Below are 103,902 nucleotides of genomic sequence, written 5' to 3' on the forward strand. Positions count from 1 at the left end.
AAGGAAGGAAGGAAGGAAGGAAGGAAGGAAGGAAGGAAGGAAGGAAGGAAAAAGAGAAAGGAAAAAAAGAAATGAAAGAAAGAAGTTTGTGTCCGCTCTTTGGATAGATACTGTCTTGTCCCATCATATAATGATTTTTTTTTAAAGAAAACTCTATTTTTAAAAGAAATGAAATATCAACTAGAGCCTTTGCTCCAGGTGTTATATTACTAGCTATAACAAATTTTAATTGGTACAAAATAGTTTGAAGATGGTTTTTCAATTCTATTATTTGCCCATGCAAAATAAACACATTTTTATGAGCCACATTCTAGAACACAATCTTTATTGTCCACAAAGGCATGTAAAATGATATTTTTAATCAATAAGAGAAGTTATTTCTCTTATGGGTATCTTTAAGTAAGTTTATATACATGTGTATTTTAAACTGTGCATTAAGGAACAGTGCCATGTTACATGTCAGAACTAAATGCTACTTAATTTCTTTTTTGACAAATAGTTCTGTGAAAACCAAAATCCATATTGATGCCAGAGCTATTTCTCACTTTAAAAAGTGAACAAATTAATAAATTATGCAAAAAATGGAGTAGAAATATTGATACTGTGGTGACAAGCAAAAGGAAAATAGGTCTCCACAGTTTGTTTAAAATTAACTTGCCGTCTTCACTTCCTTCCTCCCTCCTCTTTTCTGTTTTAACACATTAAAGTGCATTTGTGGGAGAGTACACCCCATGTTTATAAAGATGATATATTATAGCTACTTTTTTTGTTGTTTTTATTTTAAACCCTTACCTTCCATCTTGGAATCAATACTTGGTATTGGTTCCAAGGCAGAAGAGTGGTAAGGGCTAGGTAATTAGGGTTAAGTGACCAGGGTCACACAGCTGGGAAGTGTCTGAGGTCACATTTGAACCTAGGACCTCCCATCTCTAGGCCTGACTCTCAATCCACTGAGCTACCCAGCTGCCCCCATAGCTACTGTTCTTAATAAGCTATCATAGCAAAAGCCTTTACTATGAGTTAATTGTTCAATTGGCTCATTATTAGTGGAAAACACACAGTTGAAGTCTTATTAACTATAATTTTAAGAGCAGTCATCCACAGATTACTCCTTGGAACTCAAGATCATAGCTGCCCTCTAAGCACCCAAACTGTGAATATAAATGAAAGTTGAGGGAATATTCTAGAAAAATATTATAAATTTATACATGAACGTTGTCTGCCTTGATAAAATGTGAACTCCCCAAGGGAGTTCTGTGAATAATTTATTCAACTAATATTTATTAATCACCTACTACGAGTGAAAGATTTTGTTAAGTCCTAGACAATATAGAAACAAAGAGATAATTCCTGCCTCCAGGGTCAATCCTAAGGGCTTCCACTGAATTAGAATGTATTTATAATGAGAGCACAGATAAATGTGGGATGAAACCCAATGAAGGGTTCATTCATTATGCTGCAGAATCTAGAAATTGTGTTGTTCCTTCAAGGAGAACTCAGACCAAGAGGATCAAAGTTAGAATACAGGGGAAGAAAATAAATCTGAAAAATGTGCAGTTCTTTTCCTCTTACAGAGTTCTTGGACTTTGATGAAAGAGAACACAGTGTGGTTGAAAATCATACTCAAGCCTTGCTGAGAAAAACCATCAAACAAAATCTTTCCAAACCTTCAGTCCCATTTGACATGGACAAAAGTGACATCTCTGGAGATTTGCAAAGGTATTCTCTTTCAAGTTTTGTATAGGTGAGGAGTAAACTTCTTTTTTGTTGTTATTTTTCATTTTATTGCATATTTTTAAAATGTAAACTTGACTGTCAAGGAAAAAAGAATATATATGAATCTGTGAATCACTATTATGTACTGCCTAGATTTTTAAAGTATATAATTAATTTAGCCTTGTAATTCAAATATTGCCATGCTTGTCCATGTCTCTGAACTTTGGTGTATTTAATAATTGTCTCATAAACTCTTTTTTTCCATATATTCTCATTTGTTTGGTATCACTGATAGTAACCTCATCTCCTCACACAAAGCACAAATAAACATTCTTCCTTGTACAATAAAGCAAAACTAATCCACAAGGGTCAGCTAGATAGCACAGTAGAGAGAGCATGAGGCCTGAAGATGAGAGATCCTGGGTTCAAATCTGAGCTCAGACACTTTCTAGTTGTGTGACCCTAGTCACTTAACTTCAATTGCCTACTGCTCTTCTGCCTTGGAAACCAATATTCAGTATTGATTCTAAAACAGAAGGTAAAGGATTGGTTGGTTTTTTTATCCATATATGGACCATTTAAAAAAGCTTTACAACTCATTTTCCCCTGCTGATCCCTCACCTTTTGATGAAGAGAAAGGAAATATGATTCATCACTGGTCTTCTAGAGTGTTGGTTATATATTGCTTATCAGAATTGCTAAGATTTTCACAGCTGATTTCTCTTTTACTGTGGTAGTCATTGTAGACATTGTTTTTCCAGTTATGATTACTTTAGACTGCAAGTATTCTCAGGTTTCTCTAAATCTATCCCTTTCATTTTTCTGACAGCATAATAACATTCATATTCAATAAACTTTATAATTTGCTCAGCCATTCCCAAACTAATGGAGTAATATTTACAATTCTTTGATATGACAAAAAAGGTCTGCTAAAAATATTTTTGCACATGTGAATTCCTTCCCTTTTTTTTTTTTTAAACCAATGAAGTATTCAGACCAGATTTGAATCTAGGGCCTCTGATCTCTATGGCTGGTTCTCTATCTGCCCCCTCTTTTCCCTCTTTTAAAAAAGCTCTTTGTGGTATAATCCTAATAGAGGAATCTACTGGATCAAAAAAGTATAAACAATTTAGTAACTTTTTGATATAGTTGAAATTGCTTTCTAGAATAGTTGAATTCAAACTAGGAATATATTAGTGTGACTGACTTCTCACAACCTTTCCACAAGTTATCACATTCCTTTTTGGGGTCATCTTTTCCAATCTGACCAGTATAACAATGTCTCAGAGTTGTTTTAATTTACATTTTCTTATTAGTGATTTGGGCATTTTTTTCATGTGGTTGGTGGCAGCTTGCTTTTTTCCCTTTTTTATTTTCATAATCTTTGACCATGTGGCCATTGAGGAATAACTTGTTCTATTTTTTAATCATATCCATATATAATTTGGATATCAGACCTTAATCAGAGAAATTTGCTGAAAATATTTTTCCCAGTTAACTTTTTCTTTATAATTTTAATAGCCTCAATTTCCTTTGTACAATTTTTCCATTTTAGGTAATCAAAAGTAAAATTGTGAATTGTATCTCCTGTGATTTTCTAAATATAATCTCCTGTCCTGTATGCCTCTAATTTATTTATGATATTGCCCTTTTACATCTAGGACCTATATCCATTTGGAATGTATTGTGGTATATAGTTTGAGATGTTCTAAAGCTAATTTTTACCGGATTCCTCTGCAATTTTTCCATTTATTTTTTTTGAATGATGGTAAATCCTTATCCAAATAGTTGAAGGCTTTGAGTTTATATTCTATGCTAACTAGCACATTTGCTTCTAGCTCTTCTATAACTAATCTTTTTTTTTCCTGATCAACATTTTTTTAAACCAGAATAAGATAGCTTTTGTGACTGTTGCTTTATAATATAGTATAAGATTTGATATTCCCACTTCTTTCCACTTTTATTCCCTTGAGATTATTGACCTTTCGCCACAAGACTAATTCATTATTTTTCTACTTCCACAAAATGTCACTTTGGCAGTTTGATTGTTGTAACACTGAGTAGGTAATTTAGTTTAGGTAGCATTATAATTTTGATTATATTAGCATAGCCAAATTGTGAGCAATTAATCTCTCTCCTATTTAATCTGTCTTTCAGTCAGGTCAAAAAGCATTTATTAAGCACCTACATTAATCATGTATCTAGCATGCTACTAAGTCCTGAGGATAAAAAAGGCAAAAACAATTCTTGCTCTCAAGGAGCACATAGTGTAATGGGGGAGACATGCTGAAAATAATCATGTATGAACAAGATATGTACTAGATAAATTGGAGATAATCTCAGAAGGAAAGCCCTAGTATTATGGGGGATAAAGAAAGGCTTTTGGCAGAAGATGGAATTTTAGCTAAGATCTGAAAGAAGCCATGGAAGCCAGGAGGAAACAATGAGGAAAGAGACAGTCCCAGGCAGTGAGAGAAAATGGCAGGAGTTGAGAGATGGAGGAAGAGTAAAGAAAAATATATCACTAGCTTATTGATTATATAGGGAGAAATAAAGTGTAAGAAAATTGGAAAAGGGAAAAGGGAAAAGGGACTCGGTTATGAAGGGTTTTAACAGACAGAGGATTTTATATTTGATTGTGGATATAATAGGGAGCCATTGGAGTTAGTTAAATGTGGGCCACATGATCAGACGGGCCAAATTTAGCAAGGTCAGTCTGAGAGCCAAGTGAGTGAAGGGAGACTTGAAGCAGGAACATCAACCAGCAATTATTGCAATAGCCCAAGGATGAGGTGATATGGGTCTTCACCAGGGAAGTGGCAGTGTCAAAGGATGTAAAGAAGAAATGATGAATATATGTTTATATAGAGAGTTTATGAGATTTGATAGGGATTGGGAGGAGGAGGAGAAAGAGTGAATCTGGATGACTAGGAGGAAACCTTTTATGGCTTGTTCAATTTCTTTTTCTGAGATTGGGATTTTTAATTCTTTATTTCTTATTCTAATATCCTATATTTGTATAAATATTCATCAATTTCATTTAGATTATCAACTTTGTTGGCATATAATTGGGCAAAAGAGTTTCTATTGCTTAACCTTATTTTCTCTTCATTTCTTGTGAATTCTCTTTTTTTGAGTTTTAAAAATGGCAAATGGACTCTTTACTTTAAAGATCGATTCACTGATGGTTTTATTGCTTTTTTAAAATAGTTCCTACTTTTATTTATCAACTTATTACAATTTTGTTTATAATTTTATTCATCTTTTATTTTTCAGAATTTCTATATTTGTTTCATTAGGGTTTTTTGACTGTTGGATAAATGAATGAATGAATGATTAATGTGTAACACTTGGCTTAAAGAGCTTAGGACTCTCTCCTAATTGGTTTAGCTCAAAGGGCCAACTGTATGAGACTCAAAATTCCAACCTTTCTTCAGGTCCATGAAGAAAGAAAGACTCTGAGAAGATATTAACATGTAAAACCCAAATTTCTTTTCCCACCCCTCTCACCAACTCTGTCTGACCCTAGGCAGATTGAATAATCAATCTCCTCTATAATAATAATTCCATACAATTGGCCCTTTATATCAAAGGTCACAAAAGCATTCATTAATACTTTCTGTGTACAAAGGACTATGCCACACTCTAAGGAAATTGTAAAGTAAGACAGTCCCTGCTCTCAATGAATTCATTGTTTCTCAAACTCTCTCTTTCTCTCTCTCTCTCTCTCTCTCTCTCTCTCTCTCTCTCTCTCTCTCTCTATCTATCTCTCTATCTCTATCTCTCTCTATCTCTCTCTCAATCTCCCTCCGGCTCTGGCTCTCTCTGTCTCACTCTGGCTCTCTCTCTCATTTTTTAGAGATATAAATTTTTACACTCAAAACTGTTTAGGCTACCCCACCAAGGCTATAGATGAGGGAAGTATTTAAGTCAAGATAAGACATGAAGACATTATAAGATTTAAAATAGATAACTTTGGATATGTTAAATTAAAAAGGGGTTGCACAGAAAAAACCAATGCATCCAAGATTAGAAAGGAAACAATAAACTGGGAGAGAAATTTTATAGAAAATGTCTCTGACAATGGCCTCATTTCTCAAATACATAGAGAACCAAGATAAATTTATAAGAACACAAGGCATTCCCCAATTGATAAATGGTCAAAGGATATGAGCAAGAAGTTCTCAGATGAAGAAATTAAAACTATCTTTAGACATATGAAAAAAATGCTCCAAATCACTATTAATTAGAAAAATGTAAATTAAAACAACTCTGAGGCACCACCTCACACTTGTCAGACTGGCTAATATGATCAAAAAGGAAAACGATAAATGTTGCAGGGGATGTGGAAAAAATTGAGATACTAATACATTGTTGGTGGAGCTGTGAACTGATACTACTCTAGAGAGCAATTTGGAACCATACCCACAGGGCCATAAAACTTTGCATACTCTTTTAGCAACTCTTTTCATGTTGGCAAAATAACTACCCCTATCATTTTTCCTGTGAAGTTGAGTATCATTATCATTCCTGATAATGTGAAAGGTGAAAAAAACTGAATTTCAGAGTTGTTCCAAACTTTATAGTGTCTTAGAAGTGATTCTTCTTATTGAAGTAAATATTCCTTTGTAAAAGTTAATCCAATTGTTAGTTAAATGGAACTAAGGTATAGTGTACCTATTCCTATACTTGAGAAAATACCATCTGTGGGGGCTAGATCCAATGGCAGAGAACCTAGACACCCCAAATTCCATTAAAGGTACTAGGCAATCCTAGAAAAGGAATACAATCTAGCATGCCTGGCCTTCAGGCAATGGAGGCAAAGGTAGAAAGCTTTACACAAATAAGACAACTCAGGTCCAGAAATGTATAGATTTATCCTGGGGTCAACAAAAACCTGCACAACACTGGCAGCCATGAACCCACAATGGTAGTCTCAGGTGAACATAGTTCTCAGGGTGCTCAAGGGCAGTTTTGCCACAATGGAACCAATCACAATATTGACAGCAATGGTGGCAGATATCTCATTCTAGGAGGGTTCTATATTTAGACTTTCCTGTCCAAACTCCCCAAATCTGCCACAAGGCTAACTCCAAACAGAAGAAGATCACTGCAATCCAATAGATTTTTTTAATTTCTCAAGCTACCAGGTAGACAAATTGAAGGAATAGTTGGTGGGGAGTAGGGACAGAGAGTCATTTCCCACTAGTAGCCAGAATAAGCTGTCATAATACAGAGAAAGAATACTCCTACCCTGAAAGTTCAACTCCATGGCAAGACTCCCCCCATTCTGTATATGAACGGGAATGCCATAAGCTGGATTCCCAGGTTAAAAATAATTGCCTTAAGACCTAGAGATCAAAGGGCTTCTCACAAAGTAAAGTAGAGGGGGTATGAGGTCAGCATTCAGAATCCACAAGAATTCCAGAGTAAGTCTTGGTCTAATGGGAGATTGCTCTGGATTGCATAATCCATTAGTAGTTCTAGAAATGCCACTACTTATCTCAGCTCAGACCTAAATCAGGTATATGTCTGTGCCTGTGTGTCTAGATCTGTGTTTGGGTCTGTGTGCAAAATGTCAAGCAAGTTGTCAAAGGATTTGAGTTCTTTCAGGGAAAACCCAAAAGACAAACAAAGCTCAGAGCCTTGATTTTTTGTTTTGTCTTGTTTTGTTTTTTAGCAAGATAATTCCCTTTATACTGGGCTCTGCAGAAACCCAGAGAACTAGGTGGGACTGTGGAGTGGAGGAGAGATTCCAAGCCCCAATAGTGGTCCCCTTGTGCTAAAACATCTTCGACCAGTAGGATAAAACTGATAGACTACCCATATACCATTGTTGTTCATCAGAAACCTGTACTGAAATACATACTGTTAAAAATACCCAATAATAAATAAACAGGAATTATTTCTGAAATGTTCCTAGGAATAGCCAGTTTCCTAAATAGGCAATGTTGTTTTTCAGGTCATGGGAAAAATAAGAACATGAGTATGATATATTTTTCCATGGCCCAAAGTGGCATCACTTGTCATCTCTGTTTAATTTTAGTTTTCTCTTTCCACTTGTTTTTAACTTGTATTTCAGGGTGAAAGAAGGAAAGGAAGGAGGAAGTAGTTGGGGAAAGAGACAAAGAGAACATGGCTTGTATTAATCAACTCCAATTCACGCGTCAGGGTCAGGAAGGTGACACATTCTGGTCTACAACATTTCTTAACATAAAAGCTATTTGCAAAAGCTTAGTTCACTGGTTGGAGAAGCCTGAAAAAATCAAATTATAAACGGGAATATGGAGTTTAGCAAAAGGTAATAAAGCACACTGATAAATGCTTAACATTTGGTTCTCTAGAAAAGTGTATATATAATATACCTTTAAATTTAATATTTATTATTAACATTTTCCGCACTAATTTCTTAAGTCTAAGCAATCAATAAACAATAAATCAATGCCTTATTTGTAGCTTTTGCTGATTTCTGAGGTATAAATGTTAATACTGAAATGTTAACAATCAGCTTTCATGAGTCAGTTAGAGCTGACTAATAGTAGTTAAGCCTTCTATAGATAGATACTTGGAGATGGTTCCCATCTTCTCTTTGCTAATATCTCTATTTTATTTTTTATAAACTCCTTTAAGGTATAACCCCTGATCGACATCCCATGGAAGAAGCTATAGCGTGCCCAGGAGACCTGAAGAAGATTTCAGGGCAATGAATAAAGGGTCCTCAGTCCTTCCCCAATTCCAAAGAAGTAAAAGAATGCTCTTCCAGTATTAGCAAATTCTCACCTGTGACTTCTTCAATAATCACAACTGTGGGAACCACAAGAGGGAGAACTAGGAAACCTAGGGCAGAAGGAAAGTACTGGGCAGTACGTAGATCCCTTCCACCTGCAATACATGAGAGTAATAGGAAGGAAACGCTTCCTAGCTTACCTAAGAGTTACAATTTTGCTGCTCAAATACTAGTTTCTGTGAAACCCTCTAGTCTTATTTTTTCTCTCTCTCTCTTTTTTCTTTGTTTTATTTTAGAAAGAGCTCTGTATAAACTTCCAGGTCCTTGCTTAATTCTTTTTTTTTTTTTTAAACCCTTAACTTCTGTGTATTGGCTTCTAGGTGGAAGAGTGGTAAGGATGAGAAATGGGGGTCAAGTGACTTGCCCAGGGCCACACAGCTGGGAAGTGTCTGAGGTCAGATTTGAACCTAGGACCTCCCATCTCTAGGCCTGGCTCTCAATCCACTGAGCTACCCAGCTGTCCCCCCTTGCTTATTTCCTGATCCTTAAAAGATTTCTACTCAACTCTTCTTTCAGAACAAAGGAAAAGTAGGCTATCTACTCTTGGGGTGCAGTCCCTTGGACCCCCTCATTCCTAGGGGTCAGGTAGGAAAGATACTCAATAGATACCCAATGACATTGATTGCAGTGACCTACTCCCTTAATCTCAACCTGGTTTCTCTCATCTCTATGCCTTATTCCATGAAACTGTCTATGCCTAGAATGGACTTCTCTGGACTTCTCTTCCCAGTAGCTCTCCACCGCCATCTTTGCCTGTTGAAGCCTCTTTCTTCCTTCAAGACCCTACTCTGGGTTCTATAAAATGTTTTTCCTGATCCTCCCAGACTAATATGAATATCCCCTCCTCAAATTCCTGATAGTATTTTGCCTAAATCTCTATTCCACCCTTCTAGCACAACAGCTAGCTGAGCATCCTTAGGCTGAGGATCTTTCTCAATTCCTGTCCTTGACCTCCCCTTGAAGTCTACCCTAGCTTCATTGCTCTGGAGCTGCCTGTCTTCTCAGTAGAGGAATTGGGTTCATTCCTCTCTGGCCTCAGATCCTGAGGAACAATTCTGTTTGGGGCTCTCCTGTAAGTGATCCTCCCCAGCAAGAGGAGGAAGTACAAAAGGTGCCCAGAATACAAAAGGACTTAGCAGCGGAACAGGAAGTTTATGCCTCCATGGGAAGGGAATTGCTAAAGCAATAACAAATCAGAGGATAATAATCACCATTTGAGAAATAAGCTTTCGGGGACCTTTGTAAGATGGTTGTGCTCTTGCTTTTTCATATTTCATCTCCCCTGAGTACAGCTTCATCATTGTCCAGTGGGCTTTTTTGATTTCTCTTTTTATGGATGACTTCCACTCTTGGCCAGTTTGCTACTGTTGTTGCTGCTGTGGCCACGACTGCTTTAGTACTCAAGTCAGCATCTTGCTGCTTCAATTCCAGAGAAAGGCTTAATTTGAAGAACTTGTGTTCACGAGTAAAGGAGGCAGAAAGGGAAGAAGGACCTTCTCCCCACTGGTCCTCAAGAGCTTGAAGAATTGGTCTTATACTTTGAGACCAACAGGAAGTAAAAGCCTGGGGAAAGGTGGGGATAGTCTCTTTAGTAGATTCATAGAATTCCAGCCCAATCACCAATTTAAAATGTCCTCATTGAGGGGCAGCTGGGTAGCTCAGTGGATTGAGAGCCAGGCCTAGAGAAGGGAGGTCCTGGGTTCAAATTTGAATTCAGACACTTCCCAGCTATGTGACCCTGGGCAAGTCACTTAACCCCCATTGCCTACCCTTACCACTCTTCTTAGAACCAATACACAGTATTGATTCTAAGGCAGAAGGTAAGTGTTTTTGTTTTGTTTTTTTAAATGTCCTCATTGCAGACAGAAAACAGTTAAGACGATATCTATACCTGTTCTTAAGTGGGGAAAAGACAGGATTTTTATTGGTTATTCCCAAAGGGATACTATATATGTATCACACTTTCCATCATAGTTATTTGGATGTATATCATTCTCCCTTTTTAGATTTAAGATCATTGAGAGCAGAGTCTGCATTATATCTATGTTTGTATTCCTAGTACCTAATATATGCTCAATAAATACTTTTTATCTTAGCAACAATTCGAAGACAGAAAGGCAAGGGCTAATAGGGTCAAGCGATTTGCCCAGGACCACCCAGCTAGAAAGTATCTGAAGTTAGATTTGAACCCAGGTCCTCCCAACTCCACCTAGAGCTCTGTCCACTGTGCCACCTAGCTGCTCCTAGAAATTATATTTATATGAAAGACAATTTATTGTAATATATTGGATATTAAATCAAAGGACAGGATTTCAGTTCTATTCAATAAACAGGTGCCCATTATTATCCTTCACAATTAGTCAGTAAAGTGATATCTGCTTGTTCCTCTTTTACCTTTATATCATATACTATAATAATATCTATCAAAACGCTTCTTTTTGTGTGAGGAAGTGATCATTTTCCTAAAATTGTTTCCTAAAACTTTGATCAAACCCCACCTCTGCTACTTATTAACCACGGGACCTTGGATGAGCCATTAGATTGCCATCCTTTAAATTTAACTTCTCTGGGTCTTAATTTCCTTATCTGTAAAATGTGGGACTTGCCCAAGATAATCTGGGAGGTTCCTTCCAGTTTTTACTTCTACCTCACAGGGTTGTTCTGAGGATCAAATGAAATCATAACTACAAAATGCCTTCCAAGCCTTAGGCACTATGAGTTCTAAGGGCCGGCTTGGTTTCCCAGATCCTTAATGAAATCATTTCTAGGTTGGTTTTTATAGCCTGATTTCCCATGAATCCTCAACATGCACTCTTCAGTCAGCAGGCTGGTCTGCCCACTGTCCCAAAGCCAAGTCAGGTTGGCCCTATCTCTGTGCCTTGAAATAATGTTCTTGGAAAAAAATCATAAATTTTAAAGTGATCCAAAAATAAAATGCTATTATTAACATTGATATGAATGTTCGACTTAAAATTCTGTTATTTTTAGTACCATAGCTGCATGATTTATTGGATAGAGCCACTGGACTTGGAGTAAGAGAGGCCTGAGTTGAAATCTTTCCTTAGAGATTTATTGTCTCTTTCATGAAGACTATAACAATACTTTTCTCACTTTTGCTTTGCAAAACCGTAACATAAAAGAATATGAATATTAACCTTTTTTCCTCCACACACATGATTTCATCAGTGTGGGAAAGTGTTCCTTGTGTAGAAATTTCCATGGTGTGGAATGTCTTAAAGTTGTCTAGAACCCTGAGGAATTAAATGACTTACCTACGGTCACACAGCTAGCTTGTGTCTAAGGTAGAAGTTGGTTACGGTGAAATAAAGAGACTGAAACACATAGGCAACGATTTATTTGGCAATGCGTGTGATTACCAAACAAATTGCGTCCAAGGCTCTTGGTGACTTTCATCTACCATTTTGGGAAGTTAAGTTTCAACTCTATGTACTCCATCTTATTTCACCTGATTTAGGAGTTTTCACAAGAGTACTCCCCCTTTCCCACTGTCACTTGGCTTAAAGAATGTCATGAGAACATTCCATCCCTTTACTTCAAAGATATAGCAAGAACAAACATAAAAACGTTTTCTGCCGACATCTCAGAGTCATACTCTGAACTATACTGTCTAGAAGGGGAGAGAGAGGGGAGCAAAAAGGCACATAGCTTAGCTCAGTTCCCACAGAGCACTGGTCTTAACAAGATCAAGTCTCAGTGCCTTAGCCAATGCCTGATGAACCTGCATCTTAGCTACCAACGAGGTCCTGAAGGTTATTCTCAATGTCATTCATTGTTCCTCAGGGCATTAATGTTAGGTTTGGAGCAAACTGAGTTTCTGGGGGGGACAGACTGTCGAGGAGTCCTCTGGACCTTTCAAAATTGTAAGATCATGGGTTCTATTCCTTTCACTAGTCACTAAGATCCCTTAAGAGTACTGAGGCAAAAAGAAAATGGTGGACCTGGCAGACCTTTTTGATTCTCTTCAACATGTGGTTAGCCAACCAGAACCAATTATGGAAGGTGTAGGTGTGCTCTACAGTCTGTCTCTCCAAGGGACTTCACTTGCACATGACTATGATTCTCCCAGAAGCAGCTCCCTAGTGTCCTCCATGTAAAAAGAAATAATCTTCTACATGGTGTTATCCATGTGGATACTCCATTCAAGGCATATCGAACACACACCAAGTCCCCATTAACTGAGTATTTGGTATGATGGCATCTATTAAAATTGTTGTTCTTAAGTTTTTAATGGAGCAATTTTAATGGACAGGTCAATCTGTGATGATGATTCAAACAGTATAATTCTCCAGGACTGGGAGGTCTCTATTTTAAAATGGGAATTTGCTTCTGGGAGCCCATGAAAGATAGCCGCCAGGTCATACGTACATAAATCTTTACAGCCTCTCCTGATGAATACCTAGTTCTTGTCGTTTTCATATATAATCTACATTGATCGCCAGGCTCCTATACAAAAACTTCTGTAATTTTTGATGGCAATAGCTTTCATTCAATTCAGTAAACATTTATTAAGCTCCTAGTCTGTGCTAAGCATGGAGGCTACAAAAAGTGACAAAAGACAATCTCTGCTTTGCCATCATGAACCCTTATTTACACAAACAAAGCAACACGATTCAGACTTTTTCTGACACTCCCATATCAGCATGTCAGTGGCTGAGTCCATCTAGATGTCAAACGTAGAAGGCCTTTTGAAGTGACAGCCATTTCAGTTATAGTCAATAAACAGGCGCCTATTATTAGATTTTACAATTAGTCAGTTAAGTGACATCTCCTGGTTCCTGCTTTACCTTTCTCTCATGTATGCTATCATGTCTATCAAAACTCTTCTTTTGGGGGAGGAATTGGTAACCTCCTCTTCTCTATATGATTTTGCTTGTTGATCCCATGGATTCAATTATCATCTCTGCAGAAGATAAATTCTCAGATCCCTTTTTCCAGGACTAACTTCTTTACTAACCTCTAGTTTCACATCTCTAACTGCCCATTGGACATCTCAAACTAGATGCCTCATAAACATATTAAACACAATATGTGCTAAACTGACACCATTCCCTTTCCCCCCAAACCACTGACACAGTGGGTAGAGCACCAGACCTGTTGTCATAAAAATCTGACTTTAAATCCAGTTTCAGATACTTACTAGCTGTGTGACCCTGAGCAAGACACTTAACTTGTTTGCCTCAGTTTCCTCATCTGAAAATAGGAATAATAATATCACCTACCTTGCAGGTTGTTGAAGGATTAAAAGATATAATAATCATCATCATAATAATAATAAGTGCTTACATTAATGTTAGTTATCATAATTATTATCATCCTGCCAGTAACCCAGATTTGCAACCTAGTTATCGCCCTCAGTTCTTCACTCTCTCTTGCCCTCTATATCCAATCATTTGCCATGTTCTGTCAATTCTCCTTTTGTAATACCTCTTGCATGCTTCTCTCATCTGACACTCCCAACACCTGGTGCAAGGACTCATTAAGTCAAGTCTGAACTCTACCTCAGTTCTCTCCCCACTACAGTTTGTCCTCCACTCAGCTATCAGATTGATCCTTCTAAAGCACAAATCTGAATATGCAGTCCTTCTATTCAATTAACTCCAGTAGCTCCCTATTACCTCCAGGATCAAATATAAAATCCTCTTTTTAACTGTTAAAACCCTTCATGATCTGGCCTCTTTCTACCTTTCCAGTCTTCTAGTGTCTTGCTCCCATCCACTCCCATCTTGCTCCCATACCCTGCAATTTAATAATATTTTCTTCCTTGCTATGTCTCACCCAAGACACTCTATGTCCCAACTCCTGCCATATTGACTGGCTACCTCCCATACTTGTAACTGTCTCCCTCCTCATCTTTGTCTCCTGGTTTCTCTAACTTCCAGTCTCAGTTAAAACGTCACCTTTTGTAAGATTTTCCCAGTTTTCCCTAACTTTAGTGATTTCCCTCTGATATAATTTCCAATTTATCTTAAATCTCTTTCTTTTTGGTACATAGCTGTTTGCATGTTTTCTCCCCATTAGATTATGAGTTCCTTGAAAGAAAGAATTGTCTTTTCTTTTTTGCTTTTCTATGCACTCCTAGCAATTTGCACAGTGCCTTGCACGTAGTAGGTGTTGATTAGAGGCCGACTGATGATTGTTAATTCTAGAGTGCTGGGCCTTGTGTTTCATTATTATTTCTATTATTTAGATAACCATCAAACAGTACATCTGTCCCTTGCATGACATATATATTTTTCTAGATTTAATAATAATGTTTTTATTATTAAATAGATTAGATAGCTATCGTCCAGGCATGATCCTGTCTCTGGGAAGACAGCGATTTCTATCTTTTTGTTGAATAAGAGTATTATGACTTTCACTGTCAATAGTCTTACAAAGGAGGGGAAAGGAAGGATCCAGGATATCCATGACTGGGTGTGACTATTCCTTCACTGCTCCCTCCAAGAAGGGTATTGGACTAAAAGTATGTCAATCGTCAGACGTCATTGTTTCTCCTTTGTTTTCCAAAAAGAGCCAATGATGTCATATATTGCTAGTCTTGGGAATTCAGTATGAAAATCACTTTCCCTGTTTGTTCTAAAGGGAAGGCTAATTGCTAATTCTCATCCAGCTTAACTCTCTCCCACAAAATACTGGTTATAAACAAAAGACACCCACAGGTAGCAAGCAATATCTTTATCAGAGCAAACAGTGAAGCAGAAATCAGGGAAGTTACAAAAGGTGAGATTTTAACTGAGACTGGAAGTTAGAGAAGCCAGGAGACAGAGATGAGGAGGGAGAGAGTTACAAGTATGGGAGTAGCCAGTCAATCTGGTAGCAGTTGGGACATAGAGTGTCTTGTGTGAGACACAGCAAGGAAGAAAATATTTGTGTGGATAGTAAAAGACATAATTAAAGGTCTCTTTCACTAAACAGATGGCTAAATCTTGGGCCCAACCAATGCAACAATGATTTTATCTGAGAAATCTGCTCTTAGTCTCGGGGATGCAGGTGTTGGGACTCAAAGGCTATAACAGGGGTCAGCTTTTCCTATATGTTTGTAATTCCGGGGGGTTCTATGCCCCATTCAAATATTTATACCTTCTCTCCAAATCTTTCTATCTTCTCTCTCCTCTACTTAGATGCCCTTCATGCGTGCCAGAACTACAGATTCAGAGATCTTTTAAACAGTCTACACCAGTGATGGGCAAACTTCGGTCTGCAGGCCACATGCAGCCCCCTGAAATGTTCTATCCCAGCGAGAGACATTATTCCTAATCTGACAAATACAATGAGTAAGATACAGTACAATGAAACTTTGAAAGTGTTGCCTTAGAAACAGACTGACACATGAGCATTTCCTTTCCTTTGGCCCCCTCTTTAAAAGTTTGCCCATCACTGGTTTAGAGTCATGTCTCCAATGAAGATTCACCAGGCTTCAGGGAACAACCCAACCCATCTGGGGCAGGAAGAGAGCTATATTCCTTCCCTGGAACAAAAGTTTTTACAGTTCCTTGGAAAAATCAGCTTGGGCAGGTAGACAACAGGAAAATAAACATAAGCATTTAAAAACCAACGTGTTTTTCCTGGCATCCCAGATAACTTATCTATTTTTACCATTGAAAACAAAAGAAAACAATTGTGTGTTAATAATGTATACAGTTGAATTGGCATTTGATAGTACTTCAGTGGCAACATGGCTAAATTACTTGCAAGATATAGTGACATTTATAGTTCAAAAGTACGTGTACATTCCTGACACTATAAATCACAATAGTGAAGCAATTCATGCCTAACAAGGCACAATTAGCTAGCCCTAACATAGCATTATCAATAGATTTTAAAATACTTGTGTAATTAGAATGTTGTACCCTAAAGACCTCACCTCCCAGAATCCTTTGTCTCATCCCCAAATTCCTTTTTCTTTCATCCCTCACGTTTTGTAAATAAGTTGTGTGTAACTCCACCCTCTTTGTCTCTTCTCCTGTGTTTTTGGCTGGGAAATCTGGCTTTATTCAGACTTTTACTTTTGTCTTTTTATTCCTTTTACTTCAAGTGATTGTTAATAAATCTTATAAAATATAATACTCGTGTTATTGTATATTAATTTTTAAGCTTACATACTTGGAGCCTGATAGAAAGCATTCATATACATGCAGATAAAGAATGAATAAACGACAGTTAGACATTGCTATAGCATGAACAAAACATAGAATATAATTAAAACACAACAGAAAAATAATAAACAAGCAAATCCAAACATGCCATAATTAACATGCATTAAAAAACATGATCACAAGAAAAGTATCGTTCATAGGAGCCGACTCTAGGGTTATCTGGATACACGTGTAACTATTTTTTCAGGTTCAACAGTAACACTTGAAGTTTCAAACAAACTAGACCAAAAGAAGCCAACCAAATGAAAGAGGGGTTATGGAGGAGAGGGTCGTACTAACAGAGTTGTTTGGCTCAAGATAAGGTAGCAAAGCTGAAGGAAGGGGCCAGCTAGGTGGCTCAGAAGATTGAGAACCAGATCTAGAGTTTCAAATCTGGCTTCAGACAGTTCCTAGCTGGGTGACCCTGGGCAAGTCGCTTAACCCCCATTGCCTACCCTTACTGCTCTTCTGCCTTGGAGCCAATACATAGTACTGGTTCTAAAACAGAAGGTGAGGGTTATTTTTTTTTAAGCTGAAGGAAGTTCTAGATCTAGATGGCAAACTTGAGCAAATATAAAAATCCCTTCATTGTCATATGGGCTGGAAAAGTGTGCCAGCTATTGATATAGTGAAGAGTACTGGGCTATCCAAAAAAGCACCAGCCCAAGGCTTTGAGTAACTTGGCTAAGAGGCTTGACAAGACCACCATCAAGCCTCTTCCAGTCAGACCTATGCTGGAAAGTCAGCTATTAGTCAGTTTGGAGATAAATTCTAAAGTTCTGGGCCAAAGTCCAGAGAAGCGCACCACCAGACTGGTTCATGTTTGCCCCCAAGTGGCTAAACATTTAATTTACTTTCCAAGAAGTTCAGCGTGAATGCTTAACAAGCTATGCCCACTGATTTACTCTGCTTCTTTATACGTATATATTTAGTCTGATTCTTGCCCACATGTCAGAAAAGCCATTGACTAATAAAATAAATATAGTCTAAGATTAGGGACTGAAAAGGACCTCAAGGGTTCTATTAATAGCTAATAATAGCTAACATTTATATATTATCCAATCTCTCCATTTTACAGATGAGGAAATTCAAACCCAAAGTGATCATGAACTTCAAGATTTAAAGCTGGAAGAGGCCATAGAGATCAGCTAGTTCAAAATTCCCTAATAGGTCACCCTCAAAGCAGGCTTCTGATCTTTCTTTGTCTCTGTCTCTGTCTCTGTCTCTGTCTCTCTCTGTCTCTCTCTCTCTCTCTCTTTCTCTCTCTCTGCCTCCCTTTCTGTCTCTCTCTCTCTCTAATACTTTCTTTCTCTAATACTAATACTAATAAAAATATATATATAAATCTGAAATAAGAGGAGTGGGGTATAGAAGTAGGATGGGGAGATGGGGAAGGAGGAAGGAATTCCCTGTCTCCTTTTTCCAAATTTCTTCTGATATATAGACTTGACTTTATTTCAGTTCCCTTTCCCCTCAGGGGAATAGCTTACCTTTCAAACCTAAACCACTAAAAACAGTGGCCTTCAGTCAAAAATTAAATGCAAATTCATTCATGCTTTATTTTCTTACTACTTGCTGCTGTAACTAGGTTGTCATTTATTTCTAGAAGTATTTGATTCACAAATTTACATGTCAGGTTTTGTACTGTTCCCCTTTTTCCTAATAGTCCAAGCCCCCCTAGATCATTTCTCCCTAAGCTAACCTTTCATCTCTCTAAAATTAGTCATGCTTTCTCCCCTCTTTTTTAAGCCTCAAATAAAATATATAGAGAAATTGGCATTTCTGATGAACAACATAAATCAGATCCAAATAAAAAGGAACAAATAAGGATAAAGGACAGATAAAGATGTCAGCCCAAACAATCAGAAGGAAAAGTGTCTTTGCTTATGTAATACACCACTCTAGATTCACCAATTCAACTCTTAGTGGTACTGGAAGATTGGGTCCACAGAATGGTAGTTGCTGTTACTTTCAAGGTTCTAGAGATAATCCTATATTTGGCTAACTTCTTAATGCTAGCTCATGAGCCCCCACCGGTATGCTTCCTCTTACCAATCTCCCAGTTGATTCAGTTCTTTAATAAAGGTATTTACTCAAATGGCATAGCAAGAAAAGTAGTGATAAAGCATTTTCCACAAAACCAATGGTACACGCTCCAACAAATATACATAAAGTTCACAGAGAGGAAAAATGAAAACAAACTTTACATACAGTAGCAGTAAGCCACGGACATAGAGAGCACCTATAGCCAAGGCAACTCACAACCCTGGAACTACAGAGCCTCTCTTCAGAAGGTCAAAATGAAGTTCTAATCCATCTCCCAAATTCCTTTGGAACTCTTTGGTAGATAAGTGACAGGATATCAAGATACATATGTGATCTGTGCTCTAGGGCAAAATTCATTGACCCTCTGGCTTCTACATATGCTTTAGAACTATTTAAGCCTGGAACCCTTTGGGAGATAGGAATGTTTATTTTGCCAATGAATATTTCCTTTCACCCTTCAATGTTTATGTTCCTTTGCCTCCAAAGACCTTCACCCTTTGTTGGAATCTGATTGGGGTACTTACATTCTCCCCTCAGTGAAAAATTTTAAGTCCCTGAAAATCACATGAGAAAAACCAGGGTTTCCCTAGTTCCCAGGGTGTATATTTCTGTGGTCACACAGTAAACAAAGGCTCACTTTATTTTTTTCTTTTTTAAACCCTTACCTTCTGTCTTGGAGTCAATACTGTATATTGGTAAGGGCTAGGCAACGGTGGTCAAGCAACTTGACCAGGGTCACACAGCTAGGAAGTGTCTGAGGCCAGATTTGAACCTAGGACCTCCTGTCTCTAGGCCTGGCTCTCAATCCACTGAGCTACCCAGCTACCCCCAAAGGCTGACTTTAAAGTGAGCATAGATATTCACAGGATGTCAGTGAAGGACACATCAGTCGTAAATGCCTAATATTCTCCACCAACACATATATGTCAAAACTTCAGGGGCTTACAAAATATATATTTACAAATCAATGAATTTCATTTGACTATATTATATTAAGTACCTATGTGCCTGACATTGTGTGTAATGCAAGGTGGCTAACAGAAACTTTTTGCTTCTGTAATTTCTAATGGTCACAAAAAGTCAGTTAAACATCTTAGAATCTTCAGAAAGTCAGTTAGAACTTAAAGCTATAAATAGAGGTGAAGTTCCAACTGATGGGGCTTTTGCCTTTCGGCTTTTGCTGTGGCTGGAGGCTTTTGCTTTGGCTTAACCTGTTGGCTTTGGCCTAATTGCTTCGGCCTTGGTCTGTGCTTATTTTGTCTTGGGGAAATTTGGACCTATCTCATTTCTCTGGACCTCTCCCTGATCTCCCATCTCCATCCCTCCCCTTCCCTGAATTTCCTTTGGGTCCTGGTGAAGGGAGGGCTTGGTGATTAAGCATAGTAGGTTTTAGTTTCTATAGGCTAGTAGATTATCCTCAAATAAGTTACCCCTAGTTTTAATGATTTGATAAAGACTTTAATTATAAGGCAGTCAAATCTTCCTGACTGGGAGAACTGGACTCTCTCTTTGTCTAAACCTCTCCGCGACCCATCCCCCACCATCACCCTCTCCCTAGCAACAGTTAGAAAATCCTGAACCCCTCTCCCCTTCTGACTGACCCTGATATTAGTAAATCTCCTTGTTTCCTATTCAAACCCTTTGGAAAATCATTGTGTCGGAAATTAAGACAAGGACTCAAGGGGAAGGAATCATTTTTCTTTTATTTCTTGAAAGAACTGGGGGCATCCATCTTGGCAGGAAGTACCTACCCAAGGACTTCCTCCAGCCCTCAGTTTGACTGGCAGGGAGGAGCCCTCTCGACTTCTCCCTCAAGAGACTTTGAAACTAACAAGAAAAACCCTCCAGTCAAACCTAAACATTTCTTACTGGCCCTAGTTTTCCTCCCTGTATCCTCTGTCTCAAGCCTCTGAGAATAAACCTGTTTGAGCTGCCCTCTCCTACATACCCCATTTCCTTTGTCTCCTATAAACCTTCCTTTCCCTTCATTCCTCCTCCAGTCACCTTATAATCCCCTATACCCCCATTATCCTTCCTCATACCCAAATTGTGTTCATTTGACCCATTCAGATTATAATTATTTACTTTTTTATAACATGCACTAAGTGCTGTTTTCTTATTTTCACCCATGCTTCATAAGTATTGTCAAACTGGAAAAGACACAGAATTATTAAATAGTCAGAAAACCCACATCTTTAATCAGGAGAAGAGTATGGTACAATTTCCCCAGGCCTCCACACAGAATTATGCTCTCAAAACCCACACAGAGACTCTGGCTCTTCTGGCTATGGAACCCTGGGAGTGCCAACTGCACTAGATTGACAGCTCGAGGAACCATGAAAATTGGGGAACTTATATACTTCTTGGGGAACTTGAGGATGGGAGAATATAGTTGATTGGCTTTACAATAGCTACAAAGAAAATGAGGAGTCATAGGTAGGATTATCGGGAGAGGCTGATGCTTTACAATGGACACAAAAGGGAAAGATCCAGCCAAGGAACTAGACTACCTTAGAAAGGACTTTGACACAAAAGGGAGAAACTACCAGGACAAAAATAAGGGTACTTCACACCTGATTAAGACTGCTAGCTCCACCTAAAGTACTTTAAGATCTATTGTTAGTCTGAAATTCATGGAGTTGTCATTTTCCTCTGAGAGAAATTCTCATGTGGCAAGGTCAAACTTGAGGTCTTCAACTTTCAAGCTAACTAAACTTAGGGGTTTTCAGATCCCATGTGGCTACAAGTTTGGGGGTTTCTATATTCCTAGTTGACAGTACTCCAGCTGAAGAGTACTAGTACTTAGGCTAAACCTCTGAGTGTTAACTATTATTCTCACACTGCTTTTAGATGTCTTTCTTTCATGCCTTCTTTCTCCAGGAAACTCATCATTGAGAAATCGCTATAATAAAGGCAAGATTTTATCTGCCTGGTAACCATATTTCATTGGTACCCTCTGCCCTTCTCTAGACCTTCTCATTGGAGGGTCAGGGCCATGGGATCCAGGGCTTCTATTTAAAGATGGGATTTAATGCAGTTCTCTCCCCATTTTCTACCAGCTACACTGCTTTTGAAGTTCTTTGGACAAATATGAGGCTTCCCCACCATAATTCTGCTTTTCAATTTCCTTCTATGTAGCATCTTCCCCCATTCTACTATAAGTTCCTTAAGGACAGAGACTATCTTTTTTTTAATTTGTATTTGTATCCCCAATACTTAACACAAGATCTGACTTATAGTAGGTATTTAATAAAAGTTTATTGGCTGACTCACTCTAGTGGTCCCACTTTGAGTTTATAGATGGTCAAGTAGGCTACCATGGCCTCCTTTAACTGAAGTATCATGTCAAATAAGGTTTTCCTCTGAGTCTGTTCCCCTTTATCACCTGAAGAGAGTTTCCCTGTGGCTGGGATATACTTGGTTTAAGTATTATTGGATCACTGTCTATAATCAGATCACTACCTCTCGCCACAACAGTTAGGATGTGGTATACGGAAACCAATTGTATCATTGTTGTTGTACCTCTCATAGCAAGGGCAGGCTGAGTCTGCTCCCCAAGACTGGTACATCTGCAGCAGTGGGGAAGCCCCAAGACTGAAGCTCCTTGTGGATTCTCTCTCCTCAACCCCTTCCTTCATCCTTTAGCATATTTACCAGTGAGTAACAAAATGGTGCCTAAATGATCCTTCTTTTGTAGTTTGTTTCCTTCTTGCACCATGACCAACTGTCTCCTATTATTACTCTTATGAGTCCCAAATATACATCAGAGATAGCTCTGGCCTCAAACTTCTGGGATATCACTGGTTTCTATACCTTTATAGGATACTTAGATGTTATACCTTTATTTGCTTTGGCTAATACCCACTGGGAGTCATCCCTGTCCTCTCTGCTCAGCAGAGCCTTGCTGCTCTGATTCCCCTTAGGTTTTTGACTAGAGGAAGACAACAAGAGCCTGAAGGATCATTTCCTGCATCCACCCCCTTATTAAGCCCTGGGAAAGGGCTCAGAGCCTGGAGACTCTGTTCCTGCCTTGGTCCTTCTACATATGGTCTGAGACCTTTAGGACTTTTCCTATCTCTAATATCATTCCTTTTTTTTTTTTTTTAAACCAAGGCAGAAGAGCCTTGGTTAAATCCAATTTATTTAGTTAGTTTTATAAAAACCCTTACCTTCCATCTTGGAATCAATACTTGGTATTGGTTCCAAGGCAGAAGAGCATTAAGGGCTAGGCAATGGGGGTTAAGTGACTTGCTAGGAAGTGTTTGAGGCCAGATTTGAACCTAGGATCTCCAGTCTCTAGGCCCAACTCTCAATTTACTGAGCCACCCAGCTGCCCCCAATGGTGAACCTTTTAGAGATTGGATGCCATGTCCCACTTCCCCAGAATGAGTGCTGTATGTGCCCCACCCCCCACCAGACAGGGGAAGGAAGAAGTGTTCCCATCAGGCTACTGGGTGGAGAACCAGGGAGGTGGGGTAGAGAGGGGGAAGGGGGCAGCTCTGCCCGAATCCCTCTGCCTTTCTATTAACGAACTCTGGTAGGCAACAGGGCTTGTGCCCAGAGAGAGGGCTTTGCATGCTCTCTTTGGCACATGTGCCATAAGTTTGCCATCACAGATCTTTGGCCTCTATTTCATCTCTAGCACTTCAACTACAATGGAAGAGCCATAATTGAGAAGCTTCTGGGGAAGAGATGCTGTTAGAGAAGGTACAAGCCCAAAATATTGGGGTTTTTAAGGAATTTTGTTTCATCTGTGTCTCTGATAAGAGGGTTAGCTTCAGCTCTCTTAGAGGAATACCAAGTCCACTCATTGTCTAGGACCCTTTGCCTGTACGGTGATCTACCAGAGGTTGATTCCATTCTCTGACTGAAGCTCCTGCTGCTGTCCATTATCAATATGCAATGTAAGCCAGTTTACCTCTTTGGACTGGTTCCAGACCCTTGGAACTTCTCCACTCAGAATCGTGTATAGTCCAAGCCTGGAGAGAGAAGCTTACTCTAATTTCCCTTTGGTTTTATTGATTTTTTTCTTCTAGTGTCCTTTTCAGTATTTGCTGAAGTGTTTGTTGGGGGAACTAGGCTAGCTATGATCTTCCATGTGGCCCTCAAGTGAAGCCCCTCATCCATGACTTTTTCCTCTCCCTCATCCCTTCCTCTCCCATAACAAATGAGTTGCCAAGTTTGATTTGGCCTCCACAATATATCTAAAATCCATACCTTTTTTTCCACTGGTCCCCACTTCTGACAGTCTGAGTTTCACAATGCTGACCCAGTAGACCTTAATTTCTGGAAAATTCATGGTGCAGCCTCTTCTTACGTGTCCATTTTGTCAATAGTTGTAGCAAAGCACAATTCTGCTTTTCTGTGTCCTGTTGCTATTCCTGATCTGGGCTATATTAGCCTCTAAAGTCAAACCTCCTTGTCCCATGGAAAATAATTGAGCAGTGGTTCAGGAAAGGGCAAGCTGGGTTCATGCTGCATGCATCTTGAAGTCAAATTGCACTTTGGCATCAATGGCCCACCTGCCTAAAGTTCTACATAAGGCCAGTTTTTGTTGTCTCAGAAACCTCTCGATTCATATACTCCTCTACTTCCTATATTAAATAAATCAGTTCTGAGGAGCTGGAGGTTTATTTCTTATCCAGGTACACCAAGATCATGATATCATATACTGCACCCTAGAGCACTCAATTAATTAATCAATCAATCAATCCACAAGCATTTATTAAGCTATTACTATGTGTCAGACACTGTGCTAAGTAACTAGGGATACAAAGAAAAAATAGAAAGTCTCTGCCTTCAAGGAGCTTACATTCTAATGGGAAACACAACACATATATAAGTAAGTACATACACGGTATCTACAGGATAGATAGAAGGTGATCTTAGGGGGGGAAGGCATTCCTTAAGGCATAAGTTAAAGTGAGCTGAATATGGTCCATGTGCTCCCACAAGCACTAAGCATTTGACCATGAATCTCTGTAGCAGCCGCTTCAACCTAAGCAAAAAGTCAGAAGCCTTTTGCTACTAACATTATCATATTGGCTGTCTAACATCCACAAACATCAAGTAGCTCAGAGCATTACATTTTCAATTCACATACAATATTGGGTGGATCACCAGAGGTTCTCTAATAATAACCTACATTTCTAGCAATCCCATTATATTTATAGAATTTCTAGACTATGTTCTAGGCAAGCATTAAAGTTTTCCTCTCCAAGTAATCAGAATGTTTTTTTCTTTATTAGATCCCATTTAGCTGAACTGTCTGAAAATCTGTCCTACTTTGTTGTGAGCTAATGTTCATTTTGAGAGTAAATCACTACCCAAAGGGAAGAGTGATGGCACTGGGTCACTGACAGTTGATGAGAGAGACCTCTCTCCCTCAGCAGGCTTCTACATTAGCCTTACTCCTGTCCCCATCATGAGAGCTTTAAGAAAGGTCATCAACATCTAGGCAGCAGTGGAGGGTTCATTAACCAATTTCCAAGTTTCCCCATGTCTACTGTCTCCTTGGAGATCTGAAAATGCACTACGGATCATCCAGGTCATTCACCAAGTACAGTGATTATGCTGTCTCCTTTCTTGGGTTTTGCCTAATACTTTCCCTCCTCCTTCCATAAGAGTTCACAACACATCACCAAAGTTTTTGGGTACCCCCCAAATCAACCCTCATGAATTAGGGTCTAGTCTCATCACTGAGCACAAGCTTCCCAGTGACTAGATAGTCACGGTGGCATTGTCACTTCAGTAGGGTAAGCAATAACAGTTTAACACCTCATGCAATATACTTGAACACAATTATACACTGGTTCCTTAAATCAAAATGCCTGGATTGCTGATAGACCTCAAACTATGACAAAAAAAAAAAAAAGCTGCCAAATTATAACCTAGATATTGAAAGAAAAAATAAATCCTTAATGCTATTAAACAACTTAAGCAATGTAATTTATTGTGAATGTCTACTAATGTACAAATGTACACATCAGTATAGCCTAGTTCCCCAAAAAATCATGGGGGAACAAAAAACTTCACTGGACCCGTGCAGTATCCTTAGTTTGATTTGATACAATCAATAAACCCATACCTTCAAAGATCTTGAGGAAAAAAACCCACAAATATATTTCTCTACCAACAGACCAGGCAGGAACATTAAACCAAATGGCAAAGCATTTAATTGAAAAAGAATAGCAAAGAAAAGAAGAGAAATAAAGAAGTAGAATCAGTCTCAGCCCCCCCTCCATACACACAAAGGTACACTATCTCCGACTTTCCTCTGATGGGGAAGGGAATACAAATGGAACTCCAAGATCAAGAAGGTTGCACTATAGCCAGAACACATCTCCTGGCTCGGTCTTCCAGCAAAGAGCTGTGCCTCTTTTTCTCAGGTCCATATCTCAAAGGCTTCTTCGTGTGCTCCCAGAGTCCTCCTTGCTGCTGCCGTGCCATTCTGTGGACAGCTGCTCCATCCCTTCTGCACAGCTGTCATCTGGAACAGGGCTTCCTTCTGTGCCAAGCTGCTGCTGCCACCTGTTGTCTGTTGGGGCTGTCATTTTCTGCTTCAGCTGCTTATTCTAGGGAGTGGAGGGAGGGAGAGAGATGGGAAATTGTGTTAGATGCCTGTAAGATGACCTGCGCCAACAGTACTCACGGACTCAGCAACACAGTTCAACATCTCTGTTAGCCAAGCCTTCACTCCTCACAGCTGGCTAATGCACAAAAAGGTCCCAGGTAGCTCTCGAGGCCTTCCTCTTTCTTCACTCATCCTCTTAGCCTTCACTTACCCTCCTTCCTAAAGGGGCAGGTAAGTATACTCTTTTCATCCTACCTGGCAGCTAACACCCAGGTGATGCAAACTGTACTGAAGTTTCCATAAGCCTCAACAAGGCACTTAGCCAAGTCATTTCCCCTGTGATCCTGCCACTTATTCAAAGTTCCCTATTATTCTGGCATGTGCTTTTCATCTACTTGTTTTTCCAGGATCAATATTTAGGCTATTTTTCAAATTATTATATATTTCACTAAGGATGCTTTGCCGTATTCTGGGTCTTCACACAATTTGGACAGTGTGACCTGAAAATGGAATGGGAATATTTGGAGAACCTTGCCATTAACAAAGAATGTATATTCTCTTTGTACTCTGAATTGGGCCCCTTATAACATCTGACAAACACTTGTGTAAGCATATTAAAATAATTTTTTTGTTCCAGTTCTGTGAATGGGTAGGAAATGCCTGGTGTGCAAACATCTTTTATGGATGTAGTTCAGTGAAATGCATACTCCTGTCATTTATAGGGTTAGAGAGCTGCTTGGAGCTAAGCAAGGGCCCCCACCCTCTCACACAGCTGGATAAGACTAGAACATCCTGATTCCAAGATTAGCCTTTTATTCAATATCATAGGGCAACACTGGTGAACCTTTTAAAGGTCACAAGCCCAAACTGCACCTTCAAGCTGCCCGTGAGCCCCGGCATTACCCCAGAGAGCGGAGGAAGTGTTCACATTAGTTGGCTGGACAGAGGGGTGGGGCATGCAAAAAATGTCCTCAGGCTCGGTGGAGAGGGGGAACAGAGCAGCCCCCATGTGCCATGTCTTCACCAATATAGCCACAGGGTGTCTCTAAGTCAGTCAGTCTTTTTAATTTATGCCTCACTTGATGTCAATATTCGGTGGAGCACTATGAAAAGCTACCACAGTAGCATGCCATAGAATCAAATAGGGAATCTAACATTTAAATGATTTTAATATATATGTGGAAGCACTAGGTTAAAAAAGAATCTTTATAGTTCTATTTTGTTTTGCTGATTCAAATATTTTGGGATTTTCTAAATCAACACAGAAAAAGGCAGTAAACAGTCCAGCTAGAATGCAGAAAGTTGTGATCTCCTGGAGAAAAAAATCATTTTCAAAAGCCTACAGTTTCCTCATTTATTTTTTCACCAAAGAAAAAATATTTGCACATCACCCTCATAAAGGTTTTATAGAGATAAGAAAGTAAGAATAGGGTAGAATTGATATCCCTTTGGAAGCTTGTTTTGAACAATAGAGGTGAACATATTCTGCTCTTCTTGAAATCTTCCTCTCTGACATATTTTAAAAATAAATCCCCAAGTGTCTTTTAAATTGTGGCACTTTCTACATTTATTTCTTCTTTATATATTTCATCAGATCCAGCCATTCTTCATCTTCTTAGGTACCTTTACCACTGTCATGTTCTTATAGATTACATATATCAGGTACTAAAGTGTTCAGACCAAAAATAATAATTCTACTATTGTCACTGATGAAAACAATGTCATATAATCACTAACATACACTTCATTTTTTATTTTGTTGTTCTGGTTTCATTTATGAATGTTCTCAGAAGAAAACTAGCCACATTCAGAGGAAGAACTGTGGGAGTAGAAACACAGAAGAAAAACAACTGCTTGAACACATGGGCTGATGGGGCTATTACTGGGGATGAAGACACTAAACGATAACTCTAGTGCAGGGGCTGGCAACGTATGGCTCTGGAGCCATATCTGGCTCTTTTGAGGGCTAGATATGGCTCTTTCTGCAGGAGCCATAAAGTCCATTTTTTTCAGGCGCTGTTACAGGAGCGGCACTGTGAGCACTGTATGGCTCTCGTGAAATTACATTTTAAAAAAGGTGGCGTTTATGGCTCTCACGGCCAAAAAGGTTGCCGACCCCTGCTCTAGTGCAACTACCAATAATATGGAATTAGATCTTAATCAATGATACATGTGGAACTGTGTATCAGCTACTGGGGGGGAGGGGGAGGGGCGGGCTTAGGGTAAAAGGAAAGAATGTGAAACATGTAACTATGGGAAAAAATTCAAAATCAAAACTAACAAATAAATAAATAAATAAGTGTTCTCAGTATAATCTAATTAGCAAAATCTCATGCTAAGCTCTCTAAAGACTTGTTTTTCTTTCCCCTGTAACATTTTGCAAGTAAGTTTGTATAGTTTTGTACTTTTGTACTCTAAATCTTAGTTGCCATATAATTGTGCTAGACAAGAAGATTAATTATTTAGCAGGTAATGTAATTTCTGGGCTCTCCTGACAAACTTATAATAATGTCAATATCTTTGCTTTTTTCTTTTTCCTATTTTCAGCAATGTTTTAAAAAACGCAATTCAGGATTAACTGTTATAATCACAAATAGCATTGTCTCATCTTTATACTCTCTTCTGATTTATTATTTACTGTGACTTTGGCTTGAACAAGTCAATGATCTGACTACCTGATTCTAAAATGCCTGAAACAGGGGGCAGCTGGGTAGCTCAGTGGATTGAGAGCCAGGCCTAGAGATGGGAGGTTCTAGGTTCAAATCTGGCCTCTGACACTTCCCAGCTGTGTGACCCTGGGCAAGTCACTTAACCCCCATTGCCCACCCTTATCACTCTTCCGCCTCGGAGTCAATACACAGTATTGATTCTAAGATGGAAGGTAAGGGTTAAAAAAAAAAAGAAAAAAATGCCTGAAACAGCTGTCATTTTCAGGACTCTAATCTACTAAAATGACATATATTCATTTTTCATTAGCTTGATTAATGTTCACCATGTCAAGAACCTCAAGACTCTTTTCTTGAAAAAAGTGTTCCCGAAATACTGATAGGTATGACAATTCTCACTAGTCCATCTGCCTTTGGTCACTTACATTTCTTAATATCAAACCATCTCCCCCATACTCACCTTGGATTCCTATCAGGCAGCCACGTGTCATGTTGGTTAGAGTGGTGGATCTGAAGTCAAGAATACCTCATTTCAATTTCTACTTGTGTATTTACTACCTGACCAAGGCTAAGTCATATTCTTTCAACCTGTTTTTTAAGCTATAAAAGATAATAATAGTACCCAATCTCCCAATATTTACATAAAGCATTTTGCAAACCATGAAGTATTACATGAATATTAGCTATTCTGAGAGAGAGAGGAGGGAGGAAGGGAGAGAGGAGTTTAGAGATACAGTGAAACATACTTAATAAAATTGCCCTGCCCAGCTTTTGGGGTGGAGGGGCAAGTATATATTGATAAATCCATGAATTTTTATTTGAAATTAAAAAAATATATAGTTTTTGAGATTCACATACACCCTTCCCTGAATAGAAGGTTCAAGTTGGGCTAGTGTGTTGTGGCTTTAAGATGGAGAAACAATTCTATCTTTAGCTATAACTAAGGTCTATAACAAATGGTCTCCTTTATGTCAATCTAGCATAGTTCAACAATGGGAAATTAGGAATGGCTGCACCTAGAAGCAGTTTCACAATGAGAAAACAAGCGAGTCTAGGGAAAATAACCATGTTATGAAGAGACCCAGATTCAGAAGAATCTGACAGAATCAGAACAACTGGCCAAAGCCTGTATGGTTTACATTGTGGGGGAACTTGTCTCCCAAAGGATGGACTGGTTGGTAGAGCTAATTTACGGAATCTGTTTTAGAGGAAGAGATGAACAGGCAAGGAGAGGAGACGAGAAGCTTTCAAGCAGAGTAAGAGCATGAGACCTCCAAAGCAGAGCGGAGAAAATAAGGTCTTAAACTGGAAGAAGAGAGAAAGGTAACTTTAAGGCCTAGATAAGGAAGAACTGCAGGCAGCTAGGTGGCATAGTGGATATTGTGCTGGGTCTGAAGTCAGGAAGATTCATCTTCCTGAGTTCAAATCTGGCCTCAACCCTTAGTAGCTGCATCACCACTTAACTTTGTTTGCCTCAGTTTCCTTATCTGTAAAATAAGGTGGAAAAGAAAATAGCAAACCACTCCAGTATCTCTGCCAAGAAAACCCCAAATTGAGTTCACAAAGAGCTAAACACAATGGAAAAACAAAACAAAAAAGGAAGACCTGTTTCTCACTGAGAGTTCAGGAAAGCAGGACAGACTTTTTCAAATCTTGGCTAGTGGTTTGGAGAAGTGACCGAAAATAATGCAATTGGAATGTCACAAAACAGGAGTCCCTGCTTAGTTACCATATTGAGAGCTAAGGAAACAAATTCTAGAGAGCTACAAAAAGTAGATCTTACTACATTCTCTGATAAAAGACTGATGGCAGTTTAAAATATGGAGAGGGCACACTCTCCCCAAAAAATCATGGCCTGTTGTATTTAATGGCACAGCATAAGTGTTCTCAGTGTTCCCTAATCTGGCTTTGATATAATACTACTTAAGGGTACTGATTCCAGATCTTACATCAAGACTGATATCACATATTTAGAGATGGAAAGGACCTAAAAGGCTCATATAACCCAATCCCCACATTTTGCAGATGAGGAAACTGATGTCCAGAAAACCTAAATGACTTGCCCAAGATCATCCAGTTATGTCCAAAATAATGAAGTCCTAAGTAAATTATCTTTCCACTGGACCACACTGACTTTCAAACTGGTGCAGGTGAGGTCCAGCATGGTACCCTGATGTAAAACCCTTGCTACCTAACACTTCTGAGCAGTGGGAGAGTCCCTCACTAGCCCTCAATTCCATATCTGTAAAGGAAGACTTGAAGGGATGACTTTTTAGGTTCCTTCTAGCTCTAAGACTATGAGCCTACAAAAGGATGTTGAAGAATCCTTTGAAAAGGCTTAAAGGAAGAAGTGAGCACCTCTCTTTAATAATCCCTTCTATGTTCTAAAGCAGTGGTTCCCAAACTTTTTTGGCCTACCGCCCCCTTTCCAGAAAAAATATTACTTAGTGCCCCTGGAAATTAATTTTTTAAAAAATTTTAATAGCAATTAATAGGAAAGATAAATGCACCTGTGGCCATCACTGCCCTCCTGGCTCATTGCAGCACCCACCAGGGGGCAGTGGCACCCACTTTGGGAATCACTGTTCTAAAGCAATCTCCAACCCTCTTTTACCTTCTTACCTTAACTGAAAGTGGGCTATCCTATGAAGATATTCCTTGCAACCCTCTCCTTGGAAAGCCAATCCTTCTCAAGCTCTCAGACTTACAGGGCCTGAAGGGCATGTCAAGGTACTTATTCCCCAACCAGGTTCCTTGAGCCATTTTTCTATCATAATCCCTTCAACAATAATATTTTCTTCTTCCATATAATCAAGGAAAGCACCTGTTCTCAAACCTTGTTGTCATCTAATAATATAATTTTACCCCAGATTCCTCAAAAACTTTAGTAACTATGTCATGTTTTTTTTTTTTCCCCCTTTATCTTTGCCTGGGTCACCTTCATTACTCCTTCATTACTCAACCATATCTATTCCAACAACCTTCTCTCTACCCCTACTCTATCCACACACTGGATATAGTATGGTCACATACTGATCTCACCATAGTACTGTACTGCCTCCAAAATTCTGAACTTCATAATATTATTCTCCAAACATAACATTTTCTTTTACTTTCCCACTCCTTAAAATCTCAATAAACCTACTCACATTTATAATGATCTCTAGTGCCCCCATTTCCCAATCTTTGTCTCCCACTATGGCTTTGCAAAATCCTAACCCTCATTTTAATGATTCATTTGCCACCACATTAGAAACATTTGCTACAATTTTGAGAGTCTTCAATCTTGGCAATTTCCACCAACTCATTTCTCCACTCCTGCTTTACAGTTGCTGAACATAACAGAAAATCAAAATACTAAACTAATTTTATCTAAAACTAAATTTTAGTGCATGACCACAGCTTAGTCTTCACATCTGCTTAGCAATCATTCTATTAACTTATGTTCTAAGTCCCCACAACTTTTGTTCCAAATTTTCCTTTTTCATCAAGCCCACAAATTACCACCCTTCCACTCTTATCTGACCACCTCACCACCATACACATGTATTTATAATGGCAGGTAACAGCCTATTAATGGCCTCTTCTCAATTCTCATCCTTCTTGATCTCTTTGTAGCCTTTGGCATGGTCAATCACCCTTTTCTCTTCAATACTCTCTTCTCTCTAGGTTTTAATGACATGATTCTCTGATCTTTAATACTCAGTCTCCTTTGCTCAATTTTCATCCAGGACTAGTCCTCTTCTCTTCTCCCTATATACTATTTATCTTGGTGAACTCATCAGCTCCCATGGATTCAATCATCCCAATAGTAAGGATTCCCAAACCTAACCTCTTTCTTGACCTCAAATCTCAAATCTCCAAATGCCTACTGCACATCTCAAAATGGATGTCCCATGGACATCTTAAGCTCAACATGTCCAAAACGACTTATCTTTCTCCCCAAGCCTTTCTCTTATCATAATTTTCCTATGGCTGTTGAAAGTATCCTCACCCTCCAAGCCTTTTAGGTTCACAATCTAGATGCTATCGCCAACTCTTCATTCTCTTTTATCTCCTCTAGCCAATCAGTTGCCAAGTCTACTTTCATCTCTCCTAAATGCTCCCTTTCCTTCCTCTGACAGTGCCACCACCCTGGTACAGGTCCGTATCACCTCATGCCTAGACTATTGCAACAGCCTGCTGGTCAGTCTCCTTAACATAAGTCTTTTCCACTCCATTCTTACTCAGCTGTCAAACTGATCTTTCTAAAGTACAAGTCTGTCCATGTCTGTCTCTTACCTAAACACTCACATATACCCACATAGATTAACACACACACACACACACACACACACACACACACACACACAGAGCCTATTTAATAAATTCCAGTAGTTTCCTATCACCTCCAGCATAGTCCTCTTCCGCCTTTCCAGCCTTCTTATACCTTACTCATCCTCATATTCACTGTAACCCTGTGACACTGGTCTCCTTGCTGTTCCTTCCATAAGACAATCCATATCCTTCTTTCTGGGCATTTTTACTGGCTCTCTCTCATGCCTAAAATTCTTTTCTTCCTCATTTGCCTTCTGGCTTCCACTGCTTCCTTCAAGTCCCGGCTAAAATTCCACCTTCTTTAATCTGCTTTAAACCGCCTATTCTTTATCACCTCCAATGTAGCCCATATATATCTTGTTTGAACAAAATTTTTTTTCCCCATGTCATCTCCCTCATTAGACTGTGAGCTCAAGAGCAGGAACTAGTGGTTGGAGTAGGAGTGAGGGCTGACTTTCTATCCCCATCACTCATAACAGTGCTTGGCATATACTAGGCCCTTAATATTTACTGACTATTACTTCACTAATAAGACTGAGGCTATGGAATGGCCTCAATCTCTCCTAAGAATAACTAGCAAATGCAACGTGGCATTCAAAGTTTGCAAAATATGTGTTAACTCATTTGATCATCACTATCTTAGGAGGCAAGTAGTATAGGTGGGACTATTCCTAATTTATTTTTTTACTAGTACTGATGATATATATAGAGATAGATAGATAGATAGATATACATATGTACATATTTTGGACTGGATCTGTGATTTCATAGGTATAGGTAATTCCTGGTAAGAAATTCCCTCTACCAATGCAGACTGATATTTGCTCTGAAGCTTATAGTCCTACTGAGTTACCTAGGACACTTAAGTGCATTTACAATCAATAAGTATAAGAAACAGGATATGATCCCAGGGCTTTAACTACTATCATACTGGAAACTGTCCTTGGATTCATTCCCTCCTATCTTCTTCAGCAAAGAGCAGTGGGCCTGAAGTCAAGAAGTCAAATTTGGCTTACACTAGTTGAGTAACCCTGGGCAAGTCATTTAAACTGTTTACCTCAGTTTTCTAAACTGCAAAATGGGAATAATAATATAACATCTACCTTGTAGGATTGTTGTGAGGATCAAATGAGTTATTTATAAAAACTGTCTGGCACATGGTAAGCACTATAAATGCTTCTTCCCTTCCTTTTCTCCTCCTATCTAATCTTCAGACTCTCTATGACCACTGCTTCCTTCCAGAGGTTTATCCTTCACCCTTAAAAAAAACCTTCACTAAGCACTCAAACAAACCATAAAGATTTAAGTGCCAATTCTGTGTGCAACACCATGTTATGCAGTTAGGCATTGGGAATATATAAAACCAAAAATAAAATGGTTCCTCCCTTCCAGGAGTTTCTATTCTAAAAAAAAAAAAAAAAACCTTCACTAGGCCCTGCCATCCCTTCAAACTATTATGGAGGAAGCACAGAATAATGGATAAAACTCTGGAATTGAAATAAAAGACCTGTTCAATACTACCCCAGACACTTAATAGCTGTGTGACCCTAAGCAAGTCATTTAACTTCTCGGTGCCTCGGTTTCTTCATCTATAAAATGAGGAAGACTGGATGGCATCTAAAATCCCTTAAACCTGTAGATCCAATTATCAATATATAATGATCTCTCTTCTCAAACTCCTAGAAAAAGCCACTTATGCCTCTTGTCTCCACTTCTCCTTTTTTCAGTGATGTCCAACTCATTGTAACCCCATGAACCATAGCTATCCACAGGGTATTCTTGGCAAAGATATAGAATGATTTGCCATCTCCTTCTCCAATGAATCCTTCTGTCAGACAATCAGATAGTGACTTACCTAGGATCACACAGCTAGAACTTGTCTAAAGCTGAATTTGAACTCAGAGTCTTCCTGACTCCTGGCCCAATACTCTTAAATCAAAGAGCCACCGTGCTTACTCTTCTCTTAAACCTTTTTCAATGAGTTCTGACCTTATTACTCAACTGAAATTCTTTTCTTGTAGGAATGGCCTCTTTATTGCCAAATCTACTTACTTTCTCAAAGGATAGGGGGAGAGAATTTGGAACTGAAAATAAAAAACAAAAAATTTATTGTTCAACTTTTAAAACCTTTTCTTTATACCCTGGCCTTGAATAACCTTCCAACTCTATGTGTAGTCTACCTAAAATGGCCTTGCTTCCTCCCACACTCATTTCTAATCTCCATGGCTTTGCTAGACTGTCTCCCACACCTAGAATGTACTACTTCCTTACTTCCATCATATAGAATCCCTTACTTCATTCAGGATTTAACTCAAGCATTACCTTCTCCCTGATTCCTTTCCAATTATTGGTGCCTTCTCTCACTATACTGTATCTATTCTGAATATGAATATATTTGTAAGTGTTGTCTCCCCTGATAGAATATAAGTTCCTTAAAAAAGATTTTCATTCTTTTTTATCTGTATGTCAAGTTTCTAACATTACCTGGTACATAGTAGGCATTTCACAAATGACTGATGATTAATTAAATACAAAGTTATTTAGACATTTAAACCAGGACCCAAATGACCAACAGCTTTAAGTTAAATTATTTGCCTGTGACAAGTACTTTCCTAAAAACTTAAGCAAATCTAAGTGGGCACAAACCCCATCACACAGTGCCCAAAATGTATTAAGAAGGGTATCATTTGAGTGGGAAAAGAAACTATTCAAAATAATTACCAAAATCTCTTCTAAACATCAGCCCCATTCTAAAAAGTTATGGACAACTCATCTTCACAATAACAGGTCCCTTTGTTAGTGCTTACTCTTTTTCTCATTACACATAGAATTAAAGCAAAAACTGGCAACTTTAAGACCCAAAGCAAAATGAATAAAGTTTTAACTCTCCTATTCAGTAATACTTCATTGAAAAGTAGTAAAGTACCCAGTTTGAAAAGTCTGTTTTCCACACCATATATATAATAAGCATATTTTATATATGTATTTGATTACCATATTTCAGCCTCATGGTTCAAACTTAAATTTATTTCATTGGGATTAACAATGAGTTCCAGCTGGTTTGATTCATATCAGAAAAGTAGAGTCAGTGTTGTGGTGCCAGCAGAAAACTTTCAATGACAGTCTTATTTGTAAAGCTGCAGTTTTATTACTAATGTAATTTTTTCATCTAAAATAGAGAAAAGAGCCCTGTGCAAAACTTACTAGCAATTGGAGGTCTAGCTTTCTCTTAAGAACACAATTATTTAATGATACAAAACAGAAATAAAGGTAAATTCATTTTCATCTTCAGATATGTAAAATGAAGATTGAAAAATCTTTCAGCCTGCTATGAATCATAAATTGTACAATACTACTAGATTTTATTTTAAACATCATTTAAGTATTAATATTAGTTCCAAGTACCTGGAACCAACTTTGTCCCAATTATCTTTAAAATTTTAATAGAAGAACTCTTAATACAAGGATTCTAACTGTTCTTACCCATTGGCTTAATAAATTACAAACTAATAATATATTTTAATGTTTTGAATTAATAACAGGGGAAAACTGACTAGATGAACTATGAAAAGGGAAATTTAATTGAATGATGATAAAATTTATCATCAGCTACTACACATATTACATAACCATCTATTGAATATTTTTACAGAGAAAAAAAAAACAACACAAGTACCTTTATGCAAGTTGCGCTTGTTTGATAAATTTCTGTTAGGGCAAATAATTTCTGCCACAAAAGTGCCCAGTAAAATAGCATATTTGAATAAAGTTCCAGAGAGGTTAGAGAATAACATGACAGTTATCTTCGATTGATGGAGGTGCAGCTTGGAGGTGAGAGTAGGGAGAAGAAAGTCACTGATAAAACTGAAAAGAACTTTAAGTGTAACCTCTTTTGAAGGGTCAGAAGGAAAAAAAAACGACGAGCCACCATTTTGGTCTCCAAGGACCATTGCAGCAAAGCAGTTAAGCACATTTAACCCTAAGAACTGAAGATCAACAGCTTTTCCCACCCTTCTGATGCAAAATTCAGTAGTCCACACAGTATTTCCACACACACATACACAAAATCCTTAAAATTGTGTGTAAGCAAACCAAAGGAAATAAGTTGCTATAAAGCACTCCATTTTCTTCGATGAAATTTTTCAAGTGTCTGACTTTTAAAAATGAGTTTTTTAACTGAAAAAATAATAATAAACTGAAACAGTGTTTAAAGTATGAAAGGTCAGTCACGTTTCACAGCATAATTGTCGCAATAACATACTGCATTGCCAAGTCACAATTCAGCCATTTCATTAACAGTGTACAAACAAAATCCTTGGTTATATTTATAGTATAAAGTCTGTTGTAGATATTTTAAAAACTGGTTTATACCCCAAACTTCAATATTATATCTCCGTTTTCCGGGTTATTATTGTAACATGAATAATCTTAACGACGCAGAGGTTCAAGTTTTCGTAACTTCACTGTAGATCTCGACAACAAAGCATCTTGGTTGGAAGAATACACCATGTCTGAAGGCCGGAACAATACTCTACCGCGATGATTAAATACATAAAAAGATGGGTGGTTCCTTAATGTGTCTAGTGTCTTATTTTTCAGTTCTGAAGTAGCATCCATGTCTTTAAACTCCCCTGCAAGATGGACTATACCATAACAGGTAACTGCAAAGGCCATCAGTGTTTGAAGGACGATATCGATGGGCAGATCTTCATCTTCCTTTTCTGTTAAGCGCATATAGGAACGATGTTGCGCAGCGGAGAAAGCAGCGTGGGCCAGCGCGAAAAGGCCCAGCCCCACCAAACCTTTCCACAGAGAAGTCGCCATGATTCCCGAAGAACGGAGTTAACAGCCACGGCAACTACGACAGTGACTGCGACGGGCTACGCGACTCCTCCTGCGCCCAACTGCTTATGGTGCTAAGGCGCGGGATGATTGCGTCACGTCCCCTCAGCGAATGAAAAAGGAGGAGGGGAGAGAGAAGAAGAGAGGCGGGGGGAAATGACCGGAAGAAGGAGGAGGAACGGGGAGAGGGAAAGGAGAGGGACGCCTGTGAGGAAAGGACACGAGATTTTATGAAGGTCTCGCGGGTTTTTGTGGGTCCCCGTGAGTAAAGAAACGAACCAAAGAGGCTTTTTTTTTTTCCTCCCAATCTCCGTCCTCTTAGTCCTCTGCAGCACGTAACGTTTGAACGACGTTTTCGTTGTGGCCTCACGGCAGTTATCAAACTCTGTAGAAAGGGCGTTGGTCTGTGCGTCACGCAAGACCTGAGTGTACTCCATTGTGAGATTTAATTTTATACGTAAAAAGATGATGATGATGATGATGATGATAGCAAATACTTAGCATTCATATAACGGTATATATTTATATAGCTGGTCCCTTCTAGCTCTGAACCTTCATGCCACACTCCATTTCCTCCATCTTCCCCGACCTTGCTTTCTCTTCCCAATCCTTTGAGATGGGTCTTCTCCGACGTTTCAACCCATGGCCCTTTCCAGCCTCCGGTTTCAAAAATTACCTCCAAAATGACTCCCAAATATATATGAAAATACTGTGCATATATGTAATATATGTACATATAATTTCAAAATACTGTGTATATTTCAAAATGTATAGCTATCAAAAGATGTGCACATATCAAAATTGTAATCTCAAAATATTGTTTATATCAAGTGTACACATAAAATATTGTATGTATATGATCTCAAGATACTCTTTTATTGTAAATCTATAATCTCAAAAGGCACATACATGAAAGTATTGTGGGGGGGTTAGAAATGGAGATTAATGTTTATTATAATTAAATATGAAAATATAAAATATGTTCTAGTTAATGGAGATAATTTTTGAAACCTTGCAGAGTGAATAAAATTGCCAAGGGAGAGTGAAAAGGACTATGGGGAGAAACTTGGGAGAAGATCAAATATGTGTGTGTGTGTGTGTGTGTGTGGTGTATATATATATATATACACATAAAAATACACATATTTTCACAACATTTTGATATTATATGTAATCATATATGATATATATGTATTTTTACACAAATACATAAGATTGCCAAGGGAGAAGAAAAAAAGCTCATGGAAGAAACCTGGAAGATCAGATACATATACACAATATTTTGATATTACGTGTAACATATATATGTTTTAAAGAATCCATAAGATTGTCAACAGAGAGAAAAGGACCATTGGAAGAAACCCAGGAGAAGATCAGATACATCTATATATTTATATATTTATACAGTAAAAACTTCCTCCACCAGTGAGGATCAGCACCTTCTCTGCAACTTAAAGTCTTAGGGAGTTACCCAGTGGTACCAAGAGAGGTCAAGGGCTTTGCCCAGATTTATAATACCAGAACAAGTCAGAAATGAGGCTTAAATCCTGGTCTTCCTGATCCAGAGGTCAGCTCTCTGCACGCTATGCCACCTCACATTTTAAAATAAAGTAAATCAATTTCTTAAAAGTAAATGCTGGGGGCGGGCAGCTGGGTAGCTCAGTGGATTGAGAGCCAGGCCTAGAGACAGGAGGTCCTAGGTTCAAATCCAGCCTCAGACACTTCCCAGCTGTGTGGCCCTGGGCAAGTCACTTGACCCCCATTGCCTACCCTTGCCAATCTTCCACCTATAAGTCAATACACAGAAGTTAAGGGTTTAAAATTTAAAAAAAAAAAAAAAAAAGTAAATGCTGGGGCTTCAATCAATGAGGGAAAAAAACATACATATAAAATCTCACAAGTCGATTGGGGAGAAAATGCAGGCTGGAGAGTTAAGTGACAAAATAGATACAACACTAGACCTAGAATCAAGACCCAAGTTCAAATCCAGTCATAGACACTTATTAGCTGGGTGGCCTTGATTAAATCATTTAACCTTAGTTTCCTCAACTGTAAAATGAGAATAACAGTATCTACCTCAAAGGGTTGTGAGGATCAAACATGATATTTAAAGCCTGTAGCATCGTGCCTGGTCCATAATGGATGCTACATAAATGTGTATTCTCTTCCCTCCTCCCCTAAATCCCAAAGCCCTATTCAGATCAATTGCCATGGGATCTCAGGTTGATTAGTGATCATCTTTTGATACTCTTTTGCCAGGGGATCATCATGTTATAAAATTTTGGTTGCTTTTTTTTTTTTTTTCCAGCAAAGCCTTAATTAAAGGGTAAAGAGAGGAAGGACACCTGAAGTTCAAAGGAAATGCAGGTGGAAAAAGAGAATAAGATGTGCCCGTTAGAAATCTGGCCAATCTGCCCCTTCTGCCTGCAGAGGGCAGTCAAAAGACAGAAATGATGCTGCATTTACTGTGCTCTTATATGTATGAGGTAAATAGCAGGTATTTCCCACTTCCTTTAACCAAAAGCAATTTTCCTCCTTAAAGTTGATTCCAATTAGGGGTGTTTTGAGTTAAGCATGAAGACTAAAGTCTTCCCCTAAAGTCACACCGTGAAACTTTCAAAAATATCAAGAAAAAGTGGATACTCCTTGAGGCAGAGAGTAAGCTATAACCTACAAAGGAAATGGCACTTAATGTTTACTGAATTTAATTAAAGGATACTATCACAGACTCATGTGGTTAGGTTTAAGCTCTAAGTCATATATCTCATAGATTTTTAGTGCTAATTTAATTCTAGAAAAGTCACTCTTCCTAGATGATCTCTAGGGTCTTTTGTATATCTGCCATCCTTTGAGTCTGTAAGAAGCATTTTAAACCTATTTCTTCACTTAAAAATCACAATAACCAGAAATCTTGATCACATCTTGGGGGGAAAAAAAAGCTTTATCAGGAGAAAAAGTTAGCTTCATCTTTTATATAGAGCTGACAGGTTTGAATGCCATGCTTCATGTTTTAAAAAATAACCCTTACCTTCCATCTTAGAATCAATAGTCACTATTGGTTCTAAGGTAGAAGAGCAATAAAGGTTAGACAATGGCAGTTAAGTGACTTGCACAGGGTCACACTGCTCATAAGTGCCGGGATCAAATTTGAACCCAGAACCTCCCATCTCCAGGCCTGACTCTCTCACTGAGCCACCCAGCAGTGCCCCCCCCCCCAGTGCATTTCCAAACAGAGTTCTGTTTATACCCAAGAATATGATTAATCTTCTAAAATTTTGTTTTTGCTCCATATGAGGCAATAGCATGATATGGCAGCCAAGAAAGCTAGTGCCACCTCAGGCTACATTAAAACAAAGCAATAGATAACAGTTCTTTGTTAGACAGGCGAAGAGAGGAAGAATTGCTGGAGTTCCAAGTGAATGCAGGAGGGGAAGGGAATATGATGCTATGCCATGCTCAGACCGCATCTGAATTATGTTCAATTCTAAGCATCACATCTTAGGAAGGGGATTGGTAACCTGGAAAACGGCCAGAGGAGAGTAACCAGGACAGTGTTCAGATCATGTAAAAATCTATTTAAAAAGCACTGGGGACATTTAATCTGCTGAAGAGAAGTGTCTGTTAATGCCTCCATGTCAGTGTGGCAGGAAGGCTCCAGGGGAGTCCTGCAGGGCTCTAAACCTGCCTTTTGCTGTTAAGCATTTTTATCAATCACTTGGATAAAAGCATAGGCAGTATACGGATGACACAAGGATTAAAGGGATAGCTAACCGTGGATAACAGAAATGATCTAAAAGGATCTGGATGGGCCAAGGCATTGAGGTGAATCTTAAAATAGGAATTTCAGTAGGGATAAATGTAAAGTCATAGTTGGGTACAAAAAATCTATTTCACATGATGAGGGAATTATATATAGATAGCAGTTCTGAAAAAATATTTGGGAGCACTCGAGGACTACAGGCTCAATGAGTGAGCAGTGTGATATAACCACCAAAAAAGCTCATGTGATCTTATGCTACAACATTGAGGGCACAGAGCTCCCAGAAGTGAGGAGATAGTACTTTGATGCACTCTCATCAGATCTTATCTGAAGTATTGTGGTCATCCTGGGAAACAGTTTAAGAAAGGCATTGTAAAAGATGGAGAGTGTGCAGAAGAGGGCAGCTTGGATGGGGAAGGGCCTTGAGGACATCAGATGAAGATTGGTTGAAGGAATTGGGATTGTTTAGCCTGGAGAGACTAGTTTGAAGGGGTCTCTTGGTAGAAGAGGGATTAGATTCATTCCATTTGACCTCGGAGGGCCAAACGTGGAGCAAAGGGTGGAAGTTGCACAGAGGCAAATAAAGTCTTGATATCAGGAAAATTTTTCCAATAATTAGAGCTGTGCAAAAATGAAATGGCCTGCCTTGAGAAGCTGTGGGTTCCCTTCCTTGGAGATCTCCAAACAGATACTAAATCCCTTTTTTGGTATATCATATTAGAAATTCCTTTTCTATATGGGTTGTATTAGATGGTCACTGAGGTCCCTTCCTACTTTTGAATTACGATCCTGGGACTTAAGGGAGATAAAAGAGATGCTGTCAAATATTCATAAAGGGCTATAATTTGGAAGAGAAATGACTTCTTGGCCAAAGTGGGTAAATTTAAAAGCAGTAGCGGGAAATTATAAAGACAAAGTCATGCAGGTTACAGGGAGAAACTTTCTAACAATTAGAATTATCCAAAAGCAGAAAGGGCTGTTCCCTGGGGAGGTGGTGTGATTTCATTCATTAGCCATCTTCAAGAAAATACCAGATGCAGCGTCGGAAGGGGCATGAAAAGTCAAACACACAAATATGCCGTTAATAGAATTGCTAATTGGTTCAGTCATTCTAGATAGAAGTTTGTAATTATGCTATTTTTAAAAAACTGGCTCAAAAGTATATATCCTTTCCCCCAGAGAGGATTCTTATTCAGGTATGGGTTGGCCTAGATCTATGGTCTATGAGGTCCCTTCCATCGCTGAGGTTCTGTAATTCTGCCCTGTGGTGCTACTTTCTACATGCCACTTTAGAAGCAGGATGGCTTCTCAAAATATGCCACTCGAGGAACAGATGGTAAGAGTCCCATGTCAGAAAAAGGGGAGCCCAAAGTAGAAAGCTCATGTTACTGTTACACATTAGGTGCGATTGACCTCAAATTAACAACTTCCCTGAGCCTAGAGTCTCCTTTGTAAAGTGGGCAAAATATTGCTCTCTCTATATATATACATATACATATACGTATATGTATATGTATGTATGTATGTATGTATTATACAGAGTTGTTATGAAGGCTAAATGAGATAATATCTATGGAAGTAGTAACACTAAATGAATAGAAGTTAACTAGTTGTCAGCCGCAGCACTGTGAATGAGTAATGTGAATATTTGATTCTAGTATTATATTTTATACTTTTCAAAACAATTTTATATACATTACTAAACAATAGTGACCCTATGGGGTAGAAAGGTATTATACCCATTTTAGAGTTGGGGAAAACAAGACCCAGAGAGGTGGAATGATTTTTCCAAGTTATACCACTAGTCAGTGACAGAGCCAGGTAGCGTCCCTCCTAGTCATTTTTGCTTTCTTCCATTCTATGTTGTTAACTAATACAGTACTGAGAGTTTGCGTTATAGTAGTAGAGAAACGAGCACAAAAAAGAGGCAAAAACACTGCACAGAGTCTGCACTTTTTCCAAAAAATGAGGAAGAGGACTGCTCTTCAAAAGAATGTCCTGAGAATTATCCCTGGAATCCTCTTGTGCTTGGGGTTCATTAGAAGAAAAAGGCAATACAGATACAAGATTGTCCCTTTATTGACCCATAGCTTTTATTGAAGTCTGGATTAGGGAGCCAAGGAGAGTTGAGGAAGGTAGCAGAAATTTTATGTGCAAACGTTAGTAGGTTTAATTGCTTAAGAAGAGTTTTCAATTAGAGTTGAAAGGCGCTGAACACCAACAAGGTAATTTATTTTATCATCATTTCCTGTAATAGTGAACTAACTAGGCTTTTAAGACTGAAATGAGGTTTAACTTTACTCATGATGTAGGGAACCACCTTGAGAAAAGCTAAATTTTTTAAAATTATATAGCAATGGGTCCTCCCTCCCCTGTGTAGATAAATAGGCCTTCCAATCTTGAAATAAACTAGTAGTGGACTGAACTCCTTGTAATCAAAACAAATATTACCAGGCTATGGTCATTCTCTTCAACTCTGACCAATAAAAAGCTTCCTGAGAAACAGAAATCCCTTCAATCAGGGGGCTTTTCTGTACCTTGTTACAATGTAAAACAGGGCATTATGCAAATAAAGAGGCATGTTTGCTGTCAGTGATGGAAAGGGATTGCCCTTAAGTTTTCCCAGGCCTTTGGACCTCAATCCACCCTCACCTATAAACATCTAATCCCAAAGAAGGTCAGTGTGAAGTGGAATCAGTTCCACTAAGGGATAAACATCTCCATGAGCTCCCACCAGATATGGGAAAGACAAGGAAGCTCAGGAGTATCCACAGAGGGGTCCACAACAGCCATTTCCCCTCTCTGCTCTGAGTTATGCTTTGTACTGAGTCACTCTGAGGAAGGTTGTCAAATAAAGAAGCCCAGACTAGCAACTTCCTTTCCACCACTAACTCGGACACTGTGGCAGTGACAAAGTTAGGATACAATTCCAATATGCGCTATCTCAGAAGCATGTCTATGATAAAGAACTAAGAATTAGTGTTTTCTTATTACGCTTGAAGTAGCTTCTCTGATAGAACAGGGAGAGGAGGACAAATGGAAATGTCCTGTAAATGGCATTAATACCACTACAGACACTGAAGTCATTTTCCTCCTCCAGATGTTGGGACAAATAATCGTAGCAACACAGGATGAGATCCCAAGACCGCTCTGTCTTCTGTGTCTTCGTCTTAATTGTATGAGAGGTAGTTGATGAGCCTCGGAGGAATATTCAGCTTGGCAATTTTCTCAAGTCCTCTGACGCCGGTAGCCTTCCTCAAGCTCACTCGGCAAAGCTGTGACAAGGTCAGAGGTGTCTCTGGAAAAGGTAGAAAACAAGGACATCCATGAGTAAAACTGAAGGAGCAATAAAACAAAAGGCGTGCCTGGATCCCTAAAACTTGTACCTTTCCAAAGGTCTCAGTTAGAAAGCTACCATTCATCCAGCAGATGGCTATTGAATGCCTGCTAGTTTCTGTGGGAGGCTTGTAAATAAATAGCAGGGAGTGGAAGGAGAAAGACCAGGAAAGAGTCTGCTCACCCCCAGTAGGATTTTACCCTGCGGTTCCTAGGACCCCTGGTATTCTAACAGGGCATCCAGACCTAAAAGATAAGGCATGATTCATCTTTGAATAATAAACTCATTTCCTGAGGCAATGATCTCCAACAGTGGAGACTCACCCAGCAACCAAAACATCTGAGACAGGAAGATGGGATCAGGGGTTTGTCTCCAACACAACCCTACTATGGCTTTCACCTGATAAGACCCCAAACCCCACAGCTCTGTTCTCTGTCTCCTCTATGCAAGCTCTAACCTCTCAGTTCTATGCCAAGTACCAGCCCCTCTGTGGTGACTACAAGTGCCTGAGCACCCTTTGAAAAATTCCCCCTCACCTCCAGAAAATGCATAGCTCCCTCCACCCCCACCCCTAGGACACCTTCTGCCTGCAAGAGGCACCCCTCTGCTGGCTCTCAGATAGTCTGAGCAAATGCTCTGCCCTCTGCTACTTCCTTTTAGTTCATCAGACTGAACAGGCATGGATGGGTTGCAATTTGCATTACAGATCTCACTCTATTTCCCAAAAAACATTCTTCTTTTTCATATTTCTCTGTTTCTGTCAAGAGCACCACTCGGCCATCTAGGGGTACAATCTCAGGTCCACCCTAAACTTCTCAGTGCACCACTCTAATGAACCAACTCTGCACGCAAAGGAAGGTGGATTCTCCTATCTATATGCGTTGGACCCTGGGCAAGTCACTTCATCCCCATCACCTAGCCCTTACCACTCTTCTGCCTTACAACCAATAAATAGTATTAAATGTAAGATAGAAGGTGAAGATTTTAAAAAAAGCCATTTATATGCTTTGGAAAGTATAAAGATGGACATGTACCCCCATCAGGATTGTAAATAAGTGGCAGGGAATCGAAGAAGAAAGAAGAGGAAAAATTCATTGGATCTAGAGTAGAAAGGCCCCTGTTCAAATCTGGTTTTAGATATTTACCAACAGTGTAACTCTGAGCAAATCACTTTAAAAAATAATCTCTGTCTGCCTCAGTTTCCCCATCTGTAAAACGAGGATAACAATAGCATCTTTCAGAATTGTAGTGTAAATCATTTTGCAAACCTTAAAATGTTATATAAATGCTAGCAGTAGTGATAGTAGTGGTGGTGGTGGTATTTGTGGTAGTTATATCTCTTTCGGGGCATTCTGGTCATTATAATTACATAGCATTTAATTACTATTTTATTGTTGCTCTTTTAATTTATACTACTATAGCCACTATGAATACTGTTTTTCTAGTTCTGCTGACTTTATTTTGTATTAATTCATATAAGTCTTCCCATGCTTCCCTGAACTCTTCATATTCATAATTTTTTACAGTAAAGAAATATTAAATATACAGATTTTGGTGTATATAAGGACCTATCTTTTTATCTTTAATCTCCTTGGGATACACCTCCTGTTTAGCCATGAGATGTCTCAATCAAAGTTTACGGGTATTTTAGTCACTGTCTTAGCATCTACCAGTAGACTACTGACATATTTTATTACCTAGGTCAGTTTGTTGGGTATAGAGTGAAACCTAAGAGTGATTTTGAATCGTATTTTTTATTATTAACAATTTATAGTGGTGTTTCATGTGGCTGTTAATAATATAGAGTTCTTTTGAAAACTGTTCAAATTTTTTTGACCACTTATCCAGAGGAAAATGGCTTTCAGTGTTACATGTTTTTTTGTTAGTTTCCTAAATAGCTTGGATACCAAAGATGTTTTAACAATGAAAGAGGAAGTAACTGCTTTTTTTTTTTTTTTTAATCCTTCTGTGTATTGGCTCATAGGTGGAAAAATGGTAAGGGTGGGCAATGGGGGTCAAGTGACTTGCCCAGGGTCACACAGCTGAGAAGTGTCTGAGGTCGGATTTGAACTCAGTACCTCCCATCTCTAGGCCTGACTCTCAATCCACTGAGCTACCCAGCTGCCCCAAGTAAATGCTTTTCAAAAGAAATTCTAGCTATGGAAACAGCACTCTGAAAATGGATGTTGGGAATTTTTTCATCATTATAGGATCTTGTTGCTGAAAACTATGTATGTCACCTATAAAAACTCTGATATTTGCATTCTTTATGAATTTAGAGGTAGTTTTCTAACTTGTTTAAAAGTATTCCAAATAAAGAGTTCTGAACTCATTTGTTAAAAATATAAAAAGTGCAGCACCTTCAGATTAGTTTGTAAAAATCACTGACATCAGGCATAATAGAAATTTATTAGCTATATTTTAAGAAAAATTTTGTGTAATTGACAGGATTGAAAAATCAGTATTAATATTTCATAAATGGAACTAATAATCCATTATATTTGGAACTATGTAACTTGAGGAAAGATCTTTTGCAGGAATGACAGCAAATTAACATAGGTCCTGGTTAACAAAACATAATATTCTCCCCAAAGAACTCAAAACTAGACTTACTTTCATAATATTCAAAGCATTTGGCAGAGGCACTGCTGCTCCAAGTATAGTCAGAAGGCTTCTTTCCTCGATTGTCCCGGGCATAAATGTTGCCTCCAAACTCAACTAGCATCTCAATTAAGTCTACATTCTTTACTTTGGCTGCATGATGAAGAGCTGTCTCATGCAATTTTGCTGCATTCACATTGGCTCCTAAAATACAAGAAGAAACAAAAGATATGTAACAGAGACATTATCATAGAAAGAGGACAACAATATAATATCCTTGCCCTTCCAAAATGTCCCTATCCTTTGATCCAGAGATTCCCATGCTAGACACATACCCCAAGGAGGTAACTGACAAAAAGAAAGGCCCATCTAAACCAAGATATTTATATAAGCATTTTTTGTAGTAGGAAAGTAGCTAGTCAAATTGTGATATATGAATGTAACAGAATATATTACTGTTCTATAAGAAAAGACAAACATGATGAACACCAAGAAGCATGAAAAGATTTACATGACTGATGCAAAGTGAAGTAAGCAGGAAAAAAATACTCTGTGACAACAGTGTAAAGGAAAGAATAATATAAGTCAAAAAGAAAATTGCAAAATTATAAAGAAAAAATTTGATACCAAAGACAGGAAAAGAGAAAACATCACCCACATCCTCATCTGTAGAGTTGAGGGATCTATGTGTGAAACACTTAACATAATATCAATTTTTTCTCTCAATATATCAATTAGTTTTACTGAAATTATTTTCTTCTTTTTATTTTTTGAATAATTATTTGTTATATGATTCTCCCTCCTGGGGGGAGAAAAAAGAGAGATACAAGAGAAAATCTAGGCAATGAAAAAACTACTCTGGTAGTCCTTGTGGCTAGAACATTCTTTTCTCTGAAGATCCACTTGGAGTTTTGTGACATTAACTCTTCTTCACAATTTACCTCGAGTAAACTCAAGCCTTAGAATTAACTGATTTTGTTTGGTCTTTTCTTCTGTTTATTCAGTTCTCCAGGCTCAGTTTCTGGATTAGGATTTTGTCCTTTGGGATGCTGTGGTGGCTCAGGCACAGGTTGCCCGGGGTCTCCACTGGATACTGATCTGGCCCTCTCTCCTACTGAGGCCAAGGCAGGGCTACTTAAGCACTCTATTGGCTGGGCTGTGTGGTTTGACCTGCCTGCTCTGGATTTGAGCCTACTTTGCCTTTTATCTACTTTGCCTTTTTCTACACTCAGTTTCCATAGGATTGTGGCAGTACTTTTTGCACAATCCTATATTAGATGGAGAAGAATACAGCTGCTTCTCTTTGGTTTCCTTTATCACTATTTCTGGTTCCTTTTTAGAGATTTATTGGGGGAATCGGGGTTCTTTTAGCTCCTAACACACCGCCAGCATCCTGCACCTCTCAACATGAAGTAATAACCATAAAAACTCAGTTGCTTTCAAAGAATCAGATTCTCCTGTCACTTAATACCTTAAGTCTATGGAACCACTTTCTGAAATGTATCTAGGCTATATGCTTTGTTCTGATTTGGATTATGTTTAGAAATAAATCAGGAATCTCTCCTTTTACTTGAGCCACAAAATTAAAGATTTGATTTTAAAAGCTCAACCAAATTGATATTTCCTTATGTTTATATAAATAGATAAGTATACAATTCTACCACAGTAGCTACTTTTCAAAAATAGCTAAGATAAATATTTCCTATGTCAAAAGTTGAAAGAAGTATATTAAAGCAAAACAGGAGCACAAATAGAAAAGTTCTAAACAACTGAAAATCCATCTTGTTTAGAAGGCTGGTAGGGTAAGAAATATTATCTTTTCTATTTCTTGACATTCTGTGTGATTGACTCCAAGATACAATCAACATAACTAATATGATCACATTTAAAATTTTTCTCTGGAACAGTATTGAATTTAGCTAAGATAAAACATGGAAGTCTTTTCCTAGAAAGAATGATTCCAGATATTATGTAACGTTAAGGAGGGAAATCTCTTTGTAGCTTAAATTCTGACCATGCTATAAAAAGCATGATAGATGCGAATCTCCTAAGTTTTCTATTTATTCTTTGTTTTCCCTCTTGGGAAACTGAACATTCTGGTTCTTCTTAGGATGCCTAATAATCATAAGAATTAACTGAATTTTATAGTCTTGAAACTGGGCCTTGTTCATTGTGCTTCACATAGGAATAGATTTGATTCATCTGTCTCATGCTGAAGTCTTCCCTCTCCCCAATTTTGGAATCAACCCCAGTAGACAGAGATTATGTCTAGGCCATATGTGTCATGTGTCAAACAATATTCTACTGCTTAAGAACTACTTACCTGCATTAAGTAGCACTTTCACACAATCCAAATGCTCCCTTGCACAGGCAACATGTAGTGGGGTACCAAAATGACAATCATGGGCTTCTAGATTAGCCCCAACATCGATGAGAAGTCGCACACATTCAGAACTTCCTTTAAATAAATTAAAAAGGAAGCAGGAAAGTTAATGAATGTAGACCACTTTCTCTTCACTGTAAAGTAATAAATATGACATAAGGTGGACCCCACTTTCTGTCTAAAAAGACAAAATCACATCTTTGTCCTAACCTTGTAAGCAGTTTATATTCAGACCAAAGGCACAGGACAAACTATTCAGTCATGCCTGTATAGTAGCTAGAGTAGATAAACTATATACAGAATTTTCTCTCTAGTTGGAAATAGGAAGACAATTTCTATTCCATTACTCTTGATTGGGAAAGATAACATTTCCTACCCCTTACCTCACTGACTACCTCTAACTTTGGAAAATATCACAGAAACTAGCAATCCTAGTCAATTTAGTACTGATATCTCCAAAACCTTGTGGGAGAACCTTCTACTAATCTTCCACTAGTACTCTGTCACTTCTCTTTCCCTATTTTCTGTTTCTTTCACTGGTTCTTCTCCCTCTACTGACCTGAATGAGACTGTTTCAACAGACAGCCCTAGAACCTCTCTTCTCTCTATTCTCAGTCACATAGACTTCTCTCACTGTATTGTGGATAATTCTTGGACTTTCATCTTCAGTTCTGACCTTTCTTCTAGTTCTACGTTTCTAAAAGCCTTAAGAACTTGTCTACCTTGATGTCTTATCATCATTATTCAACAAACACATACTATGCTAGGTAACAGAGATGCAAAACTAAATACATATTATATGGTACCTTACCTCAAGAAGCTTACACTCTACAATAAAAGATATGGCATACATACAAATAATTAAATTATAATGCAAAATAAGATAAGCACACAAAAGATATATTAAGGAGTATGCCATGAGAATTTATAAAGATTAGTTCCCACCACAAAGGATTAGGAAAAGCTTCATGTAAGAGTTGGCATCTAGCATGGACACATGGACACATAAGTAGGATTTCAAGAGGCAGAGATATTAAAGTTAGTGAAGAGAGAATGATGTTCCAAAAATGGGGAATAGTACAAGCAATGACAGCTAGATGGGAAAGCATGAAATATGCATTCTAATTTATCTGGATTATAGAATAATTAAATATGAGTAATATGAATTAAAGAAAAGGAAGCTGGCACTAGATAATGGAGAGCCTTCAATGTCAATCTAATGAGTTTATACTTTATTTGGTAGGCAATAGGAAAGATTTTTGAGAAGTAGAGCAATGAGATTAGAGCTCTGCATTAGGAAGATTGTTCTGCAATGCAATATCATGGATTACAGCTGAGAGAAATACAGAAGACAGTGAATCTGATAAAGTAGTTAATGCAACACCTTCTAGACAAAGTGAAAATTGCCTAATGGCAGTAAGAATGGAAGGGGCCTAGGAGTCACAAAATGCTAACAATTTATTATAAAAGCCACAGAATCAACAAGAGGGAAAAGTCAAAGATGCCTTAAAGTTAAGAGAATGGATGATCAAAAGAATGGTGATACTACTGAGAGAAGTAAGGGAACCAAAGAGAGTTTTCAGAGAATGGACAATAATTTCAGTTTTTAGCATTGAGCTTAAAGATGCCAAAAGGACATCCCAGATGGAGCTATCCAGTAGGTAGTTAAAATATTATTTGGATCAAAGGAGAAATCAAGAATAGAGAGATATATTTAGGAATCATATAAATAGAAGTGATGGTTAAGGCCAAGGAAGTAAGATTAGATCATCAAATGAAGGAAGTAGAGAGAGAAAGTATGAAAAGAGGCCAAGGAGATAACCTGGGAAATGGGGATAAAACATTTAAGTGCAGACTAAGAAAAAGATAAAGAAGCAGTCAGGAAAAGAATCAGGAGTGTTCAATGTCATGAAAGCCAAAGGAGAAAAAATAATCCAGAAGGACTATGGTTAACAGCCTAAAAAACTGCAGAGTTTGGAGAGAATGGTCACTGGAACTAAAAAACTGGGAAGTTCAAGAATAAGATAAAAAATTTGGAGATGAAGAAGACTTCATCTATTCTAATCCCTTCATTTCTTTTTTTAAAGATGAGGGAATTAAGGCCCACAGAGGGTAAGTAACTTGCTCACGGTCAGATATGTAGTAAGTGGTAAAGCAGAGATATAAACCCAGAACCTTTGAAACCAAATTCAACATGCTAATAACACTGGTGACTTCTGAGATAGTTTTAATAGAAAACTCAACATGCCTAAAACCATACATCTCCTGTTTCACAAATCAGAATTTATGGTCCTTTGTAATCTAACTTCCACCTACCTTTCCACCTCATCTCTTAACAGGTATCACTCTGTTCTATCAGGATTGGCTTATTTACTGTCCCAAGAACATTTCATGTACTTCTCTACCTCTGTATTTTTGTCCACTTGTATTACAAAGATTTACAGTTGGATGTAACCTTAGAGATCACAGAATGAAGCCACTTCATTCTTTACAGATGAGAAAATTGAGGTCTGCTGAAGTCAAATGATTTGCCCAAAGTCACCCAGGGAGTAATAATGCAATTCACAAGCAGGTCCTCTGATTCCAAACCCAGTGTTCTTTCCACCATTCCACTCCTTCATCTGGAATGCTTCCTTCTCTACACTTACCCAAATCTGACCGATTAATCTGACCCACTTCAAGTCTTATCTTTTGCATGAAACTTTTACTATACTAGACCATACCAAGTGATCCCTCATGCTGTTTGTACCCCTTATTTGGCACTTACATACAGCCCTATATTTTGCCCTGTCTAATTGTGTGTCCCTATGTCTTATCTTCCTCAACTAAACTCTACTCTTTTTTCAGGCTGGGATCTTATCTTTTGTGACTTTGCTTCTAGTGCAGGCAAGGAGTTGTGCAACAGTAGGTGGCTCAAAAATGTTTGTTGATTGATCCCTATTTATTATCTGCCAAATGATTAGTATTCAAGCTAAAAAACACATTACTAAAATACTCTCCCCCAGATAAAAAATGTCCTTTCTGGAGTCAATGTCTACAACTAAATCATATATTTTTGCCCCTGTGTGACAGAGACCAGGATCATGATATCATAGGTGGGGCGGGGGGGGGGGAGGGGAAACAGAGGAGAGGCTGATGGCAGAAACAGATGATCCATGGATAACAAATGTCCCTTTAATTTAAACTTTTCCCTCACTTACTTCTTCCACCTATTTCAGCTCTTCCTGAAGCCTGGCCTCCCCACTGATGACACACACAGTCTTTCTGGCTACCCCTTTATTAACCCCCTCCTTGGCTCTCTGGTTGAAGCAGGAGAGTTGGAGCACTCTTGCTCCTCACTGCCACTTCCAGGTTCTTAGTCTGTCTTCATCACTCAGTAACCCTCCTCCTTCAAGGTTCGCTCAATGAAAATCCTGGTAGCTGTTGTCTACAAACCCCAAATCACACTCCTTTCTTCCTCAGGGAATTTAGTTCCTGGCTCACAATTCATCTCTCCTTCCCAACTCTTGCCCTCTTAACAGGGAACTTTGGCACAGACTGACTCTCCCTCATCCTCCTTAAACATTCAGCTCCTCAAGCCACCCCTTTCCATGAGCTATTCTTCCACCTCACTTGTTACATAGAAAGATGCATGTACCCTAGATCTTGTTATCACCCACAAATGAAACACCTCTGTGTTCAAGAATCCCCAGATCCCAAATCCCAACCATAATCTATTGACTTTTCACTTCTCTATCCCTGACCCTCTGTCTTCCCTGACATAATCCTACTCTCTCTATTCCCTTGATCCCCAATTCTCTCCCAGGCCATTCCTACTACAGAGAAGCCACTCTCTTCTCTTACCCATCTTGACCCTTTGGTGAACAATCCAATGCTACACTTTCCTCCACTCTTGAATCCCAAGCCCTCTTATCATATTACAATTAACCAGCCAAGCCTGACTGTTGGATCTCTCCCTCCATTCACTGCCTTTGCTCCTACACATGTGCTGCTGAACAAAAATGGAGAAAGTAAAATCATGCAACCCTTCTGGCTGAGTCTGTTATACAATTTCAATTGGGCAATCCTACTATTCCTCTCTTATTAACTCCCTACCTTGTTCTCCATAGCAATTTTTCACACTTTATCATTTCTCCTCTAACCTTCCATGGCTTCCTTCTCCCCATTCCGGCCCTTCAAAATTTTGCCTACCTTATATTTTACAGAAAAAAAAAATTAAGGTCATTCTCTTCTCCCCTCTTCCTCATCTGTAATAAATAGGTCAAGGGCCTTATGCTGGTAATAAGGCTTGCAAGAGGATGGTGCTAGTTGGAAGGATGGAGTGAGCTGTACCCAGGCTGGGCTTGAAACTTGTTTATAAATGTGACAAGGAACCAACCCAGGAAATCAAGTGAAACTCTCACTACTAGACACCAGGCTCCTTTAAGATATCAGGTTACCAGCCCCTTCCCTGCTGAGGAAGCAGCTTCCTATTGGTGAGTGGTAGGCTGACAGGAGGTGGATGCTGAACTTCCTGCCCTTCAACAATGGAGTTTGTTCCAGCTGAAACTGCTCAGAACCCTTCCTGTTGCCTGTCCCTGCTTGGCCTTAGATGGTAGGCGAATAACCACAGAGTTCTAAGGGTTAAGCCTAAGGGGTTTATTGATAACAGAGTAAAGAGAACAAGGCAGTGGAAAAAGGGTTAGGAAGTACTGAGATCTGTGGATGAAAGTTATATCTGACTAAGGTTGCCAATAGGTCTTGTCTCGATGGTCTTCTGCTGACCCAGGGCAGGCCCTGGGTCAGAGTGATGTGGTCTCTGGATAATAAAGATGATCAATGACTAAAGGATTTGCCAGTTGTGCTAATAGTATTGGTAAATTTTTCTGCAGGATTGGTTTAAGCCCTACTCTATTCTAGGCCTAAGATACCCAGGCTCTCACTCCCGCTACCAGGCCCCAGGGGGTATGTAAATGGAATTAGTTCATCCTCATTCATTGTTAGACTCTAGCCTTCAGAAATAATGTCACCCCACTCATCTTAGAATTAGGTGGGGAGGGGAAGATCAGTTACCCACCTGTGACAATAAGAAACAAATCAAAAACAAGGGACTGCCCTTTGGGCAGTCCAAAAACAGTGTTGAGGCTGCCATTTGTCCACTTGAAATTGAAGGTGGATGCAGGACGAAAGCTGCTATCTTTTAAATATGATGGTAACTTCCTGTGGAGGCAGTTCGCACTTTAAACTTGGTGTTGAAGGATATCTGGTGAGATTCCCTCTGAATTGTCATGTGGGTAAGTTAGGCTGACTTCTTGTCTCCTCCCTTAGCGTTTCTGGAGGCTCTAGCCTCAAGGAGGCTTCTCTTGCCTCTAATTGTAAAAGGCCTTGTGGCTAGAAGCCTTGTTTAATTAACCTCTGTGCTCCTTTACTGGGACCTCTAAATTCTTACTTGGTCTGGACCTCTGGTCCACGCCAAAGTTTCTCTCTCATGATTTCCCGACCTTCAACCTTCCTAATTATAAATAAACTTCCATAAAAGTCATCCTGACTTGGGTCTATATTAATTTGAAATTGAGTTAATCCGATTTCTGGTGACCATACCTTAAATATCTAATCTCCCCTCTTACAAGGGTAAGGGATAAGTGAGTGATCAGGGGAGAAATCAGGGAAGAAAGAACCCAGCCCTGGGTCTCCAGGGCTTTATATACTCTTGGCCCAACTGGCAGTTGGTACTTTGCCCTATGTCTCATGCCACCCTCAACATTCCAACGAGGGCAACTGACAGGTTGCCCCAGGCCAAAATGGCAAAGTTACTAATCCTATATTACACATCTCAGGTCCCTTCTGCCACTCCTCCTTCACCCATTTTAAATGATGCTGCAGATGTTTTTACTTTACAAAGGCTTATCCTCTCTGCTTGTTCTAGCAATCCCACCTTCATCTGTCTCCTCCAACAGATTTCCCCCTCTGTCATCCTCACTATCATTTATTTTCATTTTCTTGCAGTCTACAGACTGGCTCATTTCCTAATGTTTGCAAGCATGCCTGTGTCTCCCCTCTCTTAATCCTTCTATCCCCACTAAATATCATCCTGTGTCTCTCCTGTCAAAAAGACTATCTGTAATAGGTGCCTCAACTATCTCTCCTATCACACTCTTCCTCCTCCCTTGCAATCTGACTCCTGACCTTATCATTCCACTGAAATAGCTCTCTCCAGAGTTATGAATGATCTCTTGGTTTCCAAATCCAATGGTCTTTTCTCATTCTCCTTGACCTCTCTGCTGTCTTTGGCAATGCTAATCACTCACTCCTCTTTCACACTCTCTTCTAAGTTTTCAGAACAGCACTTTCTCCTATCTCTCCTTCTCTTCTCTCTAAACCCACCTCTGTCTCCTTTGTTGGATTCTCCTCCAGATCCCAGCCCCTAACTGTAGATGTCCCTTAGAGTTCTGTTCTGAGCCCTCTTCCCTTCTCCCTCTCTACTCCTTCACTTAGTGATCTCATCAGCTTCCATTAATGTAATTATCCAATCTATGCTGAAGATTCTCAACTCTGCTTAACCTGTCCCAGTGTCTCTGTTGACCTCCAGTCTCATATGTCTTAAAACTGAATGTCCAGTAAATATCTTAAATTCAATATGTCGGAAATGGCACTAATTATCTTTCCCCTTAAACTCTCCCTTAATCCTACCTTCCCTTTTACTCTAAAGGACAACACTATCTTCCTAATCCCTCAGAACCTCGGAGTCTTCCTGGGCTCTTCACTATCCCTAACCCTTCATATATCCAAGCTTTGCCAATGTTTGTAGATTCCAGCTTTAAAACATCTCTCAAATAGGGCCCCCTCTCTCCTCTGCCACTGCTCTAATGCAGGGCCTCATGGCCTCACACCTGGATTACTGCAATAGGCTGCTAGGGAGTCTGTCTGCCTCAAGGCTCTCCTTACTCCAATCCATTCTCCATTCAACCACTAAAGTGATTTACTAACGTGCAGGTCTGATCTTGTCAGCTCCCCTGCATCCCCATCAATAAACTCCAGTAGTTCCCTATTTCCTCTAGGACCAAATGCAAAAAAATGTTCTGTTTGGCATCCAAAGACAACCTATCCCTCTCCTACCTTTCCTGTCTTTTTATATAGTATTCCCTAAACAAAGTCTTTGAATCAGAGACATTGGCCTCCTGACATTCCATGAACAAGACCCTCCATCTCTCAGCTCCAGCCATTTTCTCTGGCTATCCCCCATGCCTGGAATGTTCTGTCTCTTCAACTCTGATTACTTCCCTCTCTGACTTTTTGAAGTAGTAACTAAAATCCCACCTTCCACAGGAATCCTTTTCCAATCCCTCTCAATTTTAGTGTCCTCCTTTTGTTCATTATTTCTGTATGTAGCTTGTTTTGTACATATTTGCTTGCATTTTGTCTCCTCCATTAAACTTCGACATCTTGAGGGCAGGGATTGCCTTTTGCTTCCTTTTATATGCCCAGCTCTTAGCGCAATGCCCAGCATATAGTAGGCCCTTAATAAATATTTGACAGGGAGAATATGAAAGAAAAACTGTGCTGGTGAGGCTCTCCAGAAGACTACTCACCACTCATGCAGGCTTCATGTAGTGGGGATGCAGTATACAGTGGTGGGTTGACCTTTGCCCCATGAGAGAGCAGCAGCTTCACACATTCAATGCTGCCCGAGGCACAGGCATCACAAAGGGGGGTGCTGCCATCAATGTTCCGGGCATCCACCTTGAAAGGGCAAAAAAAGCACATGCACCAAACACACACAGAGGAGGGAAAACATCTCTTGGCCACACCCCTCTTCCTATGGGGTCAAGAATCTCTCTTACTCCTTATTTTGTAATACTCCCATTTATATAGTACTTTATGATTGAAAGGGCTTTACCATAAATTAAAGGTAAGGAAACCTATGCAAAATTTGTCCAGCAGAGGCTCCTAAGGATAATAATTGTATTTATTAATATTGCATTTAACAGTTTAAAGAACTCTACCTTCAAAAAAGCCTTATGAAATAGACAGTATCCTAAAAGCTTCATTTTTACAAATGAGAAAATTAAGGGTCAAAAAGATTAAGTAAAATGTAGCCTTCCTAAGGGCAGAAACTGTAATTCTTTTTTTAATCCTTTGCACAGAGCATAGCACACATCATGTACTTAATAAATGCTTGCTCAACTGAATTAAGTGACTTGCCCACAGTCACACAAGTAAATGACCAATTGTAGACTTATAATTCTGAGTATAAGTTTATTTGTTTCACTTAAATATGCTCTATTTAAGGTTCTCTTCATTAAAAGAAGTGTAAAGTTCTGGTCTTTGCTCAAATTTAAGACCCAAGGAACACAGTGAGGGTCAAGGAAATACTAAGTTTTTGAGTTTTAAAAGTGGCATTCTATGAAATGTTTAACAACCAGCTCTCCAAAAACAAAAAATATAGCAGGATGCACTTTTAAATTTAACCTGTATCATTAACATTTGTCTTCTTTGCTTTCTTAAGTTTAGCCCAGTGATGGGCAAACTCTTTAAAGAGGGGGCCAAAGGAAAGGAAATGCTGTCAAGTCTGTGTCTAAGGCAACTCTTTTGAAGTTTCATGTATTGTGTCCTACTCATTGTATTTGTCAGATTAGGAATAATGTCCCTCAGCTGGACAGAACATTTCAGGGGGGGCCACATCTGGCCTGCAGGCCATGTTTGCTCATCACTGGTCTAGACAATCAACAAATAATTAATCAAGACCTAATATGAGAGCATTTGACAATTTCTAAGGTAAACGCTCACAATGAAAATGTAATACTCAGTTCCAGTTTGAGCTGGCTCCAGCACACCCTTGAGTTTGGGTGGAAAAGAATATAGAAAAGGGTTTCATTTCCCAACCAAAGGGGCAAAGAGTCAGTAAATTAAGCCATCTTGTCTTTTCTTATTATAATAAACCACTTCTGATGCTCTGATGTCTCAGCTTTGAAAAGGTCAGAGAAAAGTAGTATGAAGGCAGGAAACTGCACTGTAGTCACAATTCTACTGTGGGTTTGCTGGAAACCTAAGAGATGTCATTGCTTTCCTTGTGACTTACTTTTTCCCAAATACATAATTAAAATATAGCTGCCTTTCCTACACTGTGATATAACAGATACTAAGTACCATGTAAAATTATTTGGACTCTCAAAAAAAAGGGATTTATTTGTTACTATTGTTAGTTTTGGCTTCTTTTCCCCCTTGACAGTAAAATGGAAGGGGTATACAGGACAGATCCCTGCCCTGGCTCAGACTAGAACCTTCTAACTCAAATGAAGTTTACTCAACAGCAGCATGAGGCCCTGATCCCCAAACCCTCACCCAGCCACTGCTAGTCCTCGTCCAAGCCTCAGGCACCAGTGCCAATACCCCTGCCCAGCCCACAACTAGAGCCGCCTCAGCACTGGTGTGTTCAATCCTGGCCCTGAGGACCCAGTCATCAGAGAGTTACTTAACTTGGCACTCAAACCACATTTCCCCCCATTTCCATCTCCTCAGTCTCTGAGGAGAGAAAACACTGCCCTACAATGCCTTCCCATGTCCTTGGCGAGTCAATACCCCAAGCGACTGACACTTTCCTCCTCTCGTGCCTCGCAAGTTCCCATCTCCAGCTATGAAAATGTCTCCATCCAAAGATAACCAACCTGGGCACCGGCAGCCAGCAGAAGTTTCACACACTGTGTCTGACCCTGAAGGCTAGCCTCATGCAGAGGGGTGATGGAGTCCACAGTGACCAGGTTGACACAAGCACCATTCTCAATCAGTTGCTGGAGCTGCAAGGTTTCGCCCTGTTGGGCAGCCTCATGAACGGGTGTCCTGTCCACCCAGAACCCTACAAAGAAAAAAGGAACCTTTAAATACTGTCATACAACTTCACTGAAGTTCAAAATACTCTTTTCTCCACATACATCTCTATTCACTCTCTCCCTCATACAACTGGTACATTTGTTCTTATTTTAGAGATGAGGAATTTGTCCTTAGAAATAGGGGCAGAGTCTGTTTTTCAATTCTAATGCTATGTCTACTACTACAGTATATGCTACATGTACTGCCCATGTGTTTTGCAAAATGGCTTATGTACTAGATTTTTTGTTTGTTTTAGGGAAAAACCAATATGGAAATAGTAAATATAAAGATTTAAAAGAAGGAATAGGACAGTATGCTGAAAGCATTTTGACAACACAAAAATTAATCATAAGCACCTAGTAAGGACTTGTTTTGTGCCAGATACTGTGCTAGGTGCTGGAGATAGAAATATGAAAAAGAAATACTCTCTGTCCTCAAGAAGCTTACATTCTAGAAGTAGGGAACTAATATGTACACATAAAAAATAAAATAAAATATATGCAATTATTAATATTCAATTACATGTAGAACAATTTTTGACAATTATTTTCTGGCATTTTGCAATTCAAATTCTCTCCTTCCCTCCCCTCTCCCTGAGCCAGTAAATAGTCTGACAGAGATTAATACCAGTGCTTTCATGCAATTCATATTCCCATATTCCCTATGTCAGGACTGAAAACATGGTGTCTTTTTCTTTTCATTTAACAAGCATTTATCTTCCCTCCCTTCTACCTCCTTGAATTCTGATCGTACAAAAATAAAATAAAATAAACTCTTATATGTAACAAATATGTATGGTCAAACAAAGCAAATTCCTACATTGGCAAAGACCAAAATTGTATGTCTAGTCTTACATCTTTAGTCCATCACCTCTCTGTCAGGAGATAGAAAGCATACTTTATCTTTGGTTCTCTGAAATTGTGTTTTGTCATTGCATTGATCCTTAATGTCTTCAAAGGAGACTGAAAAAGTTAAATAAGAAAAAGAGTGATCCAGGAGGATAGGGAATAAACAGGTTCTGATTTGATGATCTGAAGGAGAAAAGGAGGGCAAAGAAAAATACAGTAATGTGGAAAGAAGGAAATGGGAATAGAATTTGCTTTTTCTTATGATTGGAGTGCTTGAGAAGAATATCAACATGGAGAAAAGAACAGGTGCACATTTGATGAACCTCACTCTTATCTAAAAGGGACAAAAATAGGGTGAACACAGACTCAAAAGAAAACAAGGGAGGGGGAAGATAAAAGGGAGGATAAAAACAGGAAGGAAATAGTTAACAGTGGCAAGCAAAGCATTCTCTCTGATCCTCAAAAAGAGGGAGGAAAAAGAAAAGTTTAAAAAACTGAATAGAAAGGAGTACCTTAGATTGCCTTCTAGACATCTGGGGAATTGCTGAACAAATTATAGCAAATTAATGTAATGGAGTATTGTTACACCATAAGAAATTACCAAAGGGACAATTTCAGAGACTCCAAGGTAGTCTTTTCACACAAAGTGAAAAGAATCAGAACAATTTTTATAAGCATTTCAACACTGCAAAGAAAATTCTTTGAAAGGTTTAAAAACCCTGATCAATGTAATAATGATCAACTAGGTCTTTAATGAAGCTTGTTACTCACTTCATGACAGGGAGGTGATGGCCACAAGGTTGAGAGACACACGTTTTTGTGGGAACTCCTTTTGTTTGATGATACTAACTCAGTTATAAGTGTTGTAGGGAGTTTATAATGGGAGGAGGCTGATGCTAAAAAAAAAAAAAAAGGATTGCCATAACATGGTTTAAAATGCCAAGAAAGGGAACAGAAGGAAGTTTAGAAAGAAGTACTTCCAACAGGACAGTTTTGAAAGTAATGTGTAGAATTTATTTTATAAAAGACATACGTATGTGTATACATATGTGTATATTATACATACATATGTATAAACATATATATTATAAAAGCAAGCAGTATGAAATGAAAAGTCACAGTTTTATAAAGAATCCTCTTGTAGGGTTCTGCTTTGTATATGAAAAGATTCTTTTTTGATATTTTTCAGAATAAAAAATGCTTCTAAAAACATAATAGATGCCAAGTCAAGGTTTGTATGTTGATTCTTTTCTTTTCTGCTCCAAAGCTGAGTGACCTCCCAACCTTATAAATAGTTTACTCATCATTAAGAAGTAATCATTTATGTTAGGTGGGATCACAGATCCATCAACAAATTCTAGAAATGTTCCATAACTGATATTCTCAACCTTTTTTTTGTGTTACACGTCTCTTTAATGATCTAGTAAAACCTAAGGACCCCTTCTAAGAGAGGATCCCTTTGTTTTTTCAAGACTCGGTCTTCCTATCTCATCCAGGCCCAGAAACATTAACAGCTACTCATGGGCTCAATCCTTTTACTGGTCAGCAAGGGAGCCTTTACTTGTTCCATTTCTGACCTGAGTTGGTTCACTTCCTTAGGTAGGATGGCACATAGCAGGTAATTGGTTACTGCTTACTGACTGACTGACCAGCCTGGGAGCCCTCAAATTCACAGAAAAATCGAGGTGGCACAGTGGATAGAGTGATGGACCTGGAGTCAGGAAAACCCAAGTTCAAATTTGCCCTCAGACACTGAATGACCTTGAGCAACTCACTATTTGCCTCAGTTTCCTAAGCTATAAAATGGAGACAATAATTATACCTACCTCCCAGAATTGTTGTGAGGATGAAATTACACTTCTAAAGTACTTGGCAAACTTTAAAAAGCTGTATAAGTGCTAGCTTTTATATAGGTGCCAGATTTTATACAGCTGCCCAATCAGTCGAAGCTCTACTAAAATTGAGAACTGAGCTCAATTGGTCCAGCAGCCTCCATTTCCCCAGAAGCAGGGGATTACAGAGAAGAACCACCATGTCCTGACAGAATAATGTTTTAAATGAATATAATAAAATACATAGCACTAAATATTTTTAAAACATGTCCATAAAACTTAAATGAATATTTCCATCAAGTTGCATAGATGCTATATGATTTATAAGAAGATAAGACCAGGATGCCATAAGATAAAACATCTATGGGTTTGTGATATGCACTGGTCAAGAGAAGATCCAAATAAATGTGATCCCTGATACATCAAAATGCCAAGGAAGGAAAATGTATCTCATTTACCTCCATATAGCCCAGATGGTTGGTTAACTTTTTTCTAGCACTTGTTAATAAGGCTAGACTATAGGAATTTCATTGTTGTATTTTTACTGTCACTGACTATAAAGGTTGGAAATATCCCTAAACTGGTTCACAGGATGCTGTAGACATATGAAAAACTTAAAACATTTTAGAAGAAAAAGACTACTACATCTCACACAATCTGAAGATATAAGAAGTTAATGCTCCTTAATCCGTCCAGAACTGAATTAATCATCTTTCCTCCCCCTAAAAAAGCCCTCCTGCTTGCTAACATTCCATATTATTGCCAAAGGTATCATCCTCCTCCCAGTCAGCCATGCTCATAACTTCAGTGTTGTCTTCACTCTCTCACATCCCATAATCAATCGTCAAGTCCTATCAAAGCTACCTTCCCCAATCTCTTGTAATACACCACATTGTCCTCTCTGACACTGTCACCACTTGAACTACTACAAGAGACTGCCCGTGGGCCTCCCCACCTTCAGGCTCTCCCCAATTCAGTCTAATCTCCATTCATCTGTCAAAATGATCTTCCTAAATCACAGGTCTGACCATTCTATTCCCCAGTTAATAAATTCAACGGCTCTGCACCAATCCCAGAGCAAAATATAAAATCCTATTTGACTTTTAAAGCTTTCATAACCCAGCCCTTTCCTACCTTTCCAGTATAGTATAAACCTTACTCTCTTCCACAGACTATGGTCCAGTGGCACTGGAACAATACCCTCCCTCTCCCAGCTCTGGGCACCCTGGCTTCTTTCAAGCCTCAGCTAAAGTCCCAACTTTTGCAAAAAGCCCTTCCCAACACATCTCAATCTCAATGTCTTCCCTCTGAAATTAGCACCAATTTATCCCAAATAGATCTTAATTTGTACATAGTTATTTGTATGTCACCTCCTCCTTTAGACTAAGCTTTTTGAGGGTTGGGTCTATTTATTGACTGTCTTTGTATTCCCAGGATTTAACATAGTACATAGTACCAAGCACATAGTAGGCACTCAATAAAGCCTGTTGACGAAATAAGTGCTTGTTAATTTGACAATGATTTTTTCCCTTAGTTCAATATAGTTTATCAGCATTAACTTGGGTTCAGCTGGAGTTACAGTGCCTCAAGGAGAAGGTGCATCAGCAAAGTACCAACGGGAAAGCATGAAACACCCACAAAGAATAAACTGAAGCCTGAATATCAAACCATGAGTTCAGAACATTCTTATTCACTCCTTTAATGAGAAGAGGAAAAAATAAGAAAAGTGTGACTGAAAGTGAAGATTTGATATTTAATCCTCTATTTAAAAAATTATGTCTTTTAACTATTCACTCACAAGTTGTACCAGTATAAAAGTACTTTCTCAGAAGATTACAATGTTAACTTATTTGGTTCAGTATCAATCGTATGCAGGTGCTTATTAAATAGCAAGACACGTTTATATAATGATAAGCCCTTTCTTCACAAGAGCCCATTGGAGGTAGGTAATTGCAAGTATTGTTTCAAATTTTACAGTGTAGGCGGCTGCTCCTTAAGAGGGTGGGAGACTTGCACTTGGTCCCACAGTATTAACAAGATCCAAACTCAGGTCTTCTGACTTCCAGCCATGTCTCCCACTACACTATGCCTGCTCCTTAAAGAATGAATGCTCCTTTCTCCAAAGAGGTGACTGTACTAAAATTATTTGGGGATACAATAAATATTTTCCATAGGGCAAAAGCTATTATTTAACAAGCATTTGTTAAGTGTAAGGCATCAGGGGGAGATAAAGACAAAAACCAAACGGCCTCCCACATTAAGGCGCTTACGTTTTTACTAGAGGAATCAATAATAATAATAGCTAGTATTTGTAAGTGCTATTATGATCTCCATTTTACAGATGAGGAAACTGAGACTGAGAAATTATATTTCAGGACCACATCGACCTACAGTGTGTGGAATAACAACACATTTTAAAGAATCCTCTAATTATCCCTTACTTTACAAATCCTACCCTATTCAGGTCTTCCCTCCAGCCCGGGCAACATCTGGAGCTCAGGTGTGCTACTTACTGTCACCAACAGGCAAAGACGCAGCAGTTCAGCAGGGAGCACAATTTCCTCGGATAACGAAAGGAAGGAAAAGTTTTGACCCGAGAAGATAAGACTTGGCAGGTCCATCTTCGCTGCGCACAGTACAGGTGCAGAAAGCCCGAGCGAGCTAGCCGCCCAATCACGCGCTAGCCCTCAGCCCTGAGAAGGGGCTCGCAGCGCTTCCTCTCCTAGTCTCTCCCCATCCCCACTCGCTCCCCTCCCACAGCTCACTCACCAATTTCTCCCAAGGAGCTGTCAGCATTCCGCAGCTCCATCTTGTCCACCGGGTCTCCCGCCTTCAGTGTTTTCCCTTCGCTGCAGCCCGGTACTTGGGCAGGACCAGAGGGGGACTCTCGGCTGACTACGCCGGAGACGGGTGCCGGCAGTACGGTGGGGGCCGATAACTTGCCAATCGCAGAGCTCCGAATCTGGGCGGCATCTCGGGTAAAGGTCGCTCTCGGTGCCCGCTGGGATTTGTAGTTTTCCCATGCTAGACGCGTGCTCTTCCATCTTAACTCTAGGTGGGTAGAGGCTGCAGACCTGGATGAGCCACTGCCTCCTAGCGCTTGTATCTGACTGTCAAATTTTGATGTTTTGCTAGTTGAAATAAAAGGGAACTATCAATATATGTCCTCAGATAATATGCATCTATAACTGTCAACCATTAATGCATAATCTGGCCAAGAAAGATTATGTTGCATCGATAAAAAAGGGAACATTATACGCTGATATAGATCATATTTACATATAATATATCTTTAAATTTTTATAGCATTCTGAAAACTCCTGCAACTTTTAGTGGGGAAAGAGGTTGACCTCTTTAACTCAGTATCCAAAAAGGAATTATTCACCACCTGCATTGAAACGAGTTGCTGTAAATTATTCGGTTTCTTAGATCTCGCAAAGAAAATACCGCGTTAAGTTCTTGGAACCACATTTTAGAAAGAATATTAACAAACTAGAATTCATCAATAGCAGAATAACCAGGGTCTTGGGTAAATACCCATTCTTATCTCATAGACTTTGGAAGATACCCAGTTTTAATGCCGGTCATGAGGGAAAGAAACGTTTAAAGAACTGGATTTAGTCCTAAGAAGACAAGGCTGAGAGGAGACACAGTAGCTGCCTTCAAGAATTCGGAGGGCTGTCGGTAGGGATGTTATACTTATTCTATGCGGCTCCACAGGGCGCAACTAAAACCATGAGTAAGTTCAAGATAAGTAATACTTCCTAATAGTTAAAGACATCTGAAAAAAATGAATGAAAAATGGAAAAAAAAATGCTTCTAGAAGCAGTTTCCAAGTGACTGATCAATATATACTTACACAAATATATATGTGTATATATATAATATTTTGGATTATTTATTGCTAGAGGCACGGGGCAGAGAAGATCGGCAATGATGGCAATCCATTAAAACAGATAGGTACTGTGTCATGTTAACAAATATTAATAAATGACCACTGGTAGACCTAGAAAGAGAAGAATTCTGGAAAATATGGCAAATAGATCTTCCCTAGGGTTCCTGTGAGGGATGATGATGGGTTAGCCCTTCTCCATCCTGGCAGCATGGTGCTTGTGAGCATATAGGACAGCTTACAGAGATGATTAGCCTAGGCAAACCCTAGTCTGGTGGCCTGGAACTGCCTTTTCTGGGTTTTTTTTTTTTTTGTTGTTGTTGTTGTTCATTCCCTGAGCATGTGTGTTTAAACAGTGACCCAGAGATAGATAGACCTTCCATGAATTCAAGAAATCTAGAAGTCCTGGGTCCCTTCATTGGAACTGACTAGCAGTAGTAAGAATGCTATTCAACCACACATCACTTAGAGAAGATAATTATGGACAGGAGGAAAAGCCACAAATCCTAATTCCAATTATCAGAAGACAAACACTATTCAAGATTTCAGAAAGAATTCAGAACTAAAGTGAGTAAGACTAGAAGCTGGTACTTTGAAAAAACAAATAAAATAGATAAAGTACTAGTTAGTGTAATTTTTAAAAAAAGGAAAGAAGAAAACCAAATTAACAGCATCAAAGATGAAAGGGAGACCTCACCTCTAATGAAGAGGAAATTAAGACAATCTTTAAAAACTATTTTGCCCAATTATATGGCAATAAATATGGCAAGCTAGGTGATATGGATGAGTATTTACAAAAATATAAATTGCCTAGATAAACATAAAAAATAGAATACTTAAATAATCCCATATCAGAAAAAGAAATTGAACAAGCCATCAAAGAACTCACCAGAACTAAAGTGAAATAGGAAATGCTGTTTCAGCAGAACCCCCACATTTCTCAATGTTTTGCTGTTTAAGTTCCAACCTATTGGTAGTTTATAGTTTATAGGCTGCTGCTTATTTAAGACTTGTAAATGTGTGTGATCATTAATCTCTTATATTAAGCATTTCTTTTCTGTGAAAGGAATAACTTTTCTATGCCTGAATGACATCATATGTTGAAAATTATTCCGTTCTCCCCTTCTTATGGAGAATATGGACATGAATCAAACTTTAGGTTTTAAGAGTTTTTCCTTAGGGTTCCAGAGAAGAGCATAAAGGTTGAGAGACTGAGAAAAATGCTCTTATTCCTTTCTCTAAGACTTATAACAAAGAATGCTATCTACCTCCAAAGAAAGAACTGTTGGAGTGGAAATGCAGATCAAAGCACATGATTTTTCACTTTCTAGTTTAAATTTTAGTTTAGTTTATTTGGGTTTTTATTTGGGGTTTTTTTTTAATTCTTTTACAAAAATGAACGATATGAGAATATATTTTGCATGATAATACATGTATAACAGATTGAATTGTTTGTCAGTTCTGGGAAAGAGGAGGGATGGGAGAGAATGATAAAGTTTGGATCATGTAACTGGAAAAATTATGTAGAAATTTGTTATTACATGTAACTAATAAAAAATAAACCTTTTTTTACAAAAACAAAAAACCTAGGTTCCCTCAAGACTGAATCTGGTGGGCCTTGAACTGAGAGAGGCCTCTTCTTAAAGAGGGAAAGAGGGTTTTACAGACTCTCCTGGACCCAACAGCAGATATAGGATTATTTAATTCTTTGTGTTTCTATCTGCAGTACCTATACAGTGCCTGGTAATTAGTCACTGATTGATGGATTAATTGAGAATAGCTAGTTCTCCATTCTAGAGAACAATTTAGAATTATGTCCAAAGGACTATAAAACTGTGCACACCCTTTGACCCACCAATACTACTACTAGGTCTGTACCCTAAAGAGATCAAAGAAACAGCACCTATGTGTAAAAAATTATTTATAGTAGCTCTTTTTGAAGTGACAAAGAATTGGAAATTGAGAGATGCTCATCAGTTGAGGAATGGCTGAACAAGTTGTGACATATGATTGGATGGAATACTATCGTACTATAAGAAATATTAGCAAGATGGTTTCAGAAAAACCTGGGAGAACTTATATGAATTCATGCAAATCTAAGTGAACAGAACAAATGGAGGATGATCAGCTGTGAAAGACTTAGCGACTCTGATAGCAATGATCTAAGACAATTCTGAAGGACTCACAATGAAAAATGCCATCTACCTCCAGTGAAAGAACTAATGGAGTCTGAATGCAGACTGAAACAAGGTATATTTCACCTTTTTAAATTTTCTTTGAGTTCTATTCCACAAAATGACCAACATGGAAAAATGTTTTATATTATTAAATATGTAAAATCTTTATCAGATTGTTTGTCATCTCAGGGATGGGGAAAAGAAAGAAGGGAAGGGGAGGATTTGGTTCAAAAATTTTTAAAAATGAAAGTTAAAATAATTTTTACATGTAATTGAGGGAAAAATAAAATATTCTTTTTTAAAAATTTTAGCCCGAGTTGACTTCACCTTCTCTAAACTGCAGTTTTATGATGGCGTAGTAGCTCTCATCTCCTCTCTGGAGAGAGGGATGGAGATGTTGGTTGAGATATTCCCTACCTTAGTTCTTAAGCTCATAATATGAAATCTACTCCAATTAATATCCACATGCAAATTACAGAATCTAATATAATATACAACCACATAACTAATTGCAAAACAAACATACCCATTTTTAAAATGCCTAATTAGATTTGTACTTTAATTTATAAAACTTTAATTTGTAAATTTACCGTTTCTAATTATATGTACGCTTCTAATAAAACTTATTTACTTTTTAGTCATTCCCTAATTTATATAAACTTTTTTCTTTTTTGTGAACCAGATCAAAGTGCCTAATTGAAACAACCATTCAAATTGCAACCTTTTTTCTTAAATTTTTTCTACTATGTTCAAACTAGCTTTAGTTCTCTTTTCTTTGAAATTACCTTTCCCCCTGCACTAAAACAATGTCACTTTCCAGGGGAAGAGTGATAAAAGGATCATGTAACATACATAGTTATAGTCTTAATATAATCCAAATAGAATATTTCAGCGTTTATAAAAACATTTAAACCATAATTTGGAAATTCACAAAATGGAACTTACATTTTTGTCACAAACTTAGTTTCTAATTAGTCAGTGATGTCATAACGTTATATAGCTTGTGGGAGAAGATTCCCTTTCTTATCTTTCTTTCTGCACTCTCAAAACTTGTCAAGAGGGGGCAGCTGGGTAGCTCAGTGGATTGAGAGCCAGCCCTAGAGATGGGAGATCCTAGATTCAAATTTGACCCCAGACACTTTCGAGCTATGTGACCCTGGGCAAGTCACTTGGCCCCCATTGCCTACCCTTACCACTTTTCTGCCTTGGAGCCAATACACAGTATTGACTCTAAGACGGAGGTAAGGGTTTAAAAAAAAAAAAAAAAACTTGTCAAGAATTGGGAATGTAAAGAAAAAGAGAAATTGTCTTTCTGAAGACTTAGAGAGCTCCTCAGAAAGGCTTGAATTCCTTTTTCAAAGGAAGAAGTTAGTTGATAAGACACAGAGAAATACAGAGAAGTGTTTGCCAGAAAGGTTTTTCTTTCTTAATTCTGTGTGCACAATTTTCTAAAAGCAAGCTCAATAAAATGAGAGATTATCACCCAAACAGTCAGAAAGACAATAAACACCAGTGATAATATGCGTAAAAAGTTCCTTCTCGGGCCAAATATGGGACCCTTTGAAATTCTGGTATATTGTAGACTAATTTGAGTGAGGGTGTCCCTAGATGATGAGTAGAAAGACTTCCCTTTATCATTCAGCTTAATCTTTTTGAGCTCTATTTTTAGTTACCCCTTTTAGGATGGGAAGAATCCACTACCAGTTTTTTAGTCACTTGCCAATTATGGTTATTTGTGACTGCTAGTCATACCACTAGCCAATAATGGTTCTTATGATATGGTGCTTCCCAATGGAGCTAGCAACAAGATGGAAGGAGTCGTTGCTAACCCTGCATTCCAGATTTTTAGCCAATCAGATTGTTTTCCATCATTTATGATGTTTCAGACTTTGTAGCCAATCATAGTTTTTTCCTTCTGTGATGTTTCCTGATCTTCATTCTCTTATAGTTCTCAAAACTATATGAAGTAAAGTAGACCCTATCACATGGTTTTTGGGACTAAGGAGTAGAAAGACCTCTTTTATTGGTAATTGCAAACCTTACTAATAAATTGAATGTTCTCAGAACTCTGTGCCTCAGTTTACCTTTATTTCAATTGTGACACTTACAAGTTTCTCTGATAAAGGTCTTATATTTAAGATATATAAGGAATTTATTCAAATATAGAAAACTAAGCACCATTTCACCAAAGATAAATGGCCCAAGGATATGAACAACCAGTTTTCAAAAGAAGAAATATAAGCTATCAACTATCATTTGGATAAAAAAAAAACACTCCAAATCATTAATAATTAGAGAAATCCAAATTAAAGCAACCCTGAGATTCTACCTCATACCTATCAAACTGGAGGAGATGACAAAAAAAGGAAATGACAAACTTAGAAAGGATGTGGGAAGGCAGGTGCACTTGTGTACTGTTAAAGGAGCTATGAATTGGTCTTGTCATTCTGGAAAAACAATTTGGAACTATGCCCAGAAAGCTACCAAATTTCATCCTAGCTTATAGTATTGACCTATAGTCCTCCCCCACCCAGATACATCCCTACAAAGAAATCGAAGAACATGTGAGAAGATCTATAAAAAATTTTTCTAGCAATTTTGGGGTTTTTTGGTGGTAACCAAAAATTGGAAACTAAAGGTGATGTGATCCTATTTGGGAATAGTTAAACTGTGGTATATGAATGTAATTGTAGATTATTGTGATATAAGAAATGACAAAATGGATAATTTAAGAGGAAACTTGGAAGACTTCTATGGACTGATACAGATCAAAGTGAGCAGAGATATAATGATAACAATATTATAGAGAAAAACAACTCTGAAAGACTTTTGAGAACTCTGAACAATACAATGACAAACCATGAGTACAAAAGAATGAAAGGGAAATATGCCTCCCACCTCTTGACAGAGACACATTAACTTAAAATGTGGAAACTAATATTTTTGGATTCTGATAACATAGAAATTAATTTTGCTGAAATATATGCATCTATGTATTTGGGTACTTTTTGCTTTTTAATTAGCTCAATGGTAGTAGGAACGGGAAGGATAGATTAGCTTTTTGGGGTGGGGGGACTCTTACTTTCCGTCTTCGAACCAATACTATGTACTACCCTTTACTATGTATTGGTTCGAAGACAGAAGAACAGTAAAGGGTAGGCAGTGGGAGTTAAGTGACTTGCCCAGGGTCACTCAACTAGGCCAAATTTGAACCCAGGATCTCCTTTCTTTAGACCTGGCTCTTAATCTACTGAGCCACCCAGATGCTTTTTTAAATACTTGCTAATGGGGGGGGGGGATTTTTTTTAGACTTAAGGCTAGATTGGGAGTAGGGGGCATGGAAGTTGATTATTATTCAAAGGTATGTTAAACATCTAATATAAGTATGGGCAGCTAAGTGGCACAGTGAGTGTCAGAACTGAAGTCAAGAAATGATAGAAATGTCAAAATAGATCATTTAAGAGGAACTTGGAAGACTTCTATGGACTGATGCAGATCAAAGTGAGCAGAAATGTAATGATAACATTATTATTAGAGAAATCCTCTTCCTGAGTTCAAATCTGGCCTCAGATACTTACTAGCCATGTGACCCTGGGCAAGTCACTTAACTCTATTTGCCTCAGTTTCCTCATATGCAAAATGAGCTGGAAAAGGAAATAGCAAACCACTCCAGTGCAGTGTCTTTGCCAAGAAAACCCCAAATGACTGAACAACATGATGTAAATATATTTCATGATGAAGAACTAAAGAAAATATGTGAAATATGAAGAGAGAAAGTGAGGGAGAACCATGCCTACTTTCTCCTTTGGGACTCTTTTAGCACTTCCTCTCATTTGCCCCTTCAGAAAGGGGCAAAAAAGAGGGATTTCTTTCCTCTCCCTACCCCCAAAAGGATGACTTCGAACAAGAACAATATGCTTGAGTAGGTGAGTCTGACCTCTTGGCTGTTTTCATCTTCTTTTTTCTTCTTCAGTGAGCACAGTCCAATGACCAGTGATACAGAGAAATGGACGTTTCCATCTCTCTAAGCTAAGCCTGACTCAACTGATTTAGTGATTCAACTTCAGGATTAGGACAAAACGAGAAATTTATAAAACATCTGACTTTCTGTATTAACTTTTGCAGTTTAGGTGACCGGACAGTTCAGGTCTTAAAAAAAAATTAAACCTAAAACAATTAAATTTCAAGGACAGTTTCAATATCTTTAAAGGAAAAATTAACCCATCCATCGTGGGTTAAATGTTTCTCTAATGACACATAAGAAGATCCTAGAAATTTTCTACAGGGTGTTTCACCACTTAAATGGGACTGGACAACCCTAACCTTAAATGTAAGAAGATTAGAACAGGCATAGTCAGTCAGCCAATAAACATTTATTAAGTACCTACTATGTGCCAGAGATTGTGTTAAGTCCTAAGGACGCAAGAAAAACAAGAGACAGTCCCGGTTCTCAAGAAGCTCACAGCCTAAAAGGAAAGATAAAGAAAAGAAAAAGAAAAAAAAGAGAAAATGGCAACAGGCAATGTAAACAGCCCTCTGAAGAAGAAACAATATTCAGGGAAACCAGACCAAAAAAACAAGGCTGTTTGGAAGGACCAAGTTGCTATGAAATGAGGACAATAACTGTCCCTATCTCCCAAGTTTGATGTGAGGACATAATGAGATAATATTTGTAAGTGGGACCTTTTGCTTCCTGAAATTCTCATCATGACCAAAAATATTTTCTCTTTGAAGGGAAGCCTTTGTTATCCTTTTTCTAGGAGGGGTGAGTCCACACTCTCCCCATTGCCAGAAAGCAAAGTCCCTCCCAACAACTCCACCTCTTGGTTCTCCAAGCCAAGCCCTTCCTAGAAAGAAATTGTGCCAAGGGGAATGTAAAGAGTCCTTATCAATTCCAGATTAGAGGCAGAGGCAGGAGGGAGAGCAGTGAGGACGGATCCCCTAAAACTCCTCCAAACAGATCAGATTCACATCAGACCAAATTCTAATGGGGAAATTCAAGAAAAGCTTATTGGAAATCATTTTTCCAGGCCAGGTTTTCAGAGGGAGACGGAGAAGTATGTGGATACTGTGGCCAGCCCTGGTTGCAGAGCACAATACTGGCAGAAGACAGTGACAAGTGAGAGACCAGGGAAAGGGAGGATCCCAAAGCCATACTAGGGCACCCCTAGATGCACGACAGGGCACCACCATGGGGAAAGGGGCCCTCTGGCAGCTTTGATGCCTATTACCCAGGGATCTGCACCTATATTTATACCCTCAACCAGTTTCTAGACAATAAAACAAGTTCAGAAAGCATTGGGAGCAGAATGGGGTATCTTTTCCATCCTCTAGCCCAGTCTACAGCCTGCAGAAGAAGCAGAAAGGAGCCCCATACCAAAGGGGAACCTGTAATTCTGGTATTTAGAACCAGCAAAACTTCCCAGCTGATAGTCCCTAAATTCAGCAGAGAATGAAAATGAACCAAATAGAAGATTCTTATTCCCTCATGAATAGCTCTGTGAGGCAATAAAACATATCAACGAAGACAAAAGACTTAAAAAGTAGAAGAAAATGTAAGGTATCTCATAGCAAAAAGAAATGGAGATGAAGAACTTTAGGAATCATTGGATTATCTGAATACTGTGACCTAAGAGGCTAGATAGTCTATCTTGAAAAGTCATAAAACTGGCCAGATCTCTCAGAACCAGAGAGCAAAGAAGGAATTCATCAGCCACCCCCTAAAAGGAACCCCAAAGTGAAAACTCCTGGGGAACATTATAACCCAGATCCAGAACTCATTAGACAAAAATAATACTATAAGCAGCCAGAAAGAAAGAATTCAAGTGTAGTCATAGTTAAGATCACACGTAATTTAGTAGTCACTACTACAAAGGAAGAATACTATATTATATTATATATATATATATATATAGTATTTAGAATACTATATTCCAGAAGGCAAAGGATATAGACTTACAACAAAGAATTAATTACCCAACAAAACTGAATATAATTCTACAATTGGGGAGGGGGGTAACCAAGCTTTAATGAAATAGAGGATTTCTAAGCATTCCTTATGAAAAGACCAGAGCCAAATAGAAACTTTGAAGTTCAAACAGGAGTGAAGAGAAACATAAAAAAGTAAACATAAGTAATGATAAAGAACTAACAAAGGATAAATTGCTTACATTTTACTATGGGGAGATGACACCTATATTCCCACTAAATGTTATAGATCTATCAGGGGTCATAGAGGGAGTCAAACTAGACAGAACTAGGAATATCTCTGATCTTGATGAAGTTAGATAAAATATATTACAGAAACTTTTTTGGCCTACCATCCCCTTTCCAGAAAAAATATTACCTAGCACCCCCTGTCACATACTATCACCACCCCCTTACAGTTATTCACTGCCCCCAAATGCACCTGTGGCCATCACCACTTTCCTAGATCGCTGCAGCACCCACCAGGGGGCGGTGGCGCCCACTTTGGGAATCACTGGTAAAGGGAAGGCACAGGTTAACCATTGCTAGTGGGTCTGAAGATCACTGTCTCCCTTAAATGCAAAGTTATTCAAATTGAACAGATGATAGTTTACAACATTTATCATTTCGAGGCACATCTACATCTGTTTCTAGTGGCTGAATGCAGGAACAGTAGTTTACTTTCTAATCCCTATTCAATGGAGGTCATCTCACTGGCTAGAGAACAGAGGGCAGAGGGAGCAAATATTCATTTAAAAAATTTTTGAGAGCCAAATTCTCTCCCTCCTTCCCACTGTTCCTGAGGCAGCAAGCAATCTTATTTTACACAAGCAACATGTAAAATATTTTTCCATATTAGTCATTTTGTGGAAGAGATCTCAAATAAAACAAAAAAAGAAGAAAGTGTAATATAGTATGTTTTGGTCTACATTCAGACTCCATCAGTTCTTTCTCTGAAGACAGATGGCATTTCTCATCATGAGTCTGTGGAATTGTCTTAGATCGCTGTATACACTGTACAGGGAATAACTAGATCATTCATAGTTGTTCATCAAAAAAATATTGCTCTTACTGAATACAACATTCTTCTGGTTCTACTCACTTCTCTTTGCATCAGTTCGTATAGACCAGGTTTTTCCAAAATCATGCTGCTCATCATTACATATAGCACAATAGTAGTCCTTTATCATCATATACCACAACTTGTTCAGTCATTCTCCAATTGATGAACAACTCCTCAATTTCCATTTTTTTTTCTATCACAAAAAGAGCTACAATAAATATTTTTGTTCAAATAAATCCTCCCCCACCCCTTTTTAAAATCTTTTTGGGATACAGATCTAATAGTGGTATTGCTGGATAGTTTTTGAGTCCTTTAAGCAGACTTCCAAATTTTTCTCCAGAAAGGTTGGATCAGATCACAACTCCACCAACAGTGCATTAATGTCCCAATTTTCCCACATCCCCTCCAACATTTATCATTTTCTTTTTCCTTATATAGGCCAATCTGATAGGTTGGAGGAGGTACCTCAGTGTTGGTTTTTTTTGTTGTTGTTGTTGTTGTTTTTGTTTTTAACCCTTAACTTCTGTGTATTGGCTCCTAGGTGGAAGAGTGGTAAGGGTGGGCAATGGGGATCAAGTGACTTGCCCAGGGTCACACAGCTGGGAAGTGTCTGAGGCCGGATTTGAACCCAGGACCTCCCGTCTCTAGACCTGGCTCTCAATCCTCAGTGTTGTTTTGATTTACATTCCTCTGATCAAAAGTTATTTAGATCATTTTTTCATATGACTTTGATTTCTTCATCTGAAAATAGCTTGTTTGTATTTTTGGCCGTTTATCAGTTGGAGAATATTATAAAAATTTTTGACTTAATTCTCTATATATTTGAGAAATAAGACCTTTATAAACTATTCCCCAGCTTTCTGCTTTCCTTCTAATCTTATCTAATCTTAGTTGCATTGGTTTTGCTTGTATAAAATCTTTTAAATTTAAAATATTCCAAAGTATCCATTTTATATCCTATAATGCTCTCTATCTCTTGTTTGGTCATAAATTCTTCTCTTATCCATAGATCTTACAGGCAAAGTGTCCCATGTTCCCCTAATTTGCTTATGGTATCATCCTTTATGTCTAAATCATGTACCCATGTTGACCTTATATTGGTATACAATGTGAGCTATTGGTCTATTCCCAGTGTCAATCACACTATTTTCCAATTTCCTCAACAGTTTTTGTGAAATAGTGAATTCTTGTTCCAAAAGTTTGGATCTTTGGGTTTTTTCAAACACTATTTTACTGTGGTCATTTATTACTAGATATTGTATATCTAAGCTATTCCACTCATCCACCACTCCAAAGTACTAGATTGTTTAGATGATTACCACTTTGTAATGTAACTTGAGATCTGGTACTGCTAGGCCATCTTCCAGTACCTTTTTTTTTATTATTATTATTCCTATGATATTCTTGATCTTTTGTTATTCCAGATTATTTTTTGTTATTATTTTTTCTAACCCCATAAAATACTCTTTGGGTAGTTTGTTATTATTTTTTCTAACCCCATAAAATACTCTTTGGGTAGTTTCATTGGCATGACACTGAATAAGTAGATTAATTTAAATAAAATTGTTATTTGTTTGAGCAATTAATATTTTTCCAGTTGTTTAGATCTTATTTTATTTTTGTGAAAAGCATTTTGTAATTGAGTTCATATACTTCCTGGATTTGTCTTGGCAGGTAGAGTCCCAAGTATTTTATATTATCTACCGTTAATTTAAATGGAATTTCTTTTTCTATCTCTTGCTACTGGGCTTTGTTGGTAATATATTAAAATGCTAATGATTTGTGTGGATTTATTTTATATCTTTCAACTTTGTTAAAGTTGTTCATTATTTCAACTAATTTTTTATTATTTTTTCCAATTCTCTAAGTATACCATTATGTCATCTGTGAAGAGTTATAGTTTTGCTTCTTCAATGCCTATTCTAATAGTTTTCCTAATATTTAACCAGCCCTGCATTCTTGGAATAAATCCCACCTGGTCATAGTGAATGATCCTTATAATATATTATTGTAATTTCCTTGCTAAAATTTTATTTTAAAATTTTGCATCAATATTCATTAGGGAAATTGATCTATAGCAGTGATGGTGAACCTTTTAGAGATCATGTGTCATGCCCTTCCCTTTCCCCACGTAGGGGAGGGAGAAAGCACTCCCATTGGGCTGCTGGACAGAGGGGCAGGTAAACTAAGGAATGTCCACAGTGAATGTAGAAAGGGGGCGAGGAGTGGCCCAAGCGCTCTGCTCCCCTCCAGCTCTGCCACCTATGAGTCACCCACTTTACCTGCTGTGTGCTCCCATTGTACTACTGAGCAGAGGGCAGGGGATGTGAAAAAGTGTCATCAGGCACAATGAAGAGAGGGAATGGAGCAATTCCACCTGAGTCCCTCTGCCTTTCTAGTAACAAATTCGAGGGTGAGGGGAAGTGCACATATCCACAGAGAGGGCTCCGTATGCCATCTTTGGCATGTGTGCCACAGGTTTGCCATCATGGGTCCATAGTTTTCTTCCTAGTTTAGGTATTAGTACCATGTTTGTGTCATAAAAGGAATTTGTTGTTTTTCCAATGAGATATTTCACATTTTCATCTATTTTTTCATTCTTTTGATTTTGTTTGATTGTTTCTTGATGTCCCAAGGAATCATTAGATTCCATTTTGCTCAATTATAATTCTTAAGGAATTATTTTCTTCAGTGAACTTCAGTACTTTCTTTTCCATTTGATCAGTTCTACTTTTTAAAAAGTTATTTTCTTTAGTGAATTTGTGTACTTCCTTTTCCATTTGGCCAATTCTACTTTTGAAGTTGTTTTCTTTGGTGAATATTTGTATGTCTTTTCCCTTTTTTGTGTGTTTCTATTATAAGCTATTGACTCTTATTTCATGATTTTCTTGCATTACTCTCATTTCTTTTCCTAAATTTTCTTCTAACTCTCTTATTTGATTTTTAAAGTCCTTTTTTAAAAATCTCTTCTAGTTCTTTTTTTGGGCCTGACTCCAATTCACATTTTTCTTTGAGGTTTCTCCTGTAGCTGTTTTGACATTATTTTCTTCTAGGTTTGTGCCTTGATTCTCCCTGTCACCATAATAACTTTCCATAGTCTTTTATTTTTTTGCTCATTTCCTCAATTTATTATGTAGCTTTTCACCTTATATTAAAGGTGGGCACTGTTCCTGGGTTAGAGAAGGCACTGTCCCAAGATTCTTCTTGTGGGATTTGGGACTTTGCCTCTAGCCTGCACAAGCTTTAGGGCTTATCTGCTGGCTTGAACAATAGAGGACCCTGCTGCTTGCTTGTACGTCAGGGAAGCCTCACCATTTGCTTACACAGTGGGGCCCTCACTGCTGGCTTGTCCTGGGAGTGACTTTGGGTGTTGGCTCCATAGTAGGACACCTTATTGTTGGTTTGGCCTAGAGGTGGGGCCCTGCTGCTGGCTTACCCTGGATGTGGAGTCTTGCTTCTGGCTTTCATGGGGGTATGAGGGGGTCTTGCTGGTGGCCTGCACTGGGGACAGGCCCCTGCTTTAGTCATAAGTTCAATGAGGCCTCCCTGATGAACTTTACTGGGTGCTGGGCCTTGTTGCTGCAGAAGTGGGACCTCTCTGGCAGCCTTTACAGAGTTGAAGCCTTACTGTTGTAAGGGCCCTTCCCCTGCTGGCACATGGCCTGCCCTTATTCAGGCTGCCTGCTCCAAACTGTGCTTCTTTCTTCCCACCCTGGGTGGACAATCTTTCCTGCAGATTCTCCAAGCTTTTCTGGGTTGAAAAACTGATTCACTATTCCAAAATTTGGTAAGAGGCTTTGTTTTAAAGAGGGGGAATTTGGAAGAGATCAGGCAAGTTCCCCCTTACTCTGCCATCTTGGCACTGGAAGTCTCATTTTGGTAGGTTCAAATCCCAATATTTCATACACTCTGTAATTATTTTGAATGGAATTTTTCTATTTCTTCTCCTTGTGGTTTTGAAGTAATAAAAAGAAAGGCTATAATTTATATGTATATATAATAAAAATAATAATAATAAATAATAATTTTGTGCTTTTATTTTGTATTCTATAACTTTGCTAAGATTAATATTTTTATTAATTATATTTTAATTAGTTTTATTTATTGAATCTTTGAAGTTTTCAAATAACCAAATTATATGTAAAAAGAGATAATTTTACTTTCTCTTTGCTTGTGCTTATTACCTTAGCTTATTTTTCATATATATATATAGCTATAGCTATAGCTAACATGTCGTGTGCCCTATCAAATAATTATGAAGAGAATAGAATCCTGGCTTTAACTTTGATTTTACTTTTTTAAAAAGTCTTAGTATTTATCTCTTTAAAGTAATTCTAGGGGGCAGCTGGGTAGCTCAGTGGATTGAGATCCAGGCCTAGAGATGGGAGGTCTTAGGTTCAAATCTGGCCTCAGATACTTCCTAGCTGTGTGACCCTGGGCAAGTCACTTGACCCCCATTGTCTAACCTTACCACTCTTCCACCTAGGAGCCAATACACAGTATTTACTCCAACATGGAAGGTAAGAGTTTAAAAAAAAAAAGAATTAAAAAAATTAAGTAATTCTAGCCCTTGATTTTAGATAGATTTTTTTTATTATGTCGCTGAGGGAAATTTGCATATGGCTCTTTTTGACGTTAGTATGTTTCAATTCTTGACTTCCTATCCTGACAATATTGATGTTTTATATTTATAAGGGTGGGATTCAATTGAATAAGTCAATTGAATAACACTACCACATTTAAAGTAAATCACACAAACCAGATGAAATTATGTCTTAATCAAAAATTGTAAATTATATTTGGGAAAAGTCTTTAATCAACTGTAGAGACTGCACAGAAAGTATGTACTGACTAACTAGAGAAATTAGGTCATGTCCCAGAGACAGTCAATCAGAAAACAAGTATTAATCATGTACTGTGTACCAGGCATTGCGTGATGTGTTTGGGATACAGAAAGAGGTAAAGATAGTCTCTGCCTTCAAGGAGTTTATAATATAATAGAGAAGACAAGAGGGACATATATATATATGTATAGATATAGATATAGATATAGATATAGATAGATAGATAGATAGATAGATAGATAGATAGATAGATAGATAGATGCTATAGCAAGGCTAGATAGGAATTACTTAAGAGAGGGAAGGCACTAAGGTTAAGAGGGATTGGAAGAAACTTTTTGTAAAATACAGGATTTTAGTTGGGACTTAAAGGGAGACAGGGAAATCAGTGGGTGAGGATGAGGAGGGATAGTATCCTCCAGGCATGAAGGATTGCCAGAGAAAATGCAGAGTTGAAAGATGGAGCATTTTGCTCATGAAACAGCCAGCAGCTCAGTGTCACTGGACTGGAGAGTAAATAGTGGGGAGTAAGGTAAAAGAAGAGCAGGGTCTAGATTATTAAGGACTTTGAAAGTAAACAGAAGATTTTGTATTTTATCTGGAGGTGAAAGAGAGCCACTGGAGTTTACTGAGTAGGGGATGGTATGGTCAGAATTGCGCTTCAGGAAGATTTCTTTGGTGGCTGAAAGGAAGATGGATTGGAAGGGAGAGGAAGTTAAGGCAAGAAGATCCACTAGCAGGTTATTACAAAAATTTAGTTGAGGTGATGAGATCCTGCTCCAAAGGGATATTATTACCAGAGGAGAGAAGGTAGTATATGAGAAATATAAGCCTTGGCAACAGATTGGATATGAGGGGTGAGAGATAGTGAATAGACAAAGATGACACTTAGGGTGTGAGCCAGAGGGAATGGGAGCATACAATAACAGGGAAAATGGGGTAAAGGGAGGGTTTGGGGGGAACGAGAATATGTTCTGTTTTGGATACATTGAGGTTAAGATGTCCATTGGACATCCAGTTAGAGATAGGCAGCTTGAAATGTGAGGTCAGCAGAAAGTAATTTGTGAAATAATAATAAATTGGTTCACCAAGAGGGCAAGATGAGGAACAGAGAAAACATGGCTAGCACAGGGGATACAATATGGGAGAAAACATAGGAATCAAAGGATTGGAGATCATAATATAACCTACATGAAGAGTAGAGTTTGGTAAAGGAATACAGAGGTGGAAAGCCAATAGATTATCTTCAAATAAGAGAATTCTTAAACCTGGAAGTGACACATTTGTGGCACGATCAAGGATATGACCATCTTTGTATGTGGCTCAGGTGGAATGGAAGAATGAGTGAACAGAAAAGTGCGTAGGATGTTTGAGGGAGAGTCAATATGTACACAGAAGTCCCCTAGTATGAGGAAAGAATTGCAGAGGAGAGAAAAAAATGAGTCAGGTACCAAGCTCATTGAAGAAGTAAGGGGAATGACCTGGAGGTCTGTACTCATCAGCTTCCAAGGTTTTACTGAGTAGTAGAAATAAATAAGGTGAACCTCAAAGGAGGAGAAGTTACTGAATGATGATGGCAGGGAAGAACCTGGGCAAGGCAAAGGGGAGCAAGGAGTATGCCAATTCTCCCATCTCAACTAAGGAGCTAAGAGGAATGAAGGTGCAGGCAATATCAGAAAAAGTGGCCAAGGAAGCTGTCATCACAGGGCAGCCAGGTTTCAGTAACAGCTAGTGAATGGGAGAGATGAGAGAGGAAAAAAATCAGGATGAAGGGAAGTTTGTTGCCTATGGAACAGGCATTCCAGAGGGCACAGTGTAAGGTAAGGGTTGTGTCTAATTGGAACATTTTTTTTTAGCCCTTACCTTCAACATGGCAATGCTAAAATATGGTAGTGACAATGTCATTGGAGAGAAGAAATGTTGGAAAAGTACAATCAGGGGTTCTGTGAGGATAAATGAGATAATGGATAATAGATGTCAAGTATTCTGCAAACTTTAAGGCACTATGTAAATACCTGTTGTTCTTATTAATAATAATTATTAAAGTTAAAGTATATTATATAACTATTAGATATATATTAGTGTTAAAGCATACCTGGGTCTCCTACAAGATGAATTAAAGATCATCAGTGTATACTGATCCAAGGACCTAAAATTAGGGTCTATGCCCCCAGAAAAGACAGTTTCCTTTTCTCCAACTCTTTCTAAAAGTGGGAGAAATCAGAAATCTCTAAAGAGATAAGATGTGTGCAAGTCTAAAGAGAAATGGCCATGGACCCTGAAGCATGCCACTATAGCATCAGAAGAGAGGGATGGCATCCTCCGTGTATGTGAAAGCAAGGAGTGCTATCAGCAGTCCTTGCCACTGCCTCCATTCCCAAGCAACTTCACTTTTGATAATATAACCTCTACAGCAAATAATTTCAACTACAGGGAGACCAGAAGATTAGAGGAAGATAGAGAAAGAATGGGATGAACTACTTGGGGTTGTTCAACATTGCCTCTGCTGTTGTAATTACAATACAACTGCCATAGCTCCAATAAGGTGTGAGATATTGGGAAAGGAAAGAGTGAAAAAATGAGGGGAAATTCAGAGTGATAGCAGAAATGTAACTGTCTTTGTTGGCAAGGACACACAAATGGAGAAATTCCTTTCTTCCCCATCATATCTTGCTCTGGCTAATAATCTTCATTTCTTTAATAAGTTTGTTCATTTTCTACAATAGCTAAAGAGTCTCAAAAGAAACTGGCTACCCTTTATCTCGAACACTTAGTGCTTTCTTTTGTTTATATTCTTTCTTGGTCTTAGATGAATAAGTTTTGAGAGATGGGATGGAATAGAGCAGAGTATAACTTTGTAAGCTTTGAAAGGTCAGAAGAGTCATCAGCTTTGGCAACTGGAGTTAAAAACAGAGATCACGAGGAGCCAGTAGCAGCAGCAGCAGCCAGTCCAGTGAGGGAGCCAGCCCAAGAGCAAAGCAACTTGGTTGGCCAAACTCAACAGTGGATTCCATCATCAACTGAGACACTGCATCCTGGAGTCAGCCCAACCAAGGAAGGGAGTAATTTGTCTACAGCTGACATCTCACCCAGAAGCAAACTTGAAGTCAACTTTTCAAACTCCTTGTCCCTATGAGTATGTGTATCTCACTAGCATGGTCTTTTAAGTTTGAGTCCACTCTCCTCATGGCCCTTGCATATGTGTGTGTGAGTGTGTACAACATAAAAGTATACTCCTCTGGTTTGAAAGGATTGTTTTGTAACTATTCTTCTTGCTATATCTTCTCAGCAAATTCCCTTTTTGTAAAAACTAATTTATATCAACTAGTTGATCAATACTGGGAGGAACACATAATCTTGGCTTTAATGTAGTCAATGAAGAAGAAGTGGATGTGTTTCAGGAACTCTCTTGCTTTCTCCATAATCCATTGAATGTTGATAATTTGGTCTTTCATTCCTCTGCCTCTTCAAAAAGCAGCCTGCTCTTCTGGTCCTTTTCAGTTCATATATTATTGAAGTCTAAGTTGCAGAATCTTAACCATAACCTTAGTGGTATGTGAAATGAATTAATTTTGACTATTCTCTGGAAGGTCAAGTACTGAGGATGAAGCTTAAAATACCCTGACCATATAATGAAAAAAACAGAACTCCTTGGAAAAGACTCTGATATTGGTAAAGATAGAAGGTAAAAGGAGAAGGGAACGGCAGAGGGTGAGATGGCTATATAGTGTCATGGAAACAATGAACATGATGTTGGATAGACTTCAAGAGATAGGAGAGAACAGCAGAGCCTGGTGTGCTGTGGTCAGTGAGGACATGAAGAGTTAGACTGAACAATAAACAACACACAATATTAGAGTACACAAGATTGGGACTCATAAGTGATAGTGTTAGAAATCTCAGTCCCTAAAGTTTACCTAATTATAGTGTGAAAGGAAATTCTTGGTTCTCTTTGTCTATTTTGAAACAATACTTAGTACCCCTCTAGATTGTGAGGACAGGATTAACTCTCCTTTGTCTACTTGTGAATTAATCAACAAAGCTAATTCACCCATACTTAATCCTAAAATAAGGGAAATTCTTATTAAAGGAGTTTGCACCTCCAAAAGGAAGTCTGCAAGCCACATGCTAACTGGGTGCTAACTCAGTAACATGTGAATCCAAACTGGATGACAACTCAGAAACTTGTTCCCATCCTCAGAAAGTGTGAACCCTTTTGGTGAGTATTCACCCCTCGGGGAAGGTGTGAACTAGTTCCTACAAACACAGCCCCCTGGGCAGTGCTAGACAATTTGGAAACTGTGATTGGCTCCTGTGAAGAGGGGAGGAGACAAGAAGTCACCATAAAAGCAAGCCCTGAGCACAGTCTAAAAAAAAGTTGAATCTAGTGGAGAGTGAACTCCAAGAAGAGAGTCACTCCAAGAAGAAAATCGTCTTCAAGAAGAAGGTTGACTCAAAGAAGAAAGTCAGCCTCAGGAGTCACCTTCAGCTCCAGTCATTGTCTTGACCTGCCTCTTGGGTGAGTGGATAGCTGGCTTTCCCTTCCTGTCTTCTGGAGATAGCTTAATCCTGATTAAAGGTTAACAAGTCCTGGCTGAGCCAAGCACTGGAACAATATTTAGTTAGTTAGGTTAATGTCTTTTCTACCCTTTTGTATTTCTCTACTTTCACTCATTCCATCTCTTTTATAAATAAAAGATTTACAATTTTCATATATTTAGCCAAATCATTCATTTTAACACTTACAATAGAACTTGAGGAGAAAAGTATTCAATTGCCTTCTGGAGACTTGACCATTAGTTCAAGTGGGAGTTGGGAAATCAGCCCAGAGAGCTATGCTACCCATCTCTCATGTACCCTGCCCTAGTGTATATAACTTTACCTATAAGTATTCCCTGGCCCACCAGACAGGACCTTGGCCTCCCTGGAGAGTCACGAGGAGAGGAAATACTCAATCTTTGCCCATACTAGTCTCCTTCTTCTAGAGGAGTAGATGGGTGCCCCTGTTGTCAGAAAGCAAGCCACATGGCTACTTAGCCCTTTAAGTCTTCCTGGGGAAGGAATATGTTCATTGTCAACTGGATATTGTACCAACACAAATGTGGAGGAGGTCCATCAACTTCAAATTACAGTAAGTAAAGGGCTATGTTGGACCTACCTTTTCTACATGAGCCATCGGGGACCACATCACTGTCTTCCTGGGGCCATGACCACTATCACTGGGGCCAACGTTATTAGGGCCGGGCTACACACCTAATATCAGGGCCTAATAATGAACCTGTGCCAAAGCCTGAGCACTGGCAGTGCTGCTGCCACTAGCACCATAGTGGGACCACTGCTTGGGTGCTTTAACTCCTGGATTCTGGCTGCACCCTGCTATGCCAGGGTTGGTGACACGGCCTTAGTGCTGCTCCCTGTACCAGACGGAATGTTGCCATCCATACCAAAGGCTAAGCACTATTGTGGGTGCTGCCATTGCTTCCTTGTTCAAGGGCAAAAGGTAGTGCTATGAGTAATGGTGCTGAGCTCTACCGGGGTGTTATTACTGATTTTTAACCTGAGGATGATCAAGTTACTTTCAGTGGACACCAGAGTCCTAATCCTGTGCATTCTCCAACTCAGTTAAGACTAGAGTTTCTTACTCTGAGTGGGGAACTTTGAATTCTTTTTTCTTTCCCCCTTATTTTCTCCCTTTCTCTTACTAGTAATTTTGTTTTATTCCAATCTTAATTTTATTTCATTTTCTCTATCTGCTTGGGTTGAGACAAGTAAGCCCTTTTTAAGTACTTGGCAAGTTATAGCTGCTGATAAGTTTTATAAAATGTTTTTTTATTGAGAATATATATATATATATAGTTGTATTTGGAAGTTATTTTAATCTAGCTATACTCCTGAGACAGTCTAAGGCAGGGGTCGGCAATGTATGGCTCTTGAGCCATATCTGGCTCTTTTGAGGGTCAGATATGGCTCTTTCTGCAGGAGCCATAAAGTCCATTTTTTTTTCAGGCACTGTTACAGGAGCAGCACTGTGAGCACTGTACGGCTCTCACGAAATTACATTTTAAAAAATGTGGCGTTTATGGCTCTCACAGCCAAAAAGGTTGCCGACCCCTGTTCTAAGTTCTAGGCTTCTTTATTCTAACTAAGCCTGACTCAGGCTAGTCTCTTGGTACTGGTTCAATACTTTAATGAAATGAAACAGGTCATTCTACAGTTAATAAAAGGAGATTTAATTAGTTAGAGCAGGGGTGGGATATTTGACAAAGATAGGCATTAAGGACTCTGTAAGTTAATTCATTTAAGTGAAGCTTCCCTCCTCTCTTAAATATGCCTATTGTGGTCTGCCAGCCAAGTCTCAAAGAGAAAATTAAGTTCTTCTTGGTTGTTTTGTACTCAGGTAACCAGGAAGTGATGTCAAAAAGCCCAAGTCTTTAGAGCCAATCAAATCTCAAGAACAGTTTCAATACCTTCTAAAAGAAAAACTGCCTAACTTGCATAGGTCAAGGCCTAAGTATATTATTCCCATCCCACTGACTGTACTGTTTTAAGACTATTTAGAGGAAGACCCTTAAGTAAAACTCATCAGGACCCCCAAGAACTTTCATAGATCATGAATATGAAAATATACCTCCCAGCTGATTTACTAAGGATAGCAAATCCTTAGTAATCAAGAAAATTGTAATAAATTGTAATAAATAAAATCAAGGAAAAATCAAGAAAAGAGTAATGAATGCAGAGCATATGATATGAATGTAGAACGTATGACGATTCTCTGCATGACTCTGATCAACCACATGGGAGCTTTAAGACTGCTTCTAGACATGTGGCTTCCTAATGCTGAAAGGACTTGGTCATCCTTTCATGAAAGGATGTAGGGGAAAGAGAAATTCCATCCAATGGACTATCATGACTATCATTAATAGAACAAATATTCTTTCCTTCTCCATCTCTTTATTCTCTATCTTTACCTGGGAATCAAGAAGCTCCTAGTCCTAGCTCACACTGTTGTGAGTGAATAAGTTTTAGGGACTGCCCACTGTGTAGAACATATATGGACACACACTAAGCCCTCTCCCCACTTTACTATTTGATAAATCAATGAGGCAGCTCGGAGATTTGGGAAGGCTAAGAAAGGAGGGTCAAAGTTTTGAGCAAGCTCCTCCTTTCTGTAAGGGATGTGTGTGTGTGTGTGTGTGTGTGTGTGTGTGTGTATGAGAGAGACAGACAGACAGAGACAGAGAGAGAAGGGAGACAGGAAGAGAGAGAGAGAGAGAGAGAGAGAGAGAGAGAGAGAGAGAGAGAGAAGGAGAAGGAAGACAGGCAGAGACAGAGAGAACTGTTGACTGTTGCTTTCCAGGTGGCATAACTAGTGAGTTTTGGGGAAGGTGAGGATCCTTCTTTATTCTGGTACAGGTAGAAAAGAACACAAAATAAACATTTTTAATTATGTGCTAAAATTTTGCCATTTCTCCAAATGACCTAAAGTCTTACAAAAGTTTGACCAATCATGCTCATTTTCATTCTGAGAAGCATTAGGGTGAGACATTATATTGTGTTGCACCAAATGTTAGGGCCCTTATCACTCTTTGTCAAGAAGTCTTGCTTGTAACAAGTCATGTCCATGTCAGAGCAGTGCTTCTCTTGTTTCATTACCTCTATTTATTTATTAATAGTGATCCCGGTGTACAAAGAGTAATGATGCTAATAGCTCTGATGAGCCTAAGTCGCAAGATGCCTAGGTATGTTTGTATAAGAAATACTTATTAAATAATGGGGTTTGTAACTATGTGCAACTTTCAACTTATGCAAAGGATTTTGGAGCATATCAGTCAGGTAAAATGAGACCCTATTGAATTTCTACTGGTAGTCTATTATACCTTTAGATAGTTCTCACTGTTGGATTTTCTTTTACATCAAACCTAAATTTGCCTCATTTCAGTTTCCATTCACTACACCTAGTTCTGTACTCTATAGCTAAGTAAAACAATTTTAATAACCTCTTAAAGGCAGTCTATCCTGTACTTAAAGACAGTTATAATGTACCCTTCAAGTATTCTCTTCCTTGGACTAAACATCCCCTGATACCTTATTCATCCTCACTTGTCCTGGATCCAATCAATGAATGAATGGAAAATGATTTAAGTGCTTATTATGGGCTAAAAACTGGGGAGACGAAAAAGTAGGGCAGTCTGTTCTCAAATCTTTCTAACTGTACTATTGTAAAAGTGCATCTTACATCTCTCTATCTTTTCTACAAGAATAACATAAGAAACTTCATGAAATGCTTTGCTTAAATCTAGGCAAATTCTATCTAAGCCTATCAAAAAGGGAAATGAGGTTAGTCTAGTATGACCGGCGCTTGGCTTGAGGCTCTTAATTCCTCGTTTTCCCTTCTCTAGATCTTTTCCAGCTTATTATTGTCCTTCAAATGCGGTACATAAAACTAAATACAATACTTTAGACGTGATCTGACCAGGATAGGACACCTAGAGATTCCACTCAGGTGCCAGTCATCTTCCTAACGTTCAGGTCAGACCATATCTGACATATTCAACAAACTCCAGCACTACCTGATTATCTCCCGGGATCAAACAGAAAATCCTGTCTGGCTTTTAAAGACTTTTACAACCTGGGTTCTTTCTGCCTTTCTGGTCTTACACAATACTGGCCTTTTTGGCCGTTCTTCTCACATGACTCTCCATCTCCTGACTTTTTGCCTTCTGGACATTCACATGCCTGGAATTCTTTCCCTCCTCACTTCCCATTTCGTGGGTTCTTTCACTGGCTTCTTTTAAGGGCCAGCTCAGATTCTACCTTCTGCAAGAGGCCTTTCCTGACACCTCTCCACTTCTTTGTAGTGCTTTACTTCTGAGATTATCTTCCATTTATACACACACATACATATATAATCATGCATATCTATATCTATATATCTTGTAGAGGCTGCTGGTGGCTCAGTGATTAAAGGTCTGGTCCTGGAATCAAGAAGAGTTGAGTTCAAATCCAAGTCAGACCCTTACTAGCTGTGTGAGCTTGGGTAAATCACTTAAGCTCTATTCACCTCCTCAACTGTAAAATGGAGAGAATAGCTCAGAACGGGGATCAAATAATATTTGTAAAAAGCACTTAGCGCACAGTGCCTGGCACACAGTAAGCACCACAGAAGTTTTATTTTGTTTACCTTTTTGAATGTGCTTGGTTGCTTTCTTGTTGTCTCTACCTTTAGAATGTGGATTCCTTGAGGAAGACTTCTTTCTTTTGACTCCTCAGCCCTTGACACATTATCTGGCATACAGTAAGCACTTAATAGATACTTTTTTTTAATTTAAAATTTTTATTTTATTTTGAATATTTTCCCATAGTTACATATTTCATGTTCTTTCCCTCTCCTCCAAACCCTCCCCACCACCTCCCTGTAGCCGACTCACAATTCCACTGGGTTTTACATGTATCATTGATTAAGACCTAATTCCATATTATTGATTGTTGGGCAATAGATACTTTTTTAATGATGATGATTCCTATTACCCTCCCTCCCCCTTATTCCTGGAATCTACCTCCACAGCATCTCATACATCTGATCCCTTTTCACTGTTCACATAGTCATTCTTTTTTTTTTTTTTTTCCCCAGATCCTCCCTTCTTCCTGCTTATCTGGATAATATTACAAGGGCCTCCTAAATGCTCTCCCTGACTTAGTCTCTCCCCACCCCAATCCATCCTTCACACAGACAACAAAGTGATTGTCCTTAAGTACAGGTTTGACATGTCACTCTACTACTTTTGCCTTGAGAATCAACTGTAAAGTTCTCTGTTTGACTTTTAAAACTCTCCATAAACTCGTCCATATTTATATATCACTCCTCTTCCTATAATGTATTATCCGGTTAAAATGACCTTCTTTTTGTTCCTCAGTCATAGCACTCTCTTCCCACTCCATACCTTTCTTGGCACTTGGGTCCTTATGTGGTAAGCCAAGGTATCTACTAGAAATAGAAGACAAAAAGCTATTCCCCAATAGAGAAGTGGTCAGCACATCTAAACACAGTGCTCAAAAGTATTGCAAATGGTTTACAACCATATGAAGAATGTGCAATAATCACTAATAATAAGATAAATGCAAATCATCTCCTAGCTGGCAAAGCTTTATTCTGCTAGAATCGATGCTTCTGTGACTTCTGTGACACACTTCCTAATAGGGCTGATGGAAAGTGATGCTTGCCTAATTTGCATTTTGGAATATGAGGTTGGAGAATGGGGGAAATCAAGAGAAGCTTAGTATTTGCTATAATTAACTTTGGCTCACCAGAGCTCTGGCACAAACAATGGCATGACTCCTGACTTTGGTGTCAGGACCTTCAACAAGGAAAGAGAATTTTAATGAGGAATTTTGGTGCTCAGGAAACATGCGAAAATGAGCAATTTAATGGAAAGCCTTTCTATAACTGCTTGTGGAGAAATGGGAATTTTTCTTGTTTAAAGAATCACTCCAGAGACTAGAAGGAGGACAATTCATTATAAACACGCATTGTCCATGGAAGAGTTAGATTCAAAAGAGCAGTGGGGAATAGTGTTGGGAGATTCTAAGCTAAAGACATGGTCTATCAGTTGTACAAAGACTGTCCGAATCAGACAATGACTCAGAGATACTTCAAGTGAATAAAATACTGTGCTATGTCCCCACAACCAGTTCAGACAAGGGGAGAGGACTGAACCTAACTGTCCTGCCCCAAACTTCAACCCTAGAGACTCCTAGAGTCTAGAGATACTTTAATAGATTGTACAATAATTGTACATTGGCAGTCAGCTTGGGTTTTCCAGAAGTTTAAGCTTAGGCATGCAGAGATTTAGTCTTAATGAGGACTAGGAGCCCACACCATCAGCTAGCACAAGTATTGCAGAAGAGACATCAGGAGCTTACAAGAGACTTGGGCTTTTTTGATTTAGGATATGACAAACTTATAATGTCGTGGGAAAATTGGAGAAATAATTACACATATAGTCAGGTAGGAAACTAATATTTACCCATAGGTGTGCCTTGCATGTGTTCATTGATGCACATATTACTACATATGTTGACTGTTTTATTGTTGTTCATAGCTATTTGTGAGCTAGTATCACATATGTAATAAACATGTTCATTAGGTACATAAAGTTTGATATTTGTATATGTACTGATGCTTTCCTTTATTTTGCTATCATATATGCCACTGTTTTTATTTTTGTGCTTTGCTTGCATTTTATGGATAGATGTGCTCCTATAAAGTAATGCTGTACATTGTGCTATGTCCACTGCATTTTCTGCTGGTATGTGTATATGTATATGTATACATATATTTATATGTATATATTTGAAACCTTTATTTTCTGTCTAAGAATTGATACTAAGTATCAGTACTAAGGCAGAAAAGCAGTAAGGGCTAAGCAGTGATGGGCAACCTTTTCAGCTTGGTGTGTCAAAATTCGCCAAAAAAAACGAGCATAACTTGGGTAGTGTGTCACTTCAAGAAAAAAAATAGCATAACTTGGCATGCAGCCCCATGTCATCAAAAATGGTTATCTGACACACATGTCATAGGTTTGCCATCCGGGGTAAGCAGTGGAGATTAAGGGACTTGCCCAGGGTCACAGAACTAGGAAGTGTCTGAGGCCATGTTTGAACCCAGGACCTCCCGTCTGTAGGACTGGCTCTTTCTTGCTGTCTCTTTCTCTATCTCCGTCTCTGTCTCTTTCTGTCTTTCTCTTTTTCATGTTTTATCTTTATTTTAATAATAATTTTCCACACAATTTTTCCAAAGTTATATGATTCATGTTATCTCCCTCCCTTCTTCCCTTCCCCATCCCAATGTTGACAAGTAATTCAAGTTGGGTTATACATGTATTATCATGCAAAAAATATTTAGGACTGGCCCTCTCATCCACTGAGCCACCTAGCTGCCCTAATGTGTATTTGTTGCAAAAGACAGGGAGCCTGAGATACTGGGTTAATCAATCTTGTTAAGTGCTGATGTTTATGATATATATTTGCAGATGCCAAATATACTGTGACTTATTTTTCACAACAAATTGCAAAATTTCTGCAAAAATATTCCATTTAAAAATATAACACTATCTTGGCCACACCTAAGCAATGGGATTATACAGGACACCCAGGAGGTGGGTGCCTACTGGTTTCAAATGACCATCTCCCACCATTTCTCTCTTCAACCCTGAAAGTTTTGGGATTGGAAGGGCTTGCATTTGATTAATAAATCCATCCTATTCTGAGGTATCATAGAAAGGAAAAAAGCCACATGAAGCCTAGAAAGGAGAAACTGTGTGGGAGCCAAGAGTACAAAGCAGCAAAAGTGGGGCAATGACCCTAAGAACTTCAGTTCTGGACTCTGGGCAGTGTAAGCTAATAATGTTCATGATATGTGGGAATAGATTCTATGTCACTATCTCTGTCTGTTCTTTTTATTAGTCTCCCCTCAGGATCCTTTCCTGAGGGGGTGGGGACACTATTGTCTTTCCTTGAGGTTTAGGGAAGGTATACTTCTTTAAAAATTTTTTTGCCTTTCAGTAAACATTCACTTTGTCTCTTAAACAAGTAATTGTGATAAAGTTGTTAACTACTCACATTGCTAACCGGTTTAGTGTTGGAATATTGATAAAGGAAAAAAAAAAAAGGAATTAAGGGAATTTCCCTGGAGGGGAGAAAAAGAGAGATTTTTTAAATGAAGCATTCGGCCAAAGTGTGAGGTCTGGCTTGAGGCTCAGAACTACCGAAGAGAATTATTGACTTAATTTGACGACTTTCTCTAGCAGAGGGAATGAGAGCAAGATTCTTTTTGGTAATTTGGTTATGATTGGAATAGCAACTGGGAGCTGTTATTAAGATGGGGCATCTACTCTCTTACTGGTTTTGGCTTAAGAGCAAAGCCAGTCTCTGAGGGGATGGTATTTGAGAGTAGCTAAAGAGAAAGTTGGGCCTGCCAGAAGTGTCTATCTATACCTAGGAAAAGGTGGTAGAATGTGGTATGAGTAACTCATAGTTCTACCTGCTCACCAGGGAAATATACCACCATGGCTAGATTTATATTGAGCTAAAATGTGTGTCCCTCTAATTTTCTGGTCCTGGGTATCTGCCCCATGGAGCCAAATGATGCACTTAATCCTCCTTTCATATAAAGGATTGCAAATATTTGAAAATATAGAGAGATTCCTAAGTTTTCTATTTTTTTTTGGATAAATATCTCTAGTTCTTTATTTTTTCTTTAAAAAAAAAAAAAAGACTTTAAGGGGGCAGCTGGGTGGCTCAGTGGATTGAGAGTCAAGCCCAGAGATGGGAGGTTCTGGGTTCAAATCTGACCTCAGATACTTCCTAGCTGTGTGACCCTAGGCAAGTCACTTAACCCCCATTGTGTAGTCCTTACCACTCTTCTGCTTTAGAACCAATACCCAGTATTGATTCTAAGATGGAAGTTAAGGGTTTAAAAAAACCAAAAACACCTTTACTTTCCAAAGCAGAAAAATGGGGGGGAGTTGTTTATAGGCAGCTTCTCTAGAGGCTTCATGTCTAAAATAAAGAATTTTTTTAAATTTATAAGAATAAAGCCATCCCCCAACTGATAAATGGGCAAAAGACATGAACAATTTCCAGACGAAGAAACCAAAGTCACATATGACTTTGGTTTTATATACATAGGCAATATATATATATGTATATATATATGTATATATATTAAGGGTGAGAAAGGGGTTTTATGGATTCAGGATATTAAAAGATGGTCACCAGAGGATTGAACTATTATCAATCCTCAATTAAGAAAAATATCAAGTCAAAATTGATTTTTATGAAAGTTTATTAACAATTGAGAAGAAAGAGAGGAAATAAGGAAAGCGAAGATATTGAAGCAGTCTCACCAAGGTCTCAGCGTTCCAGCCAGAACTCCACCATGGACCAGAAGAGCTCCTTCATTAGCATCGCTCTTCACCAGAAGCTTCTCCTTACCAGACTGCCTTAATGGCTTTTATAGTGGTTTCCTGTCTCTGCCTCTTTTCACAGAGGCCAATCATAGCTTCCAAATTGTCTAGCACTGTTCAGGGGATGGTCTTTGTGGGAACTAGTTTGCACCTTCTGGAGGTATGAATGCTCATCAAAAAAGGTTCACACTTTCTGAAGGTGTGAATAAGTTTCTGACTGTTTGAGTTAGAAAAAAGAGTGGAACTCTCCAAGTATCTTGTTGGCTTCTCACGTAGCACTAGGTAGGGTGTGAATTCACTAAGTGGTTTTCAAACTTCTCCTACCTAGTTCAAGCTTGGGTCGATTGAAAGTTATTGCCATCCAAAGTGTTAACTCCAACTAGGCAACTTAGAGATTGGAGATCCTGGGTTCAAATGTGACTTCAGATACTTCATAGTTGTATGACCCTAGGCAAGTCACTTAACCCCAATTGCTTAGCCTTTTTTAGTTCTGCCTTGAAAACCAATACTTAGTTTTGATTCTAAGACAAAAGTTAAAGTTGAGATTTTTTTTTGGCTCTGAATTCTGTTTTACAAAACCAAATAAAATAGGCATTTCCATATGCAAAGAAAAGGAAGATTGTACATAAATGAAATTACAGATCTCTTAATTTTTTTTTGATTTGCTTTTCTTTATATCTACCTAATAAATCCAATCCACAAGTATCCCAGCTCCTCCCTACTCTTTTCCACATCACAGAAGGTATTGTCCAGAAAACTGACATGTTCATATAAATTAAATATATTCATATAAATTGTTTCATGTTTTCACTTTTTAGTTCACTTTCTGGAGGGTAACATTCACAGTTTATTCTTCCAACATTAATTCTGTAGCTGTGTATAATATTCTCTCAGTTTTACTCATTTCACTGTTGATTATCTCATGTAGTTCTTAACAAGTTTTTTTAAAAGCTAGCCTCCTCATCCCTTCTTATGGCACAGAAGTATTCCATAACAACCATATGCCAAAAATTGTTTAGACATTTCCCTATTGATGGGCATCCCCTCAATTTTTAACTTTTTGCTACAACAAAGAGCGCTGCTATAAATATTTTGGATCATATGCGTTCTTTCCCTTTGTCCTTGATGTCTTTGGGAAGCAGACCCAGTATACAGCTTTATAATTCTCTGGGTGTAATTCCAAATTGCTCTCCAAAATGGTTAGATCAGTCTACAGCTCTGCCAACAGTGTTATCAATCTCCCCACTTTTCTATATCCTTTCAAACATTTGTCATTTTGCTGTTTTGTCATTTTAGCCAGTCTAATGATGTGAGACGATATCTTGGAGTTGTTTTGGCTTGCATTTCTCTAATTAGTAGTGACTTAGAGCATTTTTTTCACACACACACACACATATATATATATATATATACCAAAAGTGGTAAATTTTCTTTTTATTTTTAAAAAAATATTACCTATCTTGTCCCTATTGGTCTGGTCTTATAACACTTATAAGAGCTGGATTTAGTGTTGGAGGCCATTTGTTTGAATCCTGGCTCAGCCACTTGTGACCTTGGACAATTAACTTTTCTGGACACATTCCCTTCATCTATAAATTGAAGTAGTTGACTGGATCATTTATGAATCTATTTTGACTTTTAAAATATAATTCCTATGATTAGAAAAGCAAAGACCACTATTGTTTTTATTTTTTTCATGTAAGAAGGATGTTTATAGTACTGATAGTATCTACTCATCATTAGCTAAGTAGTCTAGTTAAGTCACTTACGTGCTGTTTTTCTGGCTTTTTATTATGATCTCTAAAAATATCAACAAACATGAACATTTTATCATGAGTCTCTACTGGAGTAAAAAAAATTTTAAAGAATTTATTAAATATAACCAGGTTAGTATATCTATCTATCCAGCCAACCCCTAAACTTTGCATCATCAATTACAATTGGAAATCATCCATATCAAAATTGAATGTTACTGATTCATTACAAATTCAACCTTACAAAACATATCTTCCCAGTCAAAACCATCCACTCTTCCAAATTTCCTACTTGTCCTCCAGTTAGTTGCCAAATCTCGTCATTTCTACTTAACAAATCTGACCTGTTCTCTCTACTCATACAGTTACCACCTTAATTATATTTATATTGTTATATATGTACTTGTCTCCCCCAGTCGACTGTAAGCACCTTGAAAGGGATTGTTTCAGTCTTTGAATTTATGTACTCCCTTTGGGCAGGTAGGGGCTCATGGAATAGAGTGTTCAGCCCAAAGTCAGGAGTTCAAATCAGGTCTCAGATACTTACAAGCTGTGTGACTGAATCCTGTTTGCTCCAATTCCTCATCTGTAAAATGAGCTGGAGAAGAAAATAGAAAACCACTCCAGTATCTTTGCCAAGAAAACCTCAAATGGGGTCACAAAGACGCAGACAGGAGCGAACGACTAAAACGCCCACTCCTGGAGCCTAGTCTAGTGCTGGCTTAATATTTAATTAATGCTAACACTATTTCTTCTTTCCTTGGGGCGGGGGGGAGAGGGAGAGTGGGGATTCCATTTGAATTTTCTTCAGCTTGTTCTGTCATTTCTAAAATGAGGGATTTGGACTTGATAATGTGCAAAGTCTCTTCTAATTCTGTGATTCTATTAAGGGCTTCTAATGCTGCTCTTTTTATACTCAAAAAAAGTAGATCTTTATGTATGTAGGTACTGTGTAAAGTATGATGAGAAGATTACATGCTCAAAACCGTAGCAATCATTAAGAGGCGGCATTTGAGGCTGGCTTCTTTAGTGTCCTCCCTGGCAACCCAGCTTGTGTTGGGGGTCAGACAACTATTTAACAGATACTTGACACCGACTTCTCTTTGTTTTAAGTGGAAACCGTGGACTCTAACGAAGGTCAGGGTGGGCTCCGCAAATCCAGAGCCCGTCGCGCCCGCGGGCAGAAACCCCTCAATACAAAGAAGCTTTTGGAAGGGAGGGGGCGGGGAGGTGTTGGTTTCCTGGCAACTCTCCCGCCTCCAGGCCTTCCTTTTCCGAGAGCTGTACTTCCGCTTCCGTCCTCCCTTTCTTTTGTCTCTCCCTTCCCTCTTCCTCCCTCCCCAGGGGCTGAGCCCCGGGGCCTCGCCTGCCCCAGATTGCCGAGGGGGTAAGTTGGAGGGTCGGCTGAGGGGATGCGGGAGCTCGCTGAGCTGGCCGGGTGGCACTGAGTCGGTTTCACGGCTGGGGTACGCGGGCACTGACAGCGAGGGGGGCCCCGCCCTGCGTCTGGGAGCGCGCTGTTGCGCTAGGTTGCCCGCCCACTCATGACGCCACAGTTCAGTTTTCACTTTCTTTTTTTTTTTTCCCTGCTCCCCTGGTCTTGGAGGTTTCACTTCCGGCTGCTCAGTGGCTGCTAGCCAACCCTCCCGAAGGCGGTCGACATGTTTCCTTTGACTAGGTAGAAGAAAGGGTTTGCCTTCTTTCTCCCTTTCAAGAAAGAAAGATCCTCCAGAACCGTCTTCTCGCCATCCCCTCCCCCAACCCTTATCTTCCAGTCGTTGTGTCGACTTCGTATCGACTTGTTTCTAGGATCCTGGACCCTCTTAACTGCTAGGATCGCGGGGCAGCCAGGACTCAGTCCAAGTGCTGAAGCTCCCCAGCTTAGATCCGTCCTCGCCGCCCCACCCCCACCCTCCGCTCCCTTGTGCCCTTGGACAGAGGACAAGAGAGGAGTAGGAGGAGAGGAGGAAGGGCCCTCTGGGATAGGGCCGCAGGGGGCTCGACCCTGCGCGGAGTTAGGGAGGGAGGCCTATGAAGCCTTAGAAACAAAAGCCAAGGTTCGAGGAAAAGTAGGAGAGCTGCTTGGAGCTCTTGGTTTCTGTGGAAATGAGACACGTCACCTTATAGTGAAAGAGAGAGAGAAAAAGATCTCATACTTTAGCCACGAGACGGCGTGCGCATGTTAGGAAGGAAGTAATGAAACTTAACAGCTTGGGAGAGGAAATGAACAATGACCTGGAGACTATGGGGAAATCGGCAGCGGCAGTAACAGCACCTGAGACAGGTGAGAACCCCCGCAGTTGTGGGTCCCACTGATGTGCACCTTATGTCAGGTGGAGGAAAGGTCTCAAGTAACCGGCATTGCTTGGGATCATGGTGCGAAGAGGCCGAATTGAGGAAAAAATCTACCTGCTGACGCTGAATGGGGTCTTTTCTCATTGTATGTAGTTGGGAGGTTTTGTGGATTTAAGAAAAACCCAGGACCGGTTTTGCCTTTTGTTTTACGTTGTACTGCTTTGGTTAACCTGCCAGGCCCTTTTAAGAGGAGTGGCTTTTGTTTGATGTCTTTGTGATTGGATTGTTGCGGAGGGAAAACGTGGTTCTTTTGGAAGAACCAAACAAAACGGTGGCTTTGTTTTCCGAGAACCTGGGCTCAAGTCCGGCCTTCTTGTATGACCTTGGGCAAGTCCCATAACCCCTTTGGGCCTCGGTTTACTCATCTCTAATTTTGAGTTTGGATTAAATGACCTCCAAAGATTCCTTCATCTTTAAATCTGTAATCTTAGGATGAACGATCATCTGATTGTAACCCATTCTGAATCTGAAGCTTTAAAAAAAAACTTTCATAGTTTTAAGAGACGAGACGTTCTTACACCTGTATAACTTGATTACTTGGATTGTTTTCGAAGGTGGCAGAGGAAAAAGGTCAGTAACAGTATCAGATGACAAAGTCAGGCAGAACATGACATTATTTACCTTTTTTTATGTGAATCCAATTTAACTCAACCAACACACTTGGGAAAGGAATATGCACTTATTAAATATTATCTAATTTGATCTTCAAAACAATCCTGTAAGGTAGGTGCTGTTTTACAGTTGAGGTTATAGTAGGTGCTCTACTGTAACATGCTCATTTTACAGGTTTGAAAAGCGATTCTAATAGGTTAAATAGGATCATTTAGCTAACTAAGAGTCTGAATCTGGATTTGAACTCAAGTCTTCTAGACTGTAGGCCCAGCATACAGTGCCACCCAGCTGCCTTTAAGCATAGGAGGGTAGGGCAAGAAGTTTAAAAACCCTGGTAAACATCCTTGCCCTCCTGGACAAGTGTGTGAGGGATAGCTTCCTTTTAATCATTTCAACACTAAATGAGAAAGACTTTGATAATCAATTGCTGCTATTAAGGATGTTCTTCATCCTGTAGGTATTGCAAGAAATTCTTAGTGACCATTCTTATGATTAAGCTTAAATGATTATATGTATTTTATTTTGATTCTTGGTAGTTAATGCAGAGCAAACATTATCTTTGAAACTGGTCATTTATATTCTCTTATAGATCTTGGGACAGAGCTTCATTTTGTTTCTTAAGAAATGTAATTTTCTTTTCTTTCTTTTTTTTCCTTCTTAAAAAAAAAAATAAACCCATACCTTCAGTTTTAGAGTCAACAATGGTTCCAAGGCAGAACAGAGGTAAGGGGGTAGGCAAGATGGCTTCTTTCCCAAGGTTATGCAGCTAGGAAGTTTTTGGCTAGATTTGAATCTAAAAGCTCCTGTTCCTGGGCCTAACTCTCAATCTTTTAAGTCACCTAACTAATTTCCCAAAAGAAGATTAAAAGGAAAAAAATTCTTTATTAATATAGATAATATATGATATTTCATAGATGTTCCACACTGGCTAAATTTTGCTAATTTAAAAAATAACTTATTTTGACTATACCATCTTTTGTGGTATGCAGAAGCTTATTTTTTGTAAGATTTTTTGGTAAACTTACTGAGTCAGGTCTTCCTCTTTCCTTCCTCCCTTCCTTCCAATCCCCTTACCCTATAACTGAGTACATGTGCACTTTGCATATTATAGTTTGCCAGTGTCAGCAAAGAGAGGAGGCAAGTGTGCCCTGCCCTGCCAGAGAGGGGTTGAGGGCTGCTCCATTTCCCCTCTTCACAGGGCCAAGGACATTTTTCACATGCCCCGCCTCTCTGCCCAGCAGCCTAATGCCAGCACTTCCAATGCTGTCTGGGGTAATATTGGAGGGAGGCGGGTGCTCAGGGCAGCTGGAAGGTACAGTTTGGGCATGCAATCTTGAAAAGTTTTGCCAACACTATATAACTTTAGCCTGTTTGGATTTGGACTTGAGACCTGTATTCCAGTTTACTCAGTCTTTTAATTGGCTATTTATAATCCTGAGCAAATCACTTGGCTCTCCTAACCTCAGTTTTATCTATAAATGGGATAGTAATACTTGTATTACCACTTCATAGGATTGTTGAGTCAAAATTAAGATTTGCCATATAAATATGAGTAGTGATAGTTTATTATAATAATGCATTTATCAAATGAGATAAACATGTACAGTGCTTTGCAGACTTTAAAGTACTGTATAGATGCTACCTATGAAATTAATGTTTTGATAATTTGCATTATGCATGTATATGAGCCTGGGAAACTTTTGATCATTTTCAAATTAAAGGAGATGGGTATCAATGAAATCTCTAGTACCTATCCTACTTTACATTCTGTATGTTGAACAAATATTGTTCGAGCAAATAATTGTGAAGTATTGGACAAATACTTGACAATTCATTAAATCTTTTATTTTATTTTAATTAAAAATGCATTTTATTGATGCCTTTTGTCTTTACATCAGAGTTATTTCAACTCCCTCCTCCAGATTGAACTCTCCCTTGTGAAAAAGAAAGAACAATTATGCAAAAACATCCAATACTGTGACTACATCTGACAATCTATACAATATACTGTTCTAGTAGTACCCCACTTCTCTGCCAAGAGGGAAGAGGTATGTTTTGTTATCTGTTCTCTGGGACCATCATTGGTTTTTCCTTTATTCAGAGTTTGACTTCTTATAATTTATATTGCTGATCTTTTCATTGACATCGTTGTAGTCAATGTTGTGTATCTATACCTCTTAGTTCTGCTTATTTTGCTCTGCATCAGTTCATTCAGATCTTCCCATGTTTCTCTGAATCCCTTAAATTCATCATTTCTTATTACATGATCCTATTACATTTCATTCATTTGCCGTTATTTTTTTCAGCAAATTAGAATCGATGGATAGCCACTTCTTTTTTTAATACTTTGCTCCCACAAAGAGTGTGTTACTATGAATATTTTGATAAATAATGGATTTTTGTTTCTGTCTTTGACTTTGTTAAGGTATATGCCCTATTGTAGTGGGATTTATCATTTGAAGAGTTCAAATTTAGCTCCTTACATTGCATAATAAATTCATAATTGAAATCCAGAATGATTGGACCATTTCACAGTTCCACCAACAGTGAATCGGTATGCATTTATTCACAGCCCCCTCCAACACATACTGTTCCCATTTTGTTTTTTCTTTGCCAGTTTGCATGGTGTGGTTAAAATCAAAGTTGTTTTCTTTTGCATTTACTATAAAAGATATGGAATATCTTTTCATTTAATTTATAGTTTTTTAAAATGGAAATTGTTCATTATATCCTTTGGTCATTTGTATATTGAGAAACAACTCTTGGTGTTATATATTTGTATCGGTTGTTTTTGTATCTGGAGTATCATTTTTCTCATATTTGATATAATTTTTTTTCTCACACTACTGCTACTCTTCTAATTCTATCCATTTTACTGCTGCAAAAGTTTTAACAATTTTGTTTGTCTTTTTCGTGTTTTATGATTTTTTTGTTTAAAAATTCTCTTCATAGCCGTAGTTGTGAGAGATACATAATCTTGTTCTTTTCTCATTTTTTTAATGGTGTGGCCTTTTATATTCAAGTCATTGTGATATAATATGTTGGTCTAAACCTAATTTCTACCAGACTACTATTTGCTTAGCTATTTCCTTTTTTTTTAATTTGAAAATTTTTTACATAATTAATTTAGAATACATGATTCATGTTCTTTTCCTCCCCTCCTCCTACCCCTTCTCCTGTAGCCAATGAGTAGTTCCACTGGGTTTTATATTGATCAAGACCTATTTCCATATTATTAATGTTTGCATTAGGGTGATCACTTAAAGTCTACATCCTTACTCATATCCCCATCGAACCATGTGATGATCAAGCAGTTGTTTTTCTTCTGTTTCTACTTCCATAGTTCTTTCTCTGGATGTGAGTAGTGTTCTTTCTCATAAGTCTCTCAGAATTGTCCTGGATTATTTTAGCTATTCTTTTCAAAAGAGGAATCCTTCCTTTGTTAATTCAAATATTTGATTTTATCAGTAAGATATTTAATTATTTGCCAAATATTCTCTCATCATCTTGACTAAGGCTTCATATATCACTTGGGAATAGGCATACTCTAAGTTAAGAATCCTTAATCTAATCCATCCCCTCATTTTAAACTCTTATGTATTGAATTTTTTTTTTAATACTTACCTTCTATTTTAGAATTGAGACTTAAATATTGACAGACAAGCAGTAAGGATTAGGTAACTGGGATTAAGTGATTGGCCCACTTATAAGTGGTTATACCACTAGGAAGTATCTGAGGTCACATTTGGAATCCCCAGGTCTCCCATCTCCAGGTCTGGCTCTCTATCCACTGCACCACCTAGCTGCTCCTATATACTGAATCTTTGTGTTTGAAGTATGTTTCTTGTAGATAAATTGTTCAGGTTTATTCTTATCCTTTCTCATTCATTCTTTAATCTCTTCTGTATTATGAGTGAGTTTATATCATATCACATTCTTGGTTTGATAGATAAATTTTTTCCCATTATAATATTTTCTTTCTTTGCCCCCATTCCTGTTTTTACTAGGGGAAAGAAAAGTATTAGGATCAAGATGAATTGCTATTGTCTGATTCCAATCATCTCTTCTTCCCCTCTTAACCTAGTCCAGATCCAGGTCACTAACCAGGTCTTACCTATAAACTCTGTTCTTTTAAATCTCCTTTTTTTATTTTGATATTGGTTTATTTTCATAGAAGCACAAAATTTAAGGGTTGAAGGGAACCTTAGCTATATCTTGTCCAGTTCATATAGAAAATAATATTTTCTTTAATATAATCAATAAACAAAGACCTTTGTGATTATTTCCTCCCTCAACTGTTCTACCCTTTTAAAAAACCCCTCTTTCCTTTCCTTGTACTTGTCTAATTTCTTGTTTATTATATTCTTACATATTCTTTTTTTCTCCTCAGCCTTTCCTTTCCTGCCCCAAGTTCATGAGATTCTTGCTTTCCATATCTTCACATTTGTATCATCTTCCTTGTTGTACCCAAATTATGAGAAATTATTTCCTTTCTCCTGATTCCTTCTATAGAATTTAGTACTTTCTGCTCTCCCCCCCCCCCCCCCCCCCCCCCCCCCCCCCCCCC

General features: G+C 38.5%; 3 protein-coding genes across 4 annotated transcripts in view; 1 reads left to right on the forward strand and 2 right to left on the reverse strand.

The window, feature by feature from the left end:
- Positions 1-25,636: 25,636 nt before the first annotated feature.
- Positions 25,637-38,087, reverse strand: LOC123248516 (ER membrane protein complex subunit 5). Of its 2 annotated transcripts, XM_044677311.1 has the most exons (3): positions 36,938-38,087; positions 29,405-29,454; positions 25,637-26,279 (listed from the first exon to the last, which is right to left on the reverse strand). In XM_044677311.1, exon 1 carries the CDS (start codon positions 38,083-38,085, stop codon positions 37,690-37,692), a length of 396 nt encoding a protein of 131 aa, XP_044533246.1. In that variant the 5' UTR covers positions 38,086-38,087; the 3' UTR covers positions 25,637-26,279; positions 29,405-29,454; positions 36,938-37,689. The 2 variants fall into 2 exon arrangements, with proteins under 2 accessions (XP_044533246.1, XP_044533245.1); XM_044677310.1 differs by lacking the exon at positions 29,405-29,454.
- A 5,816-nt stretch (positions 38,088-43,903) lies between these two features.
- On the reverse strand, positions 43,904-65,554 carry ASB13 (ankyrin repeat and SOCS box containing 13). The gene is made up of 6 exons (XM_044677933.1): positions 65,480-65,554; positions 59,829-60,016; positions 57,753-57,903; positions 50,125-50,259; positions 47,814-48,005; positions 43,904-45,161 (listed from the first exon to the last, which is right to left on the reverse strand). The coding sequence occupies exons 1-6, from the start codon at positions 65,517-65,519 to the stop codon at positions 45,034-45,036; spliced, it is 834 nt and encodes a 277-aa protein (XP_044533868.1). The 5' UTR covers positions 65,520-65,554; the 3' UTR covers positions 43,904-45,033.
- Positions 65,555-97,789: 32,235 nt separating this feature from the next.
- TASOR2 (transcription activation suppressor family member 2) overlaps positions 97,790-103,902 on the forward strand; it is an 84,189-nt gene continuing 78,076 nt past the window's right edge. The window contains exon 1 of the mRNA XM_044678322.1: positions 97,790-98,652. Within this exon, the coding sequence (XP_044534257.1) occupies positions 98,565-98,652 (88 nt within the window). The 5' untranslated portion in view covers positions 97,790-98,564. The remainder of the gene's footprint in view (positions 98,653-103,902) is intronic.

This window comes from Gracilinanus agilis, chromosome 5 (genome assembly GCF_016433145.1).
Source record: "Gracilinanus agilis isolate LMUSP501 chromosome 5, AgileGrace, whole genome shotgun sequence".
Classification (NCBI taxonomy): Eukaryota; Metazoa; Chordata; class Mammalia; order Didelphimorphia; family Didelphidae; genus Gracilinanus; species Gracilinanus agilis.

Coding starts and splice junctions, on each gene's coding strand:
- LOC123248516 (XM_044677310.1), bottom strand. CDS start 38,085: ATGGCGACTTCTCTGTGGAAAGGTTTGGTGGGGCTGGGCCTTTTCGCG.
- ASB13 (XM_044677933.1), bottom strand. CDS start 65,519: ATGGAGCTGCGGAATGCTGACAGCTCCTTGGGAGAAATTG. Junction 60,017..65,479: donor CAGCTCCTTGGGAGAAATTG/GTGAGTGAGCTG, acceptor TTTTCTTTGTAG/GGTTCTGGGTGGACAGGACA. Junction 48,006..50,124: donor GAAAGTGCTACTTAATGCAG/GTAAGTAGTTCT, acceptor CTTGTATTTTAG/GAGCCAATGTGAATGCAGCA.